This window comes from Miscanthus floridulus, chromosome 9, assembly GCF_019320115.1.
Source record: "Miscanthus floridulus cultivar M001 chromosome 9, ASM1932011v1, whole genome shotgun sequence".
In the NCBI taxonomy this organism is placed as follows: Eukaryota; Viridiplantae; Streptophyta; class Magnoliopsida; order Poales; family Poaceae; genus Miscanthus; species Miscanthus floridulus.
In genome coordinates this window covers 112,178,823-112,323,001 of record NC_089588.1, presented here as the reverse complement: position 1 = coordinate 112,323,001, position 144,179 = coordinate 112,178,823, and the positions used below count along the sequence as shown (strand labels likewise).

The window sequence follows — 144,179 nt, the reverse complement described above, 5'->3', positions numbered from 1 at the left end:
TCGCCCTATGGGCTTGTACAGCCTCCATCTCCAGCCGATGGGCCTCCGCCTGGGCCGCCTGCTGGGCCTCCAACCTCCACAAGTCAGCCTGCAACATTCCACCCGCAATGTTTAAACAATGCAAAGGCAAGGTAGATGTGTAAAAGCAATGAACGATGAATAAAATAGTACTAACCTGGAGTTCCGCCATCTACTGCTATGAGCTCTGCTGCTGAGAGCGTATGGGGAGGGAGGAGCTCATGCTCCTTGCTCGAATCTCGGCGAGGTTGGGAACAGAGGTGAAGTCGACTGTGCTGTCCGCCATCCAGTATCGGCCGTGCTGCTTCCCTCCTCCCATCCTCATCAGGAGGTCTATGTCTAGGGGCTAGGTGGCCGGATCGAAGTCCTCCCCATGGCGCTCGTGGGCCATCGAGGTGTACTTGCTAAGGTTGCTATGGATGCTCGCATTGGTGTATGCCTCGGGCCCATCCGCTGGGTTGTAGGTGACTTCCGGGGCCGTCGCCTTGCCCTTGTGTGCCAGGGCGTATGCCATGAACTCATTACATTCCTAGCCTTGGTGCGCCTGGGACTGCGAGGAAAACACAAAGATGATTACAAGTAATGAGAATTGAGCGTTAGAATAAATAAATAAAGATGAAAACACAAAGAAGATTACCCATGTCTAGGCGTACGCTCTGTGGCTCCGGTTGCCTTGGTGGTGTGGCGCCCCACCCATCTACAGGCGATAGTCCTGATGGATGTTGTGCTTCTTCGCCCACTCCTCCAAGAGCCACCTGTCCACAATGGCCTCCCAACAGAGGCGGTGCCTGGCGCACCAATCAGGACATTGATGCATGCCATCAAGTTATTGATATGTTAGAAGATGAAATGAAGCCTACCTATTCTTCATGGAAGGAGTCAGTATTAATGTTTTGTACTTACCGAGAGGTATTGCTCCTTGGTGAGCGTCCTGGTCCTGGCATCGGCCTTCCTCACCACCTGACCAAGGATGTCGGCGCTGTAGTTGATGATGCACTGGAGCCGCGTCTCGTGGTATAGATCCGAGAGTCGGGACCTACAGACCTTGTCCTACACTCGCGCCGCCCGGTCCTCAAACCCTTCGTCGCACCCGTAGAAGTCCTGTATACAGACATCATGTATCATTTCATTATTTCAAGAACGACCAATGAATGCATAGTATTGACCAATTTAGTGCGATGAAGACTCACCCAGAACTCGGCCTTGATCCGCGCCACAACGGTGCCGAACTCGCTGTCCTCGGTGGCGTAGAAGTGGTCCCACGTCCAGGGCGGCAAAGTCACTGAGGCGTAGGTGACCATGCTAGGGTAGTGCTGCCAAATCAGAAGGCCCAGGGTGCCATTGATGTGCCAGCCCGTTCCGTTCCTAGTTGCTGCAAGAGTCATTAAGAAGAATTGTTAGTCTCCAGTTCAATTTTCAACATGTCATATGAAATAGTAGTGAAATAATACTTACTTGTCACCGCTGGGTCGAATCACCGGGCGCCGGTGAAGTGGGATCGGCCGCGCTGGGAGCTACGAGGGCCCACGCAAGTAGACTCCCGACGAGGTAGAGCCAGAGGCAGTGCAAGTGGAACCCCCTACTGTCGCTATCGCCGCCTCCCCATGGTCCGACGAGTCAGAGGAAGTGCCACCCCCTCCTATGTGTAGGCCCACCGCCTGGTCATCCTTGTCCACCGACGAGGTGGCAGCCGGCTGCACCCTCATCCTCGGACGGCCGCAGGGGCGGCCGCTCCTCGTCCTCCTCGTCGGTGGCTCCGGCAAGGGGTCCTCCTCAGCATGGGGTGGTGAGCGCTCCCTCATGTAGAGGGAGTTGACCCCCGACGGGCCTGGCTTCCGCCCCGCATTTTGTCGAGTGCCTGCAATTTCAAAGAGTAAACCAATTAGCACAGTTAAATTACAAGTACTTATAAAGAGATGCAAAATGAACAAAACATAATAATAATAATAATAATAATAATAATAATAATAATATAGTATTACATGAATTAGAAATATTCTTCACGATCGACAGCGGCTGGATCATAGGTGTCGTCATCACTATCAATATTGTCGAGTAAATCGGGCTCATCTCCATCGTTGTCATCATTGTCATCGCCTAACTGTAATCGCTCAAGCATTTGTAAGTCCTTAGCATTTTGCACCTCTTCTCCGTCGTCCTCATCTCCATCGTCCTGATCAATATCATTGTCTACTTCCATGCCCATCAGCGAAAAGGCTGAGGTTCGATGAACTCTCATCCGCGTTGTAACGAGGGGGACGATTGTGCACGCTGGGAAGGCCATCCTTATAGTATGCTGTTGTGAAGTTTGACACCTCCTCCAGAATGAATGCCTCTGCCACAGAAGCCTCAATTTTGGCTTTATTTCTACACTTTTTCCAAAGAATCTTTAGACATCTCTCAATTGTATAGCACCAACGGGCCTGCACGGGCCCCCCATTCGTGCCTCGTACGGTAGGTGCAAAATCAGATGCTGCATCGCCAGGAAGAAGCCGGGTGGGAAGATCTTCTCCAACTTGCAGAGCAACATAGGTGCCACTTTCTCCAAGTCATTAATCACGTCCCGAGATAACTCCTTGGCACAAGGCTGGCAGAAGAAATAGCTCAACTCTGCCAGCACGCGCCACACATGCTTAGGGATGTATCCTCAGGTCATCGCAGGAAGGAGCCGCTCAATCCATATGTGGTAGTCATGACTCTTCATCCCTAAGACTCGCATAGTGGACAAGTTCACTTCCCTACTCAAATTCGCTGCATGCCCATCAGGGAACATTAACGTCTGGATCCACTGCAGTACTTCCTTCCTTTGGTCCTTTTTCAAGACGAAATCGACTGGAGTCCTTCTCCATTTCTTGCCGAGCGCGGGAGGCTTCATCACTTGCTTTGGCCTATCACACATCGTTGCCAGGTCCAGTCTAGCCTTAACATTGTCCTTTGACTTATCAGGAATGTCAATGAGTGTTGCAAAAAGTGCCTCGGCGATATTCTTTTCTGTGTGCATTACATCAATGTTGTGTGGAAGAAGAAGGTCATTGAAATAGGGGAGCCTAGTCAAGCCTGATTTATGAGTCCACTGGTGTTCCTCACCATATCCAATAAAACCACCTTTCTGTTTATCATCTTTGAGAACCTCTATCTCAGCACGGACCTCGGCACCGGTCATCATCTGAGGTGCAGGGTCGGTGACTTGAACCCCTTTTCTAAAGTTCTTGACGTCTCGTCTGAATGGATGGTCAAGAGGAAGGAATTGATGATATTGGTCAAACGAAGAAAACTTGCCACCCCTCTTCAGCCAAGTGAACCTCATAGCTGTCTTGCATATTGGGCATGGGAACTTCCCGTGAACACACCACGCGTAGAATATGCCATATGCTAGGAAGTCATGCAGGGAGTAGTGGTACCACACATGCATTGTGAAGTTCTTCTTTGTAGCTCGGTCGTACGTCAGTACCCCCTTTTCCCAAGCAAGGATCAATTCATCAATGAGAGGCTCCATGAACAAACCCATCTTGTTCCCCGGGTGTCCAGGAATTATCAGTGACAAGAATATGTTCTTGGGTTGAAACATGACGCGGGGGGGGGGGATTGAGGGGGATCATGAACACGGGCCAACAAGTGTACGGGGCCGCCAGCAATCCATAGGGGTTGAACCCATCTGTTGCTAGCGCTACACGTACATTCCGAGCCTCCTCAGCTTTACCATGATGTATGCCATCGAAATGGGTCCATGCATCGCCATCTGATGGGTGTACCATCTTGTCAGCATTGTATCTTTTGCCATGTTTGTGCCATGTCATCTATTTCATGGACTCCTCTATCATGTACAGCCGTTGGATCCTCGGTATGACAGGAAGGTACCATAGGACCTTCGCGGGGATACCAAGCTATTCCTTCTTGCCATCACTAGTGTCGACCTCCAGATACCTAGAGAATTTGCTCTTTGGATAGTGCGTTGCTTTCTCATGATCTTTCCTAAATAGGACGCAACCATTCGGACAAGCATGGATGTGCTCATACAGCATCTTAAGGGCACGAAGAAGTTTCTATGACTCGTATAAGTTCTTCGGCAGAATGTGACCCTCCAGAAGCAGGGATCCAACAACTGCCAACATACCATTGAAGTTGTCTCGACTCATGCTACACTGCGACTTGAACGCCATTAGGCGTCTAATGGCATCCAGTTGCGAAACCATTGTCTTTTCATGAAGGGGCTTCTATGCCGAAGAGAGCATATCGTAGTACGCCTTTGTGGATTCCTCTGGCTCGTCCTCTAATCCTTCACCGAATCGTGCCTCCTGAAAGTCATCTATCCAGTCTGCTACCCCGGCATCTCCATCAAAAGCCTCGAGGCGTGGTCTCACCACCTCCTCTCTAATATGATCGGCTTCACCATGGTGGATCCAGCAGGTATAGTTTGGCGCGAATCCATACTTGCAAAGATCTTCCCCCATGTTCTTCCTATTCTTTCTTACACGGTTGTCACATTTGCTGCAGGGACACGGCATCCGACTCGACCCTCTAGCAGCCTCGCCAAATGAATGCTCCAAGAAAGCATTAGTCTTAGTCATCCATTCTAGGGTCATACTTGCGTGGCCCGTGTACATCCAATCACGGTTCTCCATCCTCTGGCATATACATATGTAAGCGAGTAATATAACCAGCAATTGCATCTACACGGCGTTCCTACCATCTAATAGGTGAGGATAGGTCCTAATCCCACCCGCGGATGCATATATGAGGTCAGTTTCAATGCTCCGCTCCTATCCGAGATAGAATTTCGGCAGCACCTCCCCGCTGTTCTCCCGATACACGTCCTGCAAGGGAGAGTGTGTATCCGGAGAACAACAGGGAGGTGATGCCGAAAGTCTGTCTCGGACCGAGCGAACCATGGAAACTAACCTCATCTACGCATCCGCGGGTTGTCCAAAATACGTGGACAATCCGAAAGAGATACGGTCGCAGATATGCAAAGATCTGCATACCTCCGACCGTATCTCTTTCGAACGGGAGACGCCTAACTGGACTACGTGACCATATAAAACATGCATGCAAAGGAGGAGGGGGTTATACCTAGGGTGGCGGTGGAGTCATGCTAGCGGGGCAGTGGCGTGTCGGTGCAGTGGCGAGGCGATGCGGTGCAGGCAGACCAGCAGCGCCGACGAAGACGATCGGGGTCACCGAGTCCCTCCCACGGGTCCTTCTCCTACATAAAAAGGCAATAGGTTAGAATCCATTGAAAATTTTGGCAGCACCTCCCCTGCACGGGGAGGTTTCCAAAACCTGCAAGAAACGTCCTGTGCCGCGCTTTTGCCGAGAGTCTGGCACTCGGCAAAGAAGTCCTTTGCCGAGTGCCCGGCACTCGGCAAAGAACTCTTTGCCGAGTGCTCGATTTTTGACATTCGGTAAAGAATTTTGCACTCGGCAAAGTCTCTGTTTCCAGTAGTGATGCTTCATCAGCCGAAGCAAAAAAAGCTATATATTTATGCTAAACTATTAAAATTCACAGCCATACTTTCGTAAACTAGAGTAATTTATTTAAATAAAAAATGTGTCAATTTATTTAATTAGAAGCAGCAGCCATTAATTTTATAGACGTCTACAAGAATTTGTTTATTTGCTTCAAGCCAATATCACTAGCTATGTAGGCATGCTATGGCCATAATGTCGCTATATATAAAATGAAACACATGAGTAGTACGTGTCCAACTATGATATGAAGTAAAATTACACAATTAATTGAAATGCATGATGTAATCGTTAAATCTCTAAGCAATAAATTATCTATGATCATGCAAGACGTACTTCCCGTTGCCACGCATGAGCAATTTTACTAGTATATATATAATATAACAAAGCTCCTCCCCTCTCATTAAACAGTTTGATAAGCCGCTTACTCAATAGACATTTATTTCAATCGTTAGGTTTTGAAGCCCCAAACCGCCTTGCCCCTTTGGTTGGCAAGCAAGTCTCATTTCACTATTCTATATTTCTTTTTGTCCTCGTCATTCTGCCAAAAGAATCTGGACTTGAAATACTTATCACGATACTTAAGCACTTGTTAGTCCATTAGTTCTCACTCAATTACCAAAATCAAACTGAGCTTTCACTTGGCCTCTCCCTTCTCTCTCTCCCTTGCACTCCTTTCTTTTCCATCAGCCGCACTACCCCATGCCTCCTCCCTCTCCCCCCACATGTCTCTTACCACCACCTCCCCTCTGCAGTTTGCACCTCAATAGTTTGGAGCTTATCGATGTCCACGACAACCTCTTCTCTCTCTTTCCCACTCGTCGGAGGATATCAAACAACAGTCTCGGGATCATCTCGAGTCGCGACAGTGGGATTTCGAGAACGTGGGTGCGGGATCTCGATCGATGACAGTGGCATTGTCGCGGTAGGTCAGGTCCATGGCGACCTCACCCCCTTTCTTCAACATATCAGCCCCCAGATCTGGCGAGCTACAATCCCTTCTTGATCCGGGCGAGAGTACGTGTGGTGGTGACCTGACAATGGTTCCAAGAGGTAGTGGCTGTGGCCCAACAGAGGTTCTCTTGTTCTGTTCTCCCTCTCCCTCACTCTCTCCCTCTCATTATGGTGAAACGGATTTGGTAGTGGTGGCAAATGTAGCGGTGGAGCCAGCAGAATGCTCGCCAATAGTCGAATTTGGTGATAACTGCAGGAGCGGGCTCAACAACATGAAATTAGGTGGCAGAGGTGGGAGCAAGCTCGGTGGCATCAAACAGCGGCATGGTCGAGGGCAACAAACACCACACATGGGCTCGATGGGCCTCTGCGGACGTTTTTGGCACATGGTCTTTTTGGTTGATGCCTAAGTTTTCAACAGCCAACCTTAAATCGTGTCTGCCGTAGAAAGTGTGATGAGTAAAATTAAAACCACACTTGTGGTAAATTTTGATAAGAATATGACATGTAGGATATGTTGTTAAGAAAGTGTAGCGTGCCATAGTTATGACAGTGAACCAAACAACTACCTAAAAAGTTGTAACATACCTGTGGCATGACAAGTTCTGATATTTATTTAGAGTAAAGTTCTCTAGCGGTCCTCAAACTTGTTCAGTTGTATCATCTCGGTCCCTCAACTCGTAAATCGCTCGTTTAGGTCCTTAAACTTGTTTACAGTGTCCTCCCGGTCCCTAAACTCACAATCACCTGTTTAGGTCATCAAACTTGTTCGACTATGTCAACCTGGCCTCTAAATTTGCTACTCGCTAATCGCGTATTTAGGTACTCAATTTTTGTTCACGGCTCACTGGCTTTAAGACCCGAACATACATCGAGAATCTAAACAGGTAATTTGCGAGTTTAGAAACTGAGATGGCATAATTGAACGTGTTTGAGTACATAAACAGGTGATTTGTGAGTTCAGAGACTGAGATGACACTAGCAAACAAGTTTAAGGACCTAAACTAATGATTTGCAAGTTTTGAGACCAGGATGACGCAGTGAAACAAGTTTGAGGACCGCTAATGGACGTCTATTTATTTATATCTCGTGCCATAGGCCGAGCACTCTTGTTTCACCCCCTTAACTGGATTATTGTACTCCCGTGTTGTTGCGAAAACATAAAACAACCAATATGTACTCTTGTTTCTTTTACCGGAACATTTGGACCCTTGTGTTTCTTAGGGCTTCTCCGGTAGCAAGCCAAAAGCAACTCATGAGTCCCAGCTCGACTCAAAGAACGAGAGAGAAGGAGTCGACTCATATTCTTGCATCGGTTCATCGCGATTAAAAAAATCAGAATAGAGAGAGAGACACAGGGAGCGACTCAAGAGTGAGAGGCTTCAGGCTTGCAGTTTTTTATTCGTATATACGCGGCCAGGTTGCACGAGGAGTCGACGCACCTAAAGATTGCAAACCCGTGGGCAACAAACCTGATGGGCGCGGATACGGGCGCCAAACTATGCCCACGGGCACGGGTGCGGGCTCAGCTGTCAACCCGACGGATATTTGATAACGGGCAAAGAAATAACCTACCCGCACCCGCAAACCCGATAGACCCACTCCGATCACTGACAAGTGGACCGCCACTCTCCTCCCTAACACCACACCGCACCCTCCTCCTCCTCCTCTGTCTCATTGCTCTCACTTTTCACGTTCTTTGCCAAGAACAGAAAGAACAGAGAAACAAATCCTCTTCTTCCTCTCCCAAATCCCACCTCCAAATCCAGGAATCAGGTTATGCATGTCACACCACCGCATTCTCCATCTTAAGAGCTTCCCATTCTCCTATGGGGCTCTCGCTAGCGTGGAATATCGGAGGAGATCGAAGAAGGTCGCCCTCCATGGCCACCTCAACTGTTTCCATGCCGCCCACGTCACCAGGGCTGGGCGCTCCCAGCTCGTGCACCTGCCCAGCTTGGCAACCGCCACCAGGCCATGCTCCCCATCTCTACATCGGCGGCGTCTTCCTGCTCGACCTCCTCTGTCCAGGCGTGGGATTCACGGGAGCACAGGACGAGCGCGTGCATGGGCGGTGAAGCAGGAGTGCGGGACGGGCGCATGGGGAGGCGAAATGGGGAAGAAGACGGCGGAGCACTAGATCTAGAGGGCAGAGGCTAGAAATGGCTAGAGTCCTCCCCTCCTGTCTCCTGCTTCCTCGAGCGGGGGCCACGACGGCGGGGCCACCGGACAACGGCGAGCCATCCTCTTCACTCGTCCTCGTTGCTCCACCAGCTGTCCTCGTCGCTCCGCCCGCCATCCTCGTCGACCGTCCGGGCCGGCCGCCTTCCTCGTCGCTCACCCTCGTTGCTCCACCGGCCATCCTCGTCGCTCGCCCCGGCCGGCAACTTTCTCATCGCTCTCCCTAGCCGGCCGCCGTCTTCGTTGACCTACCGGCGGGCACACGGGCATGCCCGTGGATAGCGGGCACGGGCACAGGTTGCTGCCCGTGGCAGATGGCAGGCATGGGTGCGGGCACAAGATTTTGCTCGCGGGCGCGGACGTGCGAAGCCACTGTCCGGATACTGCCCATTGCCATCCACCAGAGAAAGCAAGAGTCCGACTCAAGAAAACCTACTTGTGTCAGTTTTTTTTCATTGTGAGCCGACTCACCACTGGCTATGCTCTTAAATGGAATATTTGGACCCTTGTTCGTGTTTTCCTCGAAAGCTGTGGACTCTTGTGCAACAGTCTTTTGACTGCAGAGGCGCGTACGCGTGATGTGACGGCGACGACGAGGGCGCGGGAACTCTTCTTGGTCGAGTCTCTGCTACCGGCAGCGCGCGGAGCAATGCCATATCTGCCCCTTGTGTTTGTCACGTGCAGTCGTGCTAAGCCCCGTCGAGATTAGACGCTGCGACGATGGTGGTTGTTGAGCTAAGAAAAGGCTTAACTGGATAGGACGATAAGAGCATGGCAAATGAGAAGATACCGGAAAAGTAATACCTTGCCACCTTGGATCACATGACTTTTTTGACACTGCTAAGAGCTCCCTTGGTCTAAAAAAGGTTACTATGGTCAAACTCTTTTAAATTATAAAAAATATTAGCAATATTTGTATCTTTGAATAAGTTTATTATGAAAATATATTCAGCGTTTTATCTAATGATACTAATTATGTAATATAAATATAAATATTTTCTTATATATATTTGGTAAAAAGTTGAGGATGTTTGAATTTTCTCGAGAACTGAGAAAGACACTTTTTATCAAAGTTGAAGATGTGTGAATTCCGAGAAATAAGAATGACACTCTTTATAGGACGGAGGGAGTACATACTACTTGCATCCATTTGAAAATGGCATACATGTAATAGCCATGACATATGTGGGACTGCTGATTAGGCTGATCATTATCAGCGCTCGCTTCTTGCCAAGGACACACTTTTGGTCATGTATGGTACTTCATATCGTGCCTAGAATTGTACTCCCCCATTTCAATTTATAAGTCTTTTTGACTTTTCTGGATACGTAGCAAACGCTATGTACTTAAAAAGCCAAAAGACTTATAATTTGGAACAGATAGATTAAGTAGTTTATTAGAAACCATAATTGTTCTTCATTGGTTCTAACCTTTTACTCCCAGCATTTGACACTACCTCTCCTAACCTCATGGGTGCTCGACGAGGATAATTGTGGTCGACATAGTTTGTTGGAAAGCATGATTGTTCCTTGTTATTGTAACCCTTTTACTCTCGCTGCCAAACATGCCTCTAAGAGGAACTCCAGGAGACTCTTTATATCCTTCCTAAATACTAGGAATAGAGATTTTCGTAAAAACCACTCTCCAACAGTTTCTCTAAATTAAATGGTTATCCAAATATAGCTATCTTCTATTTTAGATTTTTTGCTAGCCAAAAATAGAAGACAATAGTGGCTCTCTAGAGTGCGCAAAGATATAGAAAAGCTATTGCAAAGTGAAAAAATATAGGAAATAATTTTTATGCAAATAACTCTTCAAATTATAATTTAGAGAAAGAGATTTAGAAAGGCTCTTGGAGATGCTTTAATTGTGCTGTCATCGAAACGTAACTAATGTTTTCGCAAATACTCCTTCCATTCTAAACTACAAGATCTTTAGACTTTTCTAAATATTTAGATTTTGCTATGCACTTAGATATACCCTAATGTCTAGATATATTGTAAGAGCAATAGATCCAGAAAAGCTAAAACGTTGATTTGCGTGATTTTCAATGTGTACTTTTGAACTTTAACAACTAATATGGTCTCGAACGACTATCAAAATCTTAAAATCTGCGGCTGTACAACAATGGGAAATGAGCAGACCCACAAGAGTTACATATGTTTGCAGGTTTGAATGAGACTTCGAACAAAATCTTATAATCAACGACAAATTTTGTGAATGGCGGGAATAATGTCACTTTCAAAATAACCAACAGCCGTAAACAATAGCCCAGTTGGATCCCAGTAATTTAACCAGAGCTTATATTAAATCACGAAAATCAGCAGATGCATATCATTCTGCCACGTGCTGATCCTGCACCCTCGCAGCAGGACACACATCCTGACTGCAGCCGGGGCCACACCGATCCTGACACACACCGGATCCCCCACCTGCCTCACTGAGACTGTATCCACGGCAACCCAAAATACAAGATTCATTCGTCCTTCAGTAGCGCTACAGACAAAGATTTTAATACATATTTTGATCTTCTCCAACGAGACCCAAAAGACAACATGTCGATGTTTCGAATCACCGGCTAGTAAATTTCTATTTTACGCGTTTGACCTAGATGGTTGTGCTCGGATGACACAAGGATTTATACTGGTTCGGACGGAGCGCCCCTACATCCAGTCTGCTGCTGCTCGTGTTACCGGCACTTGGTTTGTAGTAGGGGTTACAAACAGACGAGAGAGGAAGAATGTCCCAAGTCTCTGGTAGAAAGAGTGAGTCCAGTTTAGCTCTCTATCTACTGCCGAGCGCCAAAGCCTTCCGCCGCTCAGGCGTGTTAGATGTGTCTTGGAATGCCCCCTCCGTGGGGTGCCCTGCTTTCTCTTTTATTGATGAACGGGAACATGCAAGTTACATCGGAGAAAGAGAGAGAGAAAGAGACGAGGAGAGGAAGGGTTTTGGGATTGCAACGTCTTCCATCTCCTTTACGCGGGTCCCGCCGACCCTGTAGATGACGACGGGGATGGCTCCACGTCACGGCCCCATTCGTCACTAACGCCGTACACGGGCGTCGTCAGCCGGTCGTGTCGCTCCATCTCATCCCAGCGGACGGTATGGCTCATTGACGTCTCCGCCTAAGGCCGTACGAGGAGTAGGTAGTACAGCGCCGGCACGCTCGATGCTATTGGCGACGTGCATCCTCATACATGGCCCGCCATGGCCGCAGGTCACGTCATGACGCGCCTGCTCCCCTTCTAGCGTTAGAAGTTTGACCCCGGACTCGTACTTTCAGACCCGTAGTGGTTGGGGGTGGTACGGACCTCCGTCGGGCGAGGGGGAGCCCACGCCTTTAGGGGTCGGATGAGGTGAACTCCGCGCCCTCGGGGTCGAACGAGGCGAAGCTCACGCCCTTGGGGTTGGGTGAGATAGAGCCCGCGCTCTTGGGATCGGGCGAGGTGGAGTCCGCGTCCTCGAGATCGGGTGAGGCGGAGTCCACGCCCTCGAGGTCGGACGAGTCGGAGTTCGCGCCCTCGAGGCCGGGCGAGGCAGAGTCTGCGTCCTCGAGGTTGGACGAGGCAGAGTCTGTGCCCTCAGGGTCGGGTGAGGCAGAGTCTGCGCCCTTAGGGTCAGACGAGGCAGAGTCCGCGCCCTCGGGGCCGGGCGAGGCAGAGTCCACGCCCTCGGGGTCGGACAAGGCAGAGTCCGCGCCCTTAGGGTCGGACATGACGGGGCTCTCGCCTGAGGGGTCGGGCGTGACGGGGCTCTCACCCGAGGGGTCAAGCGAGACTGAGCCCGCGCCCTTAGGGTTGGATCACCCAGATCCCGTATCCTTTAGGTCGGACGAGATAGAGCCCATGCCCTCGGGGCCATGCGAGACTAAGATATGTTCTTGACCATCTGAGGGAGTTAGCATTTGCGGCCATTAGCTTCCTTCTTTCGGGTATCCCTGATACTGATACCCAATAGTAGCCCCGAGCTTGCGAAGGAGCAGAATACTCCTTCGAAGGCTTTTTCGGACGAAAGAATTCTGGGAATCTTGATCTCCCTTTGTGGGTCGTGGGATGTCTTGGTATGGTAGAGATTCCTTGTGTTTGGACTTCTTGGGAGCATGTAGCTACTTGATTCAGGGGATCAGAGAAGATCTCTCTTGATTATGATTCCTCTCTAGGATTCGACCGATCCGCCATTGTCACGCGACCGCGTATTCGGTCTCCTTATGAGTCCTAGTCTTGAGCCCCCTTGAGCATCAAGGGTCTGGTCGAGGGGTTGGCTCGTCTTAAGGTCATCCTCCCTCAAGTATTTTTTCGATAAAATGGAGGGGCTGAGTTGTGCTATGTTTTCCTCGATGGACGAACTATGGTGCTTGGTGAGCTATTAATGGGCAAGTTCGAGTGGGGCCTCGGCTTTCCATTTACGGGGGTCTGGTATGGGTTAGCTGGTGACCAACTCCAGATTCCTGATAGCCAATCCATATAGTTCTCGGGTCTATTCGACCTGTCCCGAGGGCTCATTCCCTTTCTTTGAGGAAAAACCATGGACCGTTAAAAGCTCTAGTTTGGTTTTGGTGAATTGATAAAACCCTAAGTGCTAACCTAGTTCATCTAAGTGATCATGAGATAGGCAGCATTATTCCAAGTGGTGAAGCAACAGTGAAGATCATGATGATGGTGATGATCAAATGCTTGGACTTGGAAAAGAAAAAAGAGAAAAACAAAAAGCTCAAGGCAAAGGTGAAATTTGATAGGAGCTTTTTTGTTTTAGTGATCGAGACACTTAGCAAGTGTGATCACATTTAGGATCGATAGTCGTACTATTAAGTGGGGTGAAACTCATATCGAAATGTGGTTATCAAAGTGCCACTAGATGCTCTAACTCATTGCATATGCATTTAGGATCTAGTGGAAAGCTAACACCCTTGAAAATGTTTGTGAAAATATGCTAACACACGTGCACAAGGTGATATACTTGGTGGTTGGCACATTTGAGCAAGGGTAGAGAAGGCGGTGAATTAAAGGAGGTGTGTTTTCATTGTCAAATAGTGACCGGACGTTGAGTTCGAAGTGACCGGACTCAGGGTTCCAGCGTCCGATCAATTATAAAAGAAGGTGGTGCTCTCAGGCTCGATTTGCCCTGTGACCGGACTCGGAGAAGAAAAGTGACCAGACTCTGGCTAAACACTATTCAACGTCCAGTCCTGCTAACGTGGCAGCACGTAGAGAAGAGGAGGAGCGGACACACCGGTGCGTCCGGTCATGGTGGACCGGACGCGTCCGGTCAAGAAAAACCGGCTCTGGTGCCTTATTGGAAATGATCGGACTCCTGTGATGGAGCTCCGGTCACTTTGAGCAGTGCGTCCGATCACAACTTAACACATGATGCGAAGCAGACTAGCCATTGAGATCGGGCATTCAACATTTGAAGCTAATGACACACGGCGATCATCAGGCGACTGGACGCAGGGGTCCAGCATCCCGTCAATCTGACCGGCACGTCCGGTCCACTTGAATTTTAGAGGAGTGAGGAGCCAATGACTCTATTTCATTGGGGGCTCTATTTAAGGTATGTGGTCAGCTCTAGCTCTCACTCTTGGCCATTTGTATTGACATAGCAACCTTGTGAGCTTAGCCAAAGCCCTCACACTCATCTCCATCATTGATTCTTCATCTTTGTGAGATTGAGAGAGAATACAAGTGCAATTCTTGAGTGATTGCATCTAGAGGTACTTGGTGTTCGTGTTTCGCTGCTGGATTCACTTGTTACTCTTGGTGGTTGCCACCACCTAGATGGCTTGGAGCACTGAGGATCATCGAGCAGAGGATGGTGATTGTCTCTGGCTCTGATCGTGGTGATTGTGAGGGGTCTTGTGCCTTCCTTGGTGGAGAGCCGAAAGGTAACTCTAGTGGATTGCTCATGTCATTGAGTTACCTCACTTGTGGGTAGGTCCTTACAGTGTCCAATTGTGTGGACGAGATTTATGCAACACCTCTTAGCCACCGAACCACCAAGTGTTGGTAGACACAATGGGGACTAGTGTGCCGGCAAGCACGTGAACCTTGGGAGAAAAATTGGTTGTCTCTTGCCCTTTGGTGTTCTCCCGATGATTGAATTGGTATTCATCTTGTGATTGGTTCACTCCTTTACGTGGTGGTATAATCACCCTAGTCACTCATTTATATTCTCGTAAACTAGTTGTAGCAAGCTCTTTAGTGTAGCTAAAATTGAGAGCTTGTTTTGTAGTTTAAATTCATCTAGTGGAGCTCTTTAGTGTAGCAAGTGTGAGAGCTCTTAGTGAGTAGTGACTTAGCAAATTGTGTGTCTAGTGATCATAGTAACTAGAATTGTTGGATAGGTGACTTGCAACCCTTGTAGAGCTAGAGGAAGTTTGCTTTTCACTATTTGTCATACTAATCAAATTGCTCTTGTTGGTTTGTATAAAATTAAATAGGCTATTCACCCCCCTCTAGCCATATAAGGACCTTTCAACCATGCTCTGTTAAGACTTGAATGTGGGCCAGGATGCCCATGGTGCTTGTGTGCTCGGGTACTAGCCGCTAGCGGGCCCATCCTGTTCCACCCCTCACTCTAAAGGTGCCTCAGAGCGGTTTAGGACTTTGTTGAAGAGACACTTAGAGTAGTTTAGGACTTTGTTTTTCCTTTAGCCATACTATTAAGGGGGGTATGGACTAGTACCTTGACCTAGGTGAGTCTAGTGGGTTAGGTGTGGTGCACACTTGTCAAATCTAGCACTAGGTAGCTCCGGAGTAGCCCTAAGATCAATTGGAGCAAACTTCATTCACATATGATTTCGAGTTGAAAGTGAATGGAGGGTCAAATGTTGACCGGACGCTGATCCGGTTGTGATTGGACGCTGGCAGTAGAGTCCGGTCAGTTCATTTGATAAAGCAGAAGTCATCTAGTTGCGACCGGACACTAAGTGTGATGTGATTGGACGCTGGGTGTCAGAGTCCAGTCAACTCCAATAAGGTTCCAGAGAGGGAGAATCCTGATCGGACATGTCCGGTCAGTGCTGACCGGACGCTGGTCAGGTTCTGGTCAACACCAGTAAGGTTTTAGAGAGCAGTTTTCATGACCGGACATGTCTGGTCAGTGCTGACCGACGTAGGCCAGAGTCCAGTCACAACTTAATGGCTCTATGGCGGGGATAACTGACCGGAGCATCCGGTCACCCCGTAGAACACTGATGTAGCCTCCTAATGGTTCATTTTGAATGAGGGGGTATAAATATTTCCTCTATTCATCCAAGGGAGGTCTCTTGCCCATTTGATCAGCTGAGAAACACCCTTGAGAGTGCTCAGGAGAGCAAGAGCCTAGTGAGGTGATTGAGATTTGAGAATCCAAGATTAAAGCCTCATTAGTGCAAGGAGAGTAGCAAGTGTGCATCCACCCTTCTCATTAGGCTTGTTGTGGTCAAGTGAGAGTTCATGCTTGTTACTCTTGGTGATCGCCATCACCTAGATGGCTTGGTGGTGATTGGGAGTTTGGTGATCATCCGGCGGAGCTTGTGGATGACCCAACTCAAGTTGTGAGCGGTTGTGGGTGATTCACCGTGACCGGTACCCTAGTCCATCACTGCCCTACATCTTCTCGATTGTCGAACCTCTTCGTATTGGAACCCTAACCCTATGTGTTTTCCTAGTGGTACCCCGTGATTCGTTCATCTGATGATTCTTCACCGGGTCGTCTGTGTTCGTCAGGTAGCAAGCCATCGCCTCTAATTTCATATCTAATGCTTGCTTCTTAGGGTTTTGTATCTCTAGATATATTTTGTAATTATTCATATATCCAATCTATTATAACGTGCAGCGAGTCGGTGTTTGTGAGGTTCCTTTGGCAGTGGTCAGTGAACTCGAGGCCAAGCCCGTAAGTACGGATCGAGGCCAAGCCTCGGAAGTGCCAGTTGGCAGTCGGTTCTTATCAGTGGCAGTAGTTCTTTTTAGCTCCAGCAATGGCACATGTCAAGAACGCCAGAGGTGGTCCAGGTGATGAGGATCCGAGGCCTCTATCTCGCTTGTCTGCTCAGGAGAAAGGCAAGGACAAGAAGACCACAACAAAGAAGCAGAAGCTTGTTGATGCGGAAGCTTAAGAGCAATAGCAGTTGCAGCCATCGTAGAGCGTGCAGAGAGAGGAGCTCGGAGTGGTGTTTGCATTGTAGACCAGCTTTCACCAGCTTAGAGGGCCGCCGTCGAGCAGGTTGAGCATCGTCATGGTAGTCTAGCTGGGACTGTCATGCTTGAAGGATGGCGGGTCGCTTTAGAAGAGAGTCAGCCTTAGGGGGAGCCACAACAGCAGACACAGCTAGTAGAGCAGTCAGAGGGCACCCAGCAGACAGAGCAGACTTAGGAGGCAGAGCAGACCAAGGAGACAGAGCAGGCATCTCAGCCACAGTTATGATACTTAGGTGTAACACCCCGGTGTTATGATTTTATTTAGCACCACATTTTAGGCCTAAGTAAAAATTTTCGTAACGAGTTTTCAGAATTTTTAATCTAAACGTACTTGAGGCGATAAGCGAATCTTGGGTGACTTAGTTTCGCGGACTCGAATTAAGCGCTCAAGTTAAATTACGCAGTGAAATATTTAGGAATGTCCATAACGATTCTAGCAAATAAATAGCGAACGGTTTGTTCTATTAGATTAAGCGGGAAAAGCAACTTTTATAAATAAAATAAAATCCATTAATAAATAGAACGATCCATATATATATATATATATATATATATATATATATATATATATATATATATATATATATACGCCCGGGTTTATGTTGATAAGCACGAAATGAATGTTACATTGCATGTCACGTTATATTATTTGGTGTCATAAACGAATTTTTATTTAAACAAAAAGGCTAATGAACGCATGCATGCGAATTTTCTCTTGCTTTCATGTTTGCACGCAAAGCCACGCAAAGTTGTCATCACGTTATTTTGAACGGTGGCCGGCCAACCATTTGAGATGGCCACCTTTATTTTTCATGCACGTGTGAAGGACGAACGGAAGTACAGGCGGTGCCTAACCCACCACTGTGCGGTAGTACGATGCTGGAGCGTCCATGCAAGTTTTGTCATCACCGGCCACTTTAAGATCTGAACGCGGTCGCCTCTGCAAGTAGCCTAGCAGCACTCCACCATTTTTCCAGTTAGCCATACTTCCATCGCGCTATTCGGCATCGAGCTAGTAGCAACGTCGACGAACTCCACCGCACCACGTCCGAGCAAGAAAGCAGAGCAGCCGGAGGTGCGTACTGTTGTTGTTAGCTTGTTGACATCAGCATGATGTCATCCCTACGTCACACCCATTTTAGAGCTGTTTTCGTGTAGGAAAATTAATCAGTGAATATATTTGAAATACGTCGTGGGCTGGCCGGTTCGCTGCCTCGCTCGGCCTGCTGCTGCTGCTATGCTGCGCTCGGCCCGTTGCTGCGCTACCGCCGCTGGCCTGCTTCCGCGCCACTGGGCCACGCTCGCTGTCGGGCCGCGCCGCCCTCGCTGCTGCCAGCGCTCGCGCCGCTCCCGTGCGCCTGCCGTGCTGCTGGGCCGCTGCCGCTGCCTGGCCACACGCGCGCACTCGCCCGCACTAGCCTGCCGCGCACTGGGCCGCGCTGCTTGCGCGCTGGGCCGCGCCACGCTCGCTGCTCGCGCGCTGGGCCGCGCCGCCTCACTGCCGCGCGCTGGGCCGCGCTGCTCGCGCGCTGGGCCGCGCCGCCTCGCTGCTGCGCGCCGGGCCGCGCCGCCCTCGCTGCTGCCAGTGCTCGCGCCGCTCCTGCACGCCTGCCGCGCTGCTGGGCCGCTGCCGCTGCCTGGCCGCGCGCGCGCACTCGTCCGCGCTAGCCTGCCACGCGCTGGGCCACGCTGCTCGCGCGCTGGGCCGCGCCGCCTCGCTGCTGCGCACCGGGCCACGCTGCGTCCGCCCGCTTGCTAGGCCGAGCCAAGCCATTGGCCCTTTAGTTTATAAAGCGCTTGTTAATTTAGTTTCGGGCATAAAACTTGTATAGTCAATATAAAATTGTGTAGTTGTCTAAAAATTGTGAAACCAGTTTCGTTAAGTTTCTAAAATCCTGATCTACCTGCTAGTATAATTTGTTCATATAGTTGGATAATACTCTTAGGAGCTATATAATTAATTTGGGATAATTGCTATTGTAAAATACAAACTTGTAGGAATTTCCATGATAAGTTGGTAATATTGTGGAGTCTGAAATTTATACAGTAGGCTCCTAGAAATATTAGGTACGCGCTATAAGTTTTGCAGTTCCAAAATAATTAGTTTGCTAAATAGATACTGATGGCTTATTGCGAATAAGGATTAAATCTACATAATGAAATAAAGAAACAACTTTGGTTTATATAACTAAAATAATTATTGGGAAATAACATCTTATCCGACAACGTGTATATGAACCTAAGTACGGCCGTCGTTAAAACTAGCTCGTTAGTTTGAGAGGCGTAAATCGTATTTTTACAAGTCACCGTTGCAATCGATTAATTATGTCTTTGCATTGCATCGCACTGCATATCATATAGGTACGATGATGGATCAATGGATCGATCAAAGGATGATTGGGAATCCGCGGATGGTGTACTGGTATCCCCTCTAGGAGATGATGCAATGGTCTTGTTATTCAGCTGATGGTGGATGATCTGAAGATGCAGAAACTAACTTTAAATATATCTTACCCAGGCAAGCCCCGGTGCATAACCTCTACTTTTCTGCAGTTTAAAATATATTTGTGCATTAAGTTTTAAGGAGTTGAATGAAACCCACTTGCATATATATCTTTATCCTATGAGTCTTACTAGTATGATAGGATCGTGTAGAATGCTATGCTATAGGACTCCGGTAAAAGTCGAGTGATTGCCTGTCACTTGCGAGATATAGGAAATATGTTACTATATTACTATCACTTGGAAAATATAAATGTTGGGAGAGGTAAACTGGTGATCGGGCAGGGATATGGTTTGGGTATTGGTGGGTGTAAGAGGTTGTGTCGCCATGGACGCGGGGCATGACTTGGTTACACTGCTTTCCCTGTCTGGTCGGTTAAGGACCGATCGTTGCATAAGCCATCGAGGCAAGTCACAAATCTTATTATCCCGAGCACATACTTGTGTATGGGCGCTTGGAAGACTTGTTGCTCTCTTGTCGCGAATCCGGCTCTTTCCGGACTGACTGTCAGGGTTTTATTTTGGTGGAGGAGGTCCTTGCACCGCACTGAGTCCGGGACTCAGGGGCGGGGGCTTGGAGTCCCAGTTTGGACGGGGACCTGGACACCCGAGACAGGAGAGTGATGGGTTGGTCCTGCTTGTGTCTGGGGTACAAGTGGGGCGTGTGTTTTTGGGGTACCCAGCTGGGGACATTGGTTCATGAATCGCCGCCGAGTCGGTACGGCTTGTCTTATGCCTAGCATCGTAGTAAGAACTGAAGACGAAAGATGGAAAAGGAAATCTAATTGCTTACCGCCTGCTTGAAAGTAGCACAGGTGCTTACATAGAATGGTTAGTTAATGAACCAATACGACTATTAATAAAAATCAAACATAAGGACGCACGCTTAGTAATGCTTCCTACAAATGTAATAAACCCACTAGCCAGATAGCCTTGCATATCCTTGGAGTCTTTTCTTTTCTCCTGTCGGATAAGTCTTGCTGAGTACAATTGAGTACTCAGAGTTTCATTCCCCCTGTTGCAGGTGACAGGTGGACGCTTGAGCTGACATTTGTGTGTGGATTCCTCCTGGTAGGCTCAGAGAGGATTTCCTTTACGCTGCGATCGTAGTTGTTATTTATAACTCTCACCAAATGTTTTTATGAATGAAAGTACTACAACTATGTCATAATTTACGTATCAATAACTCATCATGCCATGATTAGATAATTATTTCCGCTGTAATTCTGATCACGTATCTATATTCCGCTGTATATTAAATTGTTTATAACTCTGATAACATGATTTCATTCCATTGTTATATTAATAAATATTATACTCTGATGTTGTATTAAAAGTGATGTAAGAAATGGTTACGAATGATGTAAGCTTTATTCTCTCATTTGTGATCCTGATGGCAAAAATGTGGATTTTCGGGTTCTCCCCTGGGGTGTGCCCGACGGAATCGAGTAATTTAGTGTTCTCCCTCGAGTGCTTAGTGTCTAATGTAAGACAAGCACTCCTGTGAGGCATTAGATTAGGCGGTTCTGCCACATTAGGTGACACCGAGGCCAGAGACACAATAGAGGGGTTCTCGTCCACCTCCCAGACCATAGGGTCCGCCTCTAGTGACTCACCTTGATCTGAGGGTAGCTACAACCAAGCAGGTGTAGTAGCTTAGGTTCATGTAGTTCAAGGACTGGTTTCCGCCGAGGCGGGATGAGCGTGCTTCAGAGGGATTCTATACACCACTGTAGAAGGACTTCTACAATGCTTATCTGAACAGTGGTGTGGCTTTCAGATCACAGAGGTTTGCTCCATTGAGTTAGGGCCTGTTTGGAACAAAGGAATAAAAAATACAGGAATGAGAGAAAACAGAGGAATAGGAAAGGAATGAAGGTGTAAAACAGAGGATTGAAAACATAGGAATTTTTATAGGAACGGGTGTTTGGAACATAGGAACATAACTGGTATAGGAATTTTAGATTTAGCTGGAAACTCAATGCTTTAAATTAAAATTAATAGTAAATATTTTTCCTTTTTACAAATCTGGTATGTACATATCAAATAAAGCATGGAAGAGAGCCCCACAAGTAGCATATGAAGAACTGTAGCTCTGAATGACAACTCGATTAGTGCTCGGGCATGCAGCCACACATGCCCTAGCGCTGCAGGAAAATTTCCATTAGCTGAGAGTGGATTCTTTCGTTCCTCCAAAAGTGTAGGCTTCTTCGTCGTTCCGGAGGAAACTTTGGTGCTCATTCCCGTATTCCAAACGCTGCTATAGTGAAAAAACTATAGGAAGTGCATTCCTCTGTTTTTCCTACGTTTTTCCTGTGAACCAAACAAGGCCTTAGTTGTTGCAGCAGCAGGAGAGCAGATCCGCCCTCACCTTTCTTACTTGTCAGGGTTGACAAACCTACTTGGATGGACTGGTCAGTATCTTTCTTCATGGGTCCATGAGTTCTACTCTTCACTTTGGATTGACCTAGGCCATAGGTTCATACACTTTGCATTCAGAGGCCGTGACTATACGCTGATGAACTTTAGGGTCAAAGAGATTCTCAAGATACTAGAGTCACCCATCTGCCTTCACTAGGTTTGCTATGGTCAGATAGAGCCTCCTAAACGCCCTCACAGCGGTCTTATGCCTCCCATAGATCTGGTCTGACCTTGCTTCATAGAGCCTTTTGGCAAGGGGTCAAGCAGGACACCTAGAGACCTTACTCCAATATCTAGGCTGCTAGATGCTATTATGAGGAGGACCGTGCTCCTGAGGATGGGTTATCATGAGGGATTGACTCGCATCCAGTTCTGGCTAGTGAACTCCCTGATTCAGTAGACAATATTTGACATTTGGGATGTTATTCTATTAGAGATGGAGAACACTCTTGCAGAGGGGTTCAGAGGCCATTGTCAGCTGCCTTATGCTCACTAGATTATATTCTTGATTCGCAAGGCAGTTACAATGAAGTCCCCAGAGACTATGGTAGAGTATACTGGTGCCACTATAGAGTTCCCTCCTTATAACATGACCTAGATGCTTCATCATAGCCGTGCGAGGACGCCTAGCTAGCCGCGCCATCGCCTAGAGGTGCTAGGGACTATAGCCTAGTAGGATGTGATGATCAGGGGCGTAGCAGCGATAGAGTAGGAGGAGCTAGATGCTTAGCGGGAGGGTATGGTCGAGAGCGACCCCAGTGATAGTTCAGATGATGACTACCAGGCTATCCCTCAGATGCCGCCTCAATGACATGATAGTGAGGCCGATGTCTCTAGCTCAGCTCCACCCTAGCCACCACAGACAGACCCTGCTCTTCTTGCTATTCTTGAGCGGATGAGGCAGGATCAGGCTCGCTAGGCCCAGGAGACCGCAGCTGCTCTAGCATAGGTTCAGGCCAGACATGACGAGTTCCAGAGACAGCAGCAGGCCATACAGCAGCAACAACAGGCCATGCAGCAGCAGCAGCTCCTGATGCAGTAGCAATTACTTGGATTTATGTAGCATGTTGTCATAGCTATTGCAGTTGCACCACCACCGTCTACACCTCAGCTTGGCTAGCCTGCAACCACTTTAGTGACTCATACTTTATAGCCTAGTGGGCTTTAGAGTCAGGGATAGCCAGCTACATAGTTTGCTTCACCGACAAAGCAGGTGTCCTAGTGGTTTGCTTCTCTAGTGCCAGCCCAGGGTCCTTCCTTCACACCTATTATCATGGGCTTCACACCGGCTCAGAGTTCCTCAGTGCTTGTGACTAACACCCTAGTTTCCAAGAGCCTTGGTGCTATATTCAGTGAGTTGACAGGGCAGCCTACACCGCCAGAGCTATGTGTCCCTGCTCCTTCCACAGTCGCTCCAGTTACTGGGACTACAGAGATGCTCCCTTCTTCTGTTGCATCATCAGAGCTAGCTGCTACAGTGGTACCTATAGAGCCACAGGATGCACCAGTCCTACAGCAGACCCAGACCGCTTTAGCTTCACTTCCATCTACTCATTTTTAGATCACTCACTGCGACTCAGCGCCTGACTCGTCTACTCCTGTCCCGCCGACAAACCCTTAGGTTTTGGTGCTTGACGCCAAAAGGGGGAGAGGGATTGAGTATGTTAGATCTAGGGGGAGCGATATATCTAGGGGGAGCTTATTTATTACTTTTGGCTTTTTATGTGTGATACATTACTGTGCATTCATGTTTACTTTCATGCATTGAACTACATACATGTGATTGTGATATTTAAGTGATGTGTGATACTTTATGTGATATGTGACATGTGTGCTCTCTACTTCGATCTTTATATATGTCATGTCACTTCATTATGCTCATTTGGTTTGCTTCCACATTTTACTCCGATTCAAATGAGCCTTATTTCTTGTACTCATGCTTATTTCATATCTATTGAGTACATCATGTTGGCTTGGGTCATATAAGCATGCCTAACTCTTTTGTTCTTATTGTCAAAAGCTTATATGAACCAAGTATGTTGAAAACCTCATCTCTTTTACATACTCGAGGTTGTATTGTCATTAGTCATCAAAAAGGGGGAGATTGAAAGCATCTGGGCCCCTAGTTGGGTTTTGGTGATTAATGACAATATGAGATTACTATGACTAACGTGTGTTTTGCAGAGGCAATTAAGTTAGGTCATGGTAATGGCAATTGATTGGGCAATCATGGTTGTCATGCCCCTATGATGGAAATCATTTTGGTTTTCAAAGGATGGACGACAAGGTTAAGGATGGACTAGTTCTAAGTGTCGTTCGGTGTTGAAGAGACACTTAGAGTAGTTTAGGACTTTGTTTTTCCTTTGGCCATACTATTAAGGGGGGTATGGACTAGTAGCTTTACCTAGGTGAGTCTAGTGGGTTAAGTGTGGTGCACACTTGTCAAATCTAGCACTAGGTAGATCCGGAGTAGCCCTAAGATCAATTGGAGCAAACTTCATTCACATATGATTTTGAGTTGAAAGTGAATGGAGGGTCAAATGTTGATCGGACGCTGATCTGGTTGTGACCGGACGCTGGCAGTAGAGTCTGGTCAGTTCATTTGATTAAGCAGAAGTCATCTGGTTGCGACCGGACGCTGAGTGAGATGTGACTGGACGGTGGGTGCCAGAGTTCGGTCAACTCCAGTAAGGTTCTAGAGAGGGAGAATCCTGATTGGACGTGTCCGGTCAGTGCTGACCGAATGCTGGTCAGGTTTTGGTCAGCATCAGTAAGGTTCTAGAGAGCAGTTTTTGTGACCGAACACGTTCGGTCAGTGCTGACCGGACGCAGGTCAGAGTCTGGTCACAACTTAATGACTCTATGGCGGGGATAACTAACTGGAGCATCTAGTCTCCTTGACTGAAGCATCCGTTCACCCCGCAGAACGCTGACGCAACCTCCTAATTGTTCATTTTGAATGAGGGTGTATAAATACTTCCTCTATTCATCCAAGGGAGGTCTCTTGCCCATTTGATCAGCTAAGAAACATACTTGAGAGTGCTTAGGAGACCAAGAGCCTAGTGAGGTGATTGAGATTTGAGAATCCAAGATTAAGGCCTCATTAGTGCAAGGAGAGTAGCAACTGTGCGTCCACCCTTCTCATTAGGCTTGTTGTGGTCAAGTGAGAGTTCGAGTTTGTTACTCTTGGTGGTGATAGGGAGTTTGGTGATCATCCGTCAGAGCTTGTGGATGACCCAACTGAAGTTGTGAGTGGTTGTGGGTGATTCACCACGATGTTGTGTCAAAGAATCAACCCATAGAGAGCACTTGATCCTTGAGCGGATCAAGGGGGAGCTACACCCTTACGCAGGTGCTCCAACGAGGACTAGTGGGGAGTGGTGACTCTTCGATACCTCGGCAAAACATCGCTGCATTCCTTCTCCTCTCTTTACTTTGAGCATTTATATTTGAGGAATTCAATTCTTGTCTTTACATTCTTAGAATTGCCATGCTAGAATAGGATTTGAACTTAGGGTGCTAAACTTTTGTGCGGTAGATCAATAGAATCACATTCTAGGCACAAGGGGTGAAGTGGGCTAAGTGTAGGTTTTAATTATTGCAAAGAATTTTAGAATTAGCCCAATTCACCCTCCCTCTTGGGCATCTTGATCCTTTCAATTGGTATTGAAGCCTCGTGCTCATGTATTTAGGGTTAACCGCCTAGAGAAAGATGTCCCACGGGGATGGACCTCCTCCTATCTTTGAGGGAGATGATTTTCCATATTGGAAAATCTACATGGAGGCTTATCTAGAAGATCTAGATGTTGGAATTCTTAGAGCCGCCTCTCAAGGCTTCCCAAAACCTAGGGATCCCACACACCTTCAAGGCGATGAGGTCAATTATGAGAAATGGAATACAAAGGATAGAAACACCATCTTTAGAGGCCTACAAAAAGATGTGTTTAACCGTGTGCGAAACCACAAGGACGCCCATGCACTATGGTCGGACATTTGTGCGCTCCATAAGGGAACAAAGAGCGAGCATGAGGAACGCTATCATCTTGTCATGAAAAAGCTTAATTTTTTAGATGCTTCCTAAAGAAAGTATAAATGAAATGTACTCACGCTTAAATGTTCTTGTAGAGGAAGTCAATGGGCTTGGATTTATACAAATGCAACCATCTAATGTTGTAAGAAAGATCTTGAGTGTCCTCCCTATTGATAAATATGGACACATTGTGACCGTGCTTTATCAAGGTGATCTTTCCACCACTACACCAACTCAAATCTTGGGAAAGATAAATGCTCATGAGATGTATATGCACATCACACCACAAGATGGCTCTTCTTCTACCAAGAAGAAAGACAAAGACTTGGCATTCAAGGCTAGTCAAGAGAAGGGCAAAGCAAGAGTTGAGTATGAGAGCTCAAGTGATGATGAAATTGATGATGCAAGTATTGCTCTCATGGTGAGAAGAACCGCCAAGATGCTAAAGAAGCTCAACAAGAATGGTGTCAAGTTTGATGGCAAGAAAAAGAAGTTCTTCACTAGCAATAGAAGGAAGACAATCTCCGAGATGGATTGCTATAATTGTGGAGAACTTGGTCATCTAGCTCATCAATGACCTAAGCCAAAGAAAGACAAATATAAGAAGAAGTACATGGGCAAGAAAGATGACTCAAGTAATGAAGATGAAGATAAGAAGAAGAAAAACAAGCCATACAAGAAGAAGGATGGCAAAAAGAAGGACTTCTACAAGAAGAAGAAAATAGCAAGGCATACATCATCGGTGATTGGCTCACGGATATTGATTCATCAAGTTGCTCATCTGATGATGATAGTGAGAATGAGAAGGTGACCGCTATTGTGATTGGCTCCTCATCATCTTCACCAACACCACCGCCATCATCCTCTACACACCTATGCCTTATGGCCAAGGGTGAACGAAAGATATTAAATGATGATGAAAGTAGTGGTGATGAACATGCTAGCAATGATGATAGTGATAGTGATGATGAATTTGAATCACCTTCATATGATGATCTTGTTAAATTGCTAAATCAATACACTAAGATCATTAGAAAGTCAAGAGCTAAGAATGAAAACCTAGAACTTAAGAATGACTCTCTTTTAGCTAAATGTGACATAGCAGAAAAGGCTAGTGTTGAGCTTAGAGAAGCAAATGATGCTATGCCATCCAATCTCAAGGAGCTCAAATCTTCTAAGAAAGAGCTTAAAGAAAAACATGATAAACTTGAGGGGATACATAATGAGGTCATCACTAGCTACAATATGGTAAAAGAAGAATATACAAATCTCAAGATCAATCATGATAATCTTGTTGTCTCTAATGAGCTATTATCCAATGAGCCACATGATGCTACTAACCATGTTGTTAAGATTGATATAGCTACATCATATGATGATATGATCATTGAGAACATTGAGCACGGTTCTAGTAGCAAAGGCAAGCAAGTGGTTGAGTCCGACAACTATGATGAGTATGTCAAGATCAAGAATGAGAATGCGAAGCTTAAGAAAGATCTTGAAAAGCTATCAACCACCAACACTATTGTGATAGAGAACCTTGACCATGATAGTGATCTAATTCTTGAGAATGAGAAGCTCAAAGAAGAGAACAAGAGACTCAAGAAGGAGAAAATTCATGATGAGCTCAAAGAAGAGAACAAGAAGCTCAAGCTAGAAAAAGAACATCTCAAGACTGGGCTGAGCAAATTCACAAGAGGTCAATATCTTCAAAGTGAGCTACTCATGAACAATGTCATGAAGATGTATAAAAGTGGAATTGGATACTTGGCACATCAAGAGAAGAAAACTCAAGCTCAACACCAACAACAACACAAGTCAAAGCCAAAGCCAAAGAGGTGTTTTGAGTGTGGACAAGGTCACTTTGCCCATGAGTGTCAAACTCCTCCACCACAACCCTTGCCCAAGCATGCTAGACCTTTTGCTTTCAATGCTCATTACATGCTTAGAAAGGACTCTAGTGGTAAAATAAAAGTCATGTTCTTAGGACCTTCCAACAAGAATAGGCCTAAGAAAATTTGGGTTGCAAAGTCACTTGTTGAGAAAGTCATGGTAATGGTAATTGATTGGCCAATCATGATTGTCATGTCCCTATGATGGAAATCATTTCAGTTTTCAAAGGATGGACGACAAGGTTAAGGATGGACTAGTTCTAAGTGTCGTTTGGTGTTGAAGAGACACTTAGAGTAGTTTAGGACTTTGTTTTTCCTTTGGCCATCCTATTAAGGGGGTTATGTACTAGTAGCTTGACCTAGGTGAGTCTAGTGGGTTAGGTGTGGTGCACACTTGTCAAATATAGCACTAGGTAGCTCCGGAGTAGCCCTAAGATCAATTGGAGCAAACTTCATTCACATATGATTTTTAGTTGAAAGTGAATGGAGGGTCAAATGTTGACCGGACGCTGATCTGGTTGTGACCGAACGCTGGCAGTAGAGTCCGATCAGTTCATTTGATCAAGCAAAAGTCATCTGGTTACGACCAGACACTAAGTGAGATGTGACCGAATGCTAGGCGCCAGAGTTCGGTCAACTCCAGTAAGGTTCCAAAGAGGGAGAATCCTGATCGGATACGTTCGGTCAGTGCTGACCGGATGTTGGTCAGGTTCTATTCAACATCAGTAAGGTTCTAGAGAGTAGTTTTGTGACCGAACACGTCTGGTCAGTGCTGATCAGACGTAGGTCAGAGTCCAGTCACAACTTAATGGCTCTATGACAGGGATAACTTACCGGAGCATCCGGTCACCTTGACCAGAGCGTTCGATCATCCCGTAGAACGCTAACGCAAGCTCCTAACGGTTCGTTTTGAATGAGAGGGTATAAATACTTCCTCTATTCATCCAAGGAAGGTCTCTTGCCCATTTGATCAGCTGGGAAACACCCTTGAGAGTGCTTAGGAGAGGAAGAGCCTAGTGAGGTGATTGAGATTTGAGAATCCAAGATTAAGGCCTCATTAGTGCAAGAAGAGTAGCAAGCATGCATCCACCCTTCTCATTAGGCTTGTTGTGGTCAAGTGAGAGTTTGTGCTTATTACTCTTGGTGATCGCCATCACCTAGAAGGCTTGGTGGTGATCAGGAGTTTGGTGATCATCCGACGGAGCTTGTGGATGACCCAACTCAAGTTGTGAGTGGTTGTGGGTGATTCACCACGACGGAGTGTCGAAGAATCAACCCGTAGAGAGCACTTGATCCTTGTGTGGATCAAGGGAGAGCTACACCCTTGTGTGGGTGCTCTAACGAGGACTAGTGGGGAGTGGCGACTCTTCGATACCTTGGCAAAACATCGCTGTGTTCATTCTCCTTTATTTACTTTGAGCATTGAGCAATTCAATTCTTGTCTTTACATTCTTAGAATTGTCATGCTAGAGTAGGATTGGAACTTAGGGTGCTAAACTTTTATGCGGTAGATCAATAGAATCATATTCTAGGCACAAGGGGTGAAGTAGGCTAAGTATAGGGTTTAATTATTGCAAAGAATTTTAGAATTAGCCCAATTCACCCCCCCCCTCTTGGGCATCTTAATCCTTTTAGACGTCACCCACACACGCATGAAAGGCCTCATCAAGCGCGATCTTCTTCATTGGAGGACTGACACGATGGAGTGGCTGGTTCCCAGCCACGAGGAGGTGCCGATGCCACCCGACGGTTACATCATCTCCCCCTCATTCGTTCTACTTAGGGCTACAACACCTCAATCCCAACGGGATCCATCACATCGTGACCTTCATCGCAATGTGCAAGGGGTACCTTTGGATTGAGCCACACTTTGAGATGTGGAGGTACTTCTTCACCATCTCCCTGCATAGGAAGAAGGACAGAGGCGGGGAGATCTCAGTGCTGATGGGATGTGTGGGCATCCACCTTCGAGGGCTACAGGTGGCCAACTACATGCCCTGCCAGCTATCTAGATCCAACAAGGGGTGGCTTGCGTAGTGGTTCTACTTGAAGAATGACCCCACCGCCCCCTTGCCGGACTTCACTAGGCGCTTGATTAAAGAGGTGCCACCAACGTGGCCATGGGGGCCACCCATCAAGGAGAAGAAAAACATGCGCGGCATCCTCGAGGCCATCGTGTCACTAATGAGCTACGGCCTTCACGTGGCTGGTGTCATTGGAGCATATCACGTGAGGAGGGTGGCGCCACTAATGGCGCATGCCTTCCATTGTTTGGGATGGTGCCCATCATGGAACTCGACGGAACGGTGCTCGCTTAGGGGCCACTTCACAGCAGCGATATTACATAGTGTGTCAAGGAAGTGACAGACGAGTCTAACTCCATGTTCCCAATCCTAGGACATCCCATGATGCGGCCGGAGCCGAGCTTCATCGAGCTATCAGCGGATTTGAGCTTTCGGGCCTCTATCGCGCCGCTGCCGGAGCATGTGGCCATGAGAGCGGTGAACCGTGCCATAGATGAGCAGAGGAAGAAGGAGAAGGACAACAAGGAGAAGAAATGGCGGGGGAAGGAGCGAGGGAAGCTACAGTGGGTGAAGCGGCACCATGGCTGATCGGAGGAGGAAGATTAGGATGAAGAAGTAGAGGAGGGGGGGTGATGGCTCTGGGTCACCCATCCCATGGGACGATCTAGCCGATGGGGACGGGGACCCACCTTTGCCATAGGTGGGGCCCTTCCCGCAGCATTTCCTAGAGCAAGAGGGGGAGGACTCACCCCTGGAGACGGCGGGAGCGAGTTGCCCCGCTCCATCCGGGCCTTCTACGGTGCCCCTAGAGCTTAGTGGAGCCGGTGGCTCCACCTCGTCCGAGCCTCCCGAGCAAAGGGAGGGCTCAAAATGACAACACGATGAGGAGTTACAGCTAGGGTCATGTGGGCCAACCTCAAAACATTAGCATCTGACGGCGTCAAGGTAAGTTGATAGTTTTTTCATTCTTTTGTTTTTTGATGAATTTTTCACCGCGAACTAACGGTCGTGCCTTCCGCAGCATTGGGGGCGCGGGACCCTCCTAAAGCTGGGGCCGAAGAAGACTCTCACCCTTCGGCGGGTGCGCTAGGACCCATCTGGCGCTGCACCGGAGGCTAGCGGGAGCGTGATCGGGGCAACCATGGGGTCGACCGAGGAGGCATGGCGGTCAGCCATGTCTATGGGAGGGCAGGCGCGACATGGCTGGGTGGAGATGGCGCTTCGGAGCCATCGTCCATGCTGGAGGGTGCATCAATGATGGGGCAACCGGGGCTATCATCCGGGCAGATGGCGTCACCCATGGCTGGACGAACAAAGGGGGCCACACCTAGTGCACCCTTAGCAAGCATGACGGTGGGGCAGGCTTCCTTGTCCTCGTCGCCCGCTCCCTCTATTGCTAGGGGGCCCACTCTAGAGGAGTCGCGAATGCGAGGGAGGTCGACGCTGCCTAGCCTCTGGTCTGGGTCGGTAGCGACCCTCACACCTAGGAAGGACCCTAGATTAGGTGGGCTGACCATCGAGACCTGGGGGCGACGCTCTTCACCCTTGATGGCACCGCAGAGAAGAGGGATTAGGGAAGCATCCATGCAGATGTGGGGGTCGCAGTCCATGCCCTGACCACCACGCTAAGTTTGCTGCAAGATGTCATCGCTTCAGTTGGCCAGGTATAGTGCATCAACATTTATGACCTTCATCTTCCCTTTTCTTGCCTTTTAACTTGTACCCCTTCCGCAGGTTCTCATGGACCGCAGCCATGAGAAGTCTGCATTCCTTCACCGAGAGAAGGGCATTTGGGATCGCCTCATGGAAACCACAGGGGAGCGGCTACATGAGGAACTGGCCGCCCAGCTTGCTACCGCTCATCAAGAGTGGCCGAACTTGCCCCATTCGCTAGGAGTTGGCTGACCTCCAGATCAAGTACGCGGAGGCTCATGACAACGCCCACAAAGCTAGGGAGAAGCTCCTAGACCTAATCGAGAGTACACGCATGGATGCCACAGAGATCGAGCGGCTATGGAAGGAGCGTGATGATGCCCAGCAGCGGATCGACCTCCTGGAGGGTGAGCTACAGGGGGAGAAGGATCTAAAGGTCATGGCAGAGGTGGTGACCGCCAAACTTGTCATGGAGGTCAGCCAGTGATAGGAGCAGGCTCGGATCTTGGAGGTTGAGGTGGCCCAGTGGCATGACGAGGCGCGTAAGCTCTAGGTGGACATGGACGGTAAGCCCCTGGTCTTCCTTTGTTGTCCTTCTCTCTAGGATCCATGGGGCGCTTTTTGACATGGCTGGTACATGTTTTGGGTAGGTCTTGATCATAGGCTCGGGGCGAAGGTGACAAAGAGTCGTAGCCTAGAGAAGGAGCTCGGTGAGGTGAAGGCCTCCCCCCCTAAACGAGAGCTATCACCACGATGCCCTACGCGTCGCTGTCTAGCTGGTCTGCGATGACCTTGAGCTGGCTTCAGCATAGGAGACGAGCTCGCTTGTGGTCCACACAATCTAGATCATGTATTAGGCGCATGAGATGGCGAGGGACGCACTCCACTTTGGCATTCGTCGGTCGTTCGCGATCGCTCGTTCTCACTATGAGAACATCGATCTAGAGACGATGAACCAGGGCTTCGCACCTGGTTACTCTGACGCCGAGCTAGAGGACATTGAGAATGAGGTGGCCCCTCTGGTGTAGGACTTATTTGCTAAGATGGAGGATGAGATCATCCTTCTAAAAAATTAGTTAGTTAGGCCAAATAGTGACCTTGTAATAAATGGACATATTTTAATTTCTGCTATGGTTGAACAATCTTTTAGTTCTCTGTCCTCTTCTTTTTTTTATAAAAAAGGTTAATGTATTCCGACCCTTTATGTGGTTAAGGCTGTAAACCTTGGGATACGGGTGAAACAATTCTAATCACGCTGGTGAGCAAAAACGTCGTAGCTGCTGGGGCGTAGGTTTCTTGCAGTCCGACCAGTTTTACTCAAGGTTTGTTTTCGTAGCCCTTACTTTGAGATCTTAACGTAAGGGAGGGTTGGGCGCAGAGAATGTCTCTAAGTAGATATACTCTTATCAGGCCCCGAGTGATGCCTGACCCCCTGCCATTGCTAGGGTCAGGTGTCACTAAAGATAGAGGGAACGATAGCGAAACCGATAAGAGAAAACTTTTTTGTATTTCTCAAATATCATTCTTAAGCATATGCATAGGCTAGGGGTAAAAGCGACGTAGCTGCTCGATGTTCCATGTGTTGGCAAAGACCTTGCCATCAATGGCCTTGAGCTTGTAGGTGCCTAGTCGGAGCACCTCCACGATGGCGTATGGTCCCTCCCACGGGGGGGGAGAGGTTGTGATAGTTTTTGTTGCTCTGGACGAGGCGGAGTACCAGGTCCCCGATGTTGAAGGCCCGACCCTGCACCCGACGGCTATGGTGCCAGCGCAACACCTATTGGTACTTGGCCAAGTGGAGGAAGGAAACATCATGTGCCTCATTGAGCTAATCCATGGTGTCCTCGAGCGATGCCTACACTCCCTACTCATTGTACGCCCTGACCCTCGACGCCCCATAGTCGAGGTCAGTCAGGAGGATAGCCTCAGAACCATAGGCCATAAAGAAGGGTGTGTAGCCAGTGGCCCGGCTAGGGGTTGTCCTCAAGCTTCAGAGCACCGTAGGAAGCTCCACGACCCAACGCCCACCAAACTTGTTCAACCGGTTGAAAATCCTAGGCTTGAGACCTTGTAGGACCATGTCGTTCGTGCGCTCGACCTGTCCATTCATGTGAGGGTGTGCCACGGTGGCCCAATCAACGTGGATGTGGTACTCATCATAGAATCTGAGGAACTTCTTCTTGGTGAACTGTGTGCCATTGTCCATGATAATGGAGTTCAGGACTCCAAAGCGATGAACGATGTTGAGGAAGAATAACACAGCCTGCTTGGACTTGATCATGGAGATCGGCCGAGCCTCTATCCACTTTGTAAACTTGTCTACGACGACAAGCAAGTGTGGGTAGCCCCCGGGTACTCTTTTGAGAGGTCCGACTATATCGAGCCCCTAGACCGTGAACGACCACGTTATGGGGATCATTTGGAGTGGTTGGGCCGGTAGGTGGGTCTGATGGGCATAGTATTGACACCCTTCGTAGGTGCGCACAATCTGCTCAGCGTCAACAACCACAGTCGGTCAATAGAAGCCCTATCGGAACATGTTTCCAACTAGGGTTCTAGGTGTGGCATGATGTCCACAGACCTTACTGTGAATGTCCCTCAGTAGTTGCCTCCCTTGTTTGATGGGAATGCAGCGCTGAAGGATTCTGGTGTGGCTTCGCTTGTAGAGCTCCTCCTCAACAATGACAAAAGACTTGGCTTGGTGTGTGATCCGCTGGACCTTTGTCTTGTCCATTGGGAGCACTTTGTGGAGAAGCCAATCGAGGTACAGGGTCCTCCAGTCAGGTAGGGGGTCAGGCTCTACCACTTGACCTTCATCAAGCTCCATGACTTTAGGGTCAGAGGGGGCGGGCGGTCGGTCAGCCCCTGAGCCTAGGGTGACCAGCTTTTCCTCAGTTTGTCCCCATTCCTCGTAGTATACCAAAGGCTTGTGTTGATCGCTGGTGAAGACGCCCATCGGCACCGGCTCTTCGCTCGACGCCATCTTCGCTAGTGTGTCAGCCGCCTCGTTGATCTGCCTCAGGATGTGATTGAGTTCAAGGTCATCGAACTTGTCCTCTAGCTGGTGGACTTCTCGGCGATAAGCAACCCTATTGGTGTCATGGCAGCTTGACTCCTTCATGATCTGATCGATGACCAGTTATGAGTCGCCTCAACGTCAAGCCGTTGGATGCCCAACTCAATGGCAATACATAGGCCATTGATGAGTGCCTTGTATTTAGCCACATTGTTGGAGGCGGGTAAATGGAGGCAGACCACGTACTTTATGCATATCTCGAGGGGCGAAATGAAGACCAGCCCCATGCCGGCGCCTCTCTTCATTAGCGACCAGTCAAAGTACATCGTCTAGTACTCTTGGTCGACGACTGCTGGCGGCATCTGGACCTCGATCTATTCAGCAATGAAATTAGCCAGTGCTTAGGACTTGATGGCCGTCCGAGGGGCATACGAAATGCCCTAAACCTTCCGCTCGAGTGCCCACTTGGTGATTCTTCCTGTGGCATCTAGGTTTTGGGCGACCTCGCTGAGAGGGAAGGACGTCACGACCGTCATCGGGTGTGACTTGAAGTAGTGACCCAGCTTCCTCTTGGCGATCAGGATGGCGTACAAGAGCTTCTGGATTTGTGGGTAGTGAGTCTTAGAGTCAGACAATACCTCACTAACGAAGTATACATGGCACTGCACTTTGAGGGTCTGTCCCTCTTCATCCCGCTCTACCACCAGGGCGGTGCTGACCACTGGTGTGGTGGCCATGATGTAGAGTAGGAGCGGTTCTCCATCAGTCGAGGGGACTAGGATTGGGGCTTTTGTCAGGGTTTCCTTGACTTTATCGAGTGCCTCTTGAGCCTTGGGAGTCCACACAAACCGATCGGTCTTCTTTAGAAGTCGGTACAGTGGGAGGCCTCGTTCGCCGAGGCATGAGATGAAATGGCTAAGCACGGCGAGGCACCTCGTGACTCGCTGCACTCCCTTTAGATCCTAGATCGGACCTATCCTCATGATGGCCGAGATCTTCTCCGGTTTGGCTTCGATGCCGCGCTCGGAGACGATGAACCTAAGCAACATGCCCCTTGGGACCACAAAAACACATTTTTCAGGGTTGAGTTTGATGCTATTTGCTCATAGTTTTGTGAAGGTCTGGTCTAGGTCATCTATGAGCTGGTCGGTTCATTTGGACTTGACCATGATGTCGTCTACATAGGCCTCAATGGTTCGCTCGATGAGGTCTCCAAAACACTTGAGCATACATCGCTGGTATGCAGCTCCTGCATTTTTTAGACCGAAAGGCATCGTGACATAGCAGAATGACCCGAACAGGGTGATGAAAGAAGTCGCAAGTTGGTCAGATTCTTTGATGACGATCTAATGGTACCTAGAGTACGCATCAAGGAAGCAGAGGGTTTTGCACCCTGAGGTCGAGTCGACTACTTGATCTATACGTGGTAAAGGAAATGGATCCTTTAGACATGCCTTATTGAGACTCATGTAGTCAACACACATTCTCCATTTACCATTCTAAATGTGACATAGCAGAAAAGGCTAGTGTTGAGCTTAGAGAAGCAAATGATGCTATGCCATCCAATCTCAAGGAGCTCAAATCTTCTAAGAAAGAGCTTAAAGAAAAACATGATAAACTTGAGGGGATACATAATGAGGTCATCACTAGCTACAATATGGTAAAAGAAGAATATACAAATCTCAAGATCAATCATGATAATCTTGTTGTCTCTAATGAGCTATTATCCAATGAGCCACATGATGCTACTAACCATGTTGTTAAGATTGATATAGCTACATCATATGATGATATGATCATTGAGAACATTGAGCACGGTTCTAGTAGCAAAGGCAAGCAAGTGGTTGAGTCCGACAACTATGATGAGTATGTCAAGATCAAGAATGAGAATGCGAAGCTTAAGAAAGATCTTGAAAAGCTATCAACCACCAACACTATTGTGATAGAGAACCTTGACCATGATAGTGATCTAATTCTTGAGAATGAGAAGCTCAAAGAAGAGAACAAGAGACTCAAGAAGGAGAAAATTCATGATGAGCTCAAAGAAGAGAACAAGAAGCTCAAGCTAGAAAAAGAACATCTCAAGACTGGGCTGAGCAAATTCACAAGAGGTCAATATCTTCAAAGTGAGCTACTCATGAACAATGTCATGAAGATGTATAAAAGTGGAATTGGATACTTGGCACATCAAGAGAAGAAAACTCAAGCTCAACACCAACAACAACACAAGTCAAAGCCAAAGCCAAAGAGGTGTTTTGAGTGTGGACAAGGTCACTTTGCCCATGAGTGTCAAACTCCTCCACCACAACCCTTGCCCAAGCATGCTAGACCTTTTGCTTTCAATGCTCATTACATGCTTAGAAAGGACTCTAGTGGTAAAATAAAAGTCATGTTCTTAGGACCTTCCAACAAGAATAGGCCTAAGAAAATTTGGGTTGCAAAGTCACTTGTTGAGAAAGTCATGGTAATGGTAATTGATTGGCCAATCATGATTGTCATGTCCCTATGATGGAAATCATTTCAGTTTTCAAAGGATGGACGACAAGGTTAAGGATGGACTAGTTCTAAGTGTCGTTTGGTGTTGAAGAGACACTTAGAGTAGTTTAGGACTTTGTTTTTCCTTTGGCCATCCTATTAAGGGGGTTATGTACTAGTAGCTTGACCTAGGTGAGTCTAGTGGGTTAGGTGTGGTGCACACTTGTCAAATATAGCACTAGGTAGCTCCGGAGTAGCCCTAAGATCAATTGGAGCAAACTTCATTCACATATGATTTTTAGTTGAAAGTGAATGGAGGGTCAAATGTTGACCGGACGCTGATCTGGTTGTGACCGAACGCTGGCAGTAGAGTCCGATCAGTTCATTTGATCAAGCAAAAGTCATCTGGTTACGACCAGACACTAAGTGAGATGTGACCGAATGCTAGGCGCCAGAGTTCGGTCAACTCCAGTAAGGTTCCAAAGAGGGAGAATCCTGATCGGATACGTTCGGTCAGTGCTGACCGGATGTTGGTCAGGTTCTATTCAACATCAGTAAGGTTCTAGAGAGTAGTTTTGTGACCGAACACGTCTGGTCAGTGCTGATCAGACGTAGGTCAGAGTCCAGTCACAACTTAATGGCTCTATGACAGGGATAACTTACCGGAGCATCCGGTCACCTTGACCAGAGCGTTCGATCATCCCGTAGAACGCTAACGCAAGCTCCTAACGGTTCGTTTTGAATGAGAGGGTATAAATACTTCCTCTATTCATCCAAGGAAGGTCTCTTGCCCATTTGATCAGCTGGGAAACACCCTTGAGAGTGCTTAGGAGAGGAAGAGCCTAGTGAGGTGATTGAGATTTGAGAATCCAAGATTAAGGCCTCATTAGTGCAAGAAGAGTAGCAAGCATGCATCCACCCTTCTCATTAGGCTTGTTGTGGTCAAGTGAGAGTTTGTGCTTATTACTCTTGGTGATCGCCATCACCTAGAAGGCTTGGTGGTGATCAGGAGTTTGGTGATCATCCGACGGAGCTTGTGGATGACCCAACTCAAGTTGTGAGTGGTTGTGGGTGATTCACCACGACGGAGTGTCGAAGAATCAACCCGTAGAGAGCACTTGATCCTTGTGTGGATCAAGGGAGAGCTACACCCTTGTGTGGGTGCTCTAACGAGGACTAGTGGGGAGTGGCGACTCTTCGATACCTTGGCAAAACATCGCTGTGTTCATTCTCCTTTATTTACTTTGAGCATTGAGCAATTCAATTCTTGTCTTTACATTCTTAGAATTGTCATGCTAGAGTAGGATTGGAACTTAGGGTGCTAAACTTTTATGCGGTAGATCAATAGAATCATATTCTAGGCACAAGGGGTGAAGTAGGCTAAGTATAGGGTTTAATTATTGCAAAGAATTTTAGAATTAGCCCAATTCACCCCCCCCCCCCTCTTGGGCATCTTAATCCTTTTAGACGTCACCCACACACGCATGAAAGGCCTCATCAAGCGCGATCTTCTTCATTGGAGGACTGACACGATGGAGTGGCTGGTTCCCAGCCACGAGGAGGTGCCGATGCCACCCGACGGTTACATCATCTCCCCCTCATTCGTTCTACTTAGGGCTACAACACCTCAATCCCAACGGGATCCATCACATCGTGACCTTCATCGCAATGTGCAAGGGGTACCTTTGGATTGAGCCACACTTTGAGATGTGGAGGTACTTCTTCACCATCTCCCTGCATAGGAAGAAGGACAGAGGCGGGGAGATCTCAGTGCTGATGGGATGTGTGGGCATCCACCTTCGAGGGCTACAGGTGGCCAACTACATGCCCTGCCAGCTATCTAGATCCAACAAGGGGTGGCTTGCGTAGTGGTTCTACTTGAAGAATGACCCCACCGCCCCCTTGCCGGACTTCACTAGGCGCTTGATTAAAGAGGTGCCACCAACGTGGCCATGGGGGCCACCCATCAAGGAGAAGAAAAACATGCGCGGCATCCTCGAGGCCATCGTGTCACTAATGAGCTACGGCCTTCACGTGGCTGGTGTCATTGGAGCATATCACGTGAGGAGGGTGGCGCCACTAATGGCGCATGCCTTCCATTGTTTGGGATGGTGCCCATCATGGAACTCGACGGAACGGTGCTCGCTTAGGGGCCACTTCACAGCAGCGATATTACATAGTGTGTCAAGGAAGTGACAGACGAGTCTAACTCCATGTTCCCAATCCTAGGACATCCCATGATGCGGCCGGAGCCGAGCTTCATCGAGCTATCAGCGGATTTGAGCTTTCGGGCCTCTATCGCGCCGCTGCCGGAGCATGTGGCCATGAGAGCGGTGAACCGTGCCATAGATGAGCAGAGGAAGAAGGAGAAGGACAACAAGGAGAAGAAATGGCGGGGGAAGGAGCGAGGGAAGCTACAGTGGGTGAAGCGGCACCATGGCTGATCGGAGGAGGAAGATTAGGATGAAGAAGTAGAGGAGGGGGGGTGATGGCTCTGGGTCACCCATCCCATGGGACGATCTAGCCGATGGGGACGGGGACCCACCTTTGCCATAGGTGGGGCCCTTCCCGCAGCATTTCCTAGAGCAAGAGGGGGAGGACTCACCCCTGGAGACGGCGGGAGCGAGTTGCCCCGCTCCATCCGGGCCTTCTACGGTGCCCCTAGAGCTTAGTGGAGCCGGTGGCTCCACCTCGTCCGAGCCTCCCGAGCAAAGGGAGGGCTCAAAATGACAACACGATGAGGAGTTACAGCTAGGGTCATGTGGGCCAACCTCAAAACATTAGCATCTGACGGCGTCAAGGTAAGTTGATAGTTTTTTCATTCTTTTGTTTTTTGATGAATTTTTCACCGCGAACTAACGGTCGTGCCTTCCGCAGCATTGGGGGCGCGGGACCCTCCTAAAGCTGGGGCCGAAGAAGACTCTCACCCTTCGGCGGGTGCGCTAGGACCCATCTGGCGCTGCACCGGAGGCTAGCGGGAGCGTGATCGGGGCAACCATGGGGTCGACCGAGGAGGCATGGCGGTCAGCCATGTCTATGGGAGGGCAGGCGCGACATGGCTGGGTGGAGATGGCGCTTCGGAGCCATCGTCCATGCTGGAGGGTGCATCAATGATGGGGCAACCGGGGCTATCATCCGGGCAGATGGCGTCACCCATGGCTGGACGAACAAAGGGGGCCACACCTAGTGCACCCTTAGCAAGCATGACGGTGGGGCAGGCTTCCTTGTCCTCGTCGCCCGCTCCCTCTATTGCTAGGGGGCCCACTCTAGAGGAGTCGCGAATGCGAGGGAGGTCGACGCTGCCTAGCCTCTGGTCTGGGTCGGTAGCGACCCTCACACCTAGGAAGGACCCTAGATTAGGTGGGCTGACCATCGAGACCTGGGGGCGACGCTCTTCACCCTTGATGGCACCGCAGAGAAGAGGGATTAGGGAAGCATCCATGCAGATGTGGGGGTCGCAGTCCATGCCCTGACCACCACGCTAAGTTTGCTGCAAGATGTCATCGCTTCAGTTGGCCAGGTATAGTGCATCAACATTTATGACCTTCATCTTCCCTTTTCTTGCCTTTTAACTTGTACCCCTTCCGCAGGTTCTCATGGACCGCAGCCATGAGAAGTCTGCATTCCTTCACCGAGAGAAGGGCATTTGGGATCGCCTCATGGAAACCACAGGGGAGCGGCTACATGAGGAACTGGCCGCCCAGCTTGCTACCGCTCATCAAGAGTGGCCGAACTTGCCCCATTCGCTAGGAGTTGGCTGACCTCCAGATCAAGTACGCGGAGGCTCATGACAACGCCCACAAAGCTAGGGAGAAGCTCCTAGACCTAATCGAGAGTACACGCATGGATGCCACAGAGATCGAGCGGCTATGGAAGGAGCGTGATGATGCCCAGCAGCGGATCGACCTCCTGGAGGGTGAGCTACAGGGGGAGAAGGATCTAAAGGTCATGGCAGAGGTGGTGACCGCCAAACTTGTCATGGAGGTCAGCCAGTGATAGGAGCAGGCTCGGATCTTGGAGGTTGAGGTGGCCCAGTGGCATGACGAGGCGCGTAAGCTCTAGGTGGACATGGACGGTAAGCCCCTGGTCTTCCTTTGTTGTCCTTCTCTCTAGGATCCATGGGGCGCTTTTTGACATGGCTGGTACATGTTTTGGGTAGGTCTTGATCATAGGCTCGGGGCGAAGGTGACAAAGAGTCGTAGCCTAGAGAAGGAGCTCGGTGAGGTGAAGGCCTCCCCCCCTAAACGAGAGCTATCACCACGATGCCCTACGCGTCGCTGTCTAGCTGGTCTGCGATGACCTTGAGCTGGCTTCAGCATAGGAGACGAGCTCGCTTGTGGTCCACACAATCTAGATCATGTATTAGGCGCATGAGATGGCGAGGGACGCACTCCACTTTGGCATTCGTCGGTCGTTCGCGATCGCTCGTTCTCACTATGAGAACATCGATCTAGAGACGATGAACCAGGGCTTCGCACCTGGTTACTCTGACGCCGAGCTAGAGGACATTGAGAATGAGGTGGCCCCTCTGGTGTAGGACTTATTTGCTAAGATGGAGGATGAGATCATCCTTCTAAAAAATTAGTTAGTTAGGCCAAATAGTGACCTTGTAATAAATGGACATATTTTAATTTCTGCTATGGTTGAACAATCTTTTAGTTCTCTGTCCTCTTCTTTTTTTTATAAAAAAGGTTAATGTATTCCGACCCTTTATGTGGTTAAGGCTGTAAACCTTGGGATACGGGTGAAACAATTCTAATCACGCTGGTGAGCAAAAACGTCGTAGCTGCTGGGGCGTAGGTTTCTTGCAGTCCGACCAGTTTTACTCAAGGTTTGTTTTCGTAGCCCTTACTTTGAGATCTTAACGTAAGGGAGGGTTGGGCGCAGAGAATGTCTCTAAGTAGATATACTCTTATCAGGCCCCGAGTGATGCCTGACCCCCTGCCATTGCTAGGGTCAGGTGTCACTAAAGATAGAGGGAACGATAGCGAAACCGATAAGAGAAAACTTTTTTGTATTTCTCAAATATCATTCTTAAGCATATGCATAGGCTAGGGGTAAAAGCGACGTAGCTGCTCGATGTTCCATGTGTTGGCAAAGACCTTGCCATCAATGGCCTTGAGCTTGTAGGTGCCTAGTCGGAGCACCTCCACGATGGCGTATGGTCCCTCCCACGGGGGGGGAGAGGTTGTGATAGTTTTTGTTGCTCTGGACGAGGCGGAGTACCAGGTCCCCGATGTTGAAGGCCCGACCCTGCACCCGACGGCTATGGTGCCAGCGCAACACCTATTGGTACTTGGCCAAGTGGAGGAAGGAAACATCATGTGCCTCATTGAGCTAATCCATGGTGTCCTCGAGCGATGCCTACACTCCCTACTCATTGTACGCCCTGACCCTCGACGCCCCATAGTCGAGGTCAGTCAGGAGGATAGCCTCAGAACCATAGGCCATAAAGAAGGGTGTGTAGCCAGTGGCCCGGCTAGGGGTTGTCCTCAAGCTTCAGAGCACCGTAGGAAGCTCCACGACCCAACGCCCACCAAACTTGTTCAACCGGTTGAAAATCCTAGGCTTGAGACCTTGTAGGACCATGTCGTTCGTGCGCTCGACCTGTCCATTCATGTGAGGGTGTGCCACGGTGGCCCAATCAACGTGGATGTGGTACTCATCATAGAATCTGAGGAACTTCTTCTTGGTGAACTGTGTGCCATTGTCCATGATAATGGAGTTCAGGACTCCAAAGCGATGAACGATGTTGAGGAAGAATAACACAGCCTGCTTGGACTTGATCATGGAGATCGGCCGAGCCTCTATCCACTTTGTAAACTTGTCTACGACGACAAGCAAGTGTGGGTAGCCCCCGGGTACTCTTTTGAGAGGTCCGACTATATCGAGCCCCTAGACCGTGAACGACCACGTTATGGGGATCATTTGGAGTGGTTGGGCCGGTAGGTGGGTCTGATGGGCATAGTATTGACACCCTTCGTAGGTGCGCACAATCTGCTCAGCGTCAACAACCACAGTCGGTCAATAGAAGCCCTATCGGAACATGTTTCCAACTAGGGTTCTAGGTGTGGCATGATGTCCACAGACCTTACTGTGAATGTCCCTCAGTAGTTGCCTCCCTTGTTTGATGGGAATGCAGCGCTGAAGGATTCTGGTGTGGCTTCGCTTGTAGAGCTCCTCCTCAACAATGACAAAAGACTTGGCTTGGTGTGTGATCCGCTGGACCTTTGTCTTGTCCATTGGGAGCACTTTGTGGAGAAGCCAATCGAGGTACAGGGTCCTCCAGTCAGGTAGGGGGTCAGGCTCTACCACTTGACCTTCATCAAGCTCCATGACTTTAGGGTCAGAGGGGGCGGGCGGTCGGTCAGCCCCTGAGCCTAGGGTGACCAGCTTTTCCTCAGTTTGTCCCCATTCCTCGTAGTATACCAAAGGCTTGTGTTGATCGCTGGTGAAGACGCCCATCGGCACCGGCTCTTCGCTCGACGCCATCTTCGCTAGTGTGTCAGCCGCCTCGTTGATCTGCCTCAGGATGTGATTGAGTTCAAGGTCATCGAACTTGTCCTCTAGCTGGTGGACTTCTCGGCGATAAGCAACCCTATTGGTGTCATGGCAGCTTGACTCCTTCATGATCTGATCGATGACCAGTTATGAGTCGCCTCAACGTCAAGCCGTTGGATGCCCAACTCAATGGCAATACATAGGCCATTGATGAGTGCCTTGTATTTAGCCACATTGTTGGAGGCGGGTAAATGGAGGCAGACCACGTACTTTATGCATATCTCGAGGGGCGAAATGAAGATCAGCCCCATGCCGGCGCCTCTCTTCATTAGCGACCAGTCAAAGTACATCGTCTAGTACTCTTGGTCGACGACTGCTGGCGGCATCTGGACCTCGATCTATTCAGCAATGAAATTAGCCAGTGCTTAGGACTTGATGGCCGTCCGAGGGGCATACGAAATGCCCTAAACCTTCCGCTCGAGTGCCCACTTGGTGATTCTTCCTGTGGCATCTAGGTTTTGGGCGACCTCGCTGAGAGGGAAGGACGTCACGACCGTCATCGGGTGTGACTTGAAGTAGTGACCCAGCTTCCTCTTGGCGATCAGGATGGCGTACAAGAGCTTCTGGATTTGTGGGTAGTGAGTCTTAGAGTCAGACAATACCTCACTAACGAAGTATACATGGCACTGCACTTTGAGGGTCTGTCCCTCTTCATCCCGCTCTACCACCAGGGCGGTGCTGACCACTGGTGTGGTGGCCATGATGTAGAGTAGGAGCGGTTCTCCATCAGTCGAGGGGACTAGGATTGGGGCTTTTGTCAGGGTTTCCTTGACTTTATCGAGTGCCTCTTGAGCCTTGGGAGTCCACACAAACCGATCGGTCTTCTTTAGAAGTCGGTACAGTGGGAGGCCTCGTTCGCCGAGGCATGAGATGAAATGGCTAAGCGCGGCGAGGCACCTCGTGACTCGCTGCACTCCCTTTAGATCCTAGATCGGACCTATCCTCATGATGGCCGAGATCTTCTCCGGTTTGGCTTCGATGCCGCGCTCGGAGACGATGAACCTAAGCAACATGCCCCTTGGGACCACAAAAACACATTTTTCAGGGTTGAGTTTGATGCTATTTGCTCATAGTTTTGTGAAGGTCTGGTCTAGGTCATCTATGAGCTGGTCGGTTCATTTGGACTTGACCATGATGTCGTCTACATAGGCCTCAATGGTTCGCTCGATGAGGTCTCCAAAACACTTGAGCATACATCGCTGGTATGCAGCTCCTGCATTTTTTAGACCGAAAGGCATCGTGACATAGCAGAATGACCCGAACAGGGTGATGAAAGAAGTCGCGAGTTGGTCAGATTCTTTGATGACGATCTAATGGTACCTAGAGTACGCATCAAGGAAGCAGAGGGTTTTGCACCCTGAGGTCGAGTCGACTACTTGATCTATACGTGGTAAAGGAAATGGATCCTTTAGACATGCCTTATTGAGACTCATGTAGTCAACACACATTCTCCATTTACCATTCTATTTTTGTACAAGGACGGGATTGGCTAACCACTCGGGGTGATACACTTCCTTGATGATTCTGGCTGCCAAGAGCTTTGTGATCTCTTCACCGATGACCCTATGCTTCTCCTCGTCGAAGCAGCGCAGGTGTGGCTTCATCGGCTTAGAGCCCGGCCTAATCTTCGAGGTGTGCTCGGTGACTTCTCTTGGGATGCCTAGCATGTCTAAGGGTTTCCACGTGAAGATATCTCTATTGGCACGGAGGAAGTCGATGAGCGTGCTTTCCTATTTGGAGGAAAGCATGGTGCCGATAAGCACCACTTTGCCCTCGGAGCTATTGGGGTCTATGAGGACCTCCTTGCCGCCCTCCGTGGGCTCAAAGGATCTGGCCAACTGCTTGGAGTCGGGTGCCTCCTCGGCCGTCCCTCCCTTGATGACCATGAGCTCCTAGGAGGCAATGATTGCTGAGGCATGCTCGCAGCACTCAACCTCGCACTCATAGGCGCGCTGGAAGGTGGTGCCGATGGTGATGACCCCACACGGGCCTGGCATCTTAAGCTTTAGGTAGGTGTAGTTGGGGATGGCCATGAACTTCATGTAGCATGGTTGTCCTAGGATGGCATGGTAGGTCCCATGGAATCCAACCACCTAGAAGGTGAGGGTCTCCATCCTATAGTTGGTCAGATCCCCGAAGGTGATGGGAAGGTCGATCTGCCTGAGCGGTATAACTTGCTTCCCAAGCATGATACTGTGGAAAGGCACCTCAGTCGGTCGGACATGCGACTAGTCGATGCCCATGGCATCAAGTGTCTTAGTGTACATGATGTTGAGGCTGCTGTCTCTATCCATCAGCACCTTGGTGTGGCGCTTCATGCCGATGATCGGGTTTACCACAAGCGGATACCTCCTTGGCTATGGGATATTATCTGGGTGGTCAGATCGGTTCAAGGTGATGATGGACTCCGATCACCGGAGGAAAGACGATGTGGCTGGTTCGGCCGCGTAGACCTCGCGGCATGCGATCTTTTGGCGGCGCTTGGAGTCGTAGGCCGCCATCCCACCAAAGATCATGAGGCAACTGTCTAGGGTTGGAAAGCCGCCATCCTTCCCCTTAGTGTCGTCTACCATTGGCTCAGGCTTGTTTCTCTGGTTCCCCTTGTTAGAGTCGTCGAATAGGAACCGGTTCATGAGGGCACAGTCCTTGTATAGGTGCTTGATAGGGAAGGCGTGGTTTAGGCATGGCCCCTTGAGCAGCTTCTCGAAGTGGTCAGGAGCATTCTCGGTGGGCGCCCAACACCTTTCCGCTCGACAGCGACCATGAGCGAGCCCCCATGCTGCTGCTTGTTTGTCTTCTAGTTTGGATGGTTAGAGGGGCCCTCACCGACGTCCTCGTCCTACCTTGCTTTGCCTTTGGAGCGATAAAAAAATTGCTCTGACCGCCTCCTCGCCTGAGGTGTGGCTGGTCATGATGTCGAGGAGCTCCTTGGTGGTCTGAGGGCCCTTACGTCCTAGCTTGTGGACTAGGGACTCACAGGTGGTCCCGGATTGGAAGGCTCCGATGATGTCGGCATCGACGACATTAGGCAACTCATTGCATTGCCTAGAGAAGCATCAGATATACTTGTGGATAGTCTCTCCAGACTTTTGTCAACAATTTTTTAGATCCTAGGGTTTCCCAGGGTGCATGTAGGTGCCCTAGAAGTTTCCCACAAAAATCTCCTTTAAGTCCATCCAACTTTGAATCTAGTTGGACGGAAGGTGCTCTAGCCATGTTCACGCCGAATCATCTAGGAACAAGGGGAGGTTGCGGATAATGAAGTAATCACTATCTACACTGCCAGCTTGACAAGCAAGCCGGTAGTCCTCAAGCCACATCTCGGGGTTTCTCTTCCCAGAGTACATCGGGACGTTGGTCGACGGTTGATACCGTGGTAGGAAAGCCATGTTGAGGATGTGCCGGCTGAAAGCCTGGGGCCTTGGCAGATCAGGGCTTGAGCTCTGGTCTTTGCCGCTGTCATAGCATCTACCCCAATGAGGATGGAAGCCATAGCCGACCTCCTCTCTCTTGTCACCCCTTCCATGCCTATGGGCATCTAGGGTGTTGCGTGCATCACAGTTGGGGCCGAGACGCTCGTGCACTGGGACCATGGCAAGTCCCCCGCTATTGCGTGGCACCTGGTAGATGGACACGTCTCGACCATCGTCCCAAAGACATGCGCTAACTGGCATCAAGCTCGCGTTGCCGAGACAATGAGATTTCTGCCTGTTGCACCGCTGCTCGCTCAAGCAGCGTGCGGATCTCGCAGTAGGCCTGATGGTCTTCGGGTGTCATGGGCTCTAGGAGCCTTTGGAGTAGGGCCGCTGTGGCAGCTATGTTATGACTTGCCTCGGCAAAGTGTAGGAGGCCTCTGTCATCCTCGACGATCCTCTAGTTTATGTCACGAGCGATGGCACATGCGCGGCCACCATCCCCACAAAGCTCGATCTTGCGTTCGAGCTCTGTGCGCTCCTGCTCTAGCTGGAGGCACGCATCTTCGAGCTCCTGATGTCGTAGCCTTAACTGTTCCACGTGCATGCGAGGAAGGGCCCCCGCATTTTCATTGACTTCGTCATTGAAGTCGTTCGGTGGGGTAACCCCTCCCTCATGGATGCTTTCGATGTGTCCTTCGAGGGTACCTACCATAAAACATTCTCGCAAGGGGTGATGGCTCCCCCTACTAGAGTCAGAGTCGAAGATCGACTCTAAATCTCTCGCAAGAAGGTCATGGAAAGACTCCACGATGTAATCGGCCATTCCCACGAATTCATCATCCGTGGGAGGCGGGCACATGCGCTGTACCACGAGGTGACCAATGGTTCTCGTGGCATTGCGTAGACCGAACAGGAACATTGTTGGGGCGTCTCGGGTGAGATATTTTGGGGAGAGTGGCTCCCCTCCAGCAAGCTATGTCGTGACATTGGTGAGGGAGAAGGTGAGGCAGCGCACATCCTCCTGGGACGGTCGGAGTACCAGGAAGGCATCGAGCTAATGCTCCATCCTCCTATAGTTGAAGTCGAGGAGCTGGTCGCTCCTGGGGACACATGCCTCCAGTGTGCATAGCTACAGCTTCTCGAGGGCCTCGACAGTTGCGTCAAGACTAGTGGAGCGAAGAAATTGAATGGGGGTAGGAGCCCGAGCCAACTCTCCCTCCGTGGCGATGATGAAGTCTTGGCTCCCGAAGAGCACGTGTGTGCCCGAGATCCAGCTAAGGCCATGGCTAGCCATCCGTGGCCTGTGGTGGACACCCTGTTGTGGACGACGAGATGCGCAAAAGGCCCCTACCTGGCTAGTAAATTTCTAGTAAATTTCTAGTTTGCGTGTCTGACCTAGATGGCTATGCTTGGAGGACACAAGGATTTATACTAGTTCAGACAGAGTGTCCCTACGTCCAGTCTGCTGCTGCTCGTGTTACGAGCACTTGGTTTGTAGTAGGGGTTACAAATAGGCGAGAGAGGAAGAAGGTCCCAAGTCTCTAGTGGAAAAAGGAGTCCAGTTGAGCTCTCTGTCTACTACTAAGTGCCTAAGCCTTTTGCCACTCAGACATGTTAGATGTGTCTTGGAAAGCCCCCTCCGTGGGGTGCTGAAAGCTCTAGTTTAGTTTCGGTGAATTGATGAGACCCTAAGTGCTAACCTAGTTTATCAAAGTGATCATTGTGGCAGAACTGCCTAATCTAATGCCTCACAGGAGTGCTCATCTTCTATTAGACACTAAGCACCCAAGGGAGAACACTAAATTATTCGGTTCTGTCGGGCACACCCCAGCGGAGAACCCAAAAATCCACATTTTTGCTATTAGGATCACAAATGAGAGAATAAAGCTTACAACATTCTTAACCATTTCTTATATCACTTTTAATACAACATCAGAGTATAATACTTATTATTATAACAACAGAATGTAATCATATTATCAGAGCTATAAACAATTTAATTGAATAACAAAATATAAACATGTGATCAGAATTACAACAGAAATAAATATCTAATCATGACATGATGAAGTATTGATATGTAAACTACAACAACAGATTATGAAACTTTCATTTATAAAAGCATTTGGTGAAAGTTATAAATAAAAACTATGATCGCAGCGTAAAGGAAATCCTCTCTGAGCCCACCAGGAGGAATCCACACACAAGAGTCAGCTTTAGCATCCACCTATCACCTACAACAGGGGGAATAAAACCCTAAGTACACAATTGTACTCAGCAAGACTTACCCTACAGGAGGAAAGAAAAGACTCCAAGGTTATGCAAGGCTATATGGCTTGTGGGTTTATTGCATTTGCAGGAAGCATTACTCAGTGTGTGTCCTTATATTCATTTTTTATTAATAGCCGCATTGGTTTATTAACTAACCATTCTAAGTAAGCATCTGTGCTACTTTCAAGCAGGTGGTAAGTAATTAGATTTCCTTTTTTTATCTTCCATCTTTTATCTTTCAGTTCTTACTACAATGCTAAACCATAGACAAGCCGTACCAGACCGTCTGGCGATTCACGAATCAATGTCCCCAGCTGGGTACCCTGAAAACACAAGCCCTGCTTATACCCAAGGCACAAGCAGGACCAACCCATCACCCTCCTGTCCTAGGGTCCTAGGTCCCAGTCCAAACTGGGACTCCAAGCCCTCGCCCCTGAGTCCTAGACTCAGTGCGGTGCAAGGACCTCCTCCACCAAAAAGAAATCCTGACAGTTGGTCCGGAAAGAGCCAAAACCCACAACAAGAGAGCAACAAGTCTTCCAAGCGCCCATAACCAAGTATGTGCTCGGGATAATAAGTCTATGACATGCTTAGAGCCTTATGCAACGGCCGGTCCTTAACCGACACAAATAGGGAAAGCAGTGTAACCAAGCCATGCCCTGCGTCCATGGCGACACAACCTCCTACACCCACCAATAACCAACCATATCCCTGTCCGGTCATAATTTTCCTTTCCACCATTTATATTTTCCAAGTGATAATAATCCAATAATATATTTCCTATCTCTCGCGAGTGACAACCATCACTCGACTTCTACCGAAGTCCTATAGCATAGCAATCTACACGATCATGTCGTACTAGTAAGACTCATGGGATAAAGATATATATATCCAAGTGGGTTTCATCTAACTCCTTAAAACTTAATGCACGAATATAATTTAAACTACAGAAAAGTAGGGGTTATGCACCAGGGCTTAACTGGGTAAGATATATATTAAAAAAGTTAGTATTTGCATCTTCAGATCATCCACATCATCTGAATAGAAAGCCCATTACATCATCTCCTGGAGAGAATACTATTATACCATCTTTAGATTTCCAATCATCCTTCACTTGATCCGTTAATCCATCATCATACTTATATAATATGCATTGATGCAAATGCATAGATGTAAACAATCAACGACAGCTGAAATGCTTCGAAACCCGATCATGCCTCACAAGCTAACGTGATAACTCTAATGCTGGTCTACGTATCCAAGTTGTCGAATAAGACGTTATTTCCCAACAATTATTTTAGTTATATAAACCCAAGGTGTTTTCTTTATTTCATTCTATCGATTTAATCATTATTCGAATTAGAGCATCATTATCTATCTAGCAAACTAATTATTCTAGAGCTACAAAAATTATAGTGTGTACCTAATATTGCTAGGAGCCTACTATAAAAATTTCAGATCCAACACTATTACCAATTTATCACAACAATTCCTACAAGTTTATATTTTTACAATATTAAGTACCTTAAATTAATTATATAGCTTCCACGAATATTATCAAACTATGTGAATAAAATATACTAACAGGTATATCATGATTTTAGAAACTTAACAAAATTGGTTTGGCATTTTTATGATGTTCCTACATTTTATTATCAATTTCCAAGTATTTAGACGTTTGCTGAAATTAACAAAACACCGGAAAAAGAAACTAAAGCTCCTTGGACCCAAAGCGGGCCAGCTCGGCCTGGTCCAGCGATCAAGCAGCCCAGGTGGGGTGGGGCGCGCAGCGCGAGCAGCCTAGCCACGGCGGCCATAGGCCAGCCCAAGCGCGGGAGCGGCACACGGCCCAGCGGGGAGTCTGGCCCGCGAGAGCAGACCAGCCAGAGGCCCAGGCAGGGCGTGGCCAGCAGCGACCGGCTGGCCCAACCCATGGACGCAAGCAGCCTAGTATAAAAATTATGCAATTTATGCAATTTATGCAATAAGGACCCTGCGTTTTCATGAATTTAACCCGCAGTCCAGAGTCCTATTTAAATGAGTCACGTATTTCACAGTAAAGACCTTGTATAAAAATTATGCTTAGATTTATACCCTTCACTTCATCTTCTTTAGACAGAGGAGCAGAGGAGGTTCGGCCGGTGGTCAACCCTAGCCGAGAAGGACATGGCAACGGCTGGAAGCCCACCGACGAGCGACACGGGAGACCGCACGACCACGGGCAGGCTGCGCCAAGACCCAAGCCGCCCTATCGGTAGCCTACCCACGCGAGCCGTGGAGGTGACAAGAGGGCAGCGGCGGCCCGGATGGATGGACGGCGGCAATGGCGCGGCAGCGGTCGAGGGCAAAGGTGAGCATGGCTCAGGTAGGGAAAAGCGGTGGAGGCTCGGCCAAGAGATGCCAGTGATGGCCCAGCCACACGCGCGGCGACCACGATGGGCGGCAATGCCCCGGTAGCAAGCAAAGGGGTCACGCTAGCATGGGTGCTCACACGAGTCTGCTGGAAGCAGCGGCATTGTTCTAGAAGCATGGCCTGGCGTGGGCGCACATGGTGGCCTGATGCGCTGTGGGGCATAGCAGAAGCGGCCACTGCGATGGTGCGGGCGGTTGTGGCGATGGGGCGCATCACTGGCCAAGGGCAACAGGCGGGTCGTGGGGATGACGGCAGGGCGACGATGGCGCCTGGGAGGACAGCTGCTATGGGGCGGCGAGGAGGGTTGCAGCTCAGAGCGGACCGTGGGGCGCGACGCTCGCTCACGAGGGTGACTGGGTGAGGCGCCCTGGAGTAGCAGGGCAGCGCTGTGGGCATGGACGCATGGGAGGGCAGCGGTGTGGTGCTGTGGTCCACAGAGGGGAAGGAAAAAGGAGGGGCGTCGGTGTCGAGCAAGAGCAACAGCAGGGGCTCAGAGGTGACTCGACCTGAATTGCCTTGGCGCTACGACTAAACGACAGTGGCAAACGTACAGGCCTAGACACCTCAGTGGCACGACTCAGCACAGAGGCAGACAATGTTGCAGTGGTGTAGGACTAGGACACGACACAAGCGAGTGAGCTAGACTAGCTGGGCGATGACATTTACATGTCTCGGCCATCATTGGTCGCGTATGCATTAAAGGCTTGTGGTGTTCGCGCTATACGGCTTAAGAAGACGTGCCGCGACATACCATGACAAGACGGATCGGCTTTGGCTACGTGCGGACGATGACAACGGAACAATAGCCTTGTGTAGAGTCCGCCACGCAAAACCAACGTAGAAGGCAACATGGGGAAACCAGCGGCATCACGACAAGGCCATTAATTCGATGGGACAACGGAGGCAGTGGCTATAGCTTTGGCAAGGCCCACGTATGGCCCGACCAGCAGCGAGCAAGACTGGTCATAGGCACGACCAAGGCCAGTACCGGTAGTAGTGTGCACGTGCGGTAATTTTGGCTCAGGCCAACCAACAACGAACAATGACGAGCACTAAATCGAAAGCAACGCGAAAACTGCTAATGATCGTGATTGAGGCCCACTAATGTCACAGTGCTAAAGTTGTTCTCATCAGCTATCCCACGGAGCAATCCGCACAATAAATGGGCCACACGAGAGGAAGATACCAGCACACCAACTTGGGTTCGTCACTTGGGCACCAGTTCACGAACTGAGTCCCAGAACATGGGCTACAGTGCATTTCAAAAGAACTTTAGGATATTTATGGGTAACCCCGCAACATCAAACCAACCTATGAACTACACCAAGCCAAGGTACTCACCGTGAACCATCAAGCTATACAAAAACATGGATAATTTGTTTTTATCATTTTATGTGAGTTTAAAAAAACTTTAAAACATGGGAGCTTGGTTAATTAATTTCTTTTAGGCCTTAATCAAGGTGCTAAACAAGATCGTAACACTAGGGGTGTTACAACCAACCCCCCTTAAAAAGAATCTCGCCCCGAGATTCAAAGCGAGAACCAGAAAAGGGGAAACACGATTACATTTCATAGATCAGGGATTACACGAAAGATTACACGACTTCGAATACTAAACCACACGGGGATCTAGGGATACATGGTTAAGAGCAACCTGATACAACTGAGATCTAATCTAGAAGTCGAGATAGACGAGTGCAATGGAGAAACAACAAGATAATGATTATCCAAAACATGGCGTTGCACCAACAGATCCAGAAATAGTCGGCTGAGAAGTAAAACATCATGAACCCTAAGATTGACTACCCCAAGGGAACTTGAACTTCTTCGACGAACCGAATCTTTTCTTCTCCTTAGATTACACCATCACCTTAGACTGATAAACCTAGCTTCACAATGTCGACTGGATTTCGTAGCTCTGCTCCGAATGCGAGGGGAATGGAGATGAAGAAGAAGAGCAAGGACTAAGGGGATCTTATAGTGGCGAACGGTGGTGGAGCGCAACACACTGGAAGTGGAGGCAACATGGATAGGGTACATAGATGGGTCATGCTATGGAGATAAGGTCAGACATGGTGTGCTTCCTACGTGAGCAGGTAGAAGATAAGGGAGATGAGAGGAGAGGGGGTCCGCTCGATGAGGCAGGCATGTGAGCGACCATGTTTCCAAGAGAAAAGAGAATGGGGAAGGGGGTCCGGTACGGGGACGAGGCATGAGAGTCAAGAGCCGACCGGATGCTAGGAAAAGGAGAAATGCACAGTGCATAAAGATGGCGAGTGTGGCACGATGCAGCGGCCACGTGAGAATGGGGAGCTAAGGGCCCGATACAGACAACGTTCGCAGGGCACGTAGCAAAATTACACAGCAAGGTCAACTAAACACAGAGCTTGGGACATGACATCCACTTAGACTTTTACAATCACTCCCGACTACCCAAGGTTAACTTTCCTTACAACTCTTCTTTTTCTTTCCTTTACTCGACCACATCCGTCTTTCATGTAGACTGAGACCATGTCATACTTTCTTCCTCCATAACCACCTCCTCTTGCTTACCTTGAGAGAACACTATGTCATCAACCTATTGTGGATTTCCTGTTTGAACACCTAAACATTTCCAAGGAAATTATTTGTAGCAAAAGTGGTATGGCGGTGTAACTTGGTAAAGGTACTTGGTCAACAACCTCGATACCAGCATGTGCCGAGCAGCATCACCATGTGGCAGTTGTTCCACAGGGAGCCCTCGGTGTCGTTGCGGCACCATAAGCTATTAACCAGGCAACTACTACCAATTTACACGCCATGAAGGCGGTGGGGTCATAGACCATAGAATAAGGGGAGTATTGCAAGGGAAAATTCAAACAACAAAGGTTCCCTTTACAACAAGGGACAAGGAATTCAAATCCAACGACAGATTTGATTTAAAGAGATTCAAGTGTTTTGCTGGAACATCCACAATTAGTCGATGTAGTGTCCTATGTTCTCCAATCACAACTAGTTTGCTGATATCTGAATGGCAACTTCTCTTGTAATCCACCTAACATCGCCCATGAAAACTTTAAGCACATCTAACGAAACTTAAGGTAGATGAACGCAATAAACACAGCGAAATAAACAAAATGCACATTCCAATGGTCTTATATGGTACAACGTACATGCATTTAGGCTCCCAATCACGACACGGCATTCACCTACGGTTGGACGATCTCAACAACTATGGATGAAATCAATGGCAAGAGTACAATACCGGAGGACATCAACGAAAAACACTACTACTACGGGTACAGCATCCCAAGGCAACTAATCTACATCTTCTCGTGGCAATGGCTGAGTGAGAGGAATCAAGGGCTCTTCTTCTGACACTTTCGATGGTGGAGGTGCTGGCGGTTCTACATCACCGGTTCTCCTTCTTTTAGGTAGGTGGATAGAGATCCCCTCCAAGATTGGGCATCCTGCCTTTCATCAACCAACATCCTTCGCTTGGCCCTGGTGAATAGATAGGCCTCACCCAGCTAATGGACATGCCGATCTTTAGCCTCCTTTAGGGCTTCTAACATGGCAGTCTCTTGGCTCTCAGCAGCTACAGCACTCGCATGCGCTTTAGCGAGCTGCACCTAGAGCATCCGGTTGAAGATATCGGCTTCCTTGGCCCACCGGAGGTAGATCCTCAGTTCCAAGGCTTGCCGGTCATACTGCTCATCTAGAGCAAGTAGGTACGTGGTCAAGTGCACCACGGTAGGACTATCTTCTTGCACATCTCGACCTTGCAAAGCCTCCATGCGAGCCTTCCATGCCCGCTGATTCTTGTCCAAGGGTGCAAAGAACCACATGGGGTACGATAATGGGCTCCTCATAGATCTGGCAGAGGTATTGCAAGGCTTTGCAGGCCACAACCTGGTTGGTGTCGATGAAGCAAAACCCGGCTGTAGTCACACTCCAGGCTTCAGTGAGGTCGGGGAACTCTTCACTCTTCCCGATGTAGACGGTAACCTCACACCGCTCGATGCCATGCTCCTCATACTCATGGCCCTCATACGCGGGACGATCTTTGACTCCGAGCTTTTGTAGGGTGGCATGCAGGATTCTGGGAAAACCCTCAATGTTAAGGCAATAACTACTAACCCAGGCTCCTGCCATTTCTAGCGGTGGTGGTGAGGAAGGCTGAGCAAAAAGCTTGCTAAAAGGAAAAGCTAAGCGAGCTAAAGTGCGCCGAGTGGTGGTACTAATGGCTAAGCTAGGCTCTACTTATAAAGGCGAAGCGTTCAGTGGTCTGGACATGGTCCACCAGGGTTCTCGCGCGAGATCACTATGAATGAATCGACCAAATTTCGCGCATTCGAGGCGAGCGACGTGCTATGCCATTACTGACTAGTACGACTGTAGGACAAGGGTTCGACAAGAGTGTAGAAAAGAGGTATGGGGAGAATGCAGGTCACGATAGGCGTGAACCATGGGTGAACGAAGAGCACGAAGCCACAGTGCAGACCAAACTCTAGAACAGGAACGAGTCAGTCATGCACAAGATGACACGCGTGACACCTATGTATGGCGTATCTGCAAGCAAATACCGGCACTACAATGCACAAACATGATATGCATGAATGCACATCCTATACGCCCTTCCACTATTGCCAGCATATAGGGCAACCGTTCTCAGATTTTTGGCACATCATTCTCTCCTTGTAGCTAGTCAATACTATCGAACTATGCTCGAGTCAGTGTACCTACAGAAAAATTGATTAAGTCTACCTAAGTCAGCAGAGTGCCATCTATCCTGGATACATAACTATAGTAATAGGGCTACTTATATAACTTCGCAGTTGAACGCCCTAAGTTTTTGAAAAAAGAATAGGTTGCCAAATTTTAGTTTAGAAAAGGTTTTCGAAGCTTTATTTCCCCATTTACGCTCTAATACCACCTGTGGCAGAACCGCCTAATCTAATGCCTCACAGGAGTGCTCGTCTTCCATTAGACACTAAGCACCCAAGGGAGAACACTAAATTACTCGGTTCCATCGGGCACACCCCAGGGGAGAACCCAAAAATTCACATTTTTGCCATCAGGATCACAAATGAGATAATAAAGCTTACAACATTCTTAACCATTTCTTACATCACTTTTAATACAACATCAGAGTATAATACTTATTATTACAACAACAAAATATAATCATATTATCAGAGTTATAAACAATTTAATTGAACAGCGGAATATAAACATGTGATCAGAATTATAGCGGAAATAAATATCTAATCATGACATGATGAAGTATTGATATATAAACTGTGACAACAGATTATTAAACTTTCATTTATAAAAGTATTTGGTGAAAGTTATAAATAAAAACTATGATCGCAGCATAAAGAAAATCATCTCTGAGTCCACCAGGAGGAATCCACACACAAGAGTCAGCTTTAGCATCCACCTGTCACCTGCAATAGGGGAAATAAAACCCTAAGTACTCAATTGTACTCAGCAAGACTTACCCGACAGGAGGAAAGAAAAGACTCCAAAGTTATGCAAGGCTATCTGGCTTATGGGTTTATTGCATTTGTAGGAAGCATTACTAAGCGTGTGTCCTTATATTCGTTTTTTATTAATAGCAGCATTGGTTTATTAACTAACCATTCTATGTAAGCACCTGTGCTACTTCCAAGCAGGTGGTAAGTAATCAGATTTCCTTTTTTCATCTTCCATCTTTCATCTTTCATATCTTACTACAATGCTAAACCGTAGACAAGCCGTACCGGATCGTCTGGCGATTCGCGAATCAATGCCCCCAGCTGGGTACCCCAAAAACACACGCCCCGCTTGTACCCAAGGCACAAGTAGGACAAACCGATCACCCTCCTATCTTGGGGTCCTAGGTGAAACAACCCCAATTTCTATGAAGGGAATTCCACAGAGTTGAAGTGTAATAAGACCGTGGTAGATCATATTACCCAAATTCCAGTCGAATATCACATCCATACAACGATAATATCAGAGTACAAATAGTGCGGAATTATATAAATTATTACATCGCCGCATTGGTGGAATCAAAAGTAGCATTCATTCAGAACAGCTTGATGATAAGATCGCCAAACTCGAGCGTAGGCACGAACCCCTCAACCGTCAAACTCCTCGGAGCTATACTCCTCAGCAGAACCTGTATGCCAAAATTTATCAGTACGATTTGTACTGGCCACTCCCAACCCTATGAGCATTGCTTTGTGGAGATTGGATGCAAGTTGGCTATAGTCAAAAGGAACCTATAAGGCTGAGGTTTCCCATGTATTTTAGCATATCAAGTATATAACAGTATAGTCAAGTTTTAACACCATTCCCACACCTATTCCATCCATTCCCATTCCAGAGCCAGGTTTCGATCCTGGGATCGATATACCACTATCTCCACACCATCACCATACCATAACCATACCATCGCTCAGTCGATAGGCCAACTCCCTCTCAGCACTATCTCAAGGCCCGTAGCCCCTGGCTACGACCGAATACTCACTCACAGGGGAAGAAAAGGACTCATCTCACTATCTAGTTTAAGCGAAACCCAGGAAAGGTCCATAGCCGACAAGTTGGCACATGTATCGATCGATCAACCATACACTCTACAGAGGTTTTACATAACCACAAGATCCGCCTTCCTCGCTGACCGTCGTCAACTAGGCTGATTCTGGCCGCTTGCTAGCCTAGGATAATGCCATTCTACCATTCAGCCCTAGTACACCCCAAGTTTAATCTGGGGTGGCTGAATCTGTGAGTCATGAGTCAGGTCCACAAGGTCTCCATGAAGTCTCAGAAGGGTGTGGGGGAAATCCTCCGTGCCCCGTACCTCCTTACACTGTCCGCTATCAACCTAGCAGTAGTGGCAATATCCTACCAAGTAGTCCAGCCGTCCCGCACCATATAGGGCGAGTGGTACGTAAGGCTTCCCGGTGAATTTGAGTACTAGTAAGTCCTTAGAGGTGACCAAGCCAGAATGTTTTCATCAGGGTTTCCATTTATCGTGCCACCACAGCACCTCCATCCCGGGCTCCTCCTATCATAGGTTCACACCTAGGACCACCTCATATACCATTTACCCACCACAGATATCCATTCCAAGGGTGCCCAGGTAGCACCACACGGCATGACTTGCCCTAGGCTCATCGTATACTCCAACTTGGTCGACACAACCCTCACCCTCCACACACCCAAGTCACAAACGCAGCACTCTCCCCGTAGTCCAGAATACCCCACGCATTAATGTAGTATAAGCGTAGTAGAAGTACAAGCAAATAAAATATAGCAGTAAGCATGTGTCTAACCTAATAGCAGGGTATGCAGGGGTAAGGTTGCATCAAGGTAAAGGCCATCAAGAAAGCATACTACCATGCAAGTCCTATCATAGTATGATTATAACAGTAAAGTGAAGCAATAGCAGTTCTACATTAGCCATGCGTAATAGGTGCTACGAGATTGGGTGGGATGTGGCACCTTCAGTGTAGTCATCTCCGTACTCCTCATAGTACTCACAATCCTTGTCCGTCAGGTTCTCCTCCGAGTCTACAAACGATCGTATTATAGTCGCGTTAGCGACGTCTATAGAATAGCACATAGAAGCAATGAAAATTCAAAAGAGCCAAATGCACTCAAACATGGGTTCATTGCGTAGAGCTTGATTTTAGATGAATTTTTGTCCTAGTTTCGTATTTTTCTGAGGTCATATGAATTAGTTATGAATTTCCGAAGTTCAAATCATTTCTGAAAATGGAAAAGGCTGAATTAATCCTGGGCTGACATGTGTCACGCTGTGGTTGGTCCACGTGGCTTGCTGACGTCCGCATGACGTTAGTATGACGTTGGCATCACGGTTCCGAGCTAACAGGTGGGGCCTAGCTGACGTCATCAACGTCATCCACACCGACAGGTGGGGCCAGAGACCATTGGGTCACTGACAGGTGGGCCCGGTCAAAGTCAACGGCGAGTCAATGGTCAATGGTCTTTGGTCAACGGTCAGGGTCACTGACATGTGGGTCCAGGGCTGCTAACGTCAGCAGCTGAGGTCATCATGACATCAGCATGATGTCACCTCGGCTGTGTTACTACTGACATGTGGGTCCCGTGTGACGTCATTACGACGCTAGCATGACGTCATCGTCTGACGTGGGGGTCCAGCAACACTGTGTCGCTGACCTATGGGGCCAGGTCAATGGTCAACGCTGACCAGTCAATGGTCAATATGGGCCGGGTCTGAACTGGGCCGGTTGGGCTTCGGGTTGGGCCGGTCTAGGCCGGGCAAGGCTGGACATGTGGCATGCTATGACGCTACCACATCACGACCGTGGGCTCTTATTGGGCTTCATCCATAGCGCGGCTCACACCGTGTGGCTCACGGTGGACCAGCGCTCATGGTCCATGGACTTACGGTAGGGCACATGGTGGACCAAGTCCACCGTCTCTTCTCCTTGGCTCGGCTCACGTGCACCGAGCTCACGCATGGGTGGCCGGCGAGGGGGTGTTCCCCTGTTTTCTTCTACGGCGGTGCTCCCGTCAGCGGCGAGTGCCCGGTGAGCCTCCGTGGCAGTGCTGGTGTCCGATTGGGGAGGGGGAAAGCTTCCCCGGGCCATGGTGATCATGATCCTGAGGTCTAAGTGGTGGTCGAGGTCCTCTAGTGCGTTGGCCACTGCGGCCGGCGGCTCGGCAGTGCTCGCCGGTGGCAAGGCCACGCACACAGGCTCTCTAGTGGCTAGTGCTGAGCAGATGGGGCTTCTACGGCTTCGTGTGGACGCGACGAGGGCGTCCCGAGCTCAAGGCGGGGTTTCAGTTTCTCGATGGTCGGTGGGGCTCCAACGGCCATGGCGACATGGTGACGACAGCGATGCGCACGGTTGATCAAGGGGGCTCCTGCGGGTGGTCACGGCATGGTCACGGGGTGTGCGTGGGTGCGTGTGTTCCTAGTGGCCGGAGACAAGGCGCTGGCCTATGCGCTCCAGGTGTGGAGCGCCATGGCCGACGGTGATGTTCGGTGGCAGAGAGAGACCAGAAGGGGGGGCTCACCGTGGGTGGCATGGAAGAATGGATGGTGGTGCCGTGTCGATTCGAGGCTGTGTAGCTCTGGTAGCCATGCAGTGCCGTGCTGAACCGCGTCGGTGATGTAGACGATGGCGTCGCTCTCGGCTCCGGCGGTCTCCTCCCCCACAGCGGCTTCAGCGTTTCCACCTCTTCTTCCTCTTCTCCCTCTTGGCTTGGGTGGGCTATGGATGGCCACCAAGGTGGTGGCGGGGCGACGGGACGAGCGCTAGGGCTCCGGGGCTGGGGCTTTTATAGCCGAGCTCGGCCATGGAGCCTGGTGTTCGGCGGCTGGAGATTGAGGGGAATCGGAGGCGTGCATCCCATCCGACGGCCGTGCGTGGTTGCGTGGGCGCGGCGCAAGGGGGGGCAAGGCCATGCCCCGGGCGTGACCCCCTGGCCCACCCTGCCATTACTGTCGGGGTTCTGTCGGAGGGGAGAATCAGCGTGGGCGTGGAGAAGAAGCACAGTAGGGCTGACATGCGGGGTCCAGCAGCAGCGGCAGTGAGCGAAGGTGGGGAGCGCGCGGGCGTTGCTGGGCCGCAAGCTGGGCCGCGCGCGCTGGGGGGGCGGCCGCGATGGTGCTGGCTGGGCTAGCTAGCTTGGGCCGAGCGGCTGGCTACGAGGCCCACTTCTTCTTTTCTTTTTTCTTTTTTCAGTTCTGTTCCATTTGTTTGAATTCAAATTTGGTTTTGGTTTTTGAATTCAAAAATTGGTGCACCAAATTCATTAGAGTTTTAGATATGTGACCCACAACATTCTTATATATATATTAGGAATTTATTTAGCCATTTTGTATAACAAAAGTAAGTGTAACAAATCCTTATTCTTTGATTTGATTTGATGGTTTATTACTTTTAAAGGAGTTGTTAGGCATTACATAAAACAAATGAAAATCCAACTCACAATTTGAGTTAACAATGTATGCAACCCTTTATTTGTTAGAAATTAAATAACATAATCAGCAAATGTCATGCTATGCTTATGTGATGACTTGGGTTGGGGTTATGCCTAATGCAGCCCTCAGGTTGGCTTTCTATACATGACACTCATCACTACATGGGAGTTCCAAGAAAAAAAAATTGTAGTTGGTATTTTTGGTGTATGGATTTTTGGGTTGTTACAGTCCTACCCCCTTAACAGAATCTCGTCCTCGAGATTAAAGTGTAACGTACTCTTCAAAGAGGTAAGGATATCGTAGCCAGAGGTCTGACTCTTTCTCCCATGTTGCTTCTCTCTCAGTATGATTACTCCATTAGATCTTGCACATAGGAATAGTCTTGCTTCGGGTCTCTTTGGTATCTCTGTCCAGAATTCTGATAGGGTGTTCTCTATACTCAAGTGTATCTTGAATGTCAAGTGTATCAGTTGGGACTACTCATCGGGCACCCTAAAACACTTGCGTAGCTGTGAGACATGAAATACGGGATGTACACCCACCAATTCCTCAGGTAGCTCGAGTTTGTAGGCGAGCTTTCCAATCTTTTTGCAAATCTTGTATGGGCCAACAAAACTAGGGGCAAGCTTTCCTTTCACATGGAATCTGACAGTCCCACGTAGCGGGGATACCTTGAGATAGACGAAGTCCCCCACATTAAACTCAAGTTCTCTTCTCCTTTTGTCAGCATAGCTCTTGTATCGACTTTTAGCAATTCTCAAATTCTCTCTTACTTGAGCAGCTCCTTCTTCGGCATCTTGAATCTTAGCGGAGTCAAAGAACGATCTTTCTCCTAGTTGGGACCACATCAAAGGTGTCTTACAAGGTCTGCCATATAGAGCTTCAAACCGCGACATCTTGATACTGGCTTGGTAGCTATTGTTGTAAGAAAATTCTGCATAGGGTAAGCATCTCTCCCAATCAGAGCCATAATTCAGTACACTAGCGTGAAGCATGTCTTCTAAGATCTGATTTACTCATTCAGTCTGTCCATCTGTCTATGGATGATAAGCGGTACTGAAGTCAAGTTTGGTTCCAATGGACTTGTGTAGGGCTTCCCAAAATCGAGACACAAATTGAGGGCCACTATCAGATACAATACTAGAGGGAGCTCCATGCAGTCTGAGAATATGTTCAATGTATAGATCTACTAGTTTTTCGGCATTAGTCTTGATCTTAACTGGTACAAGGTGAGCAACTTTGGTCAAGCGATCAACAATCACCCAGATGGAATCATTGCATTTCCGTGAACGGGGCAATCCAACTATAAAATCCATGGATATGCTCTCCCATTTCCACTCGGGAACGTCAAGAGGTTTTAGCAAACCTGTAGGCCTTTGATGTTCAGCCTTGACCCTATTACAGGTGTCACATCGTGCCACATGTCCTGCAATGTCTGTCTTCATGCCTTTCCACCAAAAGTGTTTCTTCAAATCTTGATACATTTTTGAACCTCTAGGGTGGATACAGTACTTAGAATCATGAGCTTCTGACAGAATTTCCTCTCGTAGCACTGGGTCAGATGGAACACAGATTCTATTCTTGAACCAGATGGTTCCTTGTTCATCTTCATGGTGGTTGGTCTTATAGCCTAGTTTCATCAGACCATAGAGATATTTGATTTCTTCACAATCTTTCTGAGCTTGATGGATGCGTTCTGTGAGATCATACTGTATGCGGAGCTCATTCAACAAGCCGTGCGGTAGTATCTCAAGTTGGAAATCATCAATCTCTTCCTTGAGCTCAGGTGGTACAGATTCAGTGATCAAAGTGTGACAGTAGCTCTTGCGACTGAGAGCATCTACGACTACATTAGCTTTTCCCGGATGATAGTGAATTTCTAGGTCATAGTCCTTGATCAACTCTAGCCAACGGCGTTGCCTCATGTTCAAATCTTCTTGAGTGAAAAAGTACTTCAAGCTCTTGTGATCCGTATAGATATCACACTTGTTGCCTATCAAGTAGTGTCTCTAGATCTTCAGGGCATGCACAACTGCTGCTAACTCAAGATCATGAGGAGGGTAATGGTTCTCGTGTTCTTTCAACTGTCGAGACGCGTATGCTATCACTCTTCCATCTTGCATCAATACACAACCAAGTCCTTGACGGGATGCATCACAATAGACTACGAAATTTTTGCCGATATCAGGCAATGCTAGCATAGGAGTTGTGGTAAGCTTCTATTTCAATTCCTGGAAGCTTTGTTCGCACTCGGGCGTCCATTCAAACTCCTTGGTCTTCTTCAGAAGATTGGTCATTGGACGGGCTATCTTGGAGAAGTTTTTGATGAATCGGCGATAATATCCAGCCAATCCCAAGAAACTTCTGACTTCTGTCACATTACGGGGTTGATCCCACTCTTTCACAGCTTCAATCTTGGCTGGGTCAACTGCGACACCTTCAGCTGATAGTACATGGCCTAGGAAGGCAACTTCCTGTAGCCAAAACTCACATTTGCTGAACTTTGCGTAGAGCTAATGTTGGGCTAATTTCTCGAGCACAGTTCTCATATGATGTTCATGTTCTTCAGCGATGGGTGAATAGACAAGGATGTCATCAATGAATACTGCCATGAACTTATCCAGTTCATCCATGAAAACCTTATTCATCATGTTCATGAAGTATGCGGGCGCATTCGTGAGTCCGAAGGATACCATAGTGAACTCAAACTGTCCATACCTCGTCATGAAAGCTGTCTTCAGGATGTCACTCTCTCGAATCTTCATCTGATGATAGCCAGATCTGAGATCAATCTTGGAGAAATACTTGGCACCTCGAAGCTGATCAAGCAGATCATCAATTCTTGGCAGGGGGTACTTGTTCTTGATGGTGACTGCGTTCAAGTTCCTATAATCAATGCACATTCTCATTGAGCCATCCTTCTTCTTGACAAACAGAATAGGGGATCCCCAGGGTGAAGCATTGGGTCTGATATATCCCTTTGAGATGAGCTCATCAAGCTATTTCTTGAGCTCAACTAGTTCATCAACTGACATGCGATAAGGTCTCTTGGCAATGGGTCCCGTTCCTGGCAACAGATCAATGATGAACTCTACATCACGGTCTGGTGGCATACCCGGTAATTCTTCAGGGAATACATCGGGATAGTCTCTGACTACTGGCACATCATGAACTGTCTTCTCCTCTTTTTGTGATTCTGAACTTGCTTTAAGGGCACATAGGATAGAGGTGGACTTTCCAGACTGGGGTTCACATCTAATGACTTGGCCTGATGGGTGGGTCACTTGGACGTATCTAGGTGAACATAATATGATACCTTGGTGAATGGTTAACCAATCCATACCTAGGATGGCATCTAAGCTAGTGGAAGGTAAAAGGGTTAGGTCGACTTTAAAGACAAGACCCTCAATGGTAAGACTCACTCCCTTACAGATGTGGCTGCATTTTAGGTCTCCTAATGGTGAACAGGTGATGATAGGCTTTTCACGTGGGGTTACAGGTAGGTCATGCTCTCATGCAAACTTGGATGATATGTATGAACAAGTTGCTCCAGAGTCAAATAGAACTGATGTAGTGTTGCCATTAACTAAAAACATACCGTACACCACGTCAGGGGCAGCTTATGCTTCCTCGGTGTCCAGATGGTTGAGACGTCCACGAGTAGCAGATCCCTTGAGCTGAGACTTCTGAGTAGCTGAGTTCTGAGGGCACTCAGCGGCTTTGTGACCTGGTTGGCCACAAGCAAAGCAGGTGAAAGGAGTACCGCCTGTAGGGGTTGGCGTAGGTGCCTTCCAGTTTCCAGTGCTTGGTGTGGAGCGGTTCTGTGCTGGGCATTCATTCGCTGAGCGGGGACGGTTAAAACGGTCCTGAGTGTTGCGGTCCTGCGCATAATGGTCCCGGGTGTAACAATCCTGAGCAGGGTGGGAGTATTTGGCGTTGTAGCCTCCACTACCCCTACTCGATCCAGGGTTGTCATCCCTGTTGTGGCGAGAGTTCTCCCTATAGAGTGCATCTCTATGGAACCTCTTGCGATCATGTCCACGGAAGGACTCCTTAGGCTTATGCTTCCTCTCCCTGTACTCTTCTCTAGCTTTAGCATGGTCCTTCTCAATCTGGATGCAGCGATCCACCAGAGCACGCAATGTGTTACTCTCAATACCGCCAAACTTCAGCTTGATGTGCGGGTTAAGTCCCTTGCGGTAATAGTACAGCTTCTCTTTCTCTGAGTTCACAACATAGGGAGGCGAATAGCGCAGAAGGTTAGTGAAACGGGTAGTGTACTCAGTCACCCTATCCTTTCCCATCTTGATGTTGCGGAACTCCTTGGCTTTGGCCTCCATGATACCCTTGGGAATGTGGTACTCAGTGAATGCTTCAGCGAACTCATCCCACGAGATGTGGGCAGGGTCCTCATGGGAATCACTGAAACTGTCCCACCAGGCGCATGCTGCACCGATGAGCTGGTGTGTGGCTGCTCCAACACACTCATCATTAGTGAAAGTAGTGAGATTAAGCTTCTTCTCCATCTCCTTGAGCCAGTCATCGGCTACAAGTGGGTCTGGGTTGGTGCCATCATAGGTAGGTGGCCTTAGCTTCAGAAATCCTTCTAGCTTCCTTTGGAAGTCATTCTGCTGACCTCCCTAGCGATGGTTCGCTCCTTCAACAAGAGCTGCAAGAAGCTGGGTCTGTTGTGCCATCATTTCTACTAGGTTCGGTGGTGGTGGTGGTGGAATGTTCTCCTCAGGCGGCAGAGTATTCTCTAGGTGGAAGGGTATCCCTCCACGTCCACGGCCACGGCCACGGCCATGGTTGTTGCCACCACGTTCCCCATTTGGTTAAACTGGTTCAGGGGTGGGCGCACGTCCACGGTTCATTAGGCGATTAGATCGGTGGTTCGACATCTGCAACATGGATCATAGAGATTTTAGTGCTTGTGCCAAAAGTGCTTATAATTCAATATGATTACATGATTTTTGATGATTTAAAGAAAAACATTTACACTATCCAACACTCATTACAAAGAAGCAATAAGATCCATAAGATGCAATAAGATCCAAAACATTCATTACACGGGTTTTATTACATAGCATCATCTCCAGTAGCTATACTTAAAGACATGCGAGAATCGTACTACGCATAATGTCTCATAATACATCTCATAAGGGGTACATCATGGGGTACAACTTACGAAAGCCACTGACATGACTCATGACCGCGTAGGGTCTTCTACTCTAACTTGTACACCACAGCTGGGATACGACTGTTCTCGATCTCGATCACCTCATCGGACTTGTGAAGTCGGGATACGTACTTCAAGGCCTCGGCGAGCTCCTCAGTAGGCTTGGCTCCAGGTAGGGTAGGATAGGCATCTAGGTTGAGGCGAGTCGGGGCTAACTCAAACTCCTCTACCCTAGGCTTCGTCTTGCTGCGAATCTCCTTGGGTAGCTGATCCCACATACCCTTCATCTCCCTGAGGCGCTTCCTATCGGACTTCTGCCAGGCCTGTCGAGTCCTCTCACACTTGTCCTATAGGTACTCGTTCTGCCTGAGTGCCTCGATTAGGTGACCCTAGTTGCGAATGGCCTTCTTTCTGAATTCTTCTAGATCTTGAGTCATGGTCTTGTTTCGAGACTGGATCTTTAGCATGTCAATCCCCTTGGATCTCTCTTTGTCTCCTCTGTGGTTGAACTCGGCCTTCTTGTCGTCCAACACTCTCTGCAACTCCAAGACCTTGCTGTCAAGGTAGCAGTTCCTATTGCCTAGGTCGGCGGCTTTATCCTATAAGTCGTCGACCTCGGCTCTATGGATTTCTTCACGGCGGTTGAGCTCGTCCTGCAGCTTGGCAACTATCTCAAGTAGACTAGCTCGCTCCTGTGCTCTCTACGAGTCTCGCTCCTGGTACTCCCACCAGAGGGCCTAGTCCTGACGTCTCTGCTCTAGCTGGGTCACGTACCTGTCCTGCTCCAACAGGTGGATAGCTGAGACGCGAAGGCATCTGTCCTCCTCGGCAAGGATAACTCTGTTGGCTACAAAACTCTACTCACTAGGGGTAAGGCTGAGGTCGAGGGCCTGGGGAAGTAGATGGAACTCTGTCGTCTTCAGGTGCTCATAGTGGTCCCTCATCACTCTACGAAGTGCCTTGTGCGAGATAGCTCGCAGTCCCTCCTCGACGGTGTCCTCTATAGTCAACTCAGTGGAAGCTAGGACAGAAGGTAAGGTAGTGCTAGCTAGGAACTCGACTGAGGTGACAATCGATCCTTCGATTCCTCCTTCCTGAGCTGGCTTCCCGGTGCAGGTGACCTTAACAAGCTCGTCGGGGACACCTAACGTGACGAGAACTCAGCAGAGGGTCTGTGCAAAACCCCTAAGCTCATGTAGGTCAAAGGTAAGCTTGGCGTGGTCCAGAGGTAGCAGTCCTAGAGGCGGCCAGTTGACGTTCGTTGCCATCTGCATGTTTCAAGGGGACAGGTGTTAGCAGGTCAATAAATAGATAAGCCTTGCATAAAAGTAAATGCAGGGTCGGTATATAACCGAAAGAAGGGTTGTCCACGTCCAATTCTATCGTCCATTTCTGAGGGTTTCGTCCTATGGTCAAGTATGGCTCTGATACCAACTGAAACAACCCCAATTTCCGCAAAGGGAATTCCACAGAGTTGAAGTGTAATAAGACCGTGGTAGATCATATTACCCAAATTCCAGTCAAATATCACATCCATACAATGATAATATCAGAGTACAAATAGTGCAGAATTATATAAATTATTACATCGCCGCATTGGCGGAATCAAAAGTAGCATTCATTCAGAACAGCTTGATGATAAGATCGCCAAACTCGAGCGTAGGCACAAACCCCTCAACCGTCAAACTCCTCGGAGCTATACTCCTCAGCAGAACCTGTATGCCAAAATTTATCAGTACGATTTGTACTGGCCACTCCCAACCCTATGAGCATTGCTTTATGGAGATTGGATGTAAGTTGGATATAGTCAAAAGGAACCTATAAGGCTGGGGTTTCTCATATATTTTAGCATATCAAGTATATAACAGTATAGTCAAGTTTTAACACCATTCCCACACCTATTCCATCCATTCCCATTCTAGAGCCAGGTTTCGATCCTGGGATCGATATACCACCATCTCCACACCATCACCATACCATAACCATACCATCGCTCAGTCGACAGGCCAACTCCCTCTCGGCACTATCTCAAGGCCCATAGCCCCTAGCTACGACCGAATACTCACTCACAGGGGAAGAAAAGAAGGACTCATCTCACTATCTAGTTTAAGCGAAACCCAGGAAAGGTCCATAGCCGACAAGTTGGCACATGTATCGATCGATCAACCATACACTCTGCAGAGGTTTTACATAACCACAAGATCCGCCTTCCTCACTGACCGTCGTCAACCGGGCTGATCCCGGCCGCTTGCTAGTCTATGATAATGCCACTCTACCATTCAGCCCTGGTACACCCCAAGTTTAATCTGGGGTGGCTAAATCTGTGAGTCATGAGCCAGGTCCACAAGGTCTCCATGAAGACTCGGAAGGGTGTGGGGGAAATCCTCTGCGCCCCATACCTCCTTACACTGTCCGCTATCACCCTAGCAGTAGTGGCAATATCCTACCAAGTAGTCTGGCCGTCCCGCACCATATAGGGCGAGTGGTACGTAAGGCTTCCCGGTGAATCTGAGTACTAGTAAGTCCTTAGGGGTGACCAAGCCAGAATGTCTTCATCAGGGTTTCCATTTATCGTGCCACCGCAGCACCTCCATCCCGGGCTCCTCCCATCATAGGTTCACACCCAGGACCACCTCATATACCATTTACCCACCACAGGTATCCATTCCAAGGGTGCCCAGGTAGCACCACATGGCATGACTTGCCCTAGGCTCGTCGTATACTCCAACTTGGTCAACACAACCCTCACCCTCCACACACCCAAGTCACACACGCAGCACTCTCCCCGTAGTCCAGAATACCCCACGCATTAATGTAGTATAAGCGTAGTAGAAGTACAAGCAAATAAAATATAGCAGTAAGCGTGTGTCTAACCTAATAGCAGGGTATGCAGGGGTAAGGTTGCGTCAAGGTAAAGGCCATCAAGAAAGCATACTACCATGCAAGTCCTATCATAGTATGATTATAACAGTAAAGTAAAGCAATAGCAGTTCTACATTAGCCATGCGTAATAGGTGCTACGAGATTGGGTGGGATGTGGCAACTTCAGTGTAGTCATCTCCGTACTCCTCACAGTACTCATGATCCTTGTCCGTCAGGTTCTCTAAGTCTGCAAACGATCGTATTATAGTCGCGTTAGCGACGTCTATAGAATAGCACATAGAAGCAATGAAAATTCAAAAGAGCCAAATGCACTCAAACATGGGTTCATTGCGTAGAGCTTGATTTTAGATGAATTTTGGTCCTGGTTTCATATTTTTCTGAGGTCATATGAATTAGTTATGAATTTCTGAAGTTTAAATCATTTCTAAAAATGGAAAAGGCTGAATTAATCCTGGGCTGACACGTGTCACGCTGTGGTTGGTCCACGTGGCTTGCTGACGTCCGCATGACGTCAGTATGACGTTGGCATCACGGTTCCAAGCTAACAGGTGGGGCCCAGGTGGCGTCAGCATGACGTCATCAACGTCATCCACACCGACAGGTGGGGCTAGAGACCATTGGGTCACTGACTGGTGGGCCCGGTCAAAGTCAACAGTGAGTCAATGGTCAACGGTCTTTGGTCAACGGTCAGGGTCACTGACGTGTGGGTCCAGGGCTGCTGACATCAGCAGCTGAGGTCATCGTGACATCAGCATGATGTCACCTCGGCTGTGTTACTACTGACATGTGGGTCCCGCGTGACGTCATTACGACGCTAGCATGACATCATCGTCTGACGTGGGGGTCCAGCAACACTATGTCGCTGACCTATGGGGCCAGGTCAACGGTCAACGCTGACCAGTCAATGGTCAATACGGGCTGGGTCCGAACTGGGCCAGTTGGGCTTCGGGTTGGGCCGGTCTAGGCCAGGCCAGGCCGGACACATGGCACGCTGTGATGCTACCACGTCATGGCCATGGGCTCTTATTGGGCTTCATCCACAGCGCGGCTCACACCGTGTGGCTCACGGTGGACCAGCGCTCATGGTCCATGGACTTACGGTAGGGTGCATGGTGGACCAAGTCCACCATCTCTTCTCCTTGGCTTGGCTCACGTGCACCGAGCTCACGCATGGGTGGCCAGCGAGGGGGTGTTCCCCTATTTTCTTCCGCGGCAGTGCTCCCATCGGTGGCGAGTGCCCGGTGAGCCTCCGTGGTAGTGCTGGTGTCCGATTGGGGAGGGGGAAAGCTTCCCCGGGCCACGGTGATCGTGATCCTGAGGTCTAAGTGGTGGTAGAGGTCCTCCAGTGTGTTGGCCACAGCGGCCGGTGGCTCGGTAGTGCTCGTCGGTGGCGAGGCCGCGCACGCAGGCCCTCTAGTGGCTAGTGCTAGGCAGATGGGGCTTCTATGGCTTCGTGTGGACGCGGCGTGGGCGTCCTGAGCTCGAGGCGGGGTTTCGGTTTCCTAGTGGCCGGTGGGGCTCCAGCGGCCATGGCGACATGGTGACGACGGCGATGCGCACGGTTGATCAAGGGGGCTCCCGTGGGGTGGTCACGGCATGGTCGCGGGGTGTGCGTGGGTGCGTGTGTTCCTAGTGGCCGGAGACAAGGCGCTGGCCTACGCGCTCTAGGTGTGGAGCGCCATGGCCGACGGTGAGGTTCGGTGGCAGAGAGAGACTGGAAGAGGGGGGCTCACCGTGGGTGACGTGGAAGAATGGATGGTGGTGCCATGTCAATTCGAGGCCGTGTAGCTCCGGTAGCCATGCAGTGCCGTGCTGAACCGCGTCGGTGATGTAGATGATGGCGTCGCTCTCGGCTCCGGCGGTCTCCTCCCCCACAGCGGCTTCGGCATTTCCCCCTCTTCTTCCTCTTCTCCCTCTTGGCTTTGGTGGGCTATGGACGGCCACCAAGGTGGCGGCGGGGCAACGGGACGAGCGCTAGGGCTCCGGGGCTGGGGCTTTTATAGCCGAGCTCAGCCATGGAGCCCGGCGTTCGGCGGCTGGAGATTGAGGGGAATCGGAGGCGTGCATCCCATCTGACGGCCGTGCGTGGTTGCGTGGGCGCGGCGCAAGGGGGGGGCAAGGCCATGCCCCAGGCGTGACCCCCTAGCCCACCCTGCCATTACTGTCGGGGTTCTGTCAGAGGGGAGAATCAGCATGGGCATGGAGAAGAAGCACAGTAGGGCTGACATGAGGGGTCCAGCAGCGGCGGCAGCGAGCGAAGGCGGGGAGCGCGCGGGCGTTGCTGGGCCGCAAGCTGGGCCACGCGCGCTGGGGGTGCGGCCGCGATGGTGCTGGCTAGGCTGGCTAGCTTGGGCCGAGCGGCTGGCTGCGAGGCCCACTTCTTCTTTTCTTTTTTCTATTTTCAGTTCTGTTCCATTTGTTTGAATTCAAATTTGGTTTTGGTTTTTGAATTCAAAAATTGGTGCACCAAATTCATTAGAGTTTTAGATATGTGACCCACAACATTATTATATATATATTAGGAATTTATTTAGCCATTTTATATAACAAAAGTAAGTGTAACAAATCCTTATTCTTTGATTTGATTTGATGGTTTATTACTTTTAAAGGAGTTGTTAGGCATTACATAAAACAAATGAAAATCCAACTCACAATTTGAGTTAACAATGTATGCAACCCTTTATTTGTTAGAAATTAAATAACATAATCAGCAAATGTCATGCTATGCTTATGTGATGACTTGGGTTGGGGTTATGCCTAATGCAGCCCTCAGGTTGGCTTTCTATACATGACACTCATCACTACATGGGAGTTCCAAGAAAAAAAATTTGTAGTTGGTATTTTTGGTGTATGGATTTTTGGGTTGTTACACTAGGTCCCTGTCCAAACTGGGACTCCAAGCCCTCGCCCCTGAGTCCCAGACTCAGTGCAGTGCAAAGACCTCCTCCATAAAAAAGAAACCCCGACAGTCGGTCCAAAAAGAGCCAGAACTCACGACAAGAGAGCAACAAGTCTTCCAAGCGCTCATACCCAAGTATGTGCTCAGGATAATAAGTCTATGACTTGCCTAGAGCCTTATGCAACGGCCGGTCCTTAACCGACACAGACAGAAAAAGTAGTGTAACCAAGCCATGCCCCATGTCCACGGCGACACAACCTCCTACACCCACCAATACCCAACCATATCCCTGCCCGATCACAATTTTCCTTTCCACCATTTATATTTTCCAAGTGATAATAATCCAATAATATATTTCCTATCTCTCACGAGTGACAACCATCACTCGACTTCTACCGGAGTCCTATAGCATAGCAATCTACACGATCATGTCATACTAGTAAGACTCATGAGATAAAGATATATATATGCAAGTGGGTTTCATCCAACTCCTTAAAACTTAATGCACGAATATAATTTAAACTACAGAAATATAGGGGTTATGCACCGGGGCTTGCTTGAGTAAGATATATATTAAAAAGTTAGTATTTGCATCTTCAGATCATCCACATCATCTGAATAGAAAACCCATTGCATCATCTCCTAGAGAGAATATCATTACACCATCTTCGGATTCCCAATCATCCTTCACTTAATCCGTTAATCCATCATCGTACCTATATAATATGCATTGATGCAAATGCATAGATATAAATAATCAACGACAGCCGAAATGCTTAGAAATTCGATCACGCCTCACAAGCTAACATGATAGCTCTAACGCTGGTCTACGTATCCAAGTTGTCGAATAAGACGTTATTTTCTAACAATTATTTTAGTTATATAAATCCAAGGTGTTTCTTTATTTTATTCTATCGATTTAATCATTATTCGAATTAGAGCATCATTATCTATCTAGCAAACTAATTATTCTGAAGCTACAATAATTACAGTGAGTACCTAATATTGTTAGGAGCCTACTGTAAAAATTTCAGATCCAACACTATTACCAATTTATCACAACAATTCCTACAAGTTTATATTTTTATAATATTAAGTACCTTAAATTAATTATATAGCTTCCAAGAATATTATCAAACTATGTTAACAAAATATACTAATAGGTAGATCATGATTTTAGAAACTTAATAAAATTGGTTTGGTATTTTTATGATTTTCCTATATTTTATTATCAATTTCCAAGTATTCAGACGTTTGCTGAAATTAACAAAACACCGGAAAAGGAAACTAAAGCTCCTTGGGCTCGAAGCGGACCAGCTCGGCCAGACAATGTTGCAGCGGTGCAGTACCAGGACACGACGTGTGCGAGTGAGCTGGACTAGCTGGGCGACGACATTTACATGTGTCGGCCATCATTGGTCGCGTATGCATTAAAGGCTTGGGGTGTTCGCGCTATATGGCTTAAGAAGACATGCTGCGATGTACCATGATAAGACGGATCGCCTTTGGCTGCATGCGGACAGTGACAATGGAACAACGGCCTTGTGCAGAGTCCGCCACGCAAAACCAACGTAGAAGGCAACACGGGAAAAGCAGTGGCATCACGACAAGGCCATTAATTCGACGGGACAACGGAGGCAGTGGCTACAGCTTTGGCAAGGCCCACGCATGGCTCAACCGACAGCGAGCAAGACCGGTCATAGGCACGACCAAGGCTAGGACTGGCAGTAACATGCACGCGAGGTAATTTTGGCTCAGCCCGACCAACAACGAACAATGATGAGCACTAAATCTAAAGCAACGCGAAAACTGCAGATGATCGTGATTGGGGCCCACTAATGTTGCAGTGCTAAAGTTGTTCTCATCAGCTATCCAACGGAGCAATCCGCACAATAAATGAGCCACACGAGAGGAAGATAACATCACACCAACCTAGGTTCATCACTTGGGCACTAGTTCGTGAACTGAGTCCCGGAACGTGGGCTACAACGCGTTTCAAAAGGACTTCGGGATATTTCTGGGTAACCTCGCAACGTCAAACCAACCTACGAACTACACCAAGCCAAGGTACTTGCCGTGAACCATCAAGCTATACAAAAACATGGATAATTTGTTTTATCATTTTATGTGAGTTAAAAAAACTTTAAAACACGAGAGCTTGGTTAATTAATTTCTTTTAGGCCTTAATCAATGTGCTAAACAAGATCGTAACACCAGAGGTGTTACAATCATGAGATAGGTAGCACATTCCAAGTGGTGAAGTAAATGAAGATCATGATATAATGAAGGTGATGCCATGATGATGATCAAGTGCTTGGACTTGAAAAGAAGAAAGAGAAAAACAAAAGGCTCAAGGCAAAGGTATAAGTGGTAGGAGCCATTTTATTTCGGTGATCAAGACATTTAGCGAGTGTGATCATATTTATGTTCGATAGCCATACTATTAAGAGGTGTGAAACTCGTATTGAAATACGGTTATCAAAGTGCCACTAGATGCTCTAACTCATTGCATATGCATTTAAGATCTAGTGGAGTGCTAATACCCTTGAAAATGTTTGTGAAACTATGCTAACACGCATGCACAAAGGTGATACACATTGTGTTTAGCACTTGGGAGCAAGGGTTTGAAACTTCACCAGCGGAGTGTCCGCCCATAGAGTGCGGACAGTCCAACGGTGCCACCGGCGTCCTATACAGAAAAGACAGGGTTTCATAGAGTGCACTAGATGCTGATCACACTACCCTACGTCGGATCAAGTAACAGTTGTGAGCGTGTGGTCTCGTGACCGAACACTGGCGCAAAGAGTGACCGGATGATCAGGACCTGCGTCCGATCAGTGCTTTCGTATGCTAATGTGGTAGCGTGAGGAACAGTAGTGACGCGTGGCAGTTGGAGAATGTCGATGTTTTACCACCGATAGCCTGCCACGGGGGGTACCCGGGATAGTTGTTCGGGCTTCAGCGAATAGCGGAATTCGGCGGTTACGCAAAGAGACTCATGATTTATACTGGTTCAGGCCCTCGACTTGGTCGAGTAATAACCTTACGTCCAGTTTTGGCGTTAGCCTGTTTGCGTTGTATTGCTTTGAGTATCGGGTATGCGTTCTCCTTTTACAATGGGTACCCTCACCAGCCCTTTATAGTCTAGGCACTGAGAGGCGTTGTTTGTGTCCTATTCGGATACAAGGTTAGAGTCCTAAGCTACGCTTCGGGCGCCTTTCCTTGTATAGTTTGCGTTGGAGTTTCGGTTTTGCACGTTGCTTTGCTCCACGTTCTTCTTGGCGATTGGGCTATAGGCCTTGTTACCAAGGTCTACCTCCATGCAGTATGGTCCATGGGGGGCCCGTAGGGTTCCCCATCGACAAGCCCCCGAGCATTTCATGATTGAGCTTCAAGGGCCGAGTTGTTGTAGTCTTGATCCGGGTCCTTCTTGAAGTGAAATCTTGAGATGGTCTTCTTTGATTCTTCTTTTGGCTGATGTGCACTTTTGCTTGATGTCCTCCGGGTTCTTTTTTTCCTTTGAGTGCAGCGAGTGCAATTTTGCAAAAATTACACTCATTGAGTGTAGCCCCCGAGCCTTCTGTTTTTTGGTACAAAAAGCTAGAGGGTCAAAAAATTTAAAAATATGTTTTTCTGTGGTAGGTACTTGCAGCTCCCGAGCCTTCTTCGGGTTCTTTTCTGTTGAAAAGAAGCCAGAAGAAGGGTCTCGATTTGTACTCCTTTGATCTTTGTCTTTTGCTGGTCACGGATGGGTCTTGTATAGCCATGAGTGAGCGTCTTCTTTTACTTTTTGTCAGGAATCTTGCTTTTGGGTACTATTCGCCTTTGTTGCTTTGCTCTTTTGTTCTTTTCCTCTTTCTTTCTTGTGATCTTTAGCCTTATTTACCTCTGGTTTGCTATAAATACCTTCTTTGTTGGTTGTGGTTCTTCCTTGAGTAGGAAATTTCTTCTTTAATTCTTTCTTCATTCGTAGATATGCTGGTGTGTGAGGTTGAGCAGCCCCCGGGCTTATGCTTGCTTGGTAATGAACATGATGCTCTATCTGTTCTTCTGCATCCGGGCTGCCGCTGCTGCCACCACTGGGTTCCTTGTTGCAATATTTAAGAATCTTATCTCTATCTTATGTCTGAGTTTATCCGATCCTGTTTGGCTGTCTATAACCTTTGTATTTGTCTTCGATCAATGAGATTTATAATTTTTCTCCGTCTGAGTTCTTTTTCAACTGTAATCCTTTGACACTGTAATTTTGTATGTGATCCTTCACATGTCTCCGAGTTGTTTGTTCGACTGCTTATTGCTGCTGTCATTTTGGTTGTTGGAGAATTCAATGTGTCTTCACGGGTTGTATTGCTGTTGTGGAATATTCTCTTAGATATGCTTTATCTTGTACTATGGTTGTTCTGGGTATGTACTGTTCCTTTGTGATGGTCTAGTCACATCTGATTTTTTACAGAAGTCCTGGCTCTACAGTGGTTCACATGGTTGTCCTTTTGGAGTTCTTTTTTCTTCCATGAGTCTGGCATATGTGCATCTGAGTTGTGCTATAAATATGGCCTATTGCTGATACCCTGCTGTGCAGTTTCTTCTTCTTCTTTTTGTAGTCATGGATATTATAGTTTGGGAGCTCGACGAGCCCCCGAGCCTGTTCTCTTTCTTCTATTTTCTTCTGCTAGTAAATGGTGTAGGTCTTGTGATAGAGACTAGTAGCAGGCTAGTCTCGAGGTGGTATTTAGCTATAAGGGATATTGAGGCAAATGGTGTAGGACTTGTGATGTGAGTGATGCATGTTGCGTTGCCTCATCTTCCAGTGCCTGCCCTTTCTGTTTTGTTCTTCTTACAGTGATGATTGGCGCGTGTTCCAGCTTGTTCTTCAACAGTCCGTTGTAGATCAGCCATTATTTAGTCTTCTGCTATGCCATTTAGGTTCAGTCCAATACAGATCAGCACGTGTTGAGAGATGGTGTCGGGTTCTTCCATATTGACGTGGTTGTCGTTGTCAATCTTGGATGACTTGTGGGTGCCTTCTCTGTTACCTATAGCAATCTTGGATGTGCGCCTTTCCTTTGGAGAAAAGTACGTTCGAGTTATTTTATCCTGCCTGGTAATATCGAATCTTGGTTCGAGGGTTGCAACCTCGTGCTGAATGATTTCCTTTGCTTTCTTCGTCGAATTCATTAGATCTTGTATTCTGTTGTAATCTTAATGTACCTTTGATGAAATGAAAAAATATTCCTTTCTGCTCTATGACCGAGTTGTTTATTGATGTGGCCGAGCTCTTTTGTATGTTTGTACTGTGGTGTTTTGTCATGACTGACTTGTTGCATCCTTCTTTCCTGGTTGCCTCCTTGTGAATGTGTTAATTCGTCATGTATCCGTTATAGTCTGAACGGACCGTTGCCTTTTCGTTTTGTGTGCACGGTAATTGTGGAACGGTAACTTTGAAGGGCCTCTTCGGGCAATCCGCATGATTTTGGGCCTCGTGGGCCGCGTATTTTTCTTGTATAAAGATAACTGCTCTGTTACTGTTGGCTTAACTTGCCTTTGCAATAAAAAATTCCCCAATCTCAGCCAAAACCCTAGCTCCATTGTGCCTTCGATCTCCTGCTATTTCCGTCCAAATCTTGTCTTTGTTTTTCTGAGATGGTGGCGAAGAACAAGAGCAAGAATAAGGGCAAATCTGTCGACGAGGAGGCGTCGCTCAAGGTGATCGAGAACACCGAATTTGTTGCGATGTGGAAAATGCAGAGGCAACTCCCCAAGCCGTCGACTTCAGAGGCGGAGTTGGATCTGCTTGTTGATCATGGCCTTCTTCAGGAGAAATGTCTCTCTAATTTCTCTGGTCCTGGTGAGCACGATGTCCCTTCTCCCACTCCGAATCAATCTGTTCTTTTTGTTCCTTTTGTGCGGGCGGGGCTCTGTTATCCCCTGTCCAATTTCTTGCTTGAGTTTCTTGGATCCTATGGGATTCAAATCCATCATCTTACCCCTAACGGGGTTCTTTTTCTTTCTACCTTCGTGCATTTTTGCGAAGTTTTCGTTGGAATTCCTCCAAATCTTCTTCTTTTTTGTCATTTTTTCCGTGTGCGTTTGTCAGACGGAAATAATACTCCTTTTCTCGGCTCTGCCTTATCCAATCCCGTCAGGGAGTTTCTTTCCCTTCTCTTACCCTTTCTGATTCTGTCAAGAATTGGGCAGAGAAGTGGTTTTATATTTCAAAACCTGCTCTTTCCTTTTCTCATGATCTTTCTGTTCTTCCCGTTCCCCTCTCTATTTGGAAAGATAAAATCTCTTCTGCTGAGCGTGCTACTCTAAAGCCTGTACCCGCTTGAGTTGCAGTGCTTAAACAGGCAAGTTTAAGTGGCAATTGTATAGTTGCCAGTTTCTTGCGTCGCCGGGTGCAACCTCTTATGCAGAGGGTGCATTACGACTTTGAATATACTGGGCCCTCAGATCCTTTCCGACTTGTTCCTGATGTTGTTTTGCCTGAGGAGGTCATTCTTGAATGCCTGGGGCATATTCTGGGTGGGGTCTCTATGATGCCTGCTCGTGTTGAAGAGTATGATGCTGCTCATCCTCCTCCTGAGGTAAGTGATAATCTCCTCCGAGTTCTTTTGGGTTTTTGTAATTCGTATTCTGTTTTTGACTTCTTTCTTCTTCTCTTGCAGGGTTTTGGTCGGGCTTTTAAGCTTGAGATAGCTGTTGCTGGTGGTGGTGGGGCTGTTGTTGAAGAGCCCACCGAAGAAGGAGATGAAGATGATGATGTTGTTGCCGGTCCTGTGGTAGTTGCTGCTACCGGGCCGGGTTCTTCTTCTGCCATGTTGATTACTGGCTTGTTTGAAGGTCACCACTCCTACATTGAGTATGTTCCTGATCCTCGAATTGCTCAATATACCTTGTCATCTAGGAAGCGGAAGTCAGAGGTTGCTGCTAAGCATATTTTACCCAAGAGGCAACGTTCAATTCGTCAGATTGCCTCAACAGGTAATGTTCTCGTAGGTGAGCTTGTGCTTTCTCCTGTGTTGTTTTTGCCTCTGTCTTTTGGTTTGCTTTGTTTTACTAATTCTAGCTTTTGTTGTCTTGATAGAAGGCCGGTCTGTTGTCTTGAGCGAGGTGGAGACTGAGGATGAGGTCCCCTTGATCACTCGACCATAAGTCTTCCGTTGTAAATTTTCTTGTGCTTGTCTTTTTGCTCTTTTCCTAAATAACTGAATTGCTTTTTTCATTGTAGTCGGAAACCGGCACCTTGTGCCCCTTCTGTGACAGTTGTATCTACTTCTGTCCTGGAGGCCCTCCCAATCCCCTCCTTTGAGGTGGTTGAGGATGATTTATTCGATGTGCCTCTCCCGAATCTTGGCTTCTCAGGGGTGGCTAGAAACTTTAAGAAGGTTATCAAGTAAGTATATTTATCTTGTCTTCTGATTCACCATTTTTGCTTTTGTCTCTGACTGGCCCAAGCTCTTTTTTTGAATGTAGGCCTTCGGAGGATACTTCTTCTTCCCTGGCTCTTGATGCTGGTGGACCTCTACAAGATTTTACTGCTGGTAAGTTATTTTCCTGTTTATGCTTGCTTTCTTGGTTTTTTCTTTTCCGTCTGATGGGTTGTTTTCTTTGTAGCTTCTCTTCCACGTATTGCCTCTCCTGCTCTGCGTGTTGAGGAGGAGGCTATTGGAACTCTGGTGTCTCCTCCAATGGAGCACCGAGTTGAAGTGAACTTAGGCAGCTCTTTTGCTGCTCCTATTCTGCCGACCGGATTGTCCCTGTTGGACAACCTCGAAGCAGCTGCTCGGGAGGATGCAGTGAATGGGGAGCCGGCTGATAATAATCCTTCGTCTGTTGCTGCTGTGGATGCTGCTGGTACTTCTAGTGCCGGCCAGCCTTTGACTTCTACTCCAAGTACTCTCCTGTTAACTTAGGGTGGGGAGGAGTTGGTCCAACTCGGTCGTGTTGAGCGGTTGTCTGAGTTGGTTTCTTTGTGGGAGAATTTCTCGGGCGCATATGGCGCCAAACTCAAGGTATTCAAGTTCTTTTTAACTTTCGATATTGGTTTTTTCTGCTGCTGTCTCACATATTTTTGCTTTGCAGTCTTTATTTCAAGATCAGGATGTCTTGTTCGGTCCTCATGAGGCGCAATTTACTACCATTGCTGAAGCCAATTTGAAAAGAAAGGAAGATGAGCTGGCTCGGATTGAAGTTGTCCTGACTTATGAGAAGGTGCAGCGTGCTCTGATGGAGTCCGCCCTCAATGCTAAGGTGCTTGAGGCTGAGAAGGTACGCGACTCATCTTTGCAGGCTGTTACTGCTGCTCAGAATGAGGTCTCCGCGTTGAAGAAAGAAAAAACTGGTGGGTTCTCCTTTCTTTGCATACTTGCTTTTTCTACCTTGTTTTTTCTTTCTTTCTTTGAGTTCTTTGTCTGCTTTCTTTTCAGCTCTTGTTAAGGATAAGGAGAGTTGGCAGAAAGAACGAGAGGAGATGGTCAATACCCTCCGTACTTCTCAAAATCAAGCTGAGTCTGTAAGTTCTTCTTCTAATATCAAATTGTAAGAGGCCCAAGATTTATTTGCTCAGGCCAAGCTGATTAGATCTGGAGCTGATCGTGACCTTGTTTAGGCTTTGAAGTCAGTGCAAGATTTGTAGGAGAAGTTAGCAGCTGCCCATGATCAATTCCGGGCTCTCCAAACTAAGCTGACAGGTGCCCAAGATCAATTCCGGGCTCTTTATGAAGCTGTGAAGCCTATTATTGCTGCGTTGTGTAAACAATGTTATATCCTTCATCTGGGTTGCCACTCCTGATGCTCTGCTTCAGCAGATTGTAGATCCTTCCGTGACTGCAGAGTTTGTGCAGCGATGGGATGAGGCGAAGGTGGAGCTTGGTGGTCTTACAGACCAAATCTTGGAACAGATGGATGTGCTTCCTGTTGTGCCTCCAGCTCCTTAGATGTTTTGTGTAATGAACTTGTGGTTTCTTGTAATATATACTTGTCTCTGAAAATATGATCAGGCTTTGCCCTGCTTTTGAATTTGTCTTTGGCTGAAATGAGCGGGCTTCGACCTGTCTTTCTTTTTCTTCTAAGATGTCTTTGAATAATATGGAAAAGTTTTGCCCTGTCTTTCCTTGTGGCTTTTTTCTGCTTTGCCATAGCTTGTTTCTTCTTGTGATGTAGTAGAGTTGATGGAGTTGATTATACTTTTCTTGGGGTAATCAACCGATTTGTACTGTAGATCGCTCCTTGGGCGAAGTAGTCAATCGTACCACTCTTTGGGTCAGCGACCGAGTTGTTTGGAGTGTTTGTGCCGCTCTTTGGGTGAAGTAGTCGATTGTACCACTCTTGGGGTAGACGATCGAGTTGTTCGAGTGTTTGTGCCCCTCCTTGGGCAACGTAGTCGATCGTGCCGCTCTTGGGGTAGGTGATCGAGTTGTTGGAGTGCTTGTGTCCCTCTCTAGGCGAAGTAGTTGATCATACCACTCTTGTGGTAGGCGACCGAGCTGTTGGAGTGCTTGTGCTGCTTTTTGGGCGAAGTAGTCGATTGTACCACTCTTGGGGTAGGCGACCGAGTTGTTGGAGTGCTTGTGCTGCTTCTTGGGCGAAGTAGTCGATCGTACCACTCTTGGGGTAGGCGACCGAGTTGTTGGAGTGCTTGTGCCACTTCTTGGGCGAAGTATTCGATCGTACCACTCTTGGGGTAGGCGATCGGATTGTTGGAGTGCTTGTGTCCCTCTCTGGGTGAAGTAGTTGATCGTACCACTCTTGGGGTAGGCGATCGAGTTGTTGGAGTGCTTGTGCTGCTTCTTGGGTGAAGTAGTCGATCATACCACTCTTGGGGTAGGCGACCGAGCTGTTGGAGTGCTTGTGCCGCTTCTTGGGCAAAGTAGTCGATCGTACCACTCTTGGGGTAGGCGACCGAGTTGTCGGAGTGTTTGTGCCGCTTCTTGGGCGAAGTAGTCGATCGTACCACTCTTGGGGTAGGCGACCGAGTTGTTGGAGTGCTTGTGCCGCTTCTTGGGCGAAGTAGTTGATCGTACCACTCTTGGGGTAGGCGACCGAGTTGTCGGAGTGTTTGTGCCGCTTCTTGGGCGAAGTAGTCAATCGTACCACTCTTGGGGTAGACGACCGAGTTGTTGGAGTGCTTGTGCCACTTCTTGGGCGAAGTATTCGATCGTACCACTCTTGGGGTAGGCGACCGGACCCGTATAGCACAACCGTTTCCGGGTTGGCTGTTTGCAGGGTAAGTAAGCAATCGTACCAGCTCTTGGGGTAAGCGATTGCGCCCGTATAGCAACAACCATTTCCGGGTTGAGCTGTTTGCAGGGCTGCCTCTTTTTCCCCAACCTGATTACGGGTTGGTTTTGTCTGTTGGACAGGGCTGTCAGTCGTACCATCTCTTTATGGTAGAGTGACAAATGCTAGCTTGGGTCTCCTTACCCAAGAAGCTATTTGGCCGTTGGCCGTCAGTCAGACCATCTCCATATGGTTGAGTGACAAGATTGCCCATGTAGCGCAACCGTTCCTAGGTTGGCTGTTAACAGGGAAGCCCCTTTTTCCCCAACCTGATTACGGGTTGGTTCTGTCCGTTGGACAGGGCTCATATTTGAAGCTGTTCTTCTTGAATAATCTCTATTTTATTTCTCTTGAAACTTGAGTACAATCTGTTGTACTTAATTGTAGAATCTTTTGAGCTGGCTGATATGCCAAGTGTTCTTTACAGGTATTTCATCTAGAGTCATCAACTCGTATGTGCTAGGTCCTGTTGCTGTCTTCATGATGAAGGGTCCTTCCCATGGACTGAGTAGTTTGTGTCGTCCATCTTTCTTCTAGATTAGTCGTAGTACTGAGTCCCCTGGCTTTAGTGATCAGGGTTGAGTACTTTTGTCATAATGTCTTCGTAACCCTTGCTGATATCTTGCATTTTGTATGATTGCACTGTCTCTTATTTCTTCTATTGAATCAATTTCTAACCGCCTTGTTTCTTCTGCTTCGCCTTCTTCATATTGTTCTATTCTTGGAGATAGCCATATTAAGTCGGCTGGTAGTACTACCTCTGATCTGTAGACCAGAAAGAATGGTGAGTATCCAGTTGCTCTGCTGATCTGGGTTCTTAGACCCCATACTACTTTTGGTAATTCGTCGATCCATTTTCCACCATAATCTTTCAAATCTTCATATAATCTTGGTTTTAAACCTTGTAATATGAGTCCATTTGCTCTTTCGACTTGTCCATTGGCCTGCGGGTGTGCTACTGATGCAAAGTCGATTTCTATCCCACAATTTCTTGCCCAGTATTGGAATTCTCTTGTTGTAAATGGTGAACCAAGATCTGTGATTATTCTGTTGGGCATGCCGAACCTATGCATGATGTCTTGTATGAATTCCACTGCCTTTTCTGCACTGTATTTGACCAAAGGTTTGTATTCAATCCACTTTGTAAATTTGTCGATTGCCACAAATATGTATTCGAAGCCTCCTTTTGCTTTTTTGAGTGGTCCGACTTGATCCAGCCCCCAGCATGAGAACGGCCAAGTCGGCGGTATGCATATTAAGTTGTGAGCCGGCACATGTGATTGCCTAGCAAACATTTGGCAATTCTTGCATGTTCTGACGAGCTCTTCTGCATCTTTGAGTGTTGTTGGCCAATAGAAACCAGTTCTGAATGCTTTGCCGACTAGTGTCCTAGAGGCTGCATGATTTCCACAACATCCTGAGTGGATTTCGTCCAAGATTTCCTTTCCTTTATCTGTCAGAACACATTTAAGTAGTACTCCTGATAATGCTGCTCTTTTGTATAGTTTATCCCCCACCAGAACGTAGTTTTTGCTTCTTCGTACAACCCGAGTTGCTTCTGCTTTGTCTTCGGGTAGTTTCTTCTCTTTGATAAAATCAATGTATGTTTGTCTCCAATCACTTTGTATGACCATGATTTGTCTTGACTGGTCTGGTTCTTCTGCTTGATCTATTTCCATTGGATCTGTTGTCTCCTTCTCTTTTTCTGTGTTTCCAAGTTGTTTGACGGATGGGGCTGTGAGTTCTTCCACAAATATATCAGGTGGTACTTTTGCTCTATCTGATCCTAATTTGGCTAGCACATCTGCTGCAACGTTGGAATCTCTTAGTACATGATGGATTTCGAGCCCTTGGAAAATTTTCTCCAATTTTCTGACTTCTGCATAGTACGCATCCATATTATCTTTTGTACAATCCCAATCCTTGTTGACTTGATTGATTACTACAGCTGAATCACCGTAGACAAGTAGTCTTTTGATCCCAAGCGAGCTTGCAACTTTTAGACCGTGTATTAATGCTTCGTATTCTGCCTCATTGTTAGTTGCCTGCCAAAGTATTTGTAGCACATATTTTAACTGTCTCCCTTCTGGTGATATGAATAGTACTCCTGCTCCAGCTCCTCCTAACTTTAGGGAACCGTCAAAATACATTTTCCAATGATCAAGTATTGGTTCGGGTTCTTTTTGACTGATTTCTATCCATTCAGCAATGAAGTCAGATAATGCTTGAGATTTGATTGATGTTCTTGGTTTGAAGTCTAGGTTGAGAGCACCGAGTTCTACTGCCCATTTTGATATCCAACCTGTTGCATCTTTGTTGCGTAGAATGTCTTAAAGTGGAAAATTGGTTACCACTGTAATCTTGTGTTCATGGAAATAATGTCTCAGCTTTCTTGATGATATCAACACTGCATAAAGTAGTTTTTGCACGTGTGGGTATCTCACTTTTGATTCTGTTAGTACTTCGCTTATGTAATAGACAGGTCTTTGCATTTTGTATGCGTGTCCGGGTTCTTCTCTCTCAACCATAATTGTTGTGCTGACAACGTTCTTGGTTGCTATAATGTATAGCATCATGTCCTCTTTGTCTTTTGGTGGTGTCATTACTGGTGATGATGCCAAGTATTCTTTTAACTTTTGGAATGCTTCTTCTGCCTCTTCTGTCCATTTAAAATTTCCTACCTTTTTTAATAATTTGAAGAAAGGTAGCCCTTTTTCTCCTAGTCGGGAGATGAATCTGTTGAGTGCTGCCATGCATCCTGTAAGCTTCTGTATGTCTTTAACTTTCTTTGGAGGTTTCATATCCATGATGGCTTTAACCTACTTTGTACTTGCTTCAATTCCTCGGTTACTGACTAGAAACCCGAGTAGTTGTCCTAATGGTACCCCCAAAAACACACTTTGTGGGGTTTAGCTTCCACTACCATGCTTTTAGATTCTTGAAAGTCTCCTCGAGGTCTTCTATCAATGATCCGGGTTCTTTTGTCTTGATTACTACATCATCAATGTATGCTTCTGCATTTCTTCCGACTTGACTCCCCAAGCAAGTTTGAATTGCTCTTTGATATGTTGCCCCTGCATTTTTTAGCCCAAAAGGCATTGATTTATAGCAATATGCCCCAAAGGGTGTAATGAACGAAGTCTTGCTTTGGTCTTCTTCTCTTAAGGATATTTGATGATAGCCTAAATAGCAATCTAGAAAGGATAACAGAGCTGATCCTGCTGTCGAGTCGATGATTTGATCAATCCTTGGTGAGACATATAGATCTTTTGAGCAATGTTTGTTGAGGTCTCTATAGTCGATGCACATGCGCCATTCTTTTGAATTCTTCTTCTTTACTAGGACCGGGTTGGCAAGCCAATCCGGGTTGATTATTTCTCTAATGAATCCTGCTGCCATGAGCTTGGTGATCTCTTTTTTGATTGCTGCTTTTCTGTCTGGAGCGAATCTTCGTAACTTCTGCTTAACGGGTTTGGACCCTTTGTTCACATCAATTATGTGCTCAGCCAACTCCCTTGGGACCCCTGGCATGTCTGCTGGCTTCCAAGCAAAAATATCTTTGTTGTCCCGAAGAAAGTTGGTGAGCGCGAGTTCCTATTTGGGGTCGAGATTTGCACTGATGATTGCCGTCTTCTCCGGATCACCAGTCAGTAGGTCAATAGTCTTGGTAGCGGCTTCTTTTGGTGGTGCAAAGTTGCTTGGCTTCTTAGCCGATATCTTAATCTCATCTGGGTTCATTTCGTTGGCCAGCATTGCAATCTCCTTTCCTTCCTTTATATCTTGTAATCTTTCGGATATTTGTACTGCTTGTACGTCGCAATCATGTGCTTTCTTTAGATCTCCTTTCAATGATAATACGCCCTTTGTTGTTGGCATCTTGAGTAGTAGGTATGGATAATGTGGTACTGCCATGTATTTTGTTAAAGCTGGTCTCCCAAGTATTGCGTGGTAGCATGATTCAAAGTCTGCAACTTCGAATTTGATGAATTCCGTCTGGTATTTGTCTGGTGTGCCAAAGGTGATGGGTAGGGTTATCTGTCCGAGGGGTATAGCTGCTCTGCCGAGTACTATTCCGTAGAATGGTGTGCTTGTGGGTGTCATTAGACCTTCACAATCTAGATTCATCCTTTTGAGAGTATCTACGAAAATTATGTTAAGCCCGGCTCCTCCATCGATGAGTACTTTAGTTACTGCTACTCCTGCGATAGTCAGACCCAGTACCAGCGGGTAGCATCCTGCGTTTGCTGCACTAGTCCATTGGTCTTCCCTTGTGAAGTGGATAGGGTACTCTGACCAATCTAGATATCTTGGGATGGCTGGTTCAGCTGCCATGATGGCTCTGTGAGCTAGTTTCTCTTGTCTTTTGCTTCGTGTGTTAGGAACACCTGAAAATATCACCGCTAATTGGCGTTGGGGTTTTTGATAATCTCCTTCAGCTCTCTTTTCCTCCTTCTTGGATTCTTCTTGCTTTGGCTCCGAGTTGTTTTGATTCCTGTTTTCTCTCTTCATGAATTGCTGCTGAAAAGTGCTGCATTCAACTAACTTGTGTCTGGCCCCTGGGTGTATGTGACATGGCATGTTTTCTATGTCTTCCGGCGCTCTTCCTCGGTAGTTGTTACTCTGATAGTTGCTATTACTATTGTAATCGTTGTTGTTACGGTTGTTGCTATTGTTGTAGTTGCCATTGTGATTGCTACCATTGCTATCATTGTCGTTGCCATTGTATCTTCTTTTGTTGTCTATGGTTGCCACCATATTGTCCTGCCTTGGTCTTTTGTCTTGCTGTCTGTAATCGGGTCTTCTATTATCTGGGTTGTCCCTAGCAAATCTATGCTGAGTTCTTTCTTCTGACGAAATTAGCTTCTCAACAACCCTCTTGAAGTCTTCATTTGTTCTTGGGTTCTCATTAAAATAGTCCTTGTATTGCCAGTTTGCCCAGATTCCTTCTGCAAAGGCCTCTATCACCTCCCTATTAGTAATGTCGTGGACTTGAGCCCTGAATTCTCCAAATCTTCTATAGTATTCCCTTAGACTTTCTCCTCTCCTTTGCTTTACTCCTTTCAATTTGGCTGCAGTCATTGGATGGGTAATAATGCCTACGAAGTTGTTGTAGAAAGCTTCTTGCAAGTGTTCCCAATACCTGATTGATTTTGGCCTCAATTTGTCAAACCATTGTAGCGGCATTGCTTCGAGGGCCATTGGGAAGAATAGAGCCTTGATGTCGTCGTCTCCTCCAGCTAATTCAATAGATTGGGAGTAAACCCTTAGCCATTGTCTTGGTCCGACTTTGCCATCATACTTGGAATGATTTGCTAGTTTAAACTTGTGCGGTAGCTTTAAAGTTTGTAGTCTTCCTGCGAAACAAGGAAATCTGTCGTATGGTTCCGTTCTTCTGTAATCTAGCGATCTTGCCCTTCTGTAATAAGACTTGTCTTCTTTTAACTCAGACTCTCCGTAGTCATCTTCTTTGTCAAATCTTCTTGATATTTCTTGGTAGCGTTGGCTCAATTCTGGTTTGTCTCTTTCTTGTTGCTTTGAGGAGTGTTCCTTCCTTCCATTGATATCAGCACTTTCTACTGGTCCTATCCTTTGAAAATTCGATTTTTTGGGTGGCTGCTCCCTTTGTGGCTCCTGTGAAATTTCTTCGCTGGGTTGTTTTTCTGATCCCCCGACTTCTTTCTTCTGGTCTTCCTTTGATTTCCCGTTATTCGTGAGGGTGTACAACTCCTTTGTTAATTCTTCAATTCTTTCCCTTTTTGTATTTTTATGGCTTCTTTTTCCGCCTTCTTTCTGTTGTATTCCGTTAGCTCCGCTTTGTATTTATTCTAGACTTGCTTCCTTTGTTTAGCCCAGTTCCTCCTTCCAGCTTTCAATTTATTCTTCTTTAGCCATGCTAGTCTTTGCTCATCATTTTCGTTGTTGTCGCTTTTCTCATCTGGCGAGATGTTGCCTTCTGATTCGTCTGAAGATTTTATATCTAGTATCTATGGTGGTTCCAAAGGTTGTTCTAACTGCTCCGCCATGTATACAGTATCCTCTTTCGAGCTCTTCTTGTACGGTATTCCATCCTTCGTTTGGTTGAGCTGTCTGTAGCTTTTGAACTGGATCCGAGTTCTTTTCCCTCTTGATAAGGTAGTTCTTCAATGCGCGTGCCAGTCTGGACTTTGCTTGAGGTGAAAGAACCTGGCCAATGCACCACACAATCTTACGGGGTCACTATCATGATCATCCCTTCTTGTGCTCCCTCTAGGAGTATTCTTCTTACTGAGTTCATCTTGTTTTGGGTAAAGTGTTGATAGACTGATGTCGCGTTGCGCAGTCCGTAAGTTCCCAAGTTCTTCTTTGAGTTGTACGGGTCATATCCCTTCGTGATCGTTGTTGTGTCTCCGAGTCCAATTAGGCTTGGCTCTTGTGCTGTGAAGATTGTCTTGGAATCGAGTTGTATCTCTTTTTCAGAGTCGGTTTCTTATCCACTTTCTTCCTTATTCCGAGTTGTATCCGAAGTTGAGAGTTTCGTCATCTTCTCGGTGAGTTTGTACTGAACTTCATCATCGAATTCTTTTTCTTCTCAGAGATGGGTACGAAGCTTGCCGTCACCGTCAGCCTTGCAGATCCAGGATCCGAAGACAAAGGTTGTTCCTGCCGAAAAGGTCATCTTGAGGTTGAGGTCCGCCGAACTCTCGAGAAAAATTCATCGAAAGCCCCTACCTGGCGCGCAGTTGTCGATATTTTACCACCGATAGCCTGCCACGGGGGCACCTGGGATAGTTGTTCGGGCTTTGGCGAATAGCGGAATTCGGCGGTTACGCAAAGAGACTCACGATTTATACTGGTTTAGGCCCTCGACTTGGTCGAGTAATAATCTTACGTCCAGTTTTGGCGTTAGCCTATTTGCGTTGTATTGCTTTGAGTATCGGGTATGCATTCTCCTTTTACAATGGGTACCCTCATCAGCCCTTTATAGTCCAGGCGCTGAGAGGCGTTGTTTGTGTCCTATTCGGATACAAGGTCAGAGTCCTAAGCTACGCTTCGGGCGCCTTTCCTTGTATAGTTTGCGTTGGAGTTTCGGTTTTGCACGTTGCTTTGCTCCGCGTTCTTCTTGGTGATTGGGCTATAGGCCTTATTACTAAGGTCTACCTCCCTGCAGTATGGTCCATGGGGGGCCCATATGGTTCCCCATCGACAGAGAATGACCAGACTCAGGTGTTGCATCTAGTCGTACAGAAGCGGACGTGTCCGGTCACAAAACAGAGGTTCGAGGAGCTCTTTGGAAACGACCGGACTCTGGCTGGTCTGCGTCCGGTCGCTTATGATGGGACGCGTCCGGTCACGACTGGAACCTTATTAGAAGTGACCGGACGCTGGGGTCCTATGTCTGGTCCTATACTGTAGAGTGTTCGGTCATAACTTAAGTGCACTGATTGACCGTTGAGATCGGGCGATCAACATTTGAAGTAGGGGACACATGGCGAAAATCTGAGGACCGGACGCTGGGGTCCTATGTCTGGTCAAACCGATAGGTGCGTTCGGTCGTCTTGATTTTTAGTGAACAGAGGAGCCAACGGCTCTATTCGTGGGGGCTCTCTATTTAAGCCCTATTGCTGGCTCTAGCTCACTCTATTAGCGATTTGCATTGACATAGCAACCTTGTGAGCTTAGCCAAAGCCCTCCCACTCATTTTCATCATTGATTCATCATCTTTGTGAGATTAAGAGTGGATTCAAGTGCATTGTTTGAGTGTTTGCATCTAGAGGCACTTGGTGTTCGTATTTCGCTGTGGGATTTGCTTGTTCCTCTTGATGGTTGCCGCCACCTAGACGGCTTGGAGTAGCGAGGATCATCGAGCGGAGGTTGGTGATTGTCTTCGGCTCCGATCGTGGTGATTGTGAGGGGTTCTTAACCTTTCTCCTACGAGAGCCAAAAGGTACTATAGTAAATTGCTCATGGCTTGTGTGATCCTCATCTTGTGTTGGTTGTGCGGCACCCTATCGAGGGTTTGGCGTGTGATGCCAATTAGCGCGTGAACCTCCAAGTGAGTGAATCGCCACAACGAGGACTAGCTTGCTGGCAAGTAAGTGAACATCGGTAAAAAAATATTGTGTCATTATTTGATTTCGAGGTGATTGGTCTTTATTGGTATTTATTCTTGTGATTGATTGGTTCATTCCTCAAATCGGCGGTATAATCATCTTGCTCACTCTCTCTTTACATTACCGTAAACTAGTTGTCAAGCTTTTATTGTAGAAAGTCATGAGAGTTTGTTAGTTTGATTAGTGTGGCTCTTTAGTTAGTCTTTGATAACACACTAACTTAGTGTAGTGACATAGCCATTGTGTAGATAGAGACTATATAAACTAGAATTGTAGTAGGTGGCTTGCATTTTTAGTAGGCTAGCGCAACACTCGCTTCGCCTCATATTTGTCTAACCGGTTTACTAAGTGTTGTTGTAGAAAATTTTAATAGGCTATTCACCCTCCTCTAGCCATTAGGACCTTTTAGGTGCCCTGCTTTCTTTTTTATAGATGAAGGGAAAGATGCATGTTACATCAGAGAGAGAGGAAAAGATACGAGGAGAGGAAGGCTTCTGGATTGCAACGTCTTCTATCTCTTTTACGCGGGTCCCGCTGGCCCTGTAGATGACGACGGGGACGGTTCCACGTCGCGGCCCTGTTCGTCACTAACACCATACGCGGGCGTCGTCAGCCGATCGTGGCGCTCCATCCCGTCCCAACGGATGATATGGCTCGTTGACGTCTCCGCCTAAGGTCATACGAGAAGTAGGTAGTACAGCGCCAGTACGCCCGATGTTATTGGCGACGTGCGTCCTCAGACGTGGCCTGTCATGGCCGTAGGTCACGTCAAGACGCGCCTGCTCCCCTTTTGGTGTTAGAAGTTTGACCCAGACTCGTACTTTTAGACCCATAGTGTTGGGGGCGGTACGGACCTCCGTCGAGCGAGGCGGAGTCCACGCCCTCGGAGTCAGGCGAGGCGGAGTTCGCGTCCTTGGGGTCAGGCGTGACGGAGCCCGCGCTCTTGGGGTTGGGTGTCCCGGATCCCGTATCCTTGAAGTCAGATGAGACGGAGCCCGTGCCCTCAGAGCCGGGCGAGACCAAAATACGTTCTTGACCATCCGAGGGAGTTAGCGTTTGCGGCCATTAGTTTCCTTCTTTCAGATATCCCTGATATTGATACCCGACACAAATGGGTCTCTAGGAGAGATGATATTTATATTTGAGTTATGTCTCTCCTAACATCTAAAATAAGTCTTTTATATAAGTACTTTGTTGAAGGCTGTAGGTATTGTGTTGAAGATCTATTTTGTGTGGTTTGGGATCCGCTACTGTTGGAGACAGCCTGACATGTGACGTCCTTCCATCCCTATCCACTCCGCATCCCCCGCTGTGTGTGCTCCCCGTTCACGTACGCCGCGCAGCCGCGTTCCCCGCCCTCCGCGATCTCTCTCCCTGCACGGTGGGGCCACCCACTAATCAGTGTTCAGTGTCACCTCACTCCCGGCGCACCAAACACCGCGCCTCACCCTCCCGTGCTGCGCGTGCGCCCCCAGGAACGCACACTTTGCACTCCACCCCTCGAGTTCCTCCACAACCGTGCATTCGCCCCATAGAAATGAAAGAAACAATTCACCCATTGACACTCCGGGCACGGTTGGAGATCGCGACAATATGAAGGTCTGAAACGAAAAACCAGCAAGCCCGTGGAAATATCCCGCCAGCTGCCCGGGCGGGCTCACCCCCGCAACGCCTGCGCTCTCCTTCTCTTCTTCCCCTCGGCTTCGAGGGTTATTTTCATTTCTTTCTCTCCTTTTTTTTTCTTTTTTCTTTTCTTTTTTTTTCTTTTTCGTTTTTTTTTCTCGTTCCTCCCGTTGGGGTTTTGAGCCCCGACGAACCTAATAATCGCCAGGGACCCGGCGGCCGATCGCCCGCCGGCATGCACCCGCAGCAGCGGATGAAGCAGGCCGCGGCGGCCGCGGCCGCGGCGCAGCACCACCACCAGCAGCAGCTGATGCAGCAGGCCCTGCTCCTGCAGCAGCAGCAGCAGCAGCAGGCGCAGCCGCCCTTGTTCCCCGGGCATCACCCGCACCCCGGCCTCCTCGCCGCGCCACAGGTGGGGTCAGCTCTCTTTGTTTTCTCGTCTCTCCGGTTCGATCGATGTGACGGGTGTGTCTAGCGTGGGAATCGGGGTTCTGATTTGGGGATTTCCGCGCTTTAGGGAGCAGGTGGGGTTCGGGAGGTTCGGATCGGATTTGTGGATTTCCGGGCGCAAGGGCTATTTGGGGGTTTCGAGTTTGCGGTTTTCCGCTGGAATTTAGTAGTGTTCTGCGGTCGGTTATGTCAATCGTATCGCCATTTGTCGCGATTCTGGGATCCTCGTTGTGGATGCGGACATTTGTCGCGATTCTGGGATCGTCGTCGTGGGTCGTTCCGTGTCACAACACAATTTAGATTTCTGCTAGGGTTTCGTGATTAAATGTTTTGGTCCGGTTGAGTTTGTTTTTGGTAACTGGTAATTTTGAGATTATCTTATATCATTATATCATGTGCATTGGGCGACTATAGTCATGTCCGAATCTTTTTTCGGTTCACTTTTAGTTTATTGTTTTTTCCAAAATAATAAAATACTTTTAGTTTATTTTCTGATTCACTTTTAGTTTATATCATTATGTATGTTCAGCGGTGCACACTTTCCCAGTTTTGGAGGTTTTGCTTTTGTTTGATTTGATGCGGATATTTATTTGTTCGACTGTGGTAGTGTTGTTTGATGAGTCACGCTTGTTTTCTTTTTTCTTAGTAAAGGAGCCACTTTGAATCTTATATCGTCTCTGGCTAGCTTTATATGATCCAGAAAGCGATTCCATTGCAAGGCGTTTCAATGTTAATACTTTTCATGCAAATTGTCCTTAGGTGAACTTTAAGTGAGTTCCTGGCAGGTTGGTTAGGTTCAATTAGAAATCTGCCCCCAATGTTTTATATACTTTTTATCCGCCGATCATATCATAGAGAAGTGTACTTGTACTGTGAATTTGTGTTCTCTGTATGATTGCACTGTGTTATTTGCGCGTATTGTTTCACTTATCTGTTTGCTTGTCTCCACTTTTCTTCATTTAAGACAAATGTGAACTGTGTTATGAAATCAGAGATGTTATCTCTGTTCTTCATAGAACCTTTTGCTTACACTTGTATGTCTTTGCAGATGGAGCCCATAGTTAGTGGAAACTTGCCTCCTGGGTTTGATTCAAGTACATGCCGCAGCGTGTAAGTGGTTCTTTCCCTTATCTTATGCCCTAGTGACTGCTATAGTGCTAAATTCGTTTTTTAAGCACATCTCCATAAAAATATGACTTTTCTTCCCCCTTAGTTTCTGAATGGTCTAAATGAAACAAGGCCTTTGTGCAGAATGTTCTGTGTTTAATGTTATAGATCAAACTGCCCTCTGCATGCTGTAAATCTGCAAAATAATGTTGACTACCTTTTCTACATTTATCCTTTTTGTGCTCATCGATCACATTCTCAATAGGTATGTTGGCAATATCAATCTTCAAGTGACGGATGCAGTACTGCAGGAAGTCTTCCAAAGTATTGGTCCAGTAGAAGGGTGCAAGCTCATCAGAAAAGAAAAGGTGGATCTTTCTTTCTTTTAATTAAAAATAAAAAATGGCTAAAGATAGTTTGTATATTGTAACAGATAAATCCATATCCCCCCACCTACCCCCAACACCCACTCGCCTGAAAAATTGTGGCTGCCTTTTCAGACTGCTCTCTTCATCTGATTTTTGGCTTTGCTTTACCCGTATGTCTGAAGTCTAGTTACCATGGAAACACACACGTGTAACATGTTTTGCTATTTTCATTTTCATTGTCTTAGGCTCTTGTTTTGATGAATTAAATGCCTGCATTAATTCTTTCAATACTTTCTGATAAGTTTTAGTTATATGATGCTTAATTGTATATTAGCTCTATTAAAATCACTGAGATACATAAAATATATATTTTAGTCACTTGAAAATATTACGAGAAGTAGTGCTAGAATGCTTCCTTGTGGTATACTTTTGGGTACTCAACTTATTTTGGCTGAGTAGAGTATAAAAGAAATTTTACTTATCGGGGAGAAGGGGAGGGGATTGGGTTGGTTATTGATCCTCCTCCTTTTTTAATTGTAGATATTATGCTAAGACTTTTTTAGGAACAACAGTTTATTTTCAGCTGGCTGACTACAATCAGCGGTGTGCTAATCTTCTTTTGCTGGAATGAAAGCACACATGCACTCTGCAGTTCAGCCTAACCTATTTATCTAGGTGGGCATAAGTGTTTCATTGCTATTCATGTTAGTTTTTAAAAGTTTGATGAGTGCAATATGGTGAACTGAGATAGCATCGGGGAGCTGAGCCATCTATGTTACTGTGGTTTGACTTGTGGTGGACTGTAGACTAACTTATTGACATGTGCTTTCATACCCATCTCTAAATTATTATACTGTACTATCAGTTCAAACACGTACGAGAATTAAATGTTTGTGGTTAGCCCTGATCCATCCATTCTGTAGTTGTTGTTTACTGCCTTTTAGAGTGACACCTTTCGACTAGCATATTATATCAGGGAGTTGGAAGAATGTCATAGTTAGAACTTAGAAGCTATTAGATGCAACGAACATTTTGAATGTGAGACATATTTATTTTATTGGCTAAACTTTGAATGGATGAAAATAATTATGATTTTAAGCGTGGTTGTTCTAGTGCTGCCAATCATTACCCCTTTTTATCTCAGGATTAGGATACCTTAATTTGGGATACTGCATTTCGTATGTTTAATGTGTTAATTGTTAATGATTTACTATAGGTTTGCTTATCCTCTATAAACTACATTGTTTATGGCAATGTGGCCTTCACACTTTCCATTCTGATGTTGCAGTCATCCTTTGGTTTCATTGACTACTATGACCGCAGATATGCTGCACTAGCAATTTTATCTCTCAATGGCAGACAACTGTAAGTTTTTTGGTTTTGTACTCTCTCCATTTCTAATTGTAAGTCGTTTTGGCTTTTCTAGATTCATAGTTTTACTGTGTATCTAGACATAGTGTATGTCTAGGTGCATAGCAAAAACTATGTACCTAGAACAGCCAAAATAACTTACAATCTGGAACGGAAGGAGTATGTGCTAATTTCTATGAACACTGCCCTGTTTTTGGCTCAACTTTTCTAATTACCACCAGAAATCCAGGTATGGTCAGTCGATAAAAGTTAATTGGGCATATACAAGTACTCAGAGGGAAGATACATCAGGTTTGGAACTGAAGATGAATTAATCATATATTCTATATTTGTATTTTACTTGTTTCAAATCATGCAGGTATGTGAATGTATGGTTTCTGAATTCTAAGCTTTGGTGGTGAATCTTCATCTATGCAGGTCATTTTAATATTTTTGTTGGGGATCTTTGCCCAGAAGTCACTGATGCTACTTTGTTTGCATTTTTCTCTGGATACTCCTGCTCGTAAGCATTGCCTGACTCTCATCTCCCCTCCACCATTTACTTGTCATTGTGACATCTTAGCAGAGTAGTTTGCTAATTGTCCAGTACATGGTATGTCTATTTACCAGTTTAGGTTGGTAACTTTTGCAGAGATGCTAGGGTTATGTGGGACCAGAAAACAGGACGATCCAGAGGGTTTGGTTTTGTTTCTTTCAGGAACCAGCAGGTAGTGTCACCATTTTTAAACCCTTTGTGCATCGTTGCCATGGACTTTTGGAGCTGCTGTTTCATCTCACTGTCATTATTTCCTTAATAGGATGCTCAAAGTGCGATAAATGACTTGAATGGTATGTTCTCTAGTTCCATGTTTCTAACTTATGTTTCATTTTGGAGTCCTAAGCTTTCACAAAGTGATTACACCTGTTTACTTTTCTATTGGCAGGGAAGTGGCTTGGCAACCGTCAAATTCGTTGCAATTGGGCAACGAAAGGTGCTAATGTTGGTGAAGAGAAACAGATTGTGGACTCCAAGGTTGACCTGACAAATGGCACATCAGGTAAATACATGTGCTTTGACTTCTTGAGCTTCTCTTTTTCTGAGTGTTTCAAAAAGTGCTAGCCGCTAGATGTGCCTAGCAGCCTAGGTGTTGCTTAGGTGTTGCTTGACATTTGTACTTTCTATGGATGGTATGCCATGCTAAATAAAGCATTTTTTTGGCATACTCCCTCCATTCCAAATTATAGTTCAATTTAGTTTTGTCCTAAGTCAAAGTTCTCTAACTTGATGTTATATCAAGACTGCAAGTTCAAATAAATGTACTATCAAGAAGTTGCATGGAGAATTTAATGAGACTAATTTGATGTTGTAGATGTTTGTGCATTTTTCAACAGAAGTGGTCACAGTTAGAGAAGTCTGACTTAGGACAGAGATAAAGTGAACTACAATTTGGAACGGATAGAGTACATTCTAACCTTAGTTTTTACTCCTTCTGTCCCAAAAAAATTGACATCCTAGTATTCAAAATTTATCCCAAAAAACTTAGTCATTCTAGCCCACTAGACATAATGAGTCTATCCACTGTAATTGAGGGTGCTAATTAGACCCAAGCATGCTAACTAATCTGCATGCCTGCAATCGGTTCCTTAATTTTGTGTGCGCTGTGGAAGGTTACCCATGTGACAGCCCTGTTTCAAGGGAAAACACTTCCTAATAAATAGGGTACCATGGTCATTTTCCCTCGATACTAATATGTCTGAAAAATCCTAGGATGTCAAGTTTTTTGTGACGGAGGGAGTACAATTTTAATTCATAGGTAAGATGGGTATTTGGTAGAAGCTATACGCGTCACAGTTATGGCTTGAAATTGACCTGCAACACCTTTTAATCTTTTATAATGTTCTGCAGAATCTGGAAAAAAGAATGCAAACGAAGATGGTCCTGAAAATAACCCTCAGTTTACTACTGTTTATGTTGGCAATCTTCCTCACGAGGTAATACTCTTCCAATAGAACAGCTGTTGTCTATGTTTACTGTGCATCTTGTGTTTGGCTTTCTATTTGCTGTTACCATTTTTTTGTTTAACTTTTTTTATTGTCTTATCAACGTTCTTCCATGTTTTCTTGATTTCCAGGCTACCAACAATGATGTGCACCTGTTTTTCCATTCACTCGGGGCTGGCTCAATTGAGGAGGTCCGTGTAACTCGTGATAAAGGCTTTGGCTTTGTGAGGTACAGCACCCATGAGGAGGCTGCACTGGCAATTCAGATGGGTAATGGCCAACTTATTGGTGGGAGGCAGATAAAGGTATCTTTGGTTCTTGTTTTCACATTTCCTTGATAACGGGATTTAGTAAAATCCTGAATGTTCCTAGGTCAATTTTTACAATAGAATAATATTGTTGGTGGATAACAGTAGTATTACTAGGCCTGCTTATGGGTCAACACCCACCCTTTTCCAACCCACCCCCACCCCACAGCAACAGACTCAACCTTCCCAACCCATTCCAAGCCGCTCCAAACCCCCTAGCACCCAACCCAACCCACTGAAAGGATTCACCCAACCCGAGTAGATCCAACCCAAACCCACCTACGGCCTTGTTTGGATGCCCATGTATCTACCTCAATCCGTGTGTGATGGAAACCACTCCCAACCCACATGGATTGAGGTCGATACACGGGCAGCCAAACAAGCCCTACATTGACAGAAATTCGCTAGCGAGAAAGCGGCAACGGGGAGCCGTGTGGCGCCATGGAGGAGAGGGACAGAGGAGGATCTGGGCGGGTCGATGCGCAGTTGTAGTTCTGCACGAAGCAGCGGCGGTCGGGGAGGACCTGGCGCCGCTGCGAGCGCTAACTCCGGTGCTTCTGCTTCCACCGGTCCAGCAAGAACGGAGCTGTAGATCCTGCCCACCATGAGTGCCACCTTCAGATCTTGCACCTGGACATCAAGCCAACCAGACCACTGTCTACAATGGGCGTCTACAAGCTCAGGACAGTCGAGGAGTCCAACGTCTGCAAGGTCCCGCTGTACTGGTCGAGGCTGGTTACTGCGGCAGCGTCCTCAGTGGCCATGGCCTCCGCGGTATTCCTGCTGGAGGGCAACGATGCCATCAGGCAGGGCATCGATCTCCTGTACGCTGCCAGCACTGTGAGTATGGTGCTGTCAACATGTCACTGCTCCTCATCCACATCTACGTCACGCCAACCCCAATCAAGCGCTTCCTCTAGGCTTCGCTGTGGCTGTTGGGCTGCTTGGCTTTCTTGTGACCTACCTCGTCGCTGCCCAGCTGCTGGACGAGGGCTTATTGGCGAGGATGAAGGGCGATGCTGCACCGCATGCGAGGTGATCGTCCGCCGGAGCAAACCTTGTGGCGGCAGCGTAGCAGAGAGCCCTGAGAAGGGCGAGGGCGAGGTGGCTCGGGTGCGTTTAGCCGTCGACTGTGGGACTGAGTCTCGCCATGTCCACCGATTGAACCCACTGGTTCCATCCATTCTGAGTATCATCTTCGACCCTAACCTGCCCCACCCTGCCCGACATCTCTTATACACCCTGCCCCAACCCAGCCTGCTGATTAACCCATTTGAACCCTTCTAAACGAAATTAAATGGGAACCCACACCATTTAACCCAAACAAACCCAACCCATTAGCAGGCCTAAGTATTATGTGAATGGTTTGTAGGTAATATAAATTGGTTTTTCTACATTATCCCCTGAAAATATATCCAGATAGTAAAACTTTTGTTTGCTTGGGATTTATAAAGGTATGTACAGAACATCTTGGTATGGTATTCACGATATTATCTAGTTGTTTACTGAATAGTCTTTGCCTTAATTTGTTGCAGTGTTCCTGGGGAAGCAAGCCGACTCCACCAGGGACAGCATCCTTGCCTCTGCCTCCTCCAGCACCGGCACCATTCTCCACTGGAGTGTCGGCGACAGACTTCCTGGCCTACCAGCGCCTGGCCCTGAGCAAGATGGCCACGAACCCAGCCCTAATGGGTCAGCACGCCTTGAAGCAGGTCGCTGCACTGGGGATGGGCGGCGGAGCCAGCCGGTCCATCTATGACAGCGACTTCCAGGGCACCAATACTGCCACCGCCACAACCTCCGCCCAGCAGCAGCAGCAGCAGCAGCAGCAGCAGCTCATGTACTACTAGAGTACTACTCCATGAGGCACCAGCTATCTATCCCTTCAAGTGGAAGGCGAGGATAATGGATGATGCCCCTTACTACACCCCTATACATATAGTAGATGATGAAGTATTTACCAGGACCTTTTTTTTTTCTTCCTAATCTTTTAAGGCCCAACTAAGTAACATGTCCTCTCTATGCTAGCTATATATATACACCGTAGAACGTATGTATTTCTGGATACATGAAGACCCAAGGTTCTTAGTATAATTTTCTGTGTTTCACCATCTTTTTTTGTGCTGTATGGATTTTCATTGCCAATTACTGTATATATATTACTGGATGGCAAGCGTCATGTTCTCGTCGAGTCGTACTAACTGTTAGGCCCTGGTTGGATCTATAGGGCTTAACTACATGTCCCTCTGTTTGAAATTATAGTTCGTTCTGGTTTTCTAGCTTTTGGGATGCATTAGATATATATTATTATGTCTAGAAACATAATAAAAGATACGTATCTATAGAAAAGCTGGAGGGAGTAGTTGATTAAATTTTATATTTCTTAAGGATCCAAACAGGCCGACGCCAATCATGGACAAGTTATTAGTTTACGTTAAAAAAGGATCTTAATAAGCTGTATAGGTGTTTCCTTTGGGCAAAGTGGGATATATATGCGTTTCAAAGAAAGAAAAAGAAAAGAAAAGAAAAGTGGTATATATATGCATGTACGTGTTCCTCACATTGTTATTGGAACTTGCACACAACTCCTCACGCGCCGCCGTGTCATGTACGTGCTCCTCACGCACACAATTCCTTTGGTGGATCTAGCGAAAAGATCGACTGCGCGACCACAAGGAGAAGAAGCGATTGTGCGGCGTGGAGGGACTTCGTGCTCGACAACGCTCGGGGTGTCTTCTAGGTCGTCATGCGTCCTGTCCGAACTGAAGATGCGGTCATGTGCCCATGTCCTATCTATGCCAATATGTACATATATACGACTACAGTTAGTAGTATTTCTACTTCATCATGTCTGAAACTGCAACATGCTGGCAGTCCAATTTGGGTGTAGAATCATGCAAAGATAGATACCGCATTAGCCATTACCGAAGGTGCATTTGCCGTTTATAGTTTGTATTATCGTGGCTGCCAAAACATTCCGAGGCTCTGCTTTATCTACTGATAGTGAGATGCGGCAGCATATCATGCCACAGTTGATCTCCTATCAACCTGTTTCATATCGTTGCTGGTTCGTGAAAAAGTACTGCTGGCTGGTTTGTGTGAGAGAAAAATACTGTTCCGACTGAAAATTTACGATCATTTACGACAAGCCACAGCCAAACGAACAGGCTGTATGTTTGTGGTGTATACAAATGCTCATTAAACTTTATTCTCTATAGAAACTGCAATAAAAAAGCCTATGTATGTATTAGGATGATTGAGACTAAATTAGGCGCACACACTACTCTAGAAGACTACACTATGCATTGGGACTGCACTAACTGTCGTCAGAGTCTGTCAATCCAAAGCCGGACGACTGTCTCCTTCAACTTTTTAAAACTCTTTATTAAATGACCTCTCTAGCCCTTCAACTCTTGAGCTGTTTAAATTACCATCCTAAAATTGTTTGAATTACCTTTCTGTTCCACTTAGGAGTGATTTTCTAGATAGTTTCATTAATTTTAATTTTACGATTAAAAATCTAGAAAACAAGTAATGGTTTTTAAATCACAAGAAGTATCTCAAGTTGTTTAGGTGTCCCTTAACTCCAAAATAGAATAAAATGTCTCGTTCAACTCTCATAATTTTTAGAATGATTTCAAGACGGTTTCATGGTTTTTATTTTTGGAAATAAAGAAACTACAAAGCACATAATAAAGTTTTTAGACCACAGAAAGCGGCGCTTGTGAGAACTTTGAAGAAAAACGTGGCACGAGAAAACCAAATAAACATTTTGAGGTCATGGAAGGAAGTATCTAAAAGCTTTCATAAATTAGGTTTAGCTTATATGAAACTGGAAAAAGCATACAAAACTCTAGAAAATTCCCAAACGTTCTAATAAATGTCTAAATGTGTTTCAAAACTTTCAACAATGAATATTTGAGATGCAACCAGCATGAATATATATTAATAAAATTTTTCACATTTTTAGAGCTAAATCTAATTTATAGAAGCTTCTATTATATATATTAACAAGATTTACATATTTTATTTGGGTTTCTTATATCCTAACTTCTTTACGATTGTTCTATAGGAATTTTAGAAACCTAGAAATATTTTCCACGGTCTAAAACCTTGTCATGTATATTATTTTAATTTAAAAAATAATGGAGCCTCCTAAAAAACCACTTCTAACTGGGGCAGTGAGATAATTGAAACGGTTTTGAAATTGTAACTGGGGCAATGAGATAATTTAAATGGTTTTGAAAGTTGAAGAGATATTTTTTTTTGAGTGGAGTTAACGAGATAATTGTTCGTCCGTTCGAGTATATTGATTTGTAGGCCGAAAGAAAGAAGAGGCCCAAGCCCAACCGACCAACAGAGGTGCGCGAAGCATCCGGGGTGCTGCTCTGCTCCCTGAACACAAACTCGCTTCTTTCCAAGCTCTCCTCCGCCTCGCCGCCGCCGCCGCCATGTCGGGCTTCGTTCGCCGTCTCGGGGGCGTCCCGTGGCGGAGCATCGCGGGGGACGCCCTCTCCCGCGTGTTCCTGGTGGCGCAGGCCTACTGCGCCGTCCACGTCGTCGACCAGCACCTCTGCTCGCTCGCCATTGTGCGGGGCCCGAGCATGCTGCCGGCCATGAATCTGGCGGGCGACGTGGTGGCGGTGGACAGGGTCAGCGCGAGGCTCGGCCGGGTCGCGCCCGGGGACGTCGTGCTGATGATCTCCCCCGAGGACCCGCTCAAGTCGGTCGCCAAGCGCGTCGTCGGGATGGGAGGGGACTCCGTCACCTACCTCGTCGATCCCGGCAACAGCGATGCCTCCAAAACCGTCGTGGTGAGTGGTGAGTTGGTGACTGGGCTGGGATTTTCGGTCCGTACTGCTTGTTAAGTGCTGCCTTCGTGATTGGATTTGTGCTCAATTGATTGATGCTCTTGGCGCTGTAAAGATCCCAATTTGGTCGTTGGGGCGTAATGCACTGACGCTAGAGGACGGGGGTGTTTGAATAAGTCCTGAGCTTCCTGATTTAGCAAGTAGAAGGTAGATTAGCGGGCTGAGCTAAGAATGGCATGTCCCAGATTGTTGGGATGGCAGCAATTGTGCACGAACATGCCGTGATTGCCTCAGGCATTTGTATCCTTATTTGACTTGTAATTTTGCTTATATAGAAATGAAGGGCGGGCCTGGTGCAAGCGGTAGAGTCTTACCGCCTGTGACCGGAAGGTCCCGGGTTCGAGTCGCGGTCTCCTCGCATTGCACAGGCGAGGGTAAGGCTTGCCACTGACACCCTTCCCCAGACCCCGCACAGAGCGGGAGCTCTCTGCACTGGGTACGCCCTTTTTTTTTAGAAATGAAAGATCGACAGAAAAGCTGCCGCTTTGCAGCACAAGCATTGTGTCCACTGTGTCGCGTGTGTTCCTCCTCTCTCTAATCGGAGTTCTGTCAATTGGCATCAGAGCCAAGTCTCGCCGTTGCCATGTCATCAAAGTCGCCAATCAAGGCTGAGACTAGTGATGGCACCGGCGAGAAGAAGGTCCCGCCGTCGCGTTCGCCGCAATGTCGTCGTGGCCGCTCCCACAACCGCTCCTCGCGCAACCGGGACGCCGGATCGCGCGTTGTAGAGCGCGTCATCGAGCGGCCGTCGGCGAACGTCGCATGGCCAATGCTGACCCGGACAAATTATCCAGAATGGGCCTTGGTCATGGAGGTGAATTTCCAGACCCTCCGCGTCTGGGACCTCGTCCACGACGGCATCTCCGTAGACCCCGATGAAGAAGAGTACCACGACGACCGTCAGGCGATGGCGGGCCTCTTGCGCTCGGTACCCTCCGAGTTGTGGAGCACCCTGGCCACGAAGAAGACCGCCAAGGAGGCGTGGGACGCGGTCAAGATCCTACGGATCGGCGATGAACGTGCGCGCGACGCCAGCGCGCAGCAGCTTCGACGCGAGCTCGGCAACATCTCCTTCAAGGAAGGGGAGACCGTCACCGAGTTCGGCCTCCGGATCACTGCGCTCGCCACCAACCTCCGCTCCCTCGGCGACAACATCACCGACGCCGAGGTGGTTAAGAAGCTGCTGCAGGTGGTCCCAGACAGGCTGAATCAAGCCGCCGTCTCCCTCGAGATGTTCCTCAATCTGAATCAGGTATCAATCGAGGAGGTCATCGGTCGGCTGCGCGTGTTCGAGGATCGCAGAAAGCCCAAGGAGGTCACGGACGCCATGGGGCGCCTGATGCTCTGTGAAGAAGACTGGGAGGCCCGATGCAAGGCGCGCCGCGAGTAGGAGAGCTCCGGCGGCAGCTTCGGCACCAGCAACCGCGGGAAGCGCCGAGGGCGCGGACGCGGTCGTGGCGGCGCAGGATCTTCGTCGTGTGATGGCCGTGATGGCCAGAACGCCGGCGCCGGGAACGCCGGTGGCTGGAAGCCACCGCCCAATACTCTTTGCCTCAACTGCGGCAAGGGTGGCCATTGGGCCAAGGACTGCCGCGGGAAGAAGAAGGGCGCGGCACATGTTGCGCAAGCCGAAGAGGAAGAAGGGGCTCTCATGTACGTCGCCGCGGACACTGAGGTATGCGCGTCGCAGGACTCGTGCTCTCATCCCGAGTCGCCACCACATGATGTTCCGCAGGCTCGCGTTCACCTCGTCGAACGGAAGGTTCTCCTTCATCTCAGTGAGGAGGAGAAAGAGGCCGTGGGGCCTCGACGCTGGGTGCTCGACACCGGCGCGACGAACCACATGACGGGTTCGCGGTCCGTCTTCGCCGAGCTGAACACTGGTGTTGCCGGAACTGTAAAGTTCGGTGACGGATCGGTGGTAGCCATCGAAGGAAAAGGCACCGTTCTGTTCGCCCTGAAGAACGGGGAACACCGTCGTCTCGACGGGGTGTACTACATCCCGCGCCTCACCACCAATATTGTCAGCCTCGGGCAGATGGATGAGGATGGCTTCAAGGTGGACATTGAGTCCGGGGTTCTGCGCCTCTACGACCTGCAGCGACACCTCCTCGCCAAGGTACAACGCTCGGCGAGTCGACTGTACTACCTCGACATGAACGTCGTGGCGCCGGTCTGCCTCACTGCCCGAGCCGGTGACGTTGCTTGGCGCTGGCATGAGAGGTATGGGCATCTCAATTTCCAGGCGCTGAGGAAGCTGGGTCGCGACGACCTTGTGCGCGGACTGCCGGTGATTGATCACGTCAATCAAGTCTGCGAAGATTGTGTCTTGGCGAAGCAGAAGCGCACCTCATTCCTGTAGGCTGCGAAGTTCAGAGCGGAGGACCAGCTCGAACTCGTCCACGGTGATCTATGTGGGCCGATCACACCGCAAACACCAGCTGGGAACGCCTACTTCCTGCTGCTGGTGGATGACATGAGCCGCTATATGTGGCTCACTCTTCTGCGCACCAAGGCGGACGCACCGACGGCCATCATGGAGTTCCAGGCCCGTGTCGAGCGAGAGACGGGCAAGAAGCTCAAGGTCCTGCGAACTGACAATGGAGGTGAATTTACCTCGGTCGAATTCACTGAGTATTGTGCAGGTGAAGGAGTGCAGCGCCATTTCTCGGCTCCCTACTCGCCGCAGCAGAACGGCGTTGTAGAACGCCGCAATCAGATGATCGTGGGCACGGTGAGGAGCATCCTGCGTGCACGCGGCGTGCCCGGACACTTTTGGGGAGAGGCGGTTCACACTGCCGTGTATCTCCTCAATCGGGCACCGACGGCCGCGCTCGAAGGCAAGACCCCTTACCAGGCATGGTACGGGAAGAAACTGCCCGTGCACTTTCTGAGGGTGTTCGGCTGCGTCGCCTACATCAAACGACTGCGCCCGCACACTGCCAAGCTCGACGACCGCGGCCAGAAGGTCGTCTTCATTGGCTACCAGAGCGGGTCAAAAGCATATCGCTTCTATGACCCCGCTACGGAGCGCGTCCACGTCTCGCGCGACGTGATCTTCGACGAGAGCGCGCGCTGGGAGTGGGGGAGCACCTCCACCGACCTCGAGCAGGAGCCCTTCACCGTCGAGCAGGAGTACGAGCTCCCACGTCGCGTCTCTGGCGCACCGTCGACGGTCACGACGTCAGGGGAGCCCGTGACACCGCCCACCGCTCCGGAGTCACCTGCGGCTGCCGTGACAGCCACACCTGCTACGTCGCCGCCACGAACTCGGATCGCTCCCATGGGGACGCAGGTCGAGTTCGCCACGCCGCTCAGCGATGACCCCAACCTCGACGCGGATGATGACGAGGACATGGCGCACCGGTACCGTAGGCTAGACAACATCCTCGGCTCTGGAGCCGTTCCAGGCCTGGCGGACCGGGACACCGTGGAGGCTGAACTGCATTCAGTCAGCGTGGAGGAGCCGCGGTCGCTGAAGGAGGCCGAAGGCGATCCAAATTGGATTGCAGCGATGGAGGAGGAGATGACTTCCATCCGGGAGAACAGAACCTGGTCCCTGGTGGATCTCCCGCGTGGTCACCGCGCCATCGGCCTCAAATGGGTGTATAAGGTGAAGCGCGACGAGAACGGGAACGTCGCCAAGTACAAGGCCCGCCTCGTCGCCAAGGGATATGTGCAGCGCCCCGGCATCGACTTTGAAGAGGTGTTCGCTCCGGTTGCTCGGCTGGAATCAGTGCGGCTGCTTCTCGCCATTGCAGCGCACTACAGCTGGAGCGTTCACCACATGGACGTCAAGTCGGCGTTCTTGAACGGGGACCTCCAGGAGGAGGTATATGTCCAACAGCCGCCGGGATTCGTCGACGGCAAATACCAGCACAAGGTGTTGCGTCTACACAAGGCGCTGTACGGACTCCGGCAGGCTCCACGGGCTTGGAATCAGAAGCTCGACGCCTCGCTGCTGGCACATGGCTTCACACGCTGCACCAACGAGCATGGGATGTACACCCGTGGAGAAGGAGCAGCACGCCTGATCGTGGGCGTGTATGTCGATGATCTAATCATCACAGGAGGCAAGGCAGGCGTGGTGAGCAAGTTCAAAGCCGAGATGATGAGCACCTTCCGCATGAGCGATCTCGGGCTCCTCTCATACTACCTCGGTCTGGAAGTCACGCAGGGAGTGAGCGGCATCACCCTTCGGCAAGGAGCCTACGCCACCAAAATTCTTGAGAAGGCGGGGCTGGGTGCTTGCAAGCCAAGCGCCACTCCCATGGAGATGAAGCTAAAGCTGCTGAAGGAGGGGACGACTTCAAGTGTTGGTACCACTGAGTACCACAGTCTCATTGGCAGTCTCAGGTATCTCTGCAACTCCAGACCCGACTTGGCCTATGCAGTTGGGTACCTGAGTCGATTCATGGAAGCACCGCGTGAAGAACATCTTGCTGCTGTCAAGAGGGTGCTTCGCTATATAGCAGGGACAGTGCATTGGGGACTGCATTACTGTCCAGGAAGAAGAACTGAAGGAGTCCCCAAGCTGGTGGGCTATTCTGATAGTGATCTTGCCGGAGATATCAATGATCGGAAGAGCACCAGCGGCCTCATCTTCTTCCTTGCAGGTGGTCCGGTTGCTTGGCAATCAGCCAAGCAAAAGGTGGTCGCGCTATCTTCATGTGAAGCAGAGTATATCGCGGCTGCTGGAGCTGCGTGCGAGGCTGTTTGGCTGGCACGCTTGCTGGCTGAACTCGTCGGAGGAGCAGTCCACGCGCCAAAGCTCAAGGTGGACAATAAGTCCGCCATCTCTCTGATGAAGAACCCTGTGCATCATGACCGGAGTAAGCATATTGATGTGAAATTCCACTTCATCTGGGAGTGCTGCGACAGGAAGCTGATCGACGTCGAGTTCGTTGGTACTGAACTGCAGCTGGGTGACATTCTGACAAAAGCTCTCGGGCGCGTTCGGTTTCAGGAACTTCGTGGCAAGATCGGCATGAAAGACTTAGTCTAGTTGCTCTAGGACTTAGGAGGAGAATGTTTGAATAAGTCCTGAGCTTCCTGATTTAGCAAGTAGAAGGTAGATTAGCGGGCTGAGCTAAGAATGGCATGTCCCAGATTGTTGGGATGGCAGCAATTGTGCACGAACATGCCGTGATTGCCTCAGGCATTTGTATCCTTATTTGACTTGTAATTTTGCTTATATAGAAATGAAAGATCGACAGAAAAGCTGCCGCTTTGCAGCACAAGCATTGTGTCCACTGTGTCGCGTGTGTTCCTCCTCTCTCTAATCGGAGTTCTGTCAGGGGGCTTTAAATTCAAGTGCTTGGCATACTATTGTCGACAGTAGCTTTTGATTAGTGATTATTTATTATTTGTTGTGCTTCTCCGCATCGTTATTTTTTGAAGACAGGTTTAGTACTTGCTAGTACATTTTACTTGCTTCGAATTAAGATGCGTAGAAGACCTGTGTTTTTGGTAATTGCTACCTATTTTAGACTCTAGGCACCAAAGTTAGGGAAGCGTTTCTATGAGCTCCGCTTCAAAATTGTGCTTGATCTTTGATTATATGATTTTTGAACCACTGGTGGTGTTGGTTCAGTATGAGATATGGTGTTACCAACCTAAAATTAATTACTACTGATATAATTAGATTCTCGATGAATTAGAACTAAGTGCTGGTAAAACCTTGCACTGTGCTACCATCAGTATATTTACCCCACTAGAAGGTGCAACTTCTACAGTTGTGTTTGAACTTAGAGATATCAATAGCACAAAAAATTGGCTTATTTAGGTTTGCTTTCCATAGACTGGCAACATGATGTTCATGTCTTTAAATTCAGGAAATTGGTTATGTTCACATTCATTACTGATTTAGTGGGTTCCACGTGTAATGTTGGGGCCTGATGAGTTCTATGCTTTCTTGAGTTTTGTATTTTTTTTATTTATATCCCTTGTCATTATTTAGTTTCAAAATTGTACGGTCACTCATGCCCTTAACTTGGGCGATTGTATAATTATAGGTACCACAAGGTCATGTTTGGGTGCAGGGCGATAATGTTTATGCTTCTAGGGATTCAAGGCAATTTGGAGCCGTGCCTTATGGTCTCATTACAGGGAAGATCTTTTGCCGGGTAAGCTCAGCTATTTGTTTTGCATATTTGTTAATTTAATTTAGGAGGCTGGTGCAATCTCTGGAGCCAATATTTTGCTTTATGCATGGCTCCATAAGTTGGGACACAAGCAACTAGCAATTGTTAAATTTGCAGAAAAGGACAAAGTCGCACCTTTACTCTGCTGCTGTGTGCATGGTTATATTGATGTTAAGTTTTGTAAAGTATAGTTGAAGTGCTTCAGTATCTTATGAGCACATGTTTCCATTTCAAAATCCTGGATAACTATCAATTTTGTCTTATAACAATAATCATAATTTGGGGCAATACATTTTGCTGGCATATACTAGAGGGTAAATATTGTCCTGCTAGGTTCAGCTTGGTCTCTAGAAAACAAGACAAAACCGGGCATCATGGGTCCCAAATGCCAGTGAAAACGTGGTATCATTTGAACTGGAAGAATTATTCATTTGGCTGATATTGATATGCCTAGCTGCTGCTGTCTTAGGGTTAATAATGTTTGCACTCTGGATATCAACATATAGATTTTAAAATTTAATGTGCTTGATATTGATGTTGGAATGGAGATTTACCTATTTCAACTTGCTACCTGTTGATGTTTGTGGAGTGAAATCTAAGGCTTAAGATTCTGTTAGCATGTTTCCATAGTCCTTAGCGCACCTTAGAACATTGTTGCCGCAAATGGGAGTATTGACAGTGACTGTTCGATCTTAGGTTTGGCCGCTGGAGGGCTTTGGTCCAATTGATTCAAACCAGTCTTAACAGAGGTAATTTAGCTTTTTTGTTGCATCTTGTTTTCTAAAAGATACCTGGCTCTCTCTAATCATCATTTGTGCTAACTTCTGTGTTTTCTGTTTTTCTGGACCCATATTATTGCTCGTGCCCAGAGATTTAATAACCAACTGCAGGGCCCTTGAGCTTGAAAGCTTTTGATCTTCTATAGCACATTGCTACAGCGAAGCAGAATGTACCTTGATGTCCCATGTTTTGAGTTTTTAGTGTGTAACAGTTTTGGTTGTCACACCTGAAATCCCAATCAGCACATGTTCTGAACTTCTGATACAATTTCTTGTGCTAATGCCTGGGTTGTAACTTGACTGCCAGTGGATTTTGTAGAGGGTGGTGCCTGAATACCTGATTGATTCATGTAAATTGAGGTGTATTAGTTTCGAGCATATCAAACTGAATTACATACTTCTGGGTGCAGAGAAATCGCTTGATCTGTGCACTCTGAACCTTGCTTATTCAAATCATTTAAACTAGAGGACTCTGGCATGCCTCGATGAAGTGCTTTACCAGTCTTAGAAAATGCTCATCTGAGATGCCAGAAAATCAGAATGATATTTGTAGCTTGCACTTACGACCATGGGAACATCAGAATCAATTCCTACATTCTAGGACAAAAATACAAAATCGAACATTGGAACATATCATTGATCAATTGCAGGAATGCAGTTCACTAAGGAATGCCTCGAGCTCGAGTCCATCTCCAAATTTGTAGCTTCCAAATTTAATAACTGATGCAAGCAGGTGCATGCTATATAGTACTACATAAAGCGTTGACAATGAACTGTCAAATGTAACTAGGCCGGAATGTAAGTAGGGATATTATTTTGTCTCTTCCAGGTTGAAGGCATCTAACATCCCGCTAATGAACTTGACGCATGCCTGGTTGAGTTTGAGACAGCCATGCTTGTGAGCCAGCTGCAGTGTATCCACAGCGGAGGCTGCATCAATGTAGCTCAACGATGGAGATCAGGTTGTTCGTCGACTCCGCCACCCAACTGTTGATCTGGGTCACTGTTTCCTCTGGCTGCCAAACCAATCGACCACAGATAAAAAATTTCGCTACATTAGTATATAGATAGGTCAATCCAGTTAACAAGAAACGACCTTGGTGAGGAAGTCGACGGCGCGCACGACGGACCTGAAGGACATGGCGGCGACGTCGCGGTACGCCGGCTTCAGCGTCCGCGTGGAGTCGTGCCACAGGGCGGACGCGTAGGACACGCGCGAGCCGCCCGCCTGCGGGCTCGTCGGGATGGCCTGCTCCACCATGGCCCTGACGTTCACGTCGAGGCCGTCACGGGACTTTGTGCCTAGCAGGTCGAGCAGCTCGTGCAGGGTTTTGCCCTGGGCACCGGCGGCGTGTTAGCTATTGGGGAAGGGAAAGGAGGAATTGGATCAGGGGCGAGGCAGCAGAGCAGAGGATAAGAGGAAGAAGAATCTTAGTATTCAGTTTGGAAAATATCTGATTATAATAATTATGCCTTCTCAGAGGCAGAGACCAGCACATATACGAGGAAGGCAACTCACGCACGCACGCACTACGCCTTGCTGGGCTCACTCGTTCACCCATTGCGGCCCAAACACTCGAGCGCTCTTAGTCTTAGCCCGTTCAGGTCTTCCTTCCGCCGAGTCCGGCACAGATGCCTCCTGTTGCTCATCCGGCACAGAGGACCGGGCTTCGGTCCTGACATCCCCTCTCCCTTGTGCGTCTGGATGTCCCAAGACAGCAGCGTGCGAAAACTGTTGACGAAGGTAACCCAGATCCTCCCGTGTTGATAGAGATGAAGGTAACTAGGACCACTTGATCAACCCTTGAGGCATAGGAACTGAGCCCTTGAGAATGGAGCGGCGTTGAAGAATTTTCTCAGGAATACTCCAACGGATGGAAGCAGGAGGCAGAGTTTTCTCCACAATGTGATGACCACCCACTGCTTTCTTGAGCTGTGAAACATGAAAAATGGGAGAATAGAAGAAGAAGCCGGAAGCTCCAACCTGTATGCTACGGACCCAATGCGCTAAATGGCCCGAAAAACATGAATGCCAGCTTCTGGTTAGCACGATCTGCCAAGGACGACTGCACATAAGGCTGTAGCTTTAGGAAAACCCATTCATCAACCTGAAACTCACTCTCTGAGCAGTGTTCATCAGCCTGCTTCTTCATTCGCTGCTTAGCACGATAGAGATGCTGTTTGATAAGTTCAGTCATCAGTTCACGGTCGTGGAGCCACTCAGTCAAATCAGAAATTGGAGGATCATCAGCGGCATGCGACCCAAACTGTTGAGGGGCAAACGCATACATTACTTTGAATGGCGAACGACCGAGAACAGAATTGAGCGATGTGTTATACCAGAATTCCGCCAGATCAAGCCAAGAGCTCCAATGGTGAGGGTAGGCATGGACATAACACCTGAGGAAAGCCTCCAAGCACTGATTGACCCTCTCTGTTTGTCCATACGATTGCGGATGATATGCTGAGCTCATACATAGATCCACCCCAGCAAATTTGAACAGCTCCCGCCATAAGTAACTGGTAAAGATACGATCCCAATCTGATATGATACCATTGGGCAACCCATGCAACTTATAAACTTGGGATAAAAACAGCTTAGCCACCCCACCAGCAGTGAAAGGATGTTTGAGACCCAGAAAATGTGCATACTTCGAAAAAGTATCCACGACAACGAGAATACAGCTAAATACTTCTGAGAACGGAAGACCTTCAACGAAGTCCATGGAGATTACCTGTAAGGGTTGCAGAAGGCCAGGTAAGCAAGAGCGGTCCAGCTTGGCTTGTTGACAAGTTAAGCAGGAACGCACAAACTCTTGTACTGCTGATTTCAGACCTGTCCAGGCAAAGAGCTGCTTGATATGACGATAAGTCACCGAAATACCCGAGTGGCCGCCCACGGCGCTGTCGTGGAGAGCTGCAATGATACGAATCTGGAGATCAACATTATGACCGATCCATACATGCTGATTGTAGCGCAGCAGTCCATCCCGATAAGTGAAACGGGGTACAGTAGAAGGATCAATCACTAGCTTAGCAATCAGCTGTTGCGCATGGGCATCTGATGCATAAGAAGCAGCCACCTCTTGTAACCACTGTGGTTGAGCAACAGATACCGCGGAACACTGCAGTGCTGGCACACGAGACATAGCATCAGCTGCGCAGTTGTCTACTCCTTTGTGGTACACAATCTGGTATTGCAATCCGATGAGCTTAGTGAAGACTTTTTGTTGCCAAGGTGTATGCAGCCGCTGCTCCGACAACTGAACCAAACTCTTCTGATCGATCAGAATGCGGAACTCAGCATGCTGTAAGTAACTGTGCCACTGATCCAGTGCCAGAAGGATAGCTAGATATTCTTTCTCGTATGTAGACAACCCTTGGGATCGCGGGCACAGAGATTTACTGAGAAAAGCTAGCGGATGACCCTCATGAGTGAGCACTGCACCAATGCCAGTCCCGCTTGCATCCGTCTCGACACAAAATGGCTTGGAAAAGTTCGGTAAGGCCACAACTGGAGCAGACACCAGGCCTTGTTTTAGAGAGTGAAAAGCAGCATCATGAACAGTCGACCATATAAACAATGCTCCTTTCTTCAGCAATTCTGTCAGAGGCCGAGTGATCACCCCAAAATGCTTCACAAAGCGCCTGTAATAGCCCGCTAATCCTAAGAAGCTGCCAAGCTACTTAGCTGATGATGGTACTGGCCAATTAAGAACCACATGAACCTTGTCCGGATCAGTTGCCACACCCTGCTCTCAAATGACATGGCCTAAATATTTCAACTGCCGTTGGGCGAAGACACATTTGGAACGTTGGACTTGCCACTGATCACGGCGTAAGAGTTCCAACACCTGCCGAAGGTGGACCAAATGTTCTTCGAGCGACCGGCAGTAAATGAGGATATCATCAAAGAAAATCAAGACCCCCTTGCGAAGCAATGGCGCCAAAGTAGTGTTCATCGCTTTCTGAAATGTGGCCGGTGCCCCAGTGAGTCCAAAGGCCATGACCTGGAACTCATACCGACCCGAGTGGGTTTGGAAAGCTGTTTTTGGTTCTTCTCCCAGCTGCAACGGATTTGAGGATAGTCGGCTGTTAGATCCAGATAAGTAAACCACGAGGCATGAGTTAGCTCATCTAGCAACTCCTCGATCACCGGAACCAGGTACTTGCCCTTAGCAGTAATTGCGTTCAAGTGACGGAAATCCACATAGAACTGGAAGGATCCGTCCTTCTTCTTGACAAGTAAGATAGAAGAAGAGAATGGACTGTTACTTGGTTGAATGATGTCAGACTTGAGCATATCCGTTACTTGCCTCTCAATTTCGTCCTTGACAGCGGTTGGGTAGTGATAAGGGCGAACTTTCACAGGCGATGCCCCTGGAATGAGGGGAATAGCATGATCAGAAGGGGTCGATGGTCATCAGCCTGAACCCCATCCGCAGCTGCGCGACCACCACGATCAGGAGCGGTGGCCGGCGGCAGCATGGGCAGAGACTTGGATGGTGACTTCCTCCACCCAGGGTCCACCAGTTCTTCCTGCAACAAGGCAAGAACGCAGGCAGCATCCACAGAAGACGGGCATTGCATATGCACAGCAGAACGAATGTCATCCCGCAACCCATCCACAAAGCGCATAGCATAAAACAGGGGATCTGTAGTTTTGCCATAAGCTATGAGTTGATCTACCAAGCCAGTAAACCTATCTGCATACTCCTGAACACTGCCAGATTGTCGTATGTGAAACAACTGGCGAATCAGCAACTCATATTGATCCCGACCGAAATGATCTACGACCAACTTACAAAACTCCTCCCAACTGACCTGCTTCACCTTCGGATACAAGGACTGCATGCAGCGAGATGCGGCGCCTGTCATCCGCATCGTGGCTACATGAACCCATTAGCTGGGCTCAACAAAAATACATGTCGAAATAATCATCACAAAGACTGAGCCACAACTTTGGATTCTCCCCATCAAAAACTAGAAAATCCATCTTCGGCAGCTTACTACTAGAATACTGAGGCCCCCAATGTGCGCGATGCTCATGCGCCGCCGCCTCAACACCATGAAACTCTCGATCCCCCACTTCCAACGCCGAACTAGAGAGAGACCGATGCAGGACAAACTGATGGGTGGGCTGGGGAAGGGGGTGGATGGTGTGCTTACCCTTGACTGAGGGTTGAGTCATGGACTTGAACCCCCCGGTGATGATGTGCAACGCCGTGCCCAACAAATGAGCCAATGGCCGGGTGCCCGGTAGATGATATCGCCGCGGCCACCACGGGTTGGGACTTCAGGACACCAGCATTGGTCGCTGGCTCCGAGTCGAAAACCACACGACTCACGGTTTTGCGAAGAGCAGTCATCTCTTCGCGCATCAGCTCCACCACCACGCCGGACTTGCGGATCGCCCCCAACTCCGAGCGCAGCTCCGCCACCGACGCGTCCACCTTGGGCTTCCATTCATTGAACACCTTGGAGGCGTCCCCCAATCGGTTGAATCGGTCCGCGATGGAGTGCTCCACGGCCCCGATCCGCTTGCCCAGCAACGCCTCCACCTCCCCGATGCGCCCACCGAGGGACAATTCGAGCGAGGTCTTCACAGACTTGAGCTCATCTAGCAGAAGCTTGGTGTTGGGATCCATGGCACCGAGTTGCTTACGGAACATGGTGAAATGGTCGTGGATGATTTTGTGGGGTTCCAGGATGCCAATAGGATGGATCGGCCAAGGAACGATATGCTCTAGATACCTGTTAGCAATTGGGGAAGGGAAAGGAGGAATTGGAGCAGGGGCGAGGCAGCAGAGCAGAGGATAGGAGGAAGACGAATTACAATAGCCATGTCTTCTCAGAGGCAGAGGCCAGCACATATATGAGGAAGGCAACTAACGCACGCACACACTACGCATTACTGAACTCACTCATTCACCTATTGCGGCCCAAACACTGGAGCGCTCTTAGTCTTAGCCCATTCAGATCTTCCTTCCGCCGAGCCTGGCACAGATGCCTCCTGTTGCTCATCCGGCACAGAGGACTGGGCTTCGGTCCTGACACGGCGACGAGGGAGAGCGCGGAGTAGATGGACAGCGGCCAGAAGACGAAGTTGCGTGCGGCGTCGCCATGCGCGGCGGTGAACTGCTTCGCGAGGCGGTGGGACAGAGACGTGAGGCCGGAGCTTGCGTGCTGCCGTGCCGCCGCCACTGCCGTTTCGTAAAAGCCTGGAACTATTTATAGTACAAATATATCGTATTACTGCTTATAAACAGGTAAAGATTGTATGTGTTAATAATGATGAAGATAGAATGTCGTGTACTTCTGGTTTAAGGAACAAAATCACGATAACAGCCGTATTCTACGGGAGCACAACCACCCGTTGGGAAGGTTAGGCTGCCTGATTTTTTAAACAGATTTACTCAACCACCCAGCGCTTCCCTCGCCATTATTTGCGGTGGAGAACTGTTTCACGAGGCGGTGAGAAAGAGAGCATCTTCGGGAGTCTTTCTAAATCTCACTCTTTAAATCATCATTTGGAGAGTCATTTTTATAAAAACCGTTTTCTATATCTTTTGACTTTCTAACAACCTTTCTATATATCGTGCGCATTATAGAGAACCATTCTCGTCTTTTATTTTTGGCTTCCGAAAAATCCGGAATAGAAGATTGCTATATTTGCATAATCATTAGACAAATTCTTAAAGGGTAATTTTTCATCAAAATTTTTATTTCTAGCATTTATGAATGATATAGGTCCCGTTCGGTTGACAGAATTTTGGATGAAACTGGCTGAAAAACACTGTTCTGGCTGAATTGTTGTAAGAGAAAAATACTGTTCCGACTAAAAAAAAAGCCGAACAAATCGAATATGGGGTAAGCCAAAAGGGGCCGTATAGAGTCTTTTGGAGTTGGTCAAAGACCATGGCTACCGCGCTGTCCTGCTGCCGCCGTTGCCATTGTGAACGAGGAGGAAGATGCGTCGAGCGTCGTACTTGAGTAGACGTGCGTCCTGAGGCCGGGACTTTTTTATAATGCAAAAAATCGTATGGCGTGCTGTCGTATGACTGCAGTATTGCACGACGCGCTATCTGTCTTCCAGCCGATTCTACGTGGTTGAGGACCAGCGATTAACGCTTTGTTTAATTTTAGGGTTTAAAGTTGAGATGTGTCACATTAGATATCATATCGGGGTGTCATATGTAAGTGTTCGGATAGTAATAATAAAATAAATTATAGAAGTCCTTAGTACTCTGCGAGACGAAATTATTAAGCCTAATTAATTCATCATTAGCACGTGTTGCTGTAGCTTTACTGTATCACCACGTTGCCAAATCATGGACTAATTAGGCTTAAAAAATTTGTCTCGCAAATTAGTCTCAACTTGTGCAATTAGTTATGTTTTAGTCTATATTTAATACTCCATGCATGTGCCGAAACATCCGATGAAATAAGAACTAAACTCTAGGGGATGAACTAAACAAGGCCTAAGGACGATGTGGACCCCTAATGCGTGATTATCTTTTTTGCAAAAGGAAACTTGATTGGAGTAAAATTTCCACGGACCGACGTCTCAACTCCCAACAACCCCTCCAATTAATCACAGCGTGCATTTGCATGGCCGTCAATTTTGTAGTGAATCAAACCCAAATTGCATACCCTCGGAGTCTCACCAAAATCTCACCAATTTTTCCCCAAAATTTTGTCTTTTCCACCAGGTCAACTAATTTTTCTATCAACCAAAATGTTGATAGAAGCGGGAGATAGAGGAAGAAGCGGCAAGCTCGGCGAGGTAGCTTACCGAGGCGCAGAGCGACGGAGGGTGGTGCGCGGCTCGGCGGCGAAGCGGGCGGTGATGGCGGCTAGGGTTTGGCGGATGCGGCGACTTGGCGAAGACGGCTGCGGCTCCGAGGCTTGAGATGGAGAGGGACGGGCGCGGGCAGATGGTATTTAAGGCCTGGGGAGACTTGGGCTACACGGCAAGGATCAAGGCGTAGGCGGAGCGGAGTCCGGGGCGGCGGCGGTTGTGACCGAGGCGGAGACACGCGGAGAAGAAGAACAGTGTCGCTGACGCGTGGGGCCGGCTAGCAGCGGCACAGGGCGCGGGAGGAGAGGCGGGAAATGCATCGCGGCGTCTTGAGCCGCCTATTGGGCCGTTGCGGAGGATGGTGCGGAGGCGCCTGTTGGGCCACTGTGGGAGAAAAGAGGAGGCGCGGGGAATGGGCCGCTATGGAAAAAAACAAGATGGACCGAGCTGGGCCAGTGAGGGGAGAGAAGGCCGAGCGAGAGAAGTGGGCCGCTCGGGCCAAAAGCCAAGAAAGGAAGAATAAGAAAATAAAATCCTTTTTTCTATTTTTCTTAACGCATTTTCAAATCCAATTTTAACTCAAATTTAAATTCTTTTGCAAATTTCAATCAAACCAAAGCATCACAAATAAAATATGCAGCAAAATGTATTTTATTTTTAATTTTATTTTTAACAAAGTTATTATTTTTCTAAATTTAAATGCCCACAAAAATACATAATAAATCAAATTCTCCTATTTCAAAATCATGCAATTTTTAGGGTGTTACAGTTCCATGCTAACAATCAAGTCATATCATGTTTAAAGTTATAAAAATAAAAAGATTTATCATATATCATGCATGTATTAATAATAATATTTTTATATCAGAAACTTCCCATATTTATCCTACTTTAGAAAATTAAAATTAAATAAATGTGCTAATCAAATCATATCATGTTTAAAAGTTATAAAATAAAAAGATTTATTGTGTCAACAAAAATATTTTTATATCAGAAACTTCCCTTATTTCCTATTTGGAAAAATTAAAATTAAATAAATGTATATTTCACGTATTAGACGATCCTAACCATCCGATCTAATTAAATGAACGGCTCACACACATTTGAGAATACCACAGCAAGACCCAATAGAGAAATGCTCATCTCTGCCAGCATCAAATTCCTACTCTCTCAGTACATTTGAGAATACCACAGCAAGACCCAATAGAGAAATGCTCATCTCTGCCAGCATCAAATTCCTACTCTCTCAGTACAAGTTCTACAGCCGATAGTCATACAGCTTCTTAGAGCTTAGATGGTCAGAATTGCTCTGGAGTAGTCTGCTGGACTCCAGAATGCAGAAGGGATTCCACTCACAATCCAAAAGGCAACTTTCGAAACTAGACTCAAAGTACTAAAACAAGACTCAAAGTACTAAAACATTGATGAACTAATTGCATCACTGATTTTATGAATTGCAGCATGATGAATCAAAGAAATCTAAACCATGCAAAACATGTTACAGAAGTATCTCACAATCAGATCAATGAAGAACTACATCACAATCATGGAATGCACACTTTGCAGAAGCATACCCTTCTAGTAGTAACCTATACACTACCATACCAGAAAGACTCCAGAATTACCCAGAGGACTCGAAAAGCAGAGGACGATGAAAGGCTGTGCTCAGATGGATAGATTATGATCCATGGCCGGCGATCTAAGAGGATCGATAGATGGTTCCGCAAGTAGTATGAATATGAAAGGTAGGAATTATTATTTTCAATATAGCTGAATTGCTCATACCATGGTAATATCATAGTGTCTTTTCACATACCAATTCAATGAATGGAACTGCATGTTCTGGTAGACGTACTGGTACTAATTCGATAAGAGGTACTGGTACCCATAAAATGACTGTATAGAAGGCAAAACAACTTAATTCTGGTATTTTACTAATCTTATTTGAAGAGCAAGTCTAAGATAAACAGATGCATAATGCTTACTATCTGTGCTCAGCAGTCAGCACTAAGATTGCGTAGGGTCAAGGACATGTCCAGCAAAGAGGATAGCACCAGACACTTCCTCCACCACGAAGAAGGCAAATGGATGGTCCGCGACGAAGTCCACAGGCGGCGGAGGCTGCCGCCCCGGTCCACATGAACCAAGCATAAGGCAAGCAGTAACAGCTGCGGCCTCTGTCCCTTCCTCATTCACTTCGATCACAGCCTTGTGCAGGACGTCCCCAAGAAACAACGGTTCATGCGACCCGTCTTCCTCCAGCAAGTCAGGCAGCTCGGCTGCCCCTGAGAACACGGCCTGGACGCCGAGATCCTGGAGGTCCTCTCTCATAGATTTGGTGAAGGACATCTTGAACCTGGGAACCCGGAACTCCCCAACCTTGACTTTGTTCCGCGGCAGGTTGTCCTGAAGGAAGCTCGGGCTGGACGCCACGGCGTCCATGAGGCCCTGCAGGCCGTCGCGCGTGTCCGGCAGGAGGACGCACATGGAGTATCGTGGTGGGATGGTTCTGGGAAGACCTGGCGCCCTGTGCATCCTGTACGTGTAGGGCATCCTGAGCACCTTGAACCCGTCGTGCACGCCGATGAACTGGCGTTTAGAACTGTTCATGAACTGGGCTGTGACGGAGCTGCCGTCGAGCCGGTGGAACTTGTCCTCCTTCGTCCTTTGCTTCTCGAATGGCGTGTCCCACCTGCCCTTGAAGTAGATGGCGTTGGTGACCACGAGGCGCGTGGTGCTGTTCACGGATCCTGGAGCAAGGATAGAGTCGATGAGGTTGTTCGTTGACTCACCGACCCAACTGTTGATCTGGATCCTTGCTTCCTCAGCCTGGAAAATAAAATTTGATCGACCGCATATATCTATGAATGCGAAACATTAGCAGATCGAACCATATGGATTCCATGCCGACTGACCTTGGTGAGGAAGTCGACGGCGCGCACGACAGACCTGAAGGACGCGGCGGCGACGTCGCGGTACGCCGGCTTCGGCGTCCGCCTGGAGTCGTGCCATAGGCCGGATGCGTAGGACACGCGCGGGCCTCCGTCCTGCGGACTGGCCGGGATGGCCTGCTGGACCATGCGCCTGACGTCCATATGGAGGTCCTCACGGGACCCTGTGCCTAGCAGGTCGAGAACCTCGCGCAGGGTTTTTCCCTGGGCACCGGCGGCGACGAGGGAGAGCGCGGAGTAGATGGACAGCGGCGAGAAGACGAGGTTGCGTGCGGCGTCGCCATGTGCGGCGGTAAACTGCTTCGCGAGGCGGTGGGACAGAGACGTGAGGCCGGAGCTTCCGTACTGCCGCGCCGCCGCCACTGCCGTTTCCATTGGATGAAGGAACAAGAAGATTTGTGTCGCTATCGCATCTGTAGACGTAAGGCTGCAACTATTTATAGTACAAATATATCGTATTACTGCTTATAAACAGGTAAAGATTGTATGTGTTAATAGGCAAACAAAATAACCTATGCAAAGTTGAAAACTACCGATGAGGACTACTGGATGCTGATCTAATGGATTGGGTGAGACATGCCATTTTTTTTGTGTTTAAGCCCCCCACCCCTCACCCCATCTATTGAATCAGTATCTAGTGGTTCTTCCCAACGGATGGTAGTGCGCACGAGATATATTGCCGTGTTAATAATGATGAAGATAGAATGTCTTGTACTTCTGGTTTAAGGAACAAAATCCCGATAACAGCCGTATTCTACGGGAGCACAACCACCCGTTGGGAAGGTTAGGCTGCCTGATTTTTTTAATAGATTTACTCAACCACCTGGCCCTTCCCTCGCCATTATTTGCGGCGGAGAACTGTTTCGCCAGGCGGTGAGAAAGAGAGCATCTCCAAAAGTCTTTTTAAATCTCACTTTTGACATCATCATTTGAAGAGTCATTTTCATAAAATTCATTTTCTATATCTTTTTATTTTCTAACAGTTTTTCTATATCTCGTTTTCTATATCTTTTCACTTTATAACAGCTTTTCTATATCTCGTGTGTATTATGGAGAGTCATTCTTGTCTTTTATTTTTGGCTAACGAAAAATTTAGAATAGAAAATGACTATATTTGCATAATCATTAGACAAGCTGTTGAAAGATAATTTTTTATCAAAATCTTTATTCATAGCATTTATAAAGAATATAGAGAGTAAGTTGGAGTTGCTCTAAGGCCGTGGCGACCGCGCTGTCGTGCTGCCGCCGTTGCCATTCTGCACTAGGAGGAAGATGAGTCGAGCGTCGTGCTTGAGTAGACGTGCGTCCTGAGGCCGGGACTTTTTTAAATGCAAAAAATCGTATGGTGTGCTGTCGTATGACTGCAGTATTGCACGACGCGCTATCTGTCTTCCAGCCGATTCTACGTGGTCGAGGACCAGCGATTAACACGTAGTTTAAATTCAGTGGTTAAAGTTTAGACATATCACATTAAGTATTATATTGGTTTGTTACATGAGAGTGTTCGAATAATAATAATAAAATAAATTATAGAAATCCCCGGTACTCTGCGAGACGAATTTATTAAGCCTAATTAATCAGTCATTAGCATATGTTTACTGTAGCTTTATTGTATCACCACATTGTCAAATCATGGAGTAATTAGGCTTAAAAAATTTGTCTCACAAATTAGTCCCAATTTGTGCAATTATTTATTCTTTTAGTCTATATTTAATACTCTATGCATATGCCCAAACATCTGATGTGATAGGGACTAAACTTTAGGGGAACTAAACAAGACCTAAAGACGATGTGGACCCCTAATGCGTGATTATCTTTTTTTTTTCAAAAGGAAACTTGATTGGAGTAAAATTTCATTGGACCGACGTCTCAGCTCCCACCAACCCTCCAATTAATCATAGCATGCATTCGCATGGCCGTCAATTTTGTGAATCAAACCCAAATTGCATACCCTCAGAGTCTCACCAAAATCTCACCAATTTTTTTCAAAAATTTTGCCTTTTTCCATCAGGTCAACTAATTTTTCTATCAACCAAAATGTTTGGATTGAATTCATCACCCACCCAAAATTGCAACAAAGCAGCCTAAAATGGCCCTCCTTATCCTATAAGGCCATAACACCTCACCCCTTCCTATAGATGTTCGGATGGCCCACGGGAAGGTAGCATGGCCCAAAGCCTGTGTTTTGGCCCTGCACAAGCACGCCATGGTCCGGTGGCGAGCAGGCCGGAGCGCCTAATGCTTAGGGTCGTGCTTGGGCTACCTAGGCACGCTGAGTGACACGGCCCGGCCCACAAAATAACCTTGGCTCCATGCCCTTCCCTGCTCTGACCCGCCACCTCCGATTCACTCGGCCATTTCCATAGAGTTGCAAAGGGACAGGGTACGAGCGGGCCAAGGCGCATCGTTGGCTTCCACCTCTTGGCTCCCACCTCGCACATACATCCACCCCTGCCCAATGTCGATGGCCGCCGCTTAGGCACTTACCCTCCCCATCCACGCATGACACCATTTATCCACTGCTCCGATGCTCGTGCTCCCTCGCTTCGCCATCCGCTTGGTCGCACTAGAGCCACTCCCTCCATCAGAGCGCCCAAAGAGCTGCCAACCATGCATCTTCCTCACCAAGTCGCTGCCCTACTCCCTACATGATTTGATCTGCCTAGATGCCTGGGAGCCGCCTGTTGCGGGTTAGTAACTGTGGCAAGCATCTTTGTTTGTCAGATGTTGGAAGTCTAGGTCTCAAGTGGCTCGGGTACTCAAGAAAATGAGAGAGACAAGGCGATATATCCTGGTTTGGACTATTGAGGCCCTATGTACATTAGTGATGAGTTCTTCGTATTCTAGAGCACCCAAATCGGAGGTTACAATGAAGGAGAATGAGAGTTTCGTAGAGGATCGCTCGGTGCTATCTGATAGCTCGTCGGCGGTAAGGTTTCATCCACAACAAGTAAGGGAATCGGCCCTCCCTCTTATTGGGTTGCCATGTGGAGGAACTCTCTGATGTTCCTCTCTAACCGTCTAATCTGTCGACTAAACTCTATGTCTCCATCCCCCTTTCTATGGGAGTTGACCTTCCCCTTATTTCCTGAGGAAGGTTGGGTACAAGGAGGTTCTAGGGGAAGGGTCAGTCGGTCGGGCGGCCGCTGGACTCGCCGACCAAAGGGCGTGGTGATCTGACCCGAGCCCTCCGATGGTGAGGGGGGAGGCCGTCAGGCTTGGAGCTGCAAGGAGGAGGTGGGTAGGAGCCAGTCCATCGGCTCCCCCTCCTACCCTCCTGCCCTGCAACCCATCCTCGTGCCTGCCTCACGGGGAGGTGCGGTCAGGGAAGGGGCCGGTCGGGCCCCTATTGCCCCTATCTGTGTGCCATGGAATCTCGACTAAAAGGTCAGGCGACCTTCTATGATTTTTGCCATCGTATAGGCGGCCTTCATTTAATGGTTTTTGCCATCGTATATTGTGATCGATTTTGGGTCGTTCCCATGTAATGAAATTACATTCATGAGTAATCACATAAGAACCCAAGTATCCGGTAATTCTGTTCCTTGCTCTCGGACCATAGGGGTAGTTCTCTGCTTCCCGACTGAGCCACTCGCATGGTTCCTGAGCCTGTTCGACCAGGCTCGAAGGCTCGCTGCCTCCCTCGTTGGGTCACCATGATTCTCTTGGTCAGTACTTAGACATCATTTGATAAGCACCCAGCTTAGGCCGCTTGTGCCCACTAGTAAATATCCCTTGCACTTTAGGTGCCTCGAGTGGCCTTGAAGCCTCATGGGTCGGCCTTCAACCCTCAGCAGTGCCCCTTCTAGGGCGCCAACTCTGTCAGAAAGTGGGTTGACTTGACCTATCATTGGGTCAGAGATCGATACGAAAATGAAGCAATGAAATGATTTAAGGTATGAGAGCCACATAGCTGGTAGTGTAGCGGTCGGAGCTGGCCTAGCAGCAGTTGTTGATCGTAGGTGGGGATCCCTCGCTCGACTTGCTACACATGGGTCATCCTCATACAATAAAGTGATCCTAGTCACACCATGCCTTCAAAGAGAGTAGATTACAATAAGTCCGTGGTTCATATTACAATGGAAAGTTGAGGGAACACACAAGAACAAAAGATGGCCGAGGAGACTAACCTACGTAGCTTTGTGTTTGCATCCTAGACACATTATTGATGTAGAGGGTAGGATGCCTTGGCATGCGGTGGATGCCCAACTGTTGGGCTAGGGGCTCAGCCATGTCCTTCCCTTAGGGGAATGGTCAGGACACACCTCGGTTGGGTTAGTTCCTTTTTGGGATCCGAGCGCCTAGATGGAGGGGCCGACCGAGCCTTCAGAGCCACTAGTAGCGTTGGGGGCCTCATTGGAGCTCAGTTGGTCGAGCGATGCAGCTGTCTTGGCCTTCTTCCCTCCTGGTGCCTCTCTTGCATCATGTTCGGAGCTCATAGAGTTGCAAGAGGTAGAGATCACAATCGCCAGGGCAATGCAATACTAGTCGCAACAGTAGGCCTGTAGGAAGTTGGTGCTAATGGTGATGACCCCATTGGGTCTAGCATCTTCAGCTTGAGGTAGGTGTAGTTCAGGATGACCATGAACTTCATAAAGCATGGCCGCCTAAGGAAGGCATGGTTAGTGCAGGTGAAGTCCACCATCTCGAAGGTGAATGACAAGCGGGTACTGCCCTGGATGAGGGATGTGGTAGGGATGGTCATCCTAATTGATGGTGATGGCCGTCTTGGGCCACAGGAGCCCATTGGGCGGTGCTCCAACATGGTGGGGTTCAGATCACAACCAAGCTAGATGTGCTAGGCAAGGACTTCAAGGTCCGCACCCAGGAGGCCCAGTGCAGGAGTCGACGCCAAGGACTCATTGTCCAAGGGCGTGGCGTCCATGAGGGGGCGTAGTTCACCGTAGCAGACAACAACCTAGGCCATGCTCCCAAAATTGATAACTTGGTCTAGGGCGAAGGCACCGGCCATGACGGATATCTTTTCGCGAAGGCGGTCGCTGCCTTCTAGGGTGACGCGACCTACTCTAGCAATGAGGCAGGTGGCTCCAGCCACCATAGAGTCATAATCATGGCAAGCATCATTGTTTGTTATATGTCAAAAAGTGTGGGTCTCAGGTGGCTCAGGTACTCAAGAACATGAGAGAGACATGGCAATATATCCTGGTTCTTGCTGTTGAGACCCTACGTCCAACAGTGATGAGTTCTTCATATTCAATAGCACCAAAATCAGGGATTACAATGAAGGAAAATGAGAGTTTGTTAGGGGATCGCTCGGTGCTATCTTATGGCTCATCGATGGTGAGGTTTCTTCCACAACGAGTAAGGGAATCAGCCCTCTCTCTTGCTGGGCTGCCGTGTGGAGGAACTCTTTGTTGTTCCTCTCAAACTATCTAATCTATCGACTGAACTCTTCTTGTCCAACCCCCTCTCTATGGGAGCCGACCTTCCCCTTATATCCTAAGGAATGTCACGTATAAGGTCATCTGGGAGCTTTGGTCTATGGTATTCATGCACCAGCATCCAGGTGGGTGCTGCTACAGCGTGGATGGACCTTGGCATTGTCGTGGAGGTGGGGAAGCTGTGAGCGTCACCTAACTTCGCTCAGGCCCCTAACACTTGACCATCAGGTACTATCTGCTATGGTTCGTCCTCCACCGGGTGAACCATCTTAAGGCGACCTTGGTAGTGAAGACGCCCCAGCTCATGGGGCTAATGAGTGGGCCCAAGAACCACACACCCCTAGAGTCGATGGAGTCATTTGTCTTGTTGTGTCACACCATCTGCGTGACCCTATCGATGGAGTGGCCGACAGCACCTGTGGAATCTCCATACCTGCTGGGGCCTTGGATGCCAAGTGGGTTGGCCAGGGCTTAGGACGTTAGTTGTTGGTATGAGCGTTTGCTTGGGTTAGGGTCTGGCTCAGGTTGCCATTGATCGGGAGCCCAGAGCCTTGATGCGCCCCTGAGCCCCGACTAGTGGGCATGGGCATGCTCGAGCATTGCCCAACTCTGACCAGTGGGTACGCTCGAGTGTACCTGATGGGTGTGGACCACAAGCCCCCAATTGATCCAATGGGGATCAAATTGGGGATCTATCAGGCAGGAGCACTTTTCTTGGGGACTTAACAAACCCCTATGTTTGACTCCCTTCACCGCCTCTCTCGCATCTACGTCATCGAGTCAATAGGGCTATGCCCTGCTCTCTGGCGCAGAGACTCTCTAGTCCATTCATCGAGGCACCTAGGGCCGATCCCTTCCATTTGCATATGAGAGCTACCTCGCCCAATCCTAGGCTCCCACCGGTGCACCTATAGATGGCAAAATGGGCCAGGCCTGCTCGACCGGCACTAGTATAGCACTAAAATAGCACGGCCTGCCCCGAGGCCCACCGTGCCTATGCCTGGCATGGCACGATGGTAGTGCCAGGAATAGCATGGTTCTTGGGCCGACACTATGCATCCTGATGTATTTCAACCATTGGATCAACACCTCATGAATCTAAAACGGTTGGATGCAATGCACAAGTATATAAGAAGGCACCTTCTCCCATAAACACTAATAATTTCCTGTTCTCTCCTTTCTTTCACCAAATCATCGAGGGAGTGCGACAGTGGGGGCACATCTATGCAAGATGGTGGCAATGCTCGGCTGGGGAGCATCCCCATGGAGGTGAAGATCGGCCTAGGGCACATCCTCGAGGCTACGGTGCTTAGTCGGGGCACATCCGCGCTACGTGGGGAGAGGTGGTAGCGCAACCCCATGATCCCATGCAATGACGATGACGAGCATGGCTCGGCCTTCTACGCGGTGACAACAGCGAGGTGGGCAGCTTTGAGCTGGAATAGGGTGGCACAGTGGGTTGTGTTGACACCGAAATTTGGTTCGAGGTGAGAAGCCCCTAAAGACAGGAAATTACCAAGGAAAGGCCGAGATCTTCAATCAAATCAGGTAACTAGATTGATAGAATAGCTAGCAAGATGACATCATCAAGGGAATGAGTTCTTCGGCAAGCAGGTAGCAAGACGTAAAACAAGAAGGTTTAGTTTGTTATCTTTATTATGGTTGCATTGGTTAGGTCTGACCCCCACTGTTAAATATAGTAGATTGGATCTGATAGGCGTACGGGTTCATGTGCGTCTAATGGTTGAGTGGTTACATGCTACGACCCTATCTTTCACGGGAATCGGCTAGTTAGTTTATAGCATGTCTTGTTGAGAATATATATTGGTTGTTTACATGCTTTTACTTGTTCTTACCCTAAATAAAAGCTAGTATTTTTCTCAATCAATATAGATGCTTTCATGCCTACTTTGTACACTTTTTCGCATCCTTTCATGAAATCGGCAGTATAGATCCATGTATTTGAAAAACTAATGATTGCCGATATGCTCGTTTTCCTTATTATGCATCATGAACATGCTGGATATCAACTCTCTAGTTGATAGCTTTATCTTGCTAGCCACTTGGCTGCACATTTGGACCTGCCTGGATAAACACTGGCATGTTCCACCTTAAATTACTGATCAATCTTGCTCCCTTGTCAATTGTAGGTCAAATTGACTAGCACGCCCCAAGGTCACAACCATCTGGTCCGGTGCCCTTCCTAAGCCTGGAGAGAGCTCGGGATCTACACCACACAGTCTCTCCCCGGTGTTACTTCGTGTGTCCTGGCCACTGATGAGGGATGACCCCATCACCCCTTTTGGACATTGACACGGTTTGGCACACAATCGTCAACATGGAAAACAACAACGCCATACTCAAGATCAGCTTTGAAGACCTGCCTGACGACCAGAAAGCACACATTGAGCAGGCAATAAAAGAATTCAAAGAGAAGTGTCTGCTGTCCTATAGTAGGATGCACGAATCAGTCGTCTAGAAGACTCCATTGCCAAGGCTTCTCCTACATGGGTAGAGCGATCAAAATGAAGAAGTTGAAGCTAGACTTGCCGCCCAGATGATCCACAAAATCGTCAATGAAGTCATTACAAATCACATTCAGGTGCTTGCCAATACAGTTGACAATGTTATGAAGATAGTTTTCTTTGGAGTGCCAGTTGACCAAGTGGGACCAGCATATTTCAGTGGCTTCAACCATTCCGCTGTGGGAAGCATTGTGACTAGTTCTAGTCAACAGCCGAATGGTGGGCAGTATCAGTAGCCACCATTGCAGCAGCCTCCAGCAGTACAAGCCTAGACCCTCAAGCTCAGCTAACCATAGGGAGGCAAGTACAACTCCTGCTAGCAGCAGGGGGCAAGGTCAAGGTCAAGTGACAGAGGGGCAATCACCAGCTCAGTAATATCCAAGTGCTCCTGTTACTCAGACAGCCCAACTTCTAACTGGATAGACTCAAGCATATTCAGTCTAGCAGCCAACCTTGCTGACCACTCAATAGGTTGTGCAATGGTCGGCTCAGGGGAGGTTTAGTACTTCCAATCAGACGCCTCTATCGACCTATAGAATCGCTCCATCAGTGTCATGGATCACCAGAGACATTAATCCAGCCTACTACAATAGTCGGTTACAAGGATACACTACTCACAATGATCAGATCAACTATTGAGAAGGGTATCATCTAGTTTCTGATGCCAGCACATATGAGATGATGCCACACCCTGGGTATTAGAATCCTTATAACTGCAAAGCTTCAAGCTCAAGGACAATAGCTTTAGGTTCAAGGACAACAGCCTCCGACTCAGGGTCAATAAGTTCAAGTATAAGGATCTCAAGCCCAGACCCAAGGACAGCCGAGACAAGAAGCCATTGGCATGGTTGCTAATGAATTTGCTAGTAGAATAGTTGCTATGAAGCAGAGCCAATTTGGTCTAAAGCCCAAAGGACAAGTTGGCTCTTACCAACGTCCATACTCAGCTTGGTATGATATTGTACAACTCCCTACACGCTATAGAGTCCTAGACTTCTCCAAATTTACCGGAGATGAGATGACAACCATGGAACATATCAGCCTCTACCTCATCCAGCTTAGAGATGCATCTGTTGACGAGGCACACAAAGTTTGATTCTTCCCTTTGTCCCTATCTGGACCAGCCTTCAGTTGGTTTTCTTCGCTCGAACCAAATTCCATCACTGGATGAGTCAATTTGGAGAACAAGTTCCACACATACTTTTATAGTGGAACAGGGGAGAAGAAGATTACGGATCTAACAAGCATGAGGCAGAGGAACAATGAGTCAGGCTCTAAATTCATTCAGAGATTCAAAGAAGTAAGGAGCCATTGCTATTCATTGAATCTATCTGATGGCCAATTGGCTAGATTGGCCCTTCAAGGGATGTCTCCATTAATCAGAGAAAAGTTTGATGGTTAGGACTTTGAAAGTTTGTCCCACTTAGTTCAGAGAGTGTCTGCCTTTGAGAATCAGCATTGGACCCTATGTAGGGAGAAACATTTGAAGGGTACCGCGCTATGGTTGATCTATATGAAGTAAACTCTAATGAAGATGATGAAGTCGTGACTGCTGAATGGACATAGGGCAAGGCTCAGGTACCTTGTCCATGGGTGAAAGAAAAGGAGAATATCTATGACTTCGATGTCAAGAAAGCTGATAGGATCTTTGACTTACTGCTGGAGAAGAAACAGTTAAGATTACCCGCCAATCACATGATCCCTTCGGCTAAAGAATTAAAGGGAAAGAAGTACTACAAGTTTCACAATGCTACCAATCATAATACTAGTGAATGCAGAGTCTTCGACGTACACATTTAGAAGGCCATCGCACAAGGGAAGATCAAGTTTTAGCTAGCCAAGAAATAAGCAATGGGCATAGATGGACATCCTTTCCTAGGGGTGCATATGGTGGAGTTTCAGTTGGCTAAGGGAAAGACAAAGGTCCTAACATCGGCTAGGGCCAAAGAAGATGGGTCGGTTGACCCCAAAGTCCAAAAATTGGTTCATGAATACAAGCAACAACGTGATCAGCAAAAGGGCCGATATGAACAAGGTGAGACATCCAAAGCTAGTGCTATGTGCTCTCGTGTGACTTCTAGAATCTTGTTGAACAAATGACAATGCTAGAAGGAGAAGGACTATCAGCGCTAGCTTAAAGAAGAAGAATATGAGTGTCGGTGTGAAGAAGAAAGTTATGAGAGAGAACAAGCCAAACTACATTGGAGTTGTCCTTTCTTCCAACACTGTTGGAATGAAGGTCTAAAATTGCCTACAAGATGCAATTGTCCAGAATGCAGTAATCAGTATGCAGAATTCAGGCAATCTCAATCCAATCGCTAGTCCATCCATGAACATTTGACTTATCAATCTAACGATATGGATTGGCGCATAAAAAATAAAGGAGTTCATGATCGGTCTGGCAAACGTGTCCATGATCAAAATTGGGCCAATCGTGATGAAGAGAAAGAGCATGATTGGCAAGAAGGTAAATGGTGTCTAGGAGGTCTGACAAGGAGCTAGAAAAGAAGAGTTCAATGCTTAAGGAACAGAGAATTAGAGGCTTAGAAGTATAACAGACCCAGGACATGGCACATCAAGCAAATAGCCGACAAGGGCAAGCCATCGACTGATATTGATATGGTCTTCATCCTACCTGTAGAGTTCAGAGCTCCCTCCAAGTATGAGCAAGAAGAATCTGATGGAGAGGAGTATGATGGAGAAGAATTGGAAGAAGCAATAGCTCAGCTAGCCCTCCAGTCCCAACAAGCTATATTTGATAAGCCATCTCAGCATTGACACTTGAAAGCTTTATACATGAAGGGATTTGTCGATGGAAAGCCAATGACCAAGATGTTAGTCGATGGAGGTGCAACAATCAATCTCGTGCCTTATACTACCTTCCGCAAGCTTGGGAAGGGCCTAGAAGATTTGCTTGAAACAGATATGATGTTAAAAGACTTCGGGGGCAACGCATCTAAGACCCAGGGGCAGTTAACATTGAATTGATGATTAGAAGTAAGACACTGCCTACTACTTTCTTCGTCATCGATGGTAGAGGATCATACAGTCTATAGTTATTCAAAACTAGTATTCAACTTTCATTTCTAGCATGCAAAGCACACTTCATGGTTTAGAGATATAGAGAATTTTAGAGTTTTTTAATTTTATTTGTTTATAAAATGAGAAATTTATATTATATTAAAAATGAGTATAGAGAGTAGATGGCAATTGCTTCCGGGTCCTCGACCTCTCATCGGATTACAAAGCGACTGAGGCCGGACCTCCCTCTCATTGCATGCAGCAAGTGTGAGGAGAAGATTGTGATGGAGTACCGGGTGAGGAAGGAGTGTCCTAACAAGGGCCGTATCTTCTACAAGTGTCCAGATCACAATGTGAGTTATTTTATCACATTTGATGATTATGGTTAATTTATACTTATTTTCATGATGATTGTGATTAAAGTTCTAATTTTTTGTTTTAATTTCAGTGGGATGGCACTAGATGTTCAGGCTGGTACTGGGAGAAAGAGTATGTTGAACATGTGCAAAACTCTCTTGCATAGGCAGCTACGATGGCTGATGAGGCAGTGATCCTACACAAGAAGTCCATAGATGTTGAACAAACGCATGATCTGTCTATTTTAGTTGGGATTGGTCATGAAATCCTTATGCTACTAAAGTGCATTTTAGCTTTAGTTTTTTAGTGGTAGATGGGATTGTCTACATTGTAGCGAGACTTTCATAAATTAATACCTTGTGTGGTGGCATGTATGTCGTATAATTAGCTAATTATGTTCTAGGTTTTAATTGGTCAGACCATTCGTGACGCACAAAGAGAATGCAAAAGTGAAAAGGAGAAGATCAAGTTCGAGCGCATGCTAGAGGATCACAAGAAAATGCTATACCCAACTTGTGATGCGGGGCAGAAAAAGTTGGGTACCACACTGGAATTGCTGCAATGGAAGGCAAAGAATGGTGTATCTGACAAGGGATTTGGGGAGTTTCTGAAAATCTAAAAGAAGATTCTTCCGAAGGATAACGAATTTCCCGTCACTACATACGAAGCAAAACAAGTAGTCTGCCCTTTAGGATTAGAAATCCAGAAGATACATGCATGTCCTAATGACTGCATCCTCTATCGTGGTGAGGAGTATGAGAAGTTAGATGCATGCCCGATATGTAATGCATCGTGGTATAAGATCAGGCGAGATGACCCTGGTGATGTTGAGGGCGAACGTTCCACGAAGAAAATTCCTACCAAGATTATGTGGTATGCTCCTATAATACCACACTTGAAACGTCTGTTCAGAAACAAAGACCATGCAAAGTTGTTGCGATGGCACAAAGAAGACTGTAAGGTAGACAATATGTTGTGACACCCTACTGATGGGTCCCAGTGGAGAGCAATCGATAGAGAATTCCCGGAGTTTGCAAATGACGCAAGAAACTTAAGGTTTGCTTTAAGTACAAATGGTATGAATCCTTTCGGGGAGCAGAGTAGTAGTCATAGCACTTGGCCTGTTACTCTATGTATCTACAACCTTCCTCCCTGGTTATGCATGAAGCATAAGTTTATTATGATGCCAGTGCTCATTCAAGGCCCAAGGCAACCTAGCAACAACATTGATGTGTACCTGAGACCACTAGTTGAAGAACTTCTACTTTTGTGGAATAGACTAGGTGTACGTGTGTGGGATGAGCACAAACATGAGCACTTTGACCTACGAGTATTGTTCTTCGTAACAATCAATGATTGGCCTGCTCTAAGTAATCTTTTAGGACAATCAAACAAGGGATATAATGCATGCACGCACTGTTTCGATGACATTAAAGGTATATTCTTGAAAAAATGTTGAAAGGTCATGTACCTTGGCCATCGTCGATTTCTTCCTACGAATCACCCCCTAAGAAAGAAAGGCAAGCATTTTAAAGGTAAGGTAGACCACTAGACCAAGCCGGGCAACCGAACTGGTGAGGATGTATTCAATATGGTCAAGGATGTGAAAGTAGTATTTGGAAAGGCACATGGCAGTGAACCTGTTCCGAATGACGCCGACGATCATGCACCCATGTGGAAGAAGTCCATATTTTGGCAACTACCCTATTGGCAAGTCCTAGAGGTCCGTAGCGCGATCGACGTGATGCACCTGACGAAGAATCTTTGTGTGAGCCTGCTAGGCTTCATGGGTGCGTATGGGAAGCCTAAGGACACACTTGAAGCATGACAGGACCTACGTTGTTTGAAAGAATGAGACAACCTGCATCTAGAGAAGACAGATGATGGATGTCATTACTTAAGTCCTGCTAGCTACACTCTTAGCAAAGAAGAGAAGGAAAGCATGTTTGAATGCCTAGCAAGCATCAAGGTACCATCTAGATTCTCCTCAAATATAAAGGGTATAATAAATGTGCCAGAGAAGAAATTCCTAAACTTAAAGTCCCATGACTACCACGTGCTCATGACGCAATTGCTTCCAGTTGCATTAAGAGGAATTCTACCTCCAAATGTACGTCTAGCCATCGTGAAGCTATGCGCATTCCTTAATGTAATTTCTCAGAAGGCAATCGATCCAATGGATCTAGCTAAACAATAGAATGATGTGGTTCAATGTCTTGTCAGCTTTGAGTTGGTGTTCCCTCCTTTCTTCTTTAATATCATGACACACCTCCTAGTTCACCTGGTCAATGAGATTAGCATTCTCGGTCCTGTGTTCCTGCACAACATGTTTCCCTTTGAGAGGTTCATGGGAGTCCTAAAGAAATATGTTCACAACCATGCTCAGCCAGAAGGAAGCATCGCCAAGGGCTATGGAATAGAGAGGTCATTGAGTTTTGTGTTGACTTTATTCCCAACCTTGACCCAATTGGTGTTCCTGAATCGCGACACGAGGGGAGACTAAGTGGAAAGGGAACACTTGGGAAGAAACCATATATTGGTACACAGGACAATTATTTTAATAAAGCACACTACACAGTTCTACAAAACTCCTCCTTGGTGGATCCGTATATCGAGACACATAAAGAGTTGCTCCGATCCGAGTTTCCAGGGAAGTCTGAAGCTTGGATTACGCATCAGTACATGGAAACTTTCAGCGACTGGTTGCGAAAAGAATGTCAGGGTGATGAGAGTATTGATGAGCAACTATATTTATTAGCTAGGCAGCCATCGTGGCATATCCTCACATACAAAGGGTACGAGATAAATGGGAATACATTTTACACAGTAGCCCAAGATAAAAGGAGCACCAACCAAAACAGTGGTGTCCGCATAGATGCCACCGACCCTAATGGAAATAAGCAAACATATTATGGCCGCAACAATATTGGGTACAAAGACGAACCATTCGTCCTTGCTAAGGATGTGAATCAGGTGTTCTATATCAAGGACATGTCTACAAAACCGAAGAGAGGGAAAACAACAACGACCCAATCAATGAGCCAAAGAGCCACATAGTTCTTTAAGGGAAAAGAAACATCGTCAGAATTGAAGACAAGTCAGACATATCACATGATTATGAAAAGGATGACCGAATTCCACCCTTCATAGTGAACAAAGACCCAAGCATCCCGCTAAATGATGAGGTCACTCCATGGTTATGGCGCGATCTTAACCAAGGGATATACGTTAAGAAGAAGTTTACTACTGTGCCCGCTTGATATATATAGTGATGTTTAATAGTGTGTATTAGAGGTATTATGTAATAATTGTGAATTCAGAGATGTTTATTAGGTGTTTCCTTTTTTTCTATGTTCAGATTAAATTTGTGTTTGATGGTGGGATTTCCATGTCGCTTTTGAACAATGAGTGATGAAAAAATGAAAAGATTTACGTTAAAATGATGTGAAAACAATTTTCCAATCTAAAACAAAAGTTTTAATGATTTAAATTAAACACTACATTTTTGCATTAACGAAATAGTAATTATTAATGACATTATGTTTCAATATTTATAAGAAAAAACAAAAAACTTTAGGTCACACAATTTTCCAGTGTGCAATAAAGCAAAAGTAAATTCATATTCTTTTAAAACAATTTTATTCCTTGTATTTAACTTACTGTGCAATTAACAAGACTTTAACATTTTATAGAAAGAAATATATAAAAAAACAAATAGAGCTTGAAATGAGCAAGAAGTGAAACTGCAGCCCAACTTTAGTCCCGGGTAGATCTACCACCCAGGACTAAAGGTGGGCTGCATTTTTTGCGACCCGCCAAAAATACACCTTTAGTTCCGGATCGTAATACCAGCCGGGACTAAAGGTCTTTTAGTCCCGGTCATTTATAGGAGCCGAGACTAAAGGTCCCTCCCCTATATAAGGCGACCGTTTCTTCTTCCTCCTCACTCTTCGTCTTTGTCGCCCATCGCCACTGCCGCCGCCGCCGCCCTCGTCACCGTCGCCCGTGGCCACTCCCTCAGGGGTGCCATTCTTCTTCCTCGATCTATTTCTTTTGCCCGCCAACGAGAGCGCCTCTTGCCACCCTGCGTGTGCAGCTACTCCGCACCTTCGTCCCTGCCGGATCCAACCGCGCTGCCGTGCCTCTTCTCTTCACCACTGTCCCAACGCCGTTCGTCGTCATCACCGCGCCCCCGTCGGCCTCGCCTCGTCACGCCACGGCCCCTTGCCTCGACCGTGCGTGTGCGGCTACTCTCTGCCTTTGTCCCTGCCTGATCCAGCCGCACGCGTCTCTGCGGCTCTCGGTTTCGGCCATCCGGCGGCTCACGCCGCCTCGTCCCCAGCCCGCCTCGTCGATCTCTGCCCCGGCCCCGTGTCCGCGTGTGTGTACGTGCCTAGATACTAGCTCTGTCCTTGTCCTCGTCGGAGCCCCCGTCATCATACTCGCCTCGTCCTCGCTGGAGCTGTGATCGTCATCCTCGGCGTCTAGATCGAGATCGAGCTGAGCAGCATTCTCCTCTGTCGTTTTGTGACTACGTGTGTGATGTACTGTGTGTGTGCAAATTAATTATTTGGCAGAGAAAAAATGTAGAAAAAATAGATGCTATGAATTTTTGTTTATATATACAGTAATATAAGATACAAAATTAATTAAACTATATAGTTGTACAAAATAATATTGAAGATATATATTTGAATCTCTTGATAATTGAATAGAATTACTTTATTATTAGTGTTATATGGTTTCATTAGCTACATGATATATAATTTTTCATATATTGACTTTAGTGATATATTGTATATATATGAATTTTGATATAAGAAAAAAGACTGATTTCAGTGATATGTGGAAAGATACTAACTTTGGTGATATAAATTTTGATATTTTGACTTTAGTGATATATTGTATATATATGAATTTTGATATATGAAAAAAGACTTTAGTGATGTTATACATACAAATTAGAGAGTTATAAATTTGTATTGTTATATATATATATATATATATTTGTTATACATATTAAAGAGTTTTAAATTTATATTGTTATATATATAAATTTGTTATATATATCACTTGCCAATAAATATTTCTAGAAAATAAGAAATCAAAGTTATGCTTTGGAGACTTTAATTTCGAGTGTAGTTATTTAATTAATTTTAAGCACATGACTCAATCCATTTTATAGATATATGGTTTTTATTTTTTATAGATATATCTAGTGGTGTAAAAGCTAGATGGCTGCCCCGAGAGACAACATGGATGAAGAAATGATGGATATTATCAACACTGGCACTCAATTTGTCGATGGTGATCAGCAGGATGTAGATGACGGGAGTCAATACTTAGCTCTTGAAAATAATCAAGAAAATATTGTGCAAGAAAATACTGACGAGGTATATATATTTATATATATATTTGAATAATATATATATATATATATATGAATATCTATCATATATTATGTGTACACATGATATTTATTTTTTCTTTTTTTATACGTAGCCCTCTAGATCGATGACCACAATGGCGAAAAGCAAAAATATTTGAGGCCCGAAAAAGCCATTGGAGGGGTGCTACATAATATTGGAATTCAATGTCGAGATAGGCGAACCACTTGGTCCATATGCAAGAAAATTCATTCAACACTATGGATACCTTGTAAGGGACAGACTTCCGATCAGTGCCCATGAATAGAAGCAAAATATCAACGAGCCTTATGTTAGTTTTGTCTCTGATCTTGATAAGAATTTAATTTGGGATGATATCCTTCAACATTTCACGTTGCAAGCGGATGATTATGATGATATCAACGATGATGAATTGAAGGAGGTAGTTCGAAAGTGGGCTATGAAGAAGATGGCCACACAATTCTAGACTTGGAAGAAATCCCTATACACGAAATACGTTAAGAAGAACCTAACGCCCAATTTCAATACTAGGGGCCCGCTCACGAAGTTGAGGCCCTACTGGAATAATTTTGTACAGTATAAGACATTGGAAGAGGGTGAGGAACGGGTGTGAAGGAACCAAGAGAACACCCGATAGAAGGTATACCACCATGGCATGGGATTAGATGGCTACGCGACTGCCATTCCCAAGTGGGAAAAAATGGAAGCGGATATTCTTGCCAAGGGTATCACGCCAGAATCACTCAATTGGCCCAAACGCGTGAAGAATTGGTTTTTCACTTATGGAGAAAGACTGGACCTAGAGACCGGGAAGCTGGTTCATGGCCCAAAACTTGAAAGAGAAACACAAAGATTTTCTTATGCTCTACAAGCTAAAGTTGTTGGTGCGTTCAGGCCCAATAGAGAGAAGGATGAACTGACGTATGCCATCGGGACTGCTGAACATAGTGGCCGAACGAGAGGTTTACGATGGAACATTTCTTGGGAGCATGGTTTCCCTAACGACAGAGATACCTATAGAAGCCGGCAGAGAAGGAAGGATGAGGAAGCAGCGCAAATTAACAGGTTGGAGGAATATGTTCGTGAGTCACGGGAGGCGTTGCTTCAAGCACAGGAGCACAAAAAAGACATGCAAGCTAGAATACAGGACGAAATCATAAAGCAAGTGCAAATAGCAATGAGTGCCCAAAGGCAGGCATCAGATCCAGGAATCAATATTAATATTAGCCCCCTGATCAGTTGAAAAGCAGCTGTGCTTCCACGGAGTTACCAAATCAAGATGACGCAATGCTACGTTTCCCCGTGGATGATATCACTGCATCGTTTACATCATGTGAGCTACATATTCCAAAAGGGAATGCCACAATCATGATGGCTCTTGGTGTTTTTTCTCCTCCAGATCCTACCAAGACACCAAGAATCCACGAGGCAATAAATACCACCTAGATATATTAGCGTCTCAGTGGATAGAGTTAACAAAGGTTTTAGTGATCTGGCTCTTGATATTCCAGGAGGTGATGCGGAGAAGACTCTAGGAGAAGCAGAGAAGGCATTCATACTATGGCGCAAGCGCTACATCATTAGTCCCGGGGTCTCTAGTCCACCGTCGCTTCCTCAACTGCCAGACAATAGGTGCGGACAAAAGTGGACGAAACAATTTTTTCACTAATTTTCTATTGATATACATGATTAATAATAACAATTTCTTATACCTAATTATTCTTTTTTGTACTCACACAGCAGGGCCTCCGCTAACCTAAGTCCAATTATTCAATCTTCAGATCATCATAGTGCTTCGGGCAATGATTATGCAATGCCGCCACCGCCGTCACCTCCAAAGAGGTCTCCAACGCCTCCAAAGAGGTCTCCAACGGTTGCCCCGCCTCCCTTGATGACCTAGAAGCAGCCAGCTCCTAAGAGATCTGCCCCGCAAACAAAGCTGTTGGCCCACCAGCCTAGAGTAGGAAAAGGTGTTGCACAACTCGGACAATAATCATAACAATCAGTCCCCCCTCTTGTCATTCGTAATGAATATGGTTCAAACTTAGACTTACTGGACATCGATTTTGAGGACCTGGTTCAGTTTTACGAGGATACTGGTTTGGACCTTACCCAAGTGCTCGTTGAAGGACCATCTGCTCTGAAAGTGGATCCTTGAAAGAAATTTGAACATGGAAAGAGTCTATACAACCCTGAGGCCTTAGGTGAACTGGGTACGCAAATGTACCTGCTAAATAAGTGGTACATGGCAGCATATGAACGGGGAGAGAACTTTGTTTCTGTCAGAGTTAGAAACCAACATTACTTCCGTGGCAATGACGTTATATATGTCGAGTTTTTAGAATTACACCAACTATGCCACTTGGACTCTCTCGATAAAAGTCTCATTAGCTGCTATTGTCTGTAAGTGTGATTATTTTCTACTATTAAAGTGTGTATATATATAAAGCTACATGTATATATATAAATTATATATCCTCACACTATATTTTTATATATGCAGATATGAGATGACAGAACTCAGAAAGAGAAAGGATAATGATGTTGGTTTCGTTGATCCAAATGTCTTATTCGAACACCCTAATCCCCCGCCTGAATGGAAAGCTGAACTCGAGAAAAATCTCATGAGGTTCTTAATGAACCAACAAAACAAGGACATACTCTTTCCCTACAACTTCAAGTGAGTGTTAAATAATTAATGTCGATCATATGGACATTTGTTCAATTATTTGCTTACTAGCGAAGCTATCTCCCATATATATATGTTGACTCTAGTTAATGTCGATCATATTTGTGTATAAAAACATATGCAGCAATCACTAGATATTGATGGTCATCGATATGGCCAATAGTCGGTTGAGCATCTTAGACTCGTTAAGAAAAGAGCAAACAGAGTACCAAGACATGATAGATATGATCCAAGAGTAATTTGATCTCTCTAGCAACTATATATACCCCGATCTCTTAACTGCAACAATTATTAACGGCCAAATTAATTTTTTATTTTATTGGGTGCAGTGTTTGGAAAAGTTTCATTGAGGAACACCACATGAAACATTGCAAAGCGCCACTGGATGAATCGCACACAAAGTAAGTACTAGCTACATTTATATATATAATTCAATTAACACCATGCATGCTTTCAATTCACCGGATCTTTTTTCTCGTAAAAGTGGGTTCTGAGGCAAGAACAGGGGACCAACTACTGCGGATACTATGTTTGCGAGTTCATCATGGCATACGCAAAAAGAACTCCTGAAGAGATCCTCAAAGTATGTTATATAAATATATTCATATATTCACAATTTATTTTATTGCTTATATATATAAGTAATCACGTGACCAACACACACTGAAAGCAATTCAAGAGACCATAGCAGGATTTCTTAATATATATTAATACTTTTCCTTTAACTTTTATTGAAGACTCTATCGTTGAAGGAAAAAAGTCATACGACGTGACCAACTGAAAGCAATTCAAGAGACCATAGCAGGATTTCTTAATGACCAGGTCTTAAACCCCGTCGGCGAGTTTTACAATGACATGAACGAAACATGGAAACCAAACGAAATGGAGTGAATTTGTTATCCCAAGGATATGATAGAATATACAATGGAAGCTTTATTTATAATATATATATATACACACACATATTATATGTACATAAAATAACGTATAATATATGTATATGCATGTAATATATACGTTAGTTTCATACTTTAGTTTGTACAAAATGTTCGAACATTATAAGCGTGTAGAATACGTATATTATTAGCAGCATAGAATGCGTATTAAAAAACATATTCGAAAACCAAAACGAATCATCAATTGAAAATAGAAATAAAAAAAAGAAAACCTTTAGTCCTGGTTGGTAATACCAACCAGGACTAAAGGGCCGGCCCACGTGGCCAGCCCGGGAGGCCTCTTTAGCCCCGGTTGGTATTACCAACCGGGTCTAAAGAACCTTTAGTCCCGAGCGAGAAACCAGGACTAAAGGAGGGGCCCTTTAGTCCCGGATTCGTGCTCCCGGTTGGGAAACCAGGACTAAAAGGGTTTCCCAACCAGGAGTAAAGCTTGTTTCTGTACTAGTGAGAGAAGTTGCAATGGCAACTAGAACCACGCACCAAAGAAGCTCAGATTCACAGTCCCCTTCACGCTGCTCGCATTCCCTATCTACCTTGTACTAAATCGAGTAGAGGGCGCCCGGGGAGGGCGGCGGCCGGCAGGGGGCAGTGGGGTCCTGGGGCGGCGGCGGCCGGGGGCTCCTGGTGCAGGTTAAGTAGATGTTAGTTGCTCTCCTAGGAGAATCAGAAATGAGGCTATCTGATGAGATCATTGAGACAATCCTGGATAAGGTTCTTTTAAACATTTCATCAGAAATCAAATGGTTACTTGAGTCATTAATTGGTCCTCTGACCTATACTGGAATAAGACTTACAGCAAGTTATATCGTGACGACAGACATTTTCGGATGCTGATGCAAATCAGGATGGGAAAATAGATAGAACGGAGTGGGAGAATTTTGTCACAAGAAATCCTTCCTTGATGAAGATAATGACTCTGCCATACCTCAAGTAAGAATGTACAAAATAGAAATTTAGAATCATTTTATGGAGACTACAGCAAAATGTTTCAAAATAGAAATTCAGAAGCATATATATCTTTATCTCCTCATACCTAAATTAGTGAATGATGTATCATTTTAAATCCCAACTGATGCCTCTGCCAGCAAAAATGAAATATCTAAGATAACTGACAGGATCGCTGCTACTTACACAATTTATTTGAACAGAAGTTCAGAATGTTTACTTGATTTGTAGTTATTTTTCTGTCACCTGAAGGCTGAGATATGAAACTTACAAAAAAGAATCTACTTTCTATGTGCTGCTGCCTCTTAAATCAGTTGTTTAGAGATTCAATGTTACTATCATAGTCTTACATTTATCTGAACCAGAACTGACCAACATAAAATTTCTGCTTTGTGTTTTGCGTGAACTTTGATTGGAAGCAACACACTGCTAACGGTTTACCTTGGTCAATGATTCAGGGACATAACAACAACATTCCCCAGCTTTGTGTTTAACTCTGAAGTCGAGTAGGGGGGGGGGGGGGGACAGGGGGCGGCAGCGGGATGCGTGTGTGCGCGCGCGTACGCGTGTGGGTGAGGCCGGCCTAGGGTGGTTATTAGGAGGTTTGCCGAGTGCCTGTGATCTAGCACTTGGCAAACACATTTTGTTTTTCTTTTTTTCAAACCCTAAACTACTGTGCGTGTGTGGGGCCGGTGAGGCGGTTTGCCGAGTGTCCTTGGTCTGGCACTCATCAAACGTCAGCTTTGCCGAGTGCCACATAATGAGCACTCGGCAAACCTATTTTTTTTTCATTTTTCTTCTTGTCCTTTTCCAGGCTATGTTTTTCTCAATTTGTTCCGATGTACTTTAAAAATACCTTGTCAAATTGACTCAACAATATATATTGGATTTTTCTAGGAATATTATTCCATTATTTTATGCAGTTACAGCTCAAATTTAATTATATCATTGAAAATTCTATAATTGCAATTAATAAATTAAAATTTAAATTATCAAACGGATCCAAAAAATTATCATAATTTCATATGAAACAATCAAAGTTCTCTATTGCCTATACAAAATATTTTGAAGCCAAACCCCAATTCGACCGTGACTTTGACTCAAAATCTTACCGAATCCTTCTCAATGCTACGATTCTTCTTCTGAGATGCTTCGGTTTGTAAACGTTATACGTGATAAAATGTACGAAACCTTCTCAATTTTTTACCACAGCCTCCACGTATTATATCATCACTTCATGACAAATCTCATGATTTTCAGACTTCGTTTGCTTTTTTTAGAATTTAAAAATCATTCGGCCACACGTTCGTGGTCGTATTTCCTGAACAAGATGTTTGAAATTTCTTTTTATTTCCTAGGTAAGGCCTCACAATGGACTTAATAACTTGAATATCATTTTTCTACTCATTTTATTCTATTATTTGAATCACTTGCGGTTCAAATTTGACTTATACCAAAAAATTCCTTAAAATACAATAAATTAATTAAATATATCAAGCAGGTCCAAAAAATATACCAAATTTTAACAAGGAGCACCACATGTTGTATGCGGAGAGCAAAAAAAGTTTCAAGGTCAGAAGAGAAAAGAAAAATTTATTTCTTTATCGAGTACCAAACAAATATACTTGGCAAACATATTTCTTTACCGAGTGTATTTGTTTGCTGAGTGTTTCCACTAATGAACACTTGGCAAACGTACTAATGGACAACACACGGAATAACGGTTGTCCACGTGGCGGTTCTTTGCCGAGTGCCTAACTTTTATCGAGTGTTTTTTTTCTGATTTGTCGAGTGCCAAACTTCGCCGAGCGTTTTTTTTTTCTTTTTTTTGCCGAGTGCAATTATTTTGCCGAGTGCCCGATATAATGCACTCGGCAAACATTCTTGCACTCGGCAAACACCTAGTTTCCGGTAGTGGTGTCTCAACCTCTTTGTTTTAGTCACAATTCTCGAGACCGTTGCTCACGTTGGATTAATCTGTGTCTATATAGTTCAAGATCCCAAAATAAACTAATTTCTTAAATCATCCTAGGCACTCCCCTCTATTTTCCAAATTATAGTACGTTTTAGCTTTTCTAGATAAATAGCTTTTGTTATACACTTAGATATAAACTAAAAAAATCTTATAATTTGGAATGAAGTGAGTACTAGCTAACATTTGGCATGAGATAGGTCCAACCTCTTTCCTACATTCGCATCGCTCTCCTCAGGGTGGATTGGATAGAACCCAGGTTGTGACCAGTCTTTTTTCATGTGGTAGTAGCGAGGTCCGGTAGCGTGTTGGATTTTTTTGTGGTGGTGATGGGACGACGTTGGAGCTACAACAACAGGAAAAAAATTACGTACGGACCGTCCCTATGCGATCCTGTATGGATTGTGCTG

General features: G+C 47.1%; 4 protein-coding genes, 1 long non-coding RNA gene and 2 pseudogenes across 7 annotated transcripts; 3 read left to right on the top strand and 4 right to left on the bottom strand.

Annotated features, from left to right (window-relative positions):
* Positions 1–11,959: 11,959 nt before the first annotated feature.
* On the bottom strand, positions 11,960–12,334 carry LOC136480587 (uncharacterized). The gene has a single exon (XM_066478085.1). The coding sequence runs from the start codon at positions 12,332–12,334 to the stop codon at positions 11,960–11,962; it is 375 nt and encodes a 124-aa protein (XP_066334182.1).
* An 80,085-nt stretch (positions 12,335–92,419) lies between these two features.
* LOC136484119 (oligouridylate-binding protein 1-like) lies at positions 92,420–100,060 on the top strand (annotated as a pseudogene).
* A 2,249-nt stretch (positions 100,061–102,309) lies between these two features.
* LOC136482669 (mitochondrial ATP-independent inner membrane protease subunit 1a-like) lies at positions 102,310–110,206 on the top strand. Its single transcript, XM_066479876.1, has 4 exons — positions 102,310–102,763; positions 108,835–108,945; positions 109,660–109,712; positions 109,833–110,206. The coding sequence occupies exons 1-3, from the start codon at positions 102,401–102,403 to the stop codon at positions 109,705–109,707; spliced, it is 522 nt and encodes a 173-aa protein (XP_066335973.1). The 5' UTR covers positions 102,310–102,400; the 3' UTR covers positions 109,708–109,712; positions 109,833–110,206.
* LOC136483911 (uncharacterized) lies at positions 103,410–104,396 on the bottom strand (annotated as a pseudogene).
* A 149-nt stretch (positions 110,207–110,355) lies between the features above and the next one.
* On the bottom strand, positions 110,356–111,177 carry LOC136482670 (serpin-Z6B-like). Of its 2 annotated transcripts, none has more exons than XR_010765150.1 (2): positions 110,873–111,177; positions 110,356–110,758 (listed from the first exon to the last, which is right to left on the bottom strand). XR_010765150.1 is itself a non-coding variant. In XM_066479878.1 (2 exons), exons 1-2 carry the CDS (start codon positions 111,001–111,003, stop codon positions 110,678–110,680), a joined length of 246 nt encoding a protein of 81 aa, XP_066335975.1. In that variant the 5' UTR covers positions 111,004–111,177; the 3' UTR covers positions 110,356–110,677. The 2 variants fall into 2 exon arrangements, 1 of the variants encoding a protein (XP_066335975.1); XM_066479878.1 differs by having other exon boundaries at positions 110,839–111,177.
* Positions 111,178–119,341: 8,164 nt separating this feature from the next.
* On the bottom strand, positions 119,342–120,872 carry LOC136482668 (putative serpin-Z6A). Of its 2 annotated transcripts, XM_066479875.1 has the most exons (3): positions 120,459–120,872; positions 119,529–120,372; positions 119,342–119,439 (listed from the first exon to the last, which is right to left on the bottom strand). In XM_066479875.1, the coding sequence occupies exons 1-2, from the start codon at positions 120,867–120,869 to the stop codon at positions 119,551–119,553; spliced, it is 1,233 nt and encodes a 410-aa protein (XP_066335972.1). In that variant the 5' UTR covers positions 120,870–120,872; the 3' UTR covers positions 119,342–119,439; positions 119,529–119,550. The 2 variants fall into 2 exon arrangements, with proteins under 2 accessions (XP_066335972.1, XP_066335971.1); XM_066479874.1 differs by having other exon boundaries at positions 119,351–120,372.
* A 20,613-nt stretch (positions 120,873–141,485) lies between these two features.
* On the top strand, positions 141,486–142,290 carry LOC136482666 (uncharacterized). The gene is made up of 3 exons (XR_010765149.1): positions 141,486–141,563; positions 141,670–141,782; positions 142,256–142,290. It is a non-coding gene; the product is annotated as an uncharacterized lncRNA (long non-coding RNA).
* Positions 142,291–144,179: the final 1,889 nt, after the last annotated feature.

Excerpts from the sequence above, each read along its gene's own strand:
- LOC136480587 (XM_066478085.1), bottom strand. The coding sequence starts at position 12,334 with ATGTCCGACCCTAAGGGCGCGGACTCTGCCTTGTCCGACCCCGAGGGC.
- LOC136482669 (XM_066479876.1), top strand. The coding sequence starts at position 102,401 with ATGTCGGGCTTCGTTCGCCGTCTCGGGGGCGTCCCGTGGCGGAGCATC. Across the intron at positions 102,764-108,834 it reads ATGCCTCCAAAACCGTCGTG|GTACCACAAGGTCATGTTTG; the intron begins GTGAGTGGTGAG and ends GTATAATTATAG. Across the intron at positions 108,946-109,659 it reads CAGGGAAGATCTTTTGCCGG|GTTTGGCCGCTGGAGGGCTT; the intron begins GTAAGCTCAGCT and ends GTTCGATCTTAG.
- LOC136482670 (XM_066479878.1), bottom strand. The coding sequence starts at position 111,003 with ATGGTGGAGCAGGCCATCCCGACGAGCCCGCAGGCGGGCGGCTCGCGC. Across the intron at positions 110,759-110,838 it reads CCGTCGACTTCCTCACCAAG|CCAGAGGAAACAGTGACCCA; the intron begins GTCGTTTCTTGT and ends TTGGTTTGGCAG.
- LOC136482668 (XM_066479875.1), bottom strand. The coding sequence starts at position 120,869 with ATGGAAACGGCAGTGGCGGCGGCGCGGCAGTACGGAAGCTCCGGCCTC. Across the intron at positions 120,373-120,458 it reads CCGTCGACTTCCTCACCAAG|GCTGAGGAAGCAAGGATCCA; the intron begins GTCAGTCGGCAT and ends TTTATTTTCCAG.